The sequence below is a fragment of the Miniopterus schreibersii genome (assembly GCF_964146895.1).
Source record: "Miniopterus schreibersii genome assembly, chromosome: 6".
NCBI classification, from domain to species: domain Eukaryota; kingdom Metazoa; phylum Chordata; class Mammalia; order Chiroptera; family Miniopteridae; genus Miniopterus; species Miniopterus schreibersii.
The window spans coordinates 40,170,893-40,306,919 of NC_138107.1; the positions used below are offsets into that span (position 1 = coordinate 40,170,893).

Here is a 136,027-nt window from a genome sequence, read left to right on the forward strand (position 1 = left end):
ACAAGACTGTGGCAAAGCTGTTATTATAAAAAAAAAACAGAAAAGTGTTGAGAAAGATGTGGAGAAATTAGAACCCTTGTGCGTTGCTGATGGGAGTGTTAAATGGTCCAGCCATTATAGAAGGTAGTATGGCAAAAAAGTAAACATGGGATGACTATATGAGCCAGCAATCCCACTTCTGAGTATGTATCTAAAAGAATTGTGTTAACCTAAAAATAAAGGCCAAAGTGAGAGGCAACAGCACATATTTCAGACCCAAAAGAATAGCTATTCTACAAGCACTGATTTAGGCAGAAACCCAAGATAGTGTTCCAATTAGGAGGTGAAGGTAAGGTATATTACAAGAAAGGGAAAGGAAATAATTTTATCAATAGAGGGAAAGCATTTCTACCAGTGCAGATAAACTAGCTTAGTGATGCTAATTCTAAAGGAAGTTTTTAATCTTCCGTTCAGTAGTCATAATATTGGTTTCTTGTTATCTTTGCAAACAGTGGTTTGAGATACAAGGCTGCTTTAGGCCCAGTCTGAAGGTTTTTGTGCCCAGTTTTAACATTCCGAAGACTGGAGGAGTAAGACCTACAAGGCAGTCCCTATGGGGTGGAAGCTCCGACTCCATTTTAGAGCGGCTTTGTTTATACTATTTTTCACAATTGAAAGCACAGGCTTTGTAACCAAGCAGGAACTACATTTCTTTAACAGGACCTTTTCTCCCTTATATCCATCCCCTCCCTTCCTTAATCATTCAGCCCTTAGGACATCAGATTCTGGTCAGCACCAGTCTGAAAAACAAAGCCTCAGGTCTGTTGATCACAGAAACAGGGTTTTGGTGAAACTAAAGATAACATCTGGACCTCAGCTGTGTTCCAGCCACAGGCCTACATTGACCTTATCAGCCACACCCTCCCGAACTAGACAGAATGACTCCATGGTTGACATCAGGACCGGATACCATGATCAACTACTCTCTATCCTGCTCCCACCAATCAGTAGAGCCCAGGACCTCAGCTTGTTTAATCACCATGTATAATCTGTCCGTGGGTGGGCCATCCCGGAGCCAATTCTTTGAGAACAAGCTCACCTGTGACTCTGGGCTTGCCGCCATTTCCTTAAAAATAAGCCTGGCCCCGCCAGGAGTGGCTCTGGTTGAGCATCGACCTAGGATCCAGAAGATTGTGGTTCATTCCTGGACAGGGCTCATGCCCTGGTTTTGGACTCCATCCGCAGTAGGGGGCATGCAGGGGGAAGCCCATCAATGACTCATCATTGATGTTTCTATCTCTCTCTCTCTCCCTCTCCCTTCCTCTCTCTGAAATCAATAAAGATATATTTTAAAAAAGAAGAAAAAATACTTGACCAATTTAAAATATATAATAAAATAAAATAAACCTTTATTTTCTTTGCTGTAAACTTCTGTTCACATTTGATTGGGCTTTGACAAATGCAGGCAAATGAACAGCTTTCGTTTGGTAACAACTTAAAAAGATACTTGTACATCACGTTGAAGCAGCATTATTCACAGTAGCCAAAAGGTGGAAACAATCCAATGTCCGTGGATGAATGAATGGACAAACAAGATGTGACATATACATACAAAGGAATATTACTTGGCCTTAAAAAGGAAGGAACTTCTGCCCTGGCCAACGCTGTAGGTTCAGTTCAACCCCCAGTCAGGGTGCATACAAGAAGCAACCAGTGAATGCATAAATAAGTGGAAGAACAAATCAACATTTCTCTCTCTCTGTCCCTCTCTTCCTCCCTCCTTTCCTCTCTCTAAAATCAATCAATAAATACAAATTTTAAAAAATACTGCTGTTTGACTTGAATAAAAAAGAAAAGGTAGGAACTTCTGACCTTCTACAACATGGATGAATCATGAAGACATTATACAAAATGAAGTCAGTCAGTCACCAACAAATATTGTATGAGTTCACTTATATGAGAAACCTAAAGTACTCAAATTCATAGAGACAGAGAGTAGAATGGTGGTTGCCAAGGTCTGAGGGAAAGGGGGAATGGAGAGTTATTGTTTAATGGCTACAGAGTTTCAGTTTGGGAAGATGAAAAAGTTCTGGAGATGGATGGTGGTGACAGTTGTAAAACAGTATGAATACACTTAATGCCACCGAGTTGTCCCCTTAAAAATGGTAAATCTTATGTATATTCCATCCCAAAATGCTAAAAATAAGGACTGGCTTGATGCATTTTTGAAGACGTGTGAGGACTACATCAGCTGTTCTGTAAAGTATAAATCATGGGACGCCTAGCAGGGACTCCAAACTAATTCCCTCCTTCCCTTCCCAAAGTGGCTAGATTATTTTTTTTAATTATAGTTGGTACTCAATATTATATTAGTATACAATATAGCAATTAGACATTTATATACCTTGCCAAGTGATGACCACAATACAGTTAGCGCACATCTGACACCATACAGAGTGGTTACAATATTATTGACTATATTCCCTATGCTGTACTTTACATCCCCCTCACTAATTTTATAACTGCAGTTTGCACTTCTTAATCCCCTTCACCTTTTTTGACCCACCCACCCCAATCGGGCAACCTAGGGGACTAGATTGATTGCACTAAAAAATCAATCTGTCCAACAGAGGGAAATACTGCCCTTTGAAATTCTGTTATAGTGATGATTAGCTTATTGCATGCATTCCTATTACCTTCCTTGCAAAAAGCTTTGCCTTAAAACACAAAGGCGCCGAACACATTCAACCCTCAAAAATAGGAGAGAGAGAGAAAAAAAATGCCTAAAGCAGCAGAAAAAGGCAGCACCAGTCCCCCACAGCTGCTACTGTTGCTCCTCCCGGTGTTGCGAGCTTCCCGTCGCTGTCTATGCACCGCTGCTGTCCATCGCTAAGGTTTTAAGGATAAATAACCGCAGGCTGGATTCGAATGATTTCTTAGCTTCTGAGAGGCTCCGTCTGAGGGGCTTAGGGAGTTCTGGCGAAGACGGGAAAGAGCGCTGGTCGTCTCACAAGCCGGTTTGGGTTCCCAGGGTCCAAAAAGCAAATCGCTCCTCTGTCCCGCGTCTCGCTCTCTCTGCACTCTTCTCCCCCACCCTCCACGTCGCCCATCTTTCTTTTCACCTCCTTTCTTCACTTTTTCGCTTCTTCCAGGGACGAGCTCGCGGAGCCACAAGTCCAACACAAACCGTGCCATTTCCCTTCAGAAAAATTAGTGCCTCGAAAGAGGCGAGAATCAGCGAGCACGTCGGGGCGCGGTGGACCCTCCAGCCCCACCGGCAGTGGGGCTGCGGGCGCCCAGCTCTCGCGTCTGGTCGGGATCGCGGCCGGCGCTCGTTCCTCGCCAGGAACAACCTCCCCACTGTTAATGCCGGAGCGGGTGCCAGCCGCCAGCGCCGCCCGGGCGCCCCGGGTGCCAGGGTCGGATCGGGTGACCGTGCGGGCGCGCGCCTGGCCACGGGCTGGCCTCCCGGCTAAACGTGGGCCCGCCTCGGTCCCGCCCCGGTCCCGCCCCGCTCTCGCCCCGGTCTCCAAAGAGCCAAACTCGAGCGTCTGCCAGCACTCGCCGCCGCTCGCCCGGCTCGGCTGCACTCGCGCCCGCTCCCCGCGCCGCAGCCATGGGTCCCCGAACCGCGCGGGCGCGGGCGCTGGCGCTGCGGCTCCTCGCGCTGGGCGCGCTGCTGCGGCCCGAGGCTGGCGCCTGGAAACTCACCATCCTGCACACCAACGACATCCACAGCCGGCTGGAACAGACCAGCGAGGACTCCAGCAAGTGCGTGAACCCCAGCCGCTGCGTGGGCGGCATGGCCAGGCTCGCCACCCAGGTGCAGCGCATCCGCAGCGCCGAGCCCCACGTGCTGCTGCTCGACGCGGGCGACCAGTACCAGGGCACCATCTGGTTCACTGTGTACAAGGGAGCCGAGGTGGCGCACTTCATGAACGCCCTGGGCTACGATGCCATGGTAAGCCGGTGGGAGACTCGGGAGACTCGGGAGCCCGGGTAGGAGTGGGGGGCGGACCCAGGGAGAACCCGGGGTGGGGAGGGGCCGGTGGCGGGGCGCGGAGTGGCAAGGCTCGCGCTGGGAGCGAGGCGGGGAGAGGGAGACCGGTCAGTGTGCCAGGTAGATGCAGACGCAGAAGTCTCTCGGAGGATACGTCTTAAACGTATTGAAGGTGGGCCCCCACCGTGAGATTTGGGTATTTAGAAGAGCAGGACCCAGCCCTGCCTATCAGAGGGTTCAGCTGGGGTGCGTTGGAGTTTGACCACTTTCCAGGGCCAGGGACCCAAGTAGACCTGTCACGAATCCCTCTCATTTACTGCTTCAGCTATCAAAGAATGCTTTATCTCGATTTCGTTGGAAGGAAAACTCGGGGTCAAAGACTTTGAGTGCATTATCCAGGGCGCTAGCATCGAAAGAGGGAGATGAGATTAGTGGATTCTAGAGCCCTTTGACCCTGGAGCTTGACCTTAAGTTCACAGCCTTGGGGTAGATTCCCTGCTCAGCTACTTTATGGGTGCAAGCTGTTGGCTTTCTCCGTGCCTCTGTTCCAGCCTCTATAAAGTGGGGGTAAGAACTGTGTCTACCTCGGGGGTTGCCTGGCACATAGTACTTGCAGCCTCTATAAATGTTAGGTTCTGACTATTACCAAACACTGCTGTGTAAATTTAAGAAAAGAAAGAAACTCCCCGAGAGGACCAAAATGCTGGAAACACTGGGGTTTCAAAGGATTTCAATAAAATCAGTTTGGCAGCAAAGATACAGGAAGAGTCCCGCTTTAGAGATGAGGAACTCCTAGAACATGTGCAAGAGTTTAAGTCCAAGCTCCCAAGTGCTCTGTTAAAGATGATGCCTTATTTGCTGGACTGATTTTTAGAAAAGGAGCGGAGCGGGGTTACACAGTAATAAATAAGTGTAACCAAAACATATATACTATCTGTTTTTGTTTGTTTGTTTGTTTACGCAAACCACCGCCACCCAAGTTTAACCCCGTGTAAAATCCTAGAGTAAGAAACTAGGAACTAGGAGAAACTAGGAACAAGAAATCTTAGGAGCTTCGGAAGAGAAAGAACAGAGCAAGGAGCCAGGAAAATCCACGCATGGGGAAGGGAAGGAGAGGTGTGGTCCAGTCTGGGACACAGAGGCCCAACAATATACTTTGTATGAGAAGAGCACAGGGGTCAGCAAAGCACAACGCTGTATTTTTTCCTGGAAACTTGGAGTAAGGAGGACAGGAAAAGATGATAGGACGGTAGAGCTGTTTGGTTTTTTTGTTTTTTTCTTCAACGAGAAAGCTCATTTTAGGGAGATGAGAGAAGGGCAGAGAGCTCCTCTCCATTCTGATTGTTAGTTTTAAGGTTATCAGAACCGCTCAAAGCAGCAGCAATTCAAAGGGATCCCTAAGTTGCAGGGTTTACCTGAGGGGCTCACTAGCCTGGACTCCACAGAAGAACTGAGGGTCTCAGGAACTCTGTGTGGTCTCAGCTTTGGTGTCTCCACAGCTCCACCTGCCTGATGCTTTGTATACAGTAATGGCAGGATAAATATTTATCTAATTGAATTGTTATTAGCCTACTTCTCCATTTCCCCTCCAGAAGAGTAGAATAAACCTTACGTGAGTTTGTTTTGATTTCACATATAAACCACAACTTTGTAAACTTCTCTTTCTGTGACACCCTTTTCTCCCCTGTTGTGTAAACGCCTTTTGATTGGGGGGGGAAGGGGAGAGGATTCATAGTTTTCTCTAATGATACTATTTTCTTCTTTAAGTCAAATTGAGCTCGTGGTGTTAATCATCTTATCAGGTGTTTATGATAGGACTCTGGGTGAGGCTGGGGCAGTCTGCAAGCTCCAGCTTATTACCACCAGGAATGTTTAGAATGCTTTCAGTTGGATGGAATTATTTTCTTTTAAATATCACCCAAAGTGAGTGTACTGGGGCTTGAGGGAAAATAACCTACATACATAGTTGGCAAGATGGAAAGAGGGTGCGGAGCTCCAACAGTAAGGCTGGCTGAAAGCCACTTTCCTGATAACATCACATTGGAACTTTGTGTAATTTTGGGGTTTGATGAACATAATTTGATCTGCATAAAATCCTAGTTTTTGTAATGCTTTCACGTGTGCTAAAACTCTGTCCTATTCTTGTTTTACAGAGATTTTTCACTGCCATTTTGTTTATACTGCTCTCGGGGAACTTATTAATGTTCTGCTATAAAGGTTCCCCACCCACCCAACTACCCGCCACATAATGAATCTCAGGAAGCTGGAGATTCTGATCAGAGTGGAAAACATTTGTGGAGGGGTAATCTCCACTTCTCTAAAAGCCCGATCTAGTTAGAGGAGCCACAGATCAAGACTCAGGGGTGTGGGAGGCAAAGAGGAAGTTACTAGAACCCAGCCAAACCCTAGGAGTTTCCCTCCAGCAGAGTCTTTGAGGAGGTGTGGACTTCCTAGACCTGCTGCATCCTGGTGAGAGCTGCTGGAGCAGTTCTGATAGCCCTGCAGGTCCCAGGGTGAGACCTCCTGGACCCACTGCTAGACAGACGGCTCTAGAGGGAGGACGTCAGAAGCAGTGGAAGGACTGGTGTCCCCAGGCAGCAGGAGGACAACATGGATGCGCTCATAGTGTGAGCGAGGCCTGGTTAGTTTCTCTGACCTCATGTTCCCTAACTGTAAAACAGCAGAGATAACCCCACCATGCGCAGAGAATTTTTGTGAACAATACAAGTGATAATTAATATGAAACTTCCCAGCACCTTTGCTGGCTTATAGTAAGTGCTCAATAGACGTTCACTCCATGTGCTCTGCAAAAAAGAAAACAAAAGAAAATAAACAGTTGATAGGAAGGAAAGACTTGGGTTTTGCAACTATCAGTTTATCTGATTCTGACAGCCTGGCACGGTCTGCCTCCCTCCACCATCTTTTCTGGGTCTCATTTTCTAAACTATCCTTAATGTTTACTCATTGAGCAGACAGGAAATCCACCCTACCGCCCAAGCACAAAGCCAAATGAATTCATCTGTACAAGTGAGATCATCTCTACAAGTTAGATTCTCGCCATCGAGGTAGGTGGGCTGTGAGGAAAATAGAGCTTCAGTAGAGAAGGGCAGCCCCCTTTCTAGCTGCCTTTGATTCTGAGGCCCTGGCCCCTGAGCCCACTTTCTGTCCAAAAGACTGCAGCCTTAGCCTTAAATTGCTCCAAGGTGCCTGAGCCAGTTGCTGGGGTGGGGACCATCACCCCTGTCTTTAACTCACCCAGAGGATCACTAGTCAGGTACCTATGTCCCACATAGGCAACCATTCTGATGTGTTAGATATTTATATTTTGTTTCTGTGTGTACTTGCAGAACCTTTGTTATTGTTTCAGGTGCTTGTATTTTTCAATTATGTTACTCAACTCATTCTGGTCCTTACTTTTGTCCTAAACTGGATGTACAATTTATCCCTGTCACTCTGTGTCTGCCATGCACACACATATACTGTGCATCGTGCTCCACGGAGATCCCCACAGACTTTACCATCCCCCCCCAGTAATGGGCCCACTTGGAGATCACAGATTATGCTGCAATTCCACAAGCATGCTGTTCCAAATAGCCTCCTGCAGGTCCCGCTGTGAGGATTTCTTTGGGATCCATGCACAAGGGCAGGATTTTGGGCCACAGGCATGTACATACTGACTCTGACTAAAGCCTGCCAGATTGCTTTCCTGAGTGACTATTTGATCCTTGTCCCCAGTTCCTGAGAGTGTCTTTTATATGCTAATAAGATGACTGATGGCTGGGGACCCCTAGATAGCTTTAGAATGAGGGCTGGTGGCCAGAAAGACCAAACCATGATTAGAGGGTTGGAACTTTCAGCCTTCCTTCAATCTGCTGGGATGGGAGAGGGACCAGAGATTGAGCTGGTCACCAATCGCCAATGATTTAATCAGTTGTGCCTTTGTAATAAACCCTCCATTAAAAAACTCTTAAGTGATGGGACTCAGAAAGCTGCTGGGTTAGTGAACACATCAAGGTGCTGAGAGGGTGGTGTGCCCAGAGAGGTCATGGAAACCCTACACACACCCTCTTGCCTCCTGCATACCTTGTCCTATGTACATCTTCCATTGGCTGTTCCTGAGTTGTATCCTTTATAATACACCAGTGACAGTAACTAAAGCACTCTCGAGTTCTGTGAGTCATTCTAGCGGACCATTAAACCTGTGGAGGTTTGATAGCTGATCAATCAGAAGTACAGGACTGGCAACTGGCATCTAAGCGGGGGCAGTCTTGTAGGACTGAGCCCTTACCTGTGGGATCTGATGCCCATTCCAGGTAGATAGTGTCAGGATTGAATTGAATTGTCAGACACCCAGTTGGTGTCTGCAGAAAATTGGTTGATGTGAGAAACACCTCTCAGCAACATAGAAGAATCAGAGTTTTGGAAAATGAGCATAAATGGTTGGAAGGAGAAGACACCTCAGAAGAGGCTGAGAGAAGAGATGGGGCAGTCGTGTAGGTGTGAGATGCTGCGAACTGAACTGCAGCGATGGGGAAAGAAAGGCTGAATGGAGGGGAGCCAGTTTCAATAGGCAGGCAGTATGGCCTATAGCTAAAAGGATGAATTCCCTGGTGATTCTGTCTGGAATCAAGTCCTCTCTCTGCCCCTTAGAGTCTATGGTCTGTGAGCAGGTCATTTAATCTCCGGAAGCCTCCATTTCCACATGTGTAAGGTGGGTGTGATGATAGTCTTCACCCCAGAGGTTGTTGTGGGGTTTAAAGGAGATGATGAAGCACGTTAAGTGCTGGGCACTGTGTGGGCCACAGTAAGGGGTCATTAAGTGCTGGCCATGCTCACCTTCTTTAGGCAGGTGTGGCTCAGGAGAGGGTGTAATCAGGAGATGACTAAGAGGGGTTAAGCCAGAGGGACGGGGAGAGTCAGCAGACTATGACACTGCTACACAGGCACTCAGGTTCTTCTACCCCCTGACAGCCAAAGCCTGCTATTTGCAGCACAGAGAAGCAATCTAAAGGCTTTCCTGAGCTTACTGGACATGACTGGATACCTGTGTGGCTGTGACAGATGGGGGCAGTGGAGAGGGATTTGGATGGGGTGTCAAGACATCCAGGTTTATGGCTTGCCTCTTCCAACTTATTAGCTGTGTGAGTTTGGGCATCGGATTCCTCATCTATAAAATGGAGAAGCTGGAGAAAGTGGTCTGTTGCATGTCATTTCTCAGCACATCCGCCCCTGCCCAGCCCTCTGCCTTGCTTCTGATCTGCCAGCATAACTTGGTTTGCCCTGGGACTTAATTTTTCACACAGGTTTCAGTTTGCTTGACAAGTCTCTTATCTCTCCCTCACAGTTACGTTCATGACAGCTATTTCCTTATGGAGAGATGCTTTGGGTCTTCTCCCACTGTTTCCAGATAAAGAGGGTCCCAGGATGCTGGATGGAGTGTTACTCTATTAGTGATAGAAAATGATGGCCTAAGGAATGGGAGGAGGGTGAGCCTAGTTTCAAACCTGTTGTCTTTGTGGATCATTTATTCGTTCAGTCCACAAATATTCACTAAGCACCACCCCATGCTAAGTACTGAGGACAGTGGGTGAGACCTGCTGGGGTGAAACTTCCTGTTCAGTGGATGGAGGGGGCAGTACCCGTGCGAGCTCTTCTTAACCGGAGAGAGGCTGGGCAAGACCTATGAGGCAGGATAAGCAAAGCAACGCAAAACTGAAGTTCCGACACCCGTGCCTAGGGATTGTGCCAGTGAGCACGGTTCCTCTCCTCCCCAGAAAACGAATCCCTAAAGTAAAGAGAAGTCACCTTATATTCAAGTGCTCACAAAAGAAATTCTTACAGAAGAGTATGATATTCTCCTATCAAGGAAACTCTCCCAGTTACTTTATCTTCAGTAACAAAGCCGGGTTCGAGGAAGACAGATTAGCAATGCTGGTTTGGGAAGCCTGAAAGAGATACCCCAGTGGCAGTGGTATTCTTTCACAGGCAAAGGAGGTGGAAAGTGTTTCTAAAGCTCAGGCCTCAGGGGTTGCAGGCGTCGTTGTGGAGGCCCAAGCCTCGGTGGCGTGATCCATACTTCTGTGGCTGCTGCGGCTGTGCCATTCTGAGCTCCGCGCCAGGGCCGGGCTGGGCGAGACCCACCTCAGGGAAGCAAAGGCAGCCCGGCCGGGTGGCTCAGCCGGTTGGAGCACCGTCCCTTACACCAAAAAGTTCGCAAGTTTGATCCCGGGTCAGGGCGGGTATGGGAGGCAACCGATCCATGTTTCTCTCTCTCTCATCAATGTTTCTTTCTCCCTTCTCTCTCTCTTAAAAAAAAAAAAAAAAAAAAAAAGTCAATAAAAACATCCTCGGGGGAGGATTAAAAAGAAGGAAGGCAAAGGCAGCTTCTTAGCTCATCTTGTCCTTGTTCTAGCACCTGTGTTTACTTCACTCACCAGTACATCTGCATGTTGTGCAAATCTCTTCCTCTGTTTTCTTCAACTGCATCACTAGAATTTGAAAATCCCCATGGCACTTCTTTTTTCTTCCTTGAATCGTTACTTGGATACATAATACAAACATTAGCTGGAGCCCTCTAGCCCCTCAGAGATGTAGTTAAACCTGGGAGAACCTCAATTCCTTCAGCAGGTAATTCTAAATGTAACACTGATATGCATATTTTGCATGTATGGTGAGTTTGTAAAATTTTCCATCTGATAGGGAAAGTGCGAAATGCTGTCTGTTGAATACTCATTCAGTTACTCATTCAACAAACTTTGAAGTGCAGATGAGCTGGATTGAGCCCTGGGATTGTTTCTGCCATTCAATTAGAAGCCACCTTTACCTGCGAGGGCCAACGCCCTGGCCACCCAGGTCTAGAAGATGGAGCACATCCCAAAGCTAGGAGTGGCCAGGAATGTATCAGCCAAACCAAACATAGCTCGTAGTCCTCCCCTCCTAAGGTTAGTGTGGAGCCTAATGAGTGATTGGGAACTGAGCCTCATTGTGTAATAGACCAGGCTCTTCCTGAACGCTCAGATTACAGGGTGGACTGTAACCTCCAGGCCTTAATGGGTGAACTAGTATGGAAATGACTAAATTCATGTGTTGCGAATTTCTGACAGATGTCTTTTGACATTGTTATAATCAGTCTCTGTGGATTAAAACAAATTCTTTTCTTCTGCATCATGCAAACTGCACTGCTTTTAAATCAGTTCTTTCCTTTGTTTTTCATCTAACATTGTGTTTAAGCCTTTAAGCCTCTTGTCGTCACTTGGAGCATTTTTGACTGCCTCAGTGCTCGTGTTTTCGTCTCCTCATTTGTTTATACAGGTGAATCATTTGCCGGTGAGCTTCCCCTGCCTGGCTCCATGGAGGTGAAGCTCACACTCTGAGCCCCTCGGGTCCCTAACGGGCAGGGTGTGCCTGCATCTTTGCCAGGCTGCCTCACACGCGTTCCTCTCTGTGGTTCCCACATGTTTGATGCGTGCATGGATGGATGCATGTGCTGTGTCTTGCTCTCTCCCTGTCTACCCTGTTAGCTTCCTGAGAACAGGGACTGTTGCCTCCTTACCTGGCACTCTATGATCCTGCAAGAAACTAGTGTTGAATGATACCCATCCCTTCTGGGTGTTTACATCAGCGGCAGTTTTGCAGAGTGGTTAAGGCCCTACACACTGAAGCCTCACTTCCCTTGTTCACTACCTTGCTCTGCCACATGCTAGTGGTGTAAGCTCTGTGCCCAGTTTCCCCATCTCTGAAAAGGACAAATAACAGCACCTACCTCATTGCATCATAAGAATTAACTGAGTTAATATGTCAACAGGCCCTGGCCATGTAGCATGAAAGTCTTAACTATTAATGTTTCTTTTTGTCATGTATTTTGTCTTAAAAGAAAATTTTTCTCACCTTGGCAGTGTGGCTCAGTTGGTTGAGTGCTGTCCTGTGCATCAAAAGGTCACTGGTTCGATTCCCAGGCATGACACATGCCCAGGTTGCGAGTTCCGTCCTCAGTCAGGGTGCGCGAAGGAGGCATCCATATAATCAATATTCAATAATCAATATTTCTCTCTAATATTGATGTATCTCTCACCCTCAGTCTCCCTTCCTCTCTCTCTAAAATCAATAAAAACATATATTTTCTTTAAATTCTTCTCTTTCTTTCCCAGCCGGGTGTGGCTCAGCGGTCGACCTAGGATCCAGGGGATTGGGGTTTGATTCCCAGTCAGGGCACATGCCCGAGCTGCAGCAGATCAATGACTCTCTCATCATTGATGTTTCTCTCTCTCTCTCTTCCTCTTCCTTCCTCTCTCTGAAATCAGTAAAGATATATTTAAAAAATAATAAAATAATAATAATAAAACTTCTCTTTCTTGACATTCTATGTCAAGTTCACTGGTGATTTTTACAGTCTTCTGTGAACAAAGCTGACAGTATGAAACGCCCCCTTTCTAATTCTGATACAGGTGTCCTTTGATAGACCAAATAGTCGGTCTCCTTAGCAGATTTCCAACCGAAAGAGACTTTTCAAAATGTTCCTTTTTCTCCCTAACTGCCATCATGAAATCTAGATAATCTGCACATGCCCACACACAAGACACACACAGAACAAGTCAACAGACTTTGTTTTTAAAAAAGTACCTATTCCATTCATAAACAAGTGTCAATGAAATAGAAATAAAAATACAAGAAATGAAGAGAGCCAGGCCAGTTGCCCTGTGAGAAGCTGCTTCCAGTCAACTTGGTTTCCTCTCATTTTACAACTAAGTTATTGCATAACTACTTTATCAAGTTTGGTTTATATCCTGCCTTCTTTTGAAAAGTTTTAATAGCTCACATATCATATCATAGAGTAAAATGGAGCCCAATTAAAAGGAGCAGTGGAGTGGGTGGTTTTATTATCTGTTCCTTAAACTTCTGCTGGGCACTGGTGCCAAGCACTCATTTGGTGTCACCGAGGCTACAGGGACAGTCGACACCACCCCAGCCTCTGAGAGAAAGATATGAAGACAGACGACCACAGGGAAGGCAAACGCTCTCAGAGACGAGTGTGCCAGGTATGAAGGCGCACAGAGAGGCAGGCATCTACGGTGGAGCTGGCACGGAGCGTTCCCTAGGAAGGCACACTTGGGCTGCATCTAAGGCAGCTCATTGCACGAGAGTGGCTTAGTGTTCCTGGAACTCAGAGCCCCTGAAGTTCGGCAGAAAAAATGAGGCAGCTCAGGGAGAGCAGGGAAGGGCTGTCAAGAAGTCAGGACTGAGATTTTGGTGGGATGTGGGAAGCCTTGGAGAGACTCCAAGCAGGAAGCAGGCTGGTGTTTGGGGGAGGGCAGCCTGGAGGCCTGCGGTGAGTGGCTAGGAAGTGTGTGGGTCTGATGGCCAGGAGACCGGCTAGAAGACTCTGGAAAGGGCCAGGTGAGCAGTGATGAGTCAGAGTGGGGCAGTGGAGTGTGGTGAAGGAGGAGACCACTGGGGGGATGGGGCAGGAGCAGAAGCAACAGGACTTCAAGGCTGATTGGCCAAGAGGGAGGGCCAAGGGAGAGGGCAGAGCTACCGGCTGTTTCACTGCTTCTCTGGGTGTTTCTCTGTGGTGATAGAGGCTCTTGCCCAACACCTGGGACCACAGGCATCTGCACAAGTGTCTCATTCATAAGTGACTGGGAATAAGTGCCCTTCTCTGGGTGTTCTACCCAGCAGGGGCCTCACGGGCCAGCAGAGAGGGAGGAATGGGGAGCCACAGGGAGGGGTGGGGAGAAAGGGCCAGTCACCACCAACTTCCAGACAACTCCATGTAGTGTCTCCTGAAACAGACGGGAAAGTGGTTCTGTCTCACCAGCCTCCTCCTGGGCCTGTGCACTTTCACAGTGTCTTTAACTTACCTGGCCTGGTTTCAAGCTGAGTAGGCCTGAAATGGAGAGGGGGAGGGGAACTTTCAGAACTTGGAATAAAAATTCTGCAGCATGTCGAGGCAAACTAACCAAGGAGCTGCATCAGGAGCTCATCAGAACTGCTTCACTGTGACTTCCTCACAGCTTTATTTATTTGGGGACACATTTCTCAGTGAGAACCAGGCTCTGTCTTCGGTAAGGTCTAACAGGTTGTTGGCCTGTGAGGCTTTTTCAGCTTTCAGGACTTGGCGGCTTGTTTGCATTTTGTGGCCCAGTTTCCTGATGAAATTATCATTCTGTGGCTTCTGTGTTCATTCATTATAGGTTCTCAAAACAGAACTCTTCACCAGTTTGGTGCCAGAGGCCAGAGAGCCTGTGTCTTGTGGCCTTTTTCCCATTGCAGCTCTCAGATGCGGCGACACGGGGACAGGATTCCAGGTTCCATGGAAGAGGCTGTGGAGGCGATTGGCCGGGGGCTGAGGACCCGAAACTCCAGCCCTGGGATTAATTCTCTCTTTTATTCTCCTGCTCACCAATTATTTATTGATTTGTTCATTCATTTGGTAAATATTTACCGATTATTTCCCCTGCGTTAGGTACATTTTAAATGGGTATGGGAGGCCAATTAATGCATATTATTTAATAACAGGGAGAAAGATTGCCTTGATCAATCAGCTGTAACTAGAGAAATCAGAAAGTGAAGATCTCTCCATGGAAACAAAATACCCCAGATCATGAGAGGCCTTCATGGAGGCCATCGGAGGGCCACTGTGTTCCCTTCTGCAGACCATGAGCAAGCATCAGGGTCAAGGCGCAGGCCTCAGGCCCTGCGTTAGCCACGACCACTGACCCTCCTCACACCGCGTGCTTTGTTTCCCTCACTGTTTCTTCTGTTTACTCAATACCAATGGGAGCATTTGTTTATGGGTAAAAGCAGGAAAAGAATTAAATGGAAGCTCCTCCTAGGAAGAGGTTTGAGAGTGAAAAAAAACATGAAGTTGGCAGTAGCCTCAGAGGACGCGTGGTCAGGCAGCAGACTGGCTGAGCAACTGCTGCAATGGGTTGCAGAACCCATCCGCTCTATTCCTGGAACAGACATGGAGAAGACAGAAGAGGCAGGAGGGATTCTTTCTTCTTTATTCGAAAGTATTGCCTCCAGCATTTGTTACTCACTGGAGACATATTTTACTGTTGCTAAAAGTTAATAAAGAGATTCCACACTTATAATTATTATCATAGCGTAAGCATGAAAAACAATTTCATCTCAAGTGTCAGTGTCTAGTTGATTAACAGTAACTCCCTGCAGGGACAGGATAAGCAGGATCCCGAGGCTCAGTCCACACTCAGCGGGAAAGACTGACTCAATCAGTGCATTAGCAGCTGCCATGGGCATTATATTTCTACGATTCCGGTGCTGGAGATACTGAAGGCGTTGGGGAGAGTGGCAGTGTGACATGCATTTGTTTGCACTACAATTTGGCTGTATTTAGGAACCTTTTACTCAATTTGGTATCCAAAAGGTGGTAACTGAATGTTAGGTTAAATTCTTTTTAGCGTACAATGCATTGATAAAAATGATTAGATATGCGATCACCTCATAATTACCTGGAAATTTGTCTGAGTAAGGAAACTGCTTATCCCCCAAGGGAAGGTAGACTTTGGCCTGTGTCCAGAATTCATGAGAATTTCAAACCAAAGTTTAGACGCAAGCTCTTCCTCCTGACAGCAGGGTGTTTTTAATAATTAAAACAAGAAATTTGGAGTGAGAAGTCTTACATCTTCATTCTTCCACTGATGATTCATCTGATCTCAGAAGCCTCTGGGCCTTGTCCTTAGTCAACAGAGAGTGTCTCCAACATCACTGGGCTTTCACAAACCACCCACATCAGATGTAAATATTGACAGATACCTCGGAAGGCGTTAAATATCAGACTATCCCTCAGAGTTCATTTAACAACAGCAACAGCAGGATCTTGAGTCACAGAAGAAACGGATCTCTTGTCCTTACCTTTTCTTTTGTTTTTAGCTTTAAATAGCAGGCAGCGTCTGGGGAGGGGGGCGTCCAATATCCTAGATGAAGAGTGAAAAGTTTCTTTCATATAAAATCATCAAGTTTGGGGGTTTTTTTAGTAATATTTTAGGCTTCTCCTGCACAAAGGAAGCGGTGAGGGTGAGCAGCTGGGTCTAGACCAGATGCTTACATTATATTTCTATGCTTCTGGTATCCAAAAGATGTTAAGTTAAATTCTCTTTAGCACACAGTGCCATGGAAATAAATGATTAGAGATGTGATCACCTCATAATTACCTGAAAATTTGTCTAAGTAAGGAAATTGCTTGGAGATACTGAAGAAGGCAATTTACTGGGCTCAACTGTCTTAAATTACAGAAAAGTGCATTGGCATCTGCCATGGACAGGGGAAGGGGTAGGGCAGTGAAATTTAGTGTTAGTAAAAATATACAAGGTTGTCATTAGGATGAATTAGTGAGTGAAAAGGGTTAGTGAACAAATTAATCCAACAGTAGAAACGAAATGTTTGGAAAGCAAAAAACAGAAGAGAGAAAGAGAGAGCATAATATGATTTAGGGTCAGGGAAATCACTTGCCTGATGTGAGGATTACAGCAGAAAGTGGCAAATAACAGTTCAGATCAGGTCAGGATTAGTGGCCAAAGGCACAAGGGAAGCTGTGGGCAGAGCAGCAATAAATTGGCAAGCACACACATAAGGCAATTCTCAGAAGGCACAAAAAAGGGCAGAGTGACACAGGTGTGAATTTTTAAATCCTCTCATGTTTGTGCTGCAGATGCTCTATAAGATATAAAAGAACACGGAACAATGATCTGCTCGTTTATTCTATTTTTTTATTGTTCGAGTTCTTCAACACATTTTCCTGAGCTCCTGCTGTATGTCAGCAGCATGGTGGGAGCCCGGTGTGCAAGCGGCACTGTCCTCAGGAATCGTGAGGTTCTAATAGGGGCCAAGGAAGAGAAACGAACAGGAGAGAGAAGATGAAACGGTGGGGAAATGAAAATATGAGTTTCTAAAGAAAATGAGTATGTACAAAGGGATTTTCTGCATGAATTTTTGTAGGAAACATTAGCTGTGTGTAGAAGAGAGAAATCTGTTAGAGATACTCCTGCTTATTGATTTATTCATTTGATGGTGTGTACAAGGAACACATGAAGTGTTCTTAGGAAGTCTGTCTTCTGGAAGGATCATCAGACTTAAGGTGCTGAAGCCACAGTTGAGTAAGGTAGTAAAGGCATGGCATGAAAAAAGGATATCCTGTTCCACCTATCTATGTATTGCTCAATCTCTCATCATTTGTCATATTCAAAGGGACAAAGGTAAGTGAGAGCATGAAAAATGACAAGCAGTTAGGATTTGATTTTGAGAGCTCACAATATACTAGGCCTTATGCATGCTCTTCACATCCATGCATCCAGGTTGAGAAGGTTGGAGTCCATCAGAAGGGGCCCTAGCCCCAGCTCCAGCATTTACTAGTTGTGTGACCTTGAATGATTCATGCCATGCCTCCAGACCTCTGTTTTTCTCATCTGTAAAGTGAGGATAGTTATAATAAACCAGGTTTTCCATACAAAATCACTATGTGGGATGTGGGTGCTTGGCAAGTGCTTAGTAAATGCTGGCTCATTTTTATCACGACTTTTGTTTATTCAGTGCCCTTCCAGAGGGCGCTCTGGTTTAGGGGGTAGGTGTCTGAAATGAGACTGGAGGGAAGCAAGAGGCCAGATAACCAAAGAGCCTTGCCGTTTAAAGTGCTCAGGATGTTGAATTTGATCACAAAGGGAGTGGAGAGCCTCTGTAGGGCCTTAAGGTTAAGATTGACAAGATCCAATTTGCATTTCAGAAAGATTGTTCTGGCAGCAATATGCAGGAGGGTTTAGAGATGGGAATGGCTGACGCTGAGAACCCAGTTAGGAAGCTATAGCAGCAGTCCAGAGAGAAAGGCGAGGACTGCACACAGGCAGTGGCAATGGGGTGGACTGGGATGGAGCACCTAGGTCAAGAGGGGAGATACTGTGGAAAGGGAGCGGGGGGGGGGGGCGGTGAGAGGGAAGAAGTCGGTAACTGCAGGGTTTCTGGCTTTATTGACTGGGTAGACGGTGGCAGCTTGGGCCAGATGGAATAAATGAAAAATATAATGCCAACTATTGCTGAATTCCAGCCATGTAATGCTGGCTGGTAAACTGCAAGGTGGCTGACACATTGGATAGCCTTTCATGAACTGGAAACATGCATTTAAAAAAACTTTATAGTTATGCAAGATACCTACTGGAATCTCGTAACAGACATTTCACCATAGGGAGAAACCTTTAAAAAGACAGTTACCCAAGACCGGAGGAAACTTTAAGACCAGCTTTTAAAGAAGGAAGTTGTTAGGTAAGAAGAGGTAAGAATTAGTAGGTACTTGGAGATGGGGGGAAAGGCAAATTCAGAAATTCTGAGTTTAACTGGGGAGACAGGTAGTGGGAATGTGAAGGCACTGTGTTGCTTTCTCTGTGTAACTGTATTTGCTTTAGGACATAACACACAATCGTCTGAGCAGACGCTCAGGGAGTGCCCGTGTGGCAGGCGAGGGGCTACAGCGTGGAACAGGGTGGAGGTGGCAGCCCCCACGAAGAGAACACGGGGAGGGGTGCTAATTTAGACTGAAGGGTCACCAGCCAGCACTCCCAGGCCTGTTGCCAGATGACCTGCAAAGTGAAACAAAATCAGGTGTGGTATTGAGAAAGTTTGAGGCTCACTGGTTTAAATACTAGGTTAGCAAAACAGCCTTGGCAGCCAGAGCAAATAGGTAGGTGCCTAAAGGAGACAGACTAATCCCAGGAGGCCAGTGGAGAAAGGGGTGTAGGCCTTTCAGGGGAGGTGGCCAGCATGTCGTGTTTTGCCAGGATTATTCCAGGGGGGAGCTGCCGGATGTCAAAATGGTTGTCTTGTATCCAGTAGCCACTCCGAGAGCTGTAAGGCTTGGCAGAGAGCAGAGAAGGTGGGAGCAAGGGTGTGGTAAGCCAGGCCAGCTCTCACAAAGCCCTGTGCCCACAGCGGTCGGAAACCCAACGGGGCGCGATCATTTCACCCGTTCTTTCTCAGGCAGAAACTGCAGGGAATGAACACGGGGGGGCCCGGGCGGAAAGAAGGAAGAAACCAGGGCCACCCTGTAAAATGCAGTCAGTGCTTTCTCCTGCTTGCCTTTGGGGATCTTCATTTCCCCAGAAGAATTAGAGGACCACAGAGTCCTTGGCAAGAAACTATTGTGGAATTGCCACCAAGGAGATGTGGAGATACGATGAGCAAGAGAGGCCTCTGGTCTCTGTCAACAGTACTTTTTCAGTCTCCTTTTGCTCAAGTCCCGTTGACTTGAACAGCTCTCCCTGGCAGATGGAGGCTGGAATGATTGGATTGGTGGGCTGAAATGTGGGTTTCTGAGAGAAAACAGAAGGTAAAAGGCTGGGCAGCACCTGGTGAATGCAGACCCTGCCCCGATCTGGGAAGGCAGGACATGGACACCCAGCCAGCTTTCCCGGCAACCCTTGTGCTGATGCCACCTTCAGTCTCGTAGGTGGTGTGGGACCCAGGGAGGGGTTCTCAGACCAGCCTGATGACTTGGATGTCCCTGGGCCCCACTCCAGTACAACTGAGTAAACTTGGGGCGTGGGGAGAAGAAAGACCATATGATCGGCCTCCTGCAGCTCTGCTGGGTTTGGGAGCCACGAGACTAATGGAATATTCTTTAGTATGCTTTTATTGGAAATCCCAGAGTACTTAATTCTTTTTCTCTTTTCTTCTTCTACTAGGCACTGGGAAATCACGAATTTGATAATGGTCCAGAAGGTCTGATTGATCCACTCCTCAAACAGGCCAAATTTCCAATTCTGAGTGCAAACATTAAAGCACAGGGGCCGCTCGCATCTCAAATAGCAAATCTTTACTTGCCGTACAAAATCCTTTCTGTTGATGGTGAAATGGTGGGAATTGTCGGATACACTTCAAAGGAAACTCCTATTCTCTCAAATCCAGGTATTTCCTACTTTTATAGCACTCCTTGCTTGAAAATAGATGCACCAGATCAGAGCTCGGCATGACTCTCGTGGACTGTAGGTGAGAGGAGGAACAACATGTGGCATTGGGCAAGTGGTGTCCTTGGGATGGCATCGACCAAACCAGTCTGGTGGCTCCCACATTGTTCTGAGTTACTTCTTAAAGACATTGGCTCTTCTGCTCAGTCACTTTTTTGTTGACAGTAGCTTTGTTTAATTCAGTGCATTAAAAATGGGAGGAGAAGCCCATTTAAATCCAGGGCTGAACAGCACAGAGGCATTTACTAGAGGATGAGCCACATAATCACTGTTCTTGTCCTGTGGAGTCAGGGTGCCCCAAGCCAGAGCTCTACTTCATTTACCTTCTTGCCTTTTCTAGTATGGTTATCACACATCTAGTTAACTCTCCTTTCTCCCTTTGCCTTAGTCATCGCTTGTAGTTTCAATGACTTTGCTGTATCTGGCTTTCTGGGAAATACGTATACATTCTTGAATGGTCTGATGAGATAGATAGATAGCTATATCCATATATATTATAGAAGATATATATCTGCTATATCTATATCTATATATTTATATACATGCACTTACATATAATCCTAAGACCATTCAAGAAACAATTCCTGAGCCACTTTTACAGGAAGGAACACTTTCACTGAAACACTGTCAGTGAGAAATTACATTTTTTCTAAAGTATTCAAATTAATTTCTTTCCATAGTTGAAGAAAAAGGAGAAACTTAGGAGCTATCAGAAATAAGAATTTACATCAAGAATTAACTGATACATCTGTCAGAATGTCTACCATCAATAAACCAACAAATGACAAGTGCTGGCAAGGATGTGGAGGAAAGAGAACCCTTGTGCATTGTTGGTGGGAATGCAGATCGGTGTAGTCACTGTAGAAAACTCAAAAAATTAAAAATGGACCTGCCTTTTGCCCAGTGATCACACTTCTGGAAATATATCCTAAGAATCCCAAAACACGGATCAGAAAGAATATAGGCACCCCTATGTTCATTGCAGCATTATTTACAATAGCTAAGGTTTCGAAGCAGCCCAAGTGCCCACCAGTAGATGAGTGGATAAAAAAGCGGTGCTACATTTATACCATGGAAAACTACTCTGCCATAAAAAATGGAAATCTTCCCTTTTGTGACAGCATGGATGAACCTGGAGAGCATTATGCTAAGTGAGATAAGCCAGTCAGAGAAAAACAAATACCATATGATTTCACTTACATGTGGAATGTAATGAACAGAATAAACGAACAAACAAAGTAGAAACAGACTCATAGATACAGAGAACAGACTGACAGCTGTCAGAGAGGAGGGGCGTTGGGGGGCTGGATGAAAAAGGTGAAGGGATTAAGTAAAAAAACCACCAAAACTCAGACACAGACTTCAGTATGGTGATTACCAGAGGGAAAGGGGATGGGGGAAGTAGAACAGGGTAAAGGAGGGATAAATGGTGATGGAAGGAGACTTGACTTTGGGTGGTGAACACACACTATGGTATACAGATGATGTACTATAGAATTGTACACCTGAAACCTATATACTTTTAGTAACCAATGTCACCCCAATAAATTCAGTAAACATAAAATTTTAAAATAAGAATTAACTGATAAAGGAGACATAATTATTTAACCATTAGAAAAGCAATATATTTATTGTTGTTAAAATAGGTTCAGGCCAATGGAAACAACAAAAAAGTCAGCTGTACTTGACCCTGAGCAGCATGGCTGATCCTGAGGGGAGAGGGCCCTGCAGCCAGCTTGGGGCAGAGCAAGCTTGGGGCTTGGCTGCAATCTACCGAGGGGAGGTGGGAGTTGTCAGGTACTCCATGCAGCAGGTAGAGAGCTGGTCCACGGCTGACCAAGCCTTTGCACACCATGTGACACACAGTTACTAGCTGTTGTTGAGGTCATTGTGGAGCCAGAAGGTGGCATACAAGTCCCTGGCTTTTGAAAGGTTTTAGAAGTCCCCTTATGATTAAAAAGTATGTGGCCCCACCAGATGGCCTGACCAACAGTCTCAAGCTGCTCCCATCACAAGGGACAGGTTTCAGTCTTGTTGGTGTTTGAAGAGATGACTACTTTTTCTAACTGGAGCTGTCAGGCTCCTGGGTTTTGAAAGTTCTATACAAGATATTATTGATGTTTCAGCAATTTTATTTTAGTGAAGGTTTATAGAAATTTTGCATAAAGGAGTCTATGTCCTCTGGAGGACTCCCTTATCACCGAATACTGGATATGACTTCAGGGCAGTGTGTCTGTCTGTGTTTGCGGTCACCTCTGTGCCAATAAAAGTCATTACACCTCCAGGCTTTCTAAGGCTCAGCTACAGAGATAGAGACTGGTGGTCTCGCCATACTTAGTAGCACATGCTGGCAGCCCCCAGAGCACCCGGGCTGTGCAGTCACACTCACACTCACACTCACACTCGCCAGCCCCGCCGTACCTACAAGCAGTGATCTGTTACCACCTTGTGGGGAGTGAGCAGCTGGGGGGATGTGTGTACCCCAGGGCAGCAGTGTTCAGACGGGACCCCTGTCTGCTGCGGGGCTCAGTGATACACACTCCCGTGCTGGCCTTAGCAAGCGAGCAAAGCAGAGTTGTCAGCTGGCGTACTAAGATTGTCATTCAAGAACTAGTTGCTGACAGAGTTTTAAATTTAAGATTGATTATCCTGAACTTGCAAACAAAGTCTTAGAATTATTCATCTGTTTTGTACTCTGTGCTTATGTGCCCAGGCATTTTCTGCTTTGGTGCAATGGAAGTCTAAATATACAAATAGAATAGAAAACAATAGGCTTGCAGGTCTGAAGTTTCCTCATAGTTTGAGCTTGAATTTGAGCAACAGAATATCATCCACAACCTTAAACTAATGAATGCAACATTAAGTGGATGTAACTGAGAATCAATAACCTCCGGGGGGAGGGGCCTTTGTAGCGATTTTATATTTAATTTAAAAATATGTGTTGGCCTTAGTCATTTAAGAGCTTTAACAGATCAAGGTGTTTTTACTTGGTATGTTAGTGTGTGCAATAGCAGTATAGTAAAAAGCATTGTCAACAAATATTCATTTCATTTGTTTTGTTCCTTTTAGGACCAAATTTAGTATTTGAAGATGAAATCACTGCATTGCAACTTCAAGTAGATAAGCTGACAACTCTAAATGTGAACAAAATTATTGCCCTGGGACACTCTGGCTTTGAAATGGATAAACTCATTGCTCAGAAAGTGAAGGGTGTGGATGTCGTGGTGGGAGGACACACCAACACATTTCTTTACACAGGTAATTGTTTCAGAGGATTATACCACACAGGTAATTGTTTCAGAGGATTATACCAGCCAGGATGTCTGTTTATCTTAGTCTCTTTTGCCTTTGCAACTATTATTATTGCTTTTACTACTATTTAACATATTACATAAATTATATAATATTTAACATATTATATATAGGTAACACATATTGAGAGGTAATATGTGTAAATCTTACTCAAAGAGTAATTTATAGCCCTAGCCAGTTTTGCTCAGTGGTTAGAGCACTGGTTCACAGACTGAAGGGTCCCTAGTTGTAGAATGATATGAAAAGAAGATGTTTAGTAAATAGAAGTTTGCCCTGCTATATAAGTGTATCAAAAAGGTTATCACTGCTATTATGGGCAAGGTCCCTAATTCAAGTTTTTCTAAGTAGTTAAAGAAGGGGCAGAAGTTTCTCTTGAGACTGAACCTAAAATTGCCTTTAGCTTAAACTAATCTGCACACCACTGAAACACATCTTGGGGTGGCTCGTTCTAAACCCCCCCCCCACCAGAGCATATGGATAATTTTTATTTCCCTAGAACTTTTGAGTATTTTTTAAAAATGAGTGCATGTTGCTCCTGCAATCAAAAAGAGAGAGACGCAAATTATAAAAAGAAAAGAAACACGATACTGGGTCAGAAGTTCTTATTTCTAATTCACTTCAAAGAACTTGAGCAGATCACTCCCCCTCTCTGAACCTGTCAGCTTGGTTTCAAAATACGGCTGATGATGTTGAAAGCCCCACATTGTTGTGAAAATTATGTGAGATGGTGCATGGGTAAGAGGGAGGAAGAAACTGTCTCCTACCCTCAAGGTTCTTTCAGTTGGTCTAATAATGAAATCTACATGAGAGATGAACAAGAGAAAGTAACTAAATTTAATTACGTATGTACGTATGGGAAACCCGCACACCTGAAAGTCAGAGATAGAGTGTTAAAATGTGGTATCTGTGAGCTAAGGATGAGGTAAGGCCCCTGAGGCTCCAGAGGGGAGGAAGGTCATTGAAGACCAAGCGTTCAGCAGTGAGAAGTATGCCTGCCCTATAGATAGGTAATAAAAAAAACGTTATTTCTGGTGATAACTATTATTATGGGCAAGACTTCTAATTTAAAATATTTAAGGGAGAGATAAAAGTTTTTCCCGAGCCCTCAGGATCTTGATTGTCTTCAACAGAAAATGACCCATAGGCCATAGTGGCACATTGTGGGGAGGCCTGACCGACCCCCTTCAGTGGAGACACTTTATAAACAGCTATATCCTGTGTGCAGTGGTGTAGAGGTTGCCCACTGGTAAAAATATGCCATTCAAAATGGTGACACTGGTGAACTATTTCACTGGTGGGACTGGCTTTCATGTAAGAAAATTGTCAACGTAAGAAACATTCCAAACCAGTGGAGAACTTTTGTGAGTTTATTTGAGCTAAACTGTCGACAATTGCCAGGAAGCAGAATCTCAACGGATTAAGGTAATGCTTCGGAGAATGGCAGTTTTGCACCTTATTTTATAGGTTACAATCAAAAGAGGAAATATACGTGGGTTACATGAAATCCATTGGTGATAGATTAGGGAGTCGGGAGAAAGCAAAGCAAGGAAACCTCTGGGATTGGATAAAAATAAAATGATAGACACACACTTCTTTTACATAGATGGGTATAGGATAGCTAACAGTCAACAATGAACTCAGTAACAATGAGGGGACCTGTGACCTCTACAGAGCCGTGCCTGTGCTTTGAGGGGTCCAGAAAAAGGAAAATTTATTTGACATTCAGAGATATGTTAGCTTAGATGCAAAAAGACAACAGACAGGCTAAGTTAGGGCAAAGATTGAACTTTTTCAGGAAAGATACTGGTCTAGGACATGACTACCCACCATAAAGTACTTTTAGTTTAAAAGTTGCAATTTCAGACCATCTTTTGTGGTCACTTTAGGTCTCTGAGTTTGCAAGCCCACCATGCAGGCCTTCCCTGAACTAAGTCAGGTTAGCATGTGGCCCCTTTTCGTGCACAAAATGATGCCAGAATTTACATGAGCTACTTCAACTCCTTCACAAGTCTTTTACCTGTTGGTAGATAGAATTTCAAACTGGATTATATCCACTAATGACTGTTAAGGCAATGTTGTAAATTAAAAAAAACAGTAGGGTTTTGGGGGTTTTTCCAACAGACTAGACTGAAACAGATTAGGCACTCAAGCATTGCCCCTTCGTTTAATTTTCCATTGTTTAATGGGAAAAGATGTATATAAAATGGTGAAAACAGCTCCAGGCACATAGCAGGCAATGGGTGAGTGTGACAAGAATGGTGATGGACAGACAGTGATGTGAACTTCCTCAGTGTAAGTAATGGTGCCGTCAAACATCAGAGTGCCACTGAAGCGACTTGGGAGAGTTACATGGACTGACTGCCAAGACCAGGGAAAATCCAGAGCTGCACCAGGTCGAGCGCTCTGGGGTCTGACTCTGGCTGTGCCACTAACTGGTGCTTCCATCCTACCTCTGCCTGATTTCCCTCGCTGCAGAACGAGGGTGGTAACAACAGAAACTATTATAAAAGGTCACCGTGACTTCGTACATGTAGAGGGGATGTAGGGGAGGAGCCTCGGAACAGGCCTAGTACTTCAGCCATTCTCTCAGTCACGTCCCAGCTCTGTGGGGAAGACCCACGAAAAACCCTTCCCTGGAGCCTTTTCTTAGCTTTTCTCTGAGGCGCGGTCAGGACCCTAGACACACCATGGGAGCTGGATATGTGCTTCCCACCCCCGCACTCTTGAGAGCAGTGATTTTGACCTTTTTTTACTATGATCCATAGTGAGAAAGGCATTGTATGTGTGTGTGTGCATTCTCTCTCACACAAACGGAAACTTTTACAGAGCACCCAGATGCACTCTGACACCTCCTGTTCTGCTGTTCCATTTTTCTAAGCCCCAGTTACCACCCATTAATCTTTTCATATGGTAGCTAGCCCATATTTTGAAAAACAGCTTTAAATGAGGCCGGACCAAAATGGTGCACAAACCATCACAGGACTCGAACCCCACCTCGGGCCTTGCCTTTACGTTATTACCTAATTGATCCCTCTTACAGCACCGCGGGTCTCCTGCCGCCTTGGCATGTGGCCATCAATTAGTGTGCCTGCTGGGTCGGAAAGGGGTGGTGGCTGTGCTCGGCTTCCTTTAATTCTGCAGCCTGTCCTTTTGTTCTTGTCGCTTTGTTCCAGCCAGTGAAGTCCTGCAGAATAATATGTGCCTTTGGCTAAGTAGTCGAATTTAGTTAATGATGAATGACTGGATGAAAGAAAGACGTGTGGATGAAAAGTATAACTTGCTTTTCCATATATGTGAAGTAGATCATTACAATCTTCGAAAAATAAATGCCTCTAGAGTCTTAGTCATCTATTCCAGATTCCCTGATTGCTTACCAAGATTAAACTTGTTCTTGTGAAAATATTCAATTTTGATACTCATGATTTTGAGGAATGAGCTGACAAAGGTAATAAGCTAATTCCAGGACACAATAGGGGAAGTGATATATTTGCTTATTTAAATATTTTTCTCCAACCTTAAAACAAACAAACAAACAAATAAAACACCGCCTTCACTAAATTGTGTGAATTGAATTAGCATAAAGTTAAGTTAAAGTTAAATATTACTAGTTAATAAAAATACAGTTAAATAAAATATACATCCCTTGGAATTTTAAGCCTTGCTGAGAATCATTTTGGCACACACGCAAGACCTGCCCCCCTCCCGGCACACACACATACATACAGACACACACACCTGAAAGAGAATTTCACAAATCATCTGGATTGCACCCAATATTGTTTCTGTTTTGTTACTTAGTTTTTTTAATGCTGGTTACCACCTGTTAAATTAGTTTTATTGTATTATAACTGGCCTATATTTTTGAAAACTCAGCTTTAGGGGGGTCAGTGAAGCCTGGAAGTGTCCATTTGACCCCTTAAGAGATCAAATACATGGTGATGGCAGGAGACTAGACTTTGGATGATGAATACACATGCAACACATCTTTCTTTCATCCAGGAGGATAGTTCTGAGGTCTTTTCTGGGGCCCCTCTGTCTGGTCTCATGGGCAAGTAGCCAGGAGGTCATTCCACTTTAGGGCTCAGGAGCTGAAAAGTAACAGGTCAAGATGTTATCTTTAGCCTGCCAGAGGCTAGACCTTGTGACCGGTAGTCAGCTCCAGGCTACAGTCCCCTGCTGCCTCGGGGGGTTGCTGATTACCCAGGGAAAATGTTAAGTCTCTGAGGTTTAAGGGTGGAGGGGATGCTTCAGGGGGAGGATATGATTTCTAGAGCTGATTTAAACCTAAATTTTATCAAAGTCATAAGGAACCTCAGTCTCAGGATGACTGTGTTTCTTTAATTTTTGTTTTGATTTTTTCATTTGTTCTATAAAACCCTATTTCTATAATGTAAAAAGTGAATAGGAAGTCTGATATCTGGAAGGATAGTAAGCCACAGGGATGACTTGATCCTATAGAAGAGAAGAGGGTGACAGACAGCAAGGGTATCACTCCTTCCCTGCTCTATTTTCATTGTTCAGACTCTCCTAGCCCCTTAAAGACGTAGCAAAGACCTTAGGCCTGGCCCCACCAGGCAGTGGACATCCAAAACACTGGGCACTTGTTGGAGCTCTGTACATGTTTGCTGAGTGAGTGAATGATGTGTGGTAACCCATTCCCTGTACGGCTCCCTGATTTGCCCAAACTAGTCATGGCTGAGTACAACATGGATTGTATTTCAGGCCAGCTTCACCTAGACTAGTAATTTTCAAACAGTATGCCACCAGAATTTTTAAAACATGAAATACCTGACTATTTAGTCAGGGGCACTGACCTCTTTTCCCTTAGACTGTCAAAAAATGACAATAGCAGTCACAACAATAGCCGTCTGGTGTAAATAAATCAAAATTATACCTAAGTTTTTTGTCAGATCAGCAAAAAATATTTTTTGGTGTGGCACAGAATTTTAGTAATTAATTTACCTGTGCCCTGAGATGAAAAAGGTGGAAAATTGCTGATCTACTTCCAAGACAAAAGAAAGCAAAAGGGGTTCATTACCACCAAACCAGTATTGCAAGAAATGTTAAAGGGTCTGCTTTAAAAAGAAGAAATAGAGAGAGGAACATAGGTATAAAGAATAAAATGGCAATAAGTAACCTATCAATAATAATCTTAAGTGTAAATGGATTAAATACTCCAATCAAAAGACACAGGGTAACTGAATGAATAAGAAAATATGACCCATATATATGCTGTCTACAAGAGACTCACCTCAGAACAAAACACACGCAAAGTGAAGGGATGGGAAAAAATATTCCATGCAAATGGAAATGAAAAAGAAACTAAGGTATCAATGCTTATATCAGACAAAATATACTTCAAAACAAAGAGCATACCAGAGGCAAAGAAGGTCACTACATAATACTAAAGAGATTGATCCAACAAGAGGATATAACCCTTGTAAACATATATGCATCCAACATAGGAGCACCTAAATATGTACAGCAAATCTAATACATTAAGGGAGAGATCGACAGCAATACAGTCGTAGTAGGGGATTTTAACACCCCACTGACATCACTGGATAGATCTTCCAGATGATAAATCAACAAGGTAACAGCCACCTTAAATGACACACTGATCAGATGGATTTAATTGATATTTACAGAACATTTCATCTCAAAGCAGAAGATGACACATTCCTCTCAAGTGTACATGGAGCATTCTCAAAGACAGACCACATGTTAGGACACAAAATAAATCTTAATAAATTCAAGAAGACTGAAATAATCTCAAGCATCTTCTCTGACCACAATGGTATGAAACTAGAAATCAACCACAATAAAAAACTGAAAAACTTTCAAACACATGGAGGCTAAATAACATGTTATTAAACAATGAATGGGTTAACAATGAGATCAAGGAAGACATCAAGTTACCTGGAAACAAATGAAAATGAACACATAACAACACAAAATCTACGGGACACAGAGAAAGCAACCCTCAGAAGGAAGTTTGTAGCATTACGGGCTTACCTCGAGAAGCAAGAAAAATCTTAAATAATCTAACCCTACACCTAAAAGAACTAGAAAAGGAACAACAAACAAAGCCCAGAGGAAGTAGAAGGAAGGAAATAATAAAGATCAAAGCAGAGTGGAAATAAATGACATAGAGACTAAAAAAACAATACAAAAGATCAAAGAAACCAAGAGCCGGTTCTTTGAAAAGATAAACAAGATTGATGAACCTTTAACCAGACTCATCAACAAAAAACAGAGGACCCTCCCCTCAAAAAAAATCAGAAATGAAAGAGGAGAAGTAACAACTGACACCACAGAATTACAAAGGATTGTAAGAAAATACTATGAACAACCATATGCCAACAAACTGGACAACCTGGGTGAAATGGACAAATTCTTAGAAATACACAATCTTCCAAAACTCAATCAGGAGGAATCAGAAAACCTGAATAGACTGATTACAACTAATGACATCGAAACAGTAATAAAAAATTCCTAGCAAACAAAAGTCCTAGAATGGATGGCTTCACAGGCAAATTTTACCAAACATTCAAAGATTTACTAACACCTCTCCTTCTCAAACTATTCTAAAAAATTCAAGAGGGAAGACTTTCAAGCTCTTTGTATGAGACCAGCATTATTTTAATTCCAAAACCACATAAAGACACTACAAAGAAAGAAAATTATAGGCCAGTAGCCCTGATGAACATAGATGCTAAAATCTTGAACAAAATATTAGCAAACCAGATCCAGCAATATGTTAAAAAGATCATACACCACGATCAAGTGGGATTTATTTGGGGATATAAGCTTGGTAGAATATTCACAAATCAATAAACATGATACAGACCTGGCTGGTGCATTGGCCTGTGCATCAAAGGGTCTCAGGTTTGATTCCCAGTCAAGGGCACATGCCTGGGTTGCAGGTTCAATGCTGGGGTGGAGGGGTGGGTGGGGGAGTCAACCAATCGATGTGTCTCTCTCAAGTGTCTCTCTCACATTGATGTTTCTCTCTCTCTCTCAGTGTCTCCCCCCTTCCATGCTCTCTAAAAATAAATAAATGAACAAATAAATAAACATGATATATCACATAAACAAAATGAAGGACAAAAATCATATAATCATATCAATAGATGCAGGAAAAGCATTTGATAAAATCTAGCACCCATTTATGATAAAAACTCTCAAAAAAGTGGGAATAGAGGGATCATACCTGAACATAATAAATGCCATATATGGCAAACTCACAGCCAACATCATACTCAATGGGCAAAAACTAAAAACATTTCCCCTAAGAACAGGAACAAGACAGGGTTGTCCACTCTCACCACTCTTATTCAACATAATACTGGAAGTCCTAGCCACAGCGATCAGACAAGAAGAAGAAATAAAAGGCATTCAAATTGGAAAGGAGGAAGTAAAACTGTCATTATTTGTAGATGACATGATACTGAACCTAAAAAACCCTAATGACTCCACACACAAAAAACTACTAGATCTAATAAATGAATTCAGGAAAGTACAGGATACAAAATTAATACTGGTGGCATTTTTATACATTAATAATGAACTATCAGAAAGAGAAACTAAGAAAACAACCCCATTTACTATTGCAACAACAAAGAAATAAGGTACCTAGGAATAAATTTAACCAAGGAGGTAAAAGATCTGTACTCGTATAATTACAGGACACTGAAGAAAGAAATTAAGGACTGTACAAAAAAAAGAAGCATATATTGGGTTCATGGATTGGAAGAATTAATATCATTAAAATATCCATACGACCCAATGCAATTCCTATTAAAATATCAATCACATATTTCACAGATCTAGAACAAATATTCCAAAAATTTACATTCCAAAAGACCTCAAATAGCCTCAGCAATCTTGAGAAAGAAGAACACAGTTGGAAGTTCCACACTACCTGATATCAAACAATACTACAAGGCCTTTGTAATCAGAATAGCCTGGTAATGGCACAAGAACAGGCATATAAATCAATAGAACAGAACAGAGAGCCCAGAAATAAACTCATGTCTTTATAGTCCATTAATATTTGACAAAGGAGGCAAGAGCATATAATAGAATGGTGTGGAAAATGTGAAGCCTGGGATTGTTCTCTCTGCCCATGGCTTTTTGGGGTTGCCAAGTTGAGGAGGAGCAGAAAGCGCTCAGCTGTGGAGGAGGCAGAGATTAGTCACATGGGCAGTGTCCTCCCGGTATCTGATTAAGTCCACTTAAGACACAGAGGACCCGTCTTTTGTTCTAAGAAAAGGAACATCACAGAGTTCCTGTCCTAGAGAGTGTTTCCTGCCAGATGGGAGCTGGGATTCATAGCTCCTGTTTCTACAGGGCGTGCTAATCGGATGAGGCATCTAACCGATCGTCAGATTTCTAACTTCTACATTCTGTTCAAGTTCAGATATGTCTGTGGAAGGCAGGAGAATACAGGCTTTAAAAAGTCAGGCTTGTCCCTTTCTTGGGTTTCCAGGAAACTGCGACTTCGCTTCTGAAACTGATTTAGTGCTGCTTCCTCCTGGACGTGTGTTCTGCGCCACCTTGTGGGTACATTGGGAACTGCACCCCCCAGCTTCCCAGGGCTCAGAGAACCACCTACTGTACCCTCTCCAGCTGAGAAGGTGGGAGGGGGCTGCCACACCCCCTGATCCTTGAAGTAAAAAGCAGATTCCAGGCTTGCCCAAAGGAGGACCAGCACAGAACAGAATGATGATGATGAGAGTGGTACTCTTCCCTGCTACTGTGCACTGCTTCATGTCACCTATAACTGTCATAGCCCATAAAACTGCACACTGCAAATGGAGATGGGACAAGGCCTGCACTGCATCTCAGATCAGGTGCTTTTATAAGAATAAAATACCAAGACTATTTTTCTTTTCTTTTTTTCCCCAGAGGGAGCAAGAAAATGGGAAATTAAGGTTGGCAGCAGCTCCTTCCTGACTTTGCAGCACTTCTGCTCTGTGGTTACTGAGCTGGAGGGGGGGGCTCTTGGCACAGGAGCAGAGCAGGGGCAGGTTTTCCATAACATTCACTGCAGCTCATCTTAGATGTAAAGACAAGCCCAGAAACAGCTTAAGGCACAGAGGTGCCGCCCCTGGGCTTGCATCTGGCTTGGTAAGTCGCCTTAGGCATCCAGCTTTTGCAGGCTGTGTGAGAACAGCTCACTGAAGGTTGTGTTGGGTGTGGATAGAACAGGAGCTGCAGTTTCTCACAGCCCTGCTTTCCAATGTGCCTTTCTTCACATACCAGCTGTGTGACCTTGGGCACCTGCCTGTGACAATCAATCTTCTAGTCTATGAATTGGGGATAAGAATAGGACCTGCCTCCTGAGCGTCTTGGAGTATTTAATGAGATATAGCCCCAGGCTTGGCTCTTGGCTGACTCTCATAACTGGTCCATGAGAATGAGCAGTGTGTGCTGAAGTTCCCTGGGCCCTCTAACATCTGATAGGAAGGACTGCATGTGGCTGTGGTCATGGAGGTGATTAAAATAGTAGCTGGTCAAGGGTATCTGTTCAATCAAAACAAGCCAAACTAAGTCACTGTGTCTGAGGAGGTAAGATATGAACCACAGCATGCCTGAAGGAGGGGTGCAGTTACAGAAACGTGCCTAGCGGTGTGAGGCCAGGGACCAGGGTCTGGTGGCCTTGCCCTCAGCTCTCATGCAGGCACATGTCCAGGAGGCAGTGGTGGGGCGGGCCTCTCAGCCTCCAGTGATGAGTGGCTCTGACAGTCTCCCCTTTAAGAGAGAAGTCAGCAGAACCACTGCGTGCTGTCTGGCTGGGATGGGTACTGTGTGTGCAGGTTAGCCAGCGGGGTGAATGTGGCTCTTCCAAAAGTCACCTTAGGGGACACAGGATTTAACAGCAAAACCTGAAGACAGCCGTTTGTCATTTCTGTTCATGTTCCATTAAAGATCCTAAGATTTGGAGTGTGTGTCTAGCATTTCTAGAGGTTGCCATCACCTCATAAGAGAAGAAAATATACATTTATTGAGTATCTACCATGTGCCAGGCACTGTGCTAGGGAGTTTTAGACACTTAATCCTCTCAGCAGCCTTGTGAAGTAGGAATTATTTCACCCATTTTACAGGTGAGGAAACTAAAGTACAGTGAGGTGACTAGTGAGAAAGCGGCCAGGGTCAGGGTGGAGGCAGGATCATCTCAGCAGTCTTGCATCTTTGCGTCCCCGCAGCACCAGGCCCAGTGCCCTGGACTGAGCAAGAGCTTAGCAAATGCCTGTGAGTCAGGAATGGAAGGATTTGTGTGCTAAAGAGGCATTCGGACACACGGGCAGGCACCGCAGCGGGCTCTGTAAGACCAGCTGTGTAGAGCAGTGGCTGGCAAGTCATCAGCTCAGAATTCACTGTCATCTGGCCAGTGGCCTGCTGGCCTGCAGCCAGTCATGTACAAGGGCTGATTTGATCAGCTTTGGCCCTTTTATTCTAGGCAACCCACCTTCCAAAGAGGTGCCGGCTGGGAACTACCCATTCATAGTCACCTCCGATGACGGACGGAAGGTTCCCGTGGTCCAGGCCTACGCATTTGGCAAATACTTAGGCTATCTGAAGGTTGAGTTTGATGCAAAAGGAAATGTCATCACTTCGCACGGAAACCCCATTCTTCTCAACAGCAGCATTCCTGAAGGTAATTGGAACTCAGGGTGGTGTCCCACTAATCCAAACATTAGATGGCTGAATCTTTTCCTCCCTTTTTTTATTAATATTTCAGGACAAGACTATAATACTTTTTAAGAACTGGGCTTCTCCCTGAGTTTATCATTTTCATGGATAAAGAGATTTAAAACACACCCAAATGCCACAAGTCCCCATTTGCATCTTCAAGTCCTTTTAGCATCAGACACTGTCACTCACTACCTCTCGTGCTTTTTCAAGCTTTGCCCTGGCATGGGAAAGCCACTGTCAGCTCGTGTGCACAGGAGAGCTGACGACTGAAGCAGAGGGGTTCACACTGTGCAGAGCTGGGCTCCAGCCCTGGCCCCAATCCCAGCAGCAGTGTGCCTGGGGCAAGTGGCCCAGTCTCCTGGGCTTCAGTTTCTTTATTTATCAAATGAGGGAATGTCTTTCTCCCTTTTTTGTCTGGGATACAGAGTAAAAATACATTTTATGTCACCCATTTTCATATAGTATATACATGAACACATGCCTACGCTTCTCCTCACCTGCATCTACCGCTTAACGTGATCAGATCAGGGAAGGATGGGCAGTGAGGGGCCACAGTGTCCTGAAGGGCGATGGTCACAGCACAGACCTCTCAATAGCCAGAGGGAGGGGCCGGCACTGCACAGAGAGCAGGGCCTCAGCAGGCCTTTGTACTTGCCCTTGGGCCTTTCATCACCCACCAGAACCACCAGCACTATCCCAGGTGGGACAACAGGTACTTACAGAGATGTGAACTGATGTTCAGATACTCAGCATGTCTTCAAATTATGATTCATTCTGGGTTTTAGTATCAGGAAAGAGAATAGAGGGCTCCTAAGGAAATGTCATAGTCAAAACAAAATGTACATAAATACAGTAAAGAAGTGTATACTCACACAGGTAGGCGAAATGATGTTTGATTCCTTCCTCAAAATTTAGGCCAGTGTGAGATGGGCTTTAACTACAGACTGATTTTTTTTTTTGGTTATCTATGTATTTTGCTTTCTTCTAGATAAAAACATAAAAGCAGACATTAACAAATGGCGGATAAAATTAGATAATTATTCTTCCCAGGAATTGGGGAAAACAGTTGTCTACCTGGATGGCTCCAGTCAGTCATGCCGCTTCAGAGAGTGCAACATGGGCAACCTGATTTGTGACGCTATGGTGAGTGGTCCACAGGAGGCAAGGCCTGGGCCAGGGGAGGGGCAGGAGGGGGAAGAATGGAGGGAGGAAAGATGCAAGGAGGACAACCTGACAGTTACAGAAATGAGCATTTAAAACAAAATTAGTGCCCAGACAAAAGCTGGGCATGGATTCGTACCAAGCACCTTGGGAAGGTGTGGAACTAGACCAGCTGACCATCATTTTGACTGGCAAGAACCGAAGCCTTTATTGTAAGGTATTCATTTTCGGGTGTCTGAATTTTGGGTGTTGCTTTTCCTGTAAGATCTGAATACACAAACTCTCCTGCTCTGAAGATGTAGACATAGCAGATAAAACACATCTGCCTGGGCCTAACTTGGCCAGACTGTATTTCCTTGGTCTGAGCTCTTGACTCCAGAGAACTAGATCTCGTGGGACTGGAACCTCCTTCACAAGTAGAAAATGACAACACACATGTATAGTGATGATAAATCTTGCGGCTGAGCAAGATCACCCATGAAAAGCACCCCTCTGTCCATCTGTCTGTGGGCAGACTGCGACAGCAGCCTTCTGGGCCTATGCTGAGCCAACGTCTCCCCGGTCAGACTCAGAGCCCACCCCCAGGGGGCCCTTTCTTGGTCTGTGCTCTGCATGGTGCCTTGGACATAGCCACACCCAATAAACGTCTGCCAAATAAATGACAGTGTTCACACTTTCCAAGGTAAGATCCATGCTGCAGGGGAAGAGGAAGGTCCTGGGGGAAAAGCCCCCGACTGTAAGCAGTGCTTACCTCTCCGTTAGGAGACTGGGGCAAGAGTAAGAAAACGTGAGGTTTTGCACTAATTTTTTTTTCCAAATGAGAATGTACTAATTTTATTTCTTGTAACTTAACATATATTTTGTAAAAGAAAAGTAAGAATGCAGCGGGTTCTCCCCAGTTTCAGGAGGCTGTCTCTGGGCCTTCAAAATGGCCAGTGTGTGAATTGGCTGGGGATGCAGACCTGCAGGCCAGGGTTCTTGTTGGTCCCAGGCCTGGAGTTAAAAGGCTTTCAGGTCCCACCTTCAGGAGCCAGGGTGGGGCCTTCCCTGGAGCAGCAGCACCCAGGCCAGTCTGCATGGAGGCCCCATCCTGACACCATAAGCGCCAGTTTCAATGAGGCCCACTGAGAGCACAGGACTGGCCACTACATGTTATTTTTGCTTCTCAGAGCATAAAGCTAGTTCTGATCATACTTGAGAGATCTCTGGGAACACGGGAGCAGGGGAGAAGCAGCTTTGTTTCCTCAGTAAATCCAACCACATTCCTGGAACTGATCCTAAGGAAGAAGACCCAGAATAACTAATGGAAACTCATGCTACCATTGCAGATTAACAACAACCTTAGACACTTGGATGAAATGTCCTGGAGCCACGTGTCCATGTGCATTTTGAATGGTGGTGGCATTCGGTCTCCCATTGATGAGCGGAACAACGGTATGCCCCCCAGGCTCGGGGTCCTCGGGCCGGTGTTCTCTCCCTGACCTGCCCACAGCAGCCTCAGCTGAGCTCTGCTGCCAGCCATGTACCACAGGGTCAGTCCCTTCAGCTGAAGTTAACTGCTACTCAAGTCAGTGCCTACCCAGAGGGCATGTGCACACACACACACACGCACGCACGCACGTGCGTTCTCATATGTATTTGCACACAGAGGCAATAGGCTAGGGTTAGTGGAACCCAAGCTTGATCTAAACTTCTGACTCACAAAGTTTGCCAATTTCTGGAAAATATTGACAGCCTCCATGCTGATATCTGGAAAGGGGAAGGCAAAATTGTCTTCTGTGCTGGAAAATGTACCACTGGATTAAGTCTTTGTAGTGCATTTACAGATATCCAGGGTTATATTATAGGGTGAAATAAAGCAGCTAGACAGCTACTCAAGACACTCTGGCTGTCTTCCCTGATATACAGTCAAAACCAGTCGGTTATGGTGTAAGCCCCAAGTTCATGTCATTGTTTCAATCAGGGATGGGCGGCAGGGAATACTGCCCCTCTGGAGGACCTAAGCAGTGCTTAACACTCACTGCAGATTCAGCCTCAAGCCAGGAGACCCAGGGCAAAGCACAGGTGATTGCGGAGCCACAGCCTTTCATAATCTCCTGCCATCTTGCTCAGCGGTGGAGGGCACAGCCAAAGGCCTCTTGAATCTATTCCCTCCCTAAGTGTCAGGAACCCCTTAGACAGAGCTGACGCTGACCTGCATCCCCCTCACCTCCTCCACCAGTCCGAAAGAAAACTGGTCTTGGGGTAAGCTCATTCTCAAGATATTTTCCTTCTTGCCTCATCTGTGACTACCCTCAGGCACGATCACTTGGGAGAGCCTGGCTGCTGTGTTACCCTTTGGAGGCACCTTTGACTTGGTCGACTTAAAAGGCTCCACCCTGAAGAAGGCCTTTGAGCACAGTGTGCACCGCTACGGCCAGTCCACTGGAGAGTTCCTGCAGGTGGGCGGTAAGTCACCTCCGGGTGAGGTGAGATATCCTACTGGTTGGCTTAGCTCCCTCTTCATCAGGACCTCTTGGCCAGGCTTGTTCAGGTTTCCACAAGCCAACACTGGTGCAGTCTTTTAATGCACATGGACTCCTAGACCACGAAGATCAGGTCAGTGTCAAAGCCCCAAGGGCCTGGCAGTGGGCAGTATTTACCGAGTCTGATTGGGACATCAGATGGACCCTCTGCAGGAGCAGGCCCTCCAACCTCTAAGCAGATCAGCTCTGTGAAATATTTTCTATTAAAATCTTAGTCTAAACATTCCATACTCCTTGTAAAATAAAAAAATCCCTTCTGTGTTCTAGTCATAAGCGTCTGGAACCTTCAGAGGTTCAAAGGCATGCAGCATCCAATCAGTTATTAACAGGGATCATTTCTGTGGGGGGCAGCCTGCTGCACAGACACACTTGATCATTGAAGCTAAGGGGTTCAAACTGGGCATGTGTTCTGGTAGGGCTCCAACCCTGGCCTCACCCCCACAGTGGTTATGGTTCCACTGTGACTGGGGACAAGTCTTCAAAGTCTCTGAATGAAGAAAACCTACCCTGCTCATTGCACAAATTCCAGTGAACATTGAATGAAAAGAAATGCTCTCGAAATTGCCAAGGACTTCTGAAATACTTTTATCAAGAATTCCACAGTCCAATGAATTAACCTTTAAATTAATATTCTTATTTGATCTTGAAACCACATCCTGGCGTTTTTTTTAACTGCAGCTGGTGGGCCCCCGCTCGATGGGCGTGACTGCTTTGTGGCATTCTCCCTCTACTGTTGGGGTTGACGGGCTGCAGAAGGTGGTGGGGCCTGGGCCTGCTGTCTGTGGGGTGACCCAAACATTCTGCATGTTTCCAGGAGAGTATAGAGGCAACAGCAGGCTTTGATGCTCTAGCATGGTGCCTGATAGTTGTATGTTTTGTGGAAGTCGCCCAAGGCCAAATTATTACCATTTTGTAGTCTTCAAAATTGTAACAAATGTCCTGTGCCTTTTTCTATTTCTCATTTTCCAAAGCTGTTGAACCAAGTTGCTGTATCAATTCATTCGGAATTTTAAAAAGATGTGGTTTTTCCCCGCAGAGTCACTCCTTGCCCATTCTGAGCCAGAGCCAATTTTCCTCCCCGTGGTTCTCAGCTCTCCCAGAGGACTCACCCTAACCAGGAAACGGTAGCTGCAATGTCACTTCAACTTCCTTGCTGAAATTTCACTCAGGCTCAAACTAAATGAAAACCAAGCCGTGTCCCAATTCTAGATTTTGGCCAACATCTCTTTTTTAGAAAACAGAAATTTCCCTTTGGATCCAGTGAAAACAGACTCATTTCTTTTCTAGGAATTCACGTGGTGTATGACCTTTCCCGAAAACCCTGGGACAGAGTGGTCAAACTAGATGTTCTTTGCACCCGGTGTCGAGTGCCCAGTTACGAGCCTCTCAGAATGGATGAGGTATATAAGGTAGTCCTCCCAAACTTCCTTGCCAATGGTGGCGATGGATACCAGATGTTAAAAGAAGAGGCACTACAATATAACTCAGGTAAGCACAAGTGCCTGTTCTTCTCCATATCCCAAAGGTACTTGAGAACAGTGCTGGCCCGAAGAGGGGAGCTACTCATGATGCCAGGACGGTGAAGGCAGAAGCCAGATCTTGTCCCCTGTTGCCAACTCCCTGCCCTGTGTGCAGGATACAGCCACACAGCACTGGGGATACATATGCCTGTCCCTTCCCAGTACATGTACCCAGCCACCCAAGGCCAGGGAAAATGCATTTTTAAATCAAAAATGTTTTAAAACTCTTTTATGGACATATAAACATCTATTTAAATTGTAAAAAATGAATTTTGCACTTTTAGAAAAAAATGTACCTCTAGAACTTTAGGTCGGACATGGAAAATCATCACAGTAAATCATCTCAACTTTCTAAAAGAAGCGTTTAGTGTGAATGGGTCAAGGAGTGCATGGGATACGACCCTGCCATTTCAGCACAGTGCGTAGGTGGAGCACGATGTTATGGGAGCCACACTTGATCCAGTCAGTATTTTTGTCAGCATTTAGGGCCATGGTACACCAAAAATCCTTTTGAGAACCACCTCATGTGCATAAAGTCCACTGAGAGATACACTGCCCCGTCCTCTCTCCAGGGCAGAAGTCAGTGTGCTCACAAGACACACACGCAGCTTCTCTGAATCTTCAGGATGGAGCTCAGCCAGCTTCCTCCTCAGCCTTGCCGTGGTAGACCTGCCAGTCCAGCTGACTGTTCCAAGGCGGGTGGAGCACAGAGTCAGGGCAAAGGAGGCCGCTCTTTCTGGGGAAAAAGGCACTGGCTACTTCTGTCCATTCCATGACATAAGGTATAAAGGCAAGTTTAGAAAGGCGTTCTCTTTAGCCCACAGCCATCAGCCCCCCGTGAGACAAAGAGGCCAATGGCTGTGCAGAACCAGGCCCAGACTGATGGGTGCTGGAAAGAAGGAACTCACACAGAAGGCCGAGGAAGCCTTGGCCCTAACGGCTCTCAACCCTGCCTGTACCTTAGAACCACTAGGGGAGCATTTTAAATTCAATACCAATACCTTGTCCCCAACTTTCAAGAGATTATAATTTAATTGGGTTGGGAGAAAACTCTCTTCCAGTGATTCTAATGTCTTCCCAGAGGTGAGACTCAGAGAGGGGTTCTTTTTTAAGTATTAGAGTGATTTTTTTAACTGAGATTTTATTGACATATAACATTTGTTTCAGGTGTATAATGATTTGATTTTATTATACACTGTGAAATCACCACAGTAAGTCTAGTTAATATCCATCACCACACAGTTATAAAAAACTATTTTTCTTGTGATGAGGACTTCTAAGATCTACTCTCATTGCAATGCAGCATTAACTAGTCACCGTACTGGATTGTACATTCCCAAGACTTATTTTATAACTGGACATTTGTACATTTTGATCCCCTTCACCCATCTCTCCCACCCCTCACCCCCCTGCCTCTGGTAACCGCCAATCTGTTCTCAGTACTTATTGGGTTGGTTTTGTTGTTGTTCGAGTACCACATACAAGTGAAATCATACAGTATTTGTCTTTTTTGACTTATTTCATGCAGCATAATGCCCTCAAGATCACCTGTGTTGTCCCAAACAGCAAGATTTCATTTTTTATTTTTTTTATGGCTGAATAGTGTATATACACAGAGTGGGGCAAAAGTAGGTTTACAGTTGTATCCTTTGAAACGCAGTTTATTCTTGTATTATTGTAATATTTTTCATACAAACAACTGTAAACCTACTTTTGCCCCACCTGTATATACATTTGTCATAATTTCTCTAATCATTCATCCATTGATGGATACTTAGATTGCTTCTTTTTCATGGCTACTGGAAATAATACTGTAACCCCTTTCTGTTTTTCACCTCTGGGATGCATATTTTTTAAATTAGTGTTCTCATTTTCTTTGGATAAATACTCAGAAGTGGAACTGCTGGATCATATTGTAGTTCCATTTTTAATATTTTGAGGAACAGCAATAAGGTTTTCCATTAGTGGCTCTGCCAATTATATTCCCACCAACAATGCACAAGGCTTCCCTTTTCCACATTCTCACCAACACATTTCTTGTCTTTTTGATAGTAGCCATTCTAATAGGTGTGAGGTGATACCTCATTGTGGTTTTGATTTGCATTTCTGTGATGATTAGTGATGTTGAGCATCTTTTCTTGTGCCCGTTGGCCATCCATGTATATTTGGAAAAATGTCTATTCAAATCCTCTGCCCAATTTTAATCAGATTTTTTTTCCAATGAGTTGTATGAGTTCTATATATATTTTTACTATTAACCCCTTAGCAGATATATGATTTATAGAGTGGTATTTTTAAAATAAAAGTTTGTCAGGTTCCTATGGGTTTGTCCTAGTAGGCAATTCGTATTTCCTTATCAGTTCTCCTCTTTTGAAAATGAAGTCTCCATTGCCTCTCTAGCAATTATGTGAAAATGACTCTGGAGGAAGCAAGCAAAAGGAAGCCACTTGTATGTCTCAACTAATTTCTCTTGACCCAGTTCCCTACAGCCCTCGTTCTAGAGTGGTTTAAAGGCAATGATGTCAACACCTCTTTCCTGAGTCATCTTGAGCTGAGATGACTCTGTTCCCCCAATTATCCAGTATTGAACAATGGGCACATTCACACCCGGAACACAAAAAAACAACCAAATTCTTGGCACTTATGATCACCACTCTTCTTGTTTTCTGTGACACTACCTTTGCTGATGAAATTAGTATCTTCCCAATTGTAACTACAAAGGACTTTGGAGAAATGCATCTTGTCCCCTCTCTATTAATTGATACCTTTTCTGTAATTAAAATAATGTCCATATTTTTCTAGGTGACCAAGATATCAGCGTGGTTTCTCAGTACATCTCAAAAATGAAAGTAATTTATCCAGCAATTGAAGGTCGGATCATGTTTTCTGCAGGAACTCGTTTCCATGGAAACCTTTCTCTAATGTTTCTCTCAATTTTGGCAATAATCATTGTTTTATACCAATAGCCCAAAACTCTCCTTGCCATAAATGTGTGAAACTGTGTTTTTTCTCAAGTGAGATTCAAGTCTGCCTTTTAGGAACTTTCTTTGTAATGGCACAGACCATCTTCAGAGGCTCCTAGAAGCTGAGCTTAGAAGATCACAAATGAAGACACTGACATCACCATTCAGAATCGACAACTTAGTGAACACACAGGAAAAGAATTTAAAATGAGCCCTAAGAGAGGAAGGCCAACCATCTTTAGTTTACATATTCAAATTTTAAGCTGTTCAGAATACTTAATGGTCTCCTCTATTCCTGGATGACAAATCTCTGCTTTATTTCTGGTCTCTATTTTTTCCCTTTTTAGCCCTGTCGTTATAGCAAGTTGAAAGGACTAAGCCACAGGGTAGTATCCTTTCCTGTGCCACCTATGTTCCTTGGATGAGTCAAGGAACAAATGATGTAGCAGATAATGGGACAGATCAAGTCAAGGGGCAGGGAGGAAGGGAAAGGAAGGACAGGGCACCCAGGACCAATTTTCATTAGAGAACTAAAGGACATAGATTTGTTAAACAAATATTTCCTTAGAGTAGCAGCATAGTGCCTGACACATGGTATTAACTGTTAATAATTTATGAGATTCCATCAGTTCTGCTTCTATGTTCTTTCCTCTCTTCTTAACTTTAAGGTGCCATGAGAAGAGAACCTTCTAAGACAATGTGTAAGTCCAAACTTGCAACCGTCCCTCCCCAGCAAGTGCAAGCACGGCACTTATTCTAGTCATACCATAAACACACACACACACACACTCCCTCCCCTAGTTATGGAAAACCTAGAGGGGAGACAAGGGTTGATTTTTAAAAACAGTATACAACAGAAATTTGAAGTCAGCTCTGCCTCCAAATGAGAACAGTCACTTTTAAGTCAGTCTCAAGTCTGGATATGAGAACTCCTACCTAGGAGTGAGCCCCTCTGAGCAGGTGCTCAGGAAATACCCAGACAGATGAGATGATTCGTGCCCAAAGGCGGTTGTGGGAGCATGTGAAACTGCTCAGCATTGATGAGCCAATGAAAAGTAAAACCTTCACCTTAAAAAATAGTGAGCACCTAAAAGAGAATCTACGGCCACAAAATAAAACCAAACAGAAACTTATGTGGACCATATGGGAGTATGGGAGGAGTTTCTGAGGTGCTATAATATTCCATGTCTGTGTCTGGTCGTTGATCACTCAGGCTTGTTCAGTATGTGAAATCCACTGAGCTATACTTTGTGATATATACACATTTCCAAAAAATTTATACTTATTAAAAAGTTAAAATAGGCCCTAGCCAGTTTGGATCAGTGGTTAGAGCATCAGCCCATGCACTGAAGGGTCCTGGGTTCGATTCTGGACAAGGGCACTTACCTTTGGTTACAGGCTTGATCCCCAGCCCTGGTCAGGACATGTGCAGGAGGCAACCAATCAATGTTTCTCTCTCACATTGATGTCTCTCTCCTCTCTCCCCCACTTTCTCCCTTCCACTGTCTCTGAAAAGCAATGGAAAAAATATCCTCAGGTGAGGATTTATAAATAAATAAAACATTTAAAAAATAGTAAGCAAACAGCAGCTAGAGGTTTGGAGAGGGAATATGTTTCTTAATGTTTACAAATATTAAGTACTCTTGACAGAAAATATACTTTTCATAAGCTCTTTATAAAGGCTGCTGCAGTAAAATAATGTCCTTAGTTCTATGTATATACACATTAGCTATAAATAATGTCAATAAGATTGTAGGGAAAATCAGAAGTGCATTTGGGGTATATTTTTTACACTTAGTCCATTAAAATAGGATAAATTCTACTGGAGCACAAACTTTAAAGAACATTTTTAAAAGTTTCCTAAATATGTGTGCGTGTATCGTGCAGTGGTTTAAGAAATGACCTCAAAATACTTTGCAATTGCAGATTCCAAACAATAAAATTAAAGATAAGCTCTTTGTCTTTGGTAGTTATTTCTTCTATAGGTATTTCTACACCTATAACCCAAGACAATACGACTAAAGGAAAACTCTGACAATTTATTACAGATATCATTTCCCTTGATCACAGGCCACTTGCTGTCCAATCACCCTCCCCATCCCCCTTCTCACCCCAAAACTGTAAAAAAAAAAAAAAGCATGTAATTTTTAGGGAGGTGGGAGGTGAGAAAAGTAAGAATATTCCAAATAAGACTACTATTTTTTCTGGCTTTCATACACAGAATCTGATATAGAAACTGTTTTGAGCCCTATAATGGTTTCTTAAATATAAAAAATGTCCAAGTTAGTGTCGGGGATTTTAATTAATTTATCTGAACTGGTTGTGCAGCTAAGAATCTTCAAGCATACAGATGACACAATAGGCTTTGATCCATCAGACACATTAAATACATTTGGTGGCAGAGCTGCCTTCAGCAGTCTGGAACAGTAAGCTGGGTTTCTTAGAAGAAAGCTTAGGCTGCTAATAGCTGTCCACTAGAAGAAGTTGCTACCTCAGGGTATATGTAGTCCCATAGATGTATGGCTGGGCTTGCCATAATTAGGAAAGGTCCTGGGTTCATTTCATAGGGCTACTGTAACAAAGTGCCACAAGCTGGGTTGCTTAAACAGCAGATATTTACCTCATTTCTGGAGGTTTGAAGTCTGAGAGCAAGTTGACAGGGTTAGTTCCTTCCAAGGGCTTGAGGGAAAATCTGTTGCAGGCATCTCTTCTAGTAAGCTCAGGCACTCCTTGCCTTATAGATGGTATTCTCCCTGTGCTTTTACACGTTGGTTTCTCTCTGTATATGTCTGATTCTGTGTCTAAATTTCCACTTTTTATACGGACAATCATTGAATAAGGCCCACTCTAATGATTTCACTTGAATCATCTTGTAAAAACTCTATTTCCAAATAAAGTCACATTCATAGGTACTGAGGGTTTAGGACTGAAACCCTGCCACAGTGATGCAGGCATTCCCTGGTCCAGGGACTCAAGGGTCTGCAACCTGGTATGCAACCCACTGTAGGCTCTTGGCTTCATGCAGGAAAGAATTCAAATACAAGCCAGCATAGAGTTTAAAGTAAAAATGAGTTTATTAGTGAAGCAGTGAGACAGAGAATGAGCTGCTTTGCTTCCTTTATTGAGGTTCACTTAACTGAGGGCTAGGGCATTCAATAAAGGAGAGGAATATTCAGGATCTTTCTGGGAAAGGGGTGAAGATTTCTCAGAACTCCATACTGTCTCCTTATGTGGGCTTTCTGTTTCCGATCATGGCAGCTCAAGATGTGTTGTTTAGCATGCTAATAATGTATTACAATGAGCATATAATGAGGCTAGGGTTACCATGAGGTGAAATTAGTTACTATGTTGGATTGAGCTGGTCTCTGCCAGTTTTAAGCCATAAATCTGGTGAGGGGTTGTCTTACTATCTTCGGTAGCTTTTATTGATTGCAGCTGTTTCACCACATACCCTATCTCAACAGGATCTCAACATATTTTCAAGAGACAGGAATCAACCCATAACAGTTCCCTGGTACGATCTACATAATTAGCTGGGTAGCCCTGAGACAACCAGCATCTTCTGTGTCCTCTATTATTTTGAAAATGAAAGATTATAATTAATCTAATTTTTATGATGATAAAACAGGACTACAGCAAATCAAAAGGAATCAGTTTTCCTCTCTAATGCAGTCAAAAGGAGAAGCTTTAAACTTTTATAACAAATTGGGAGATCTCAAATCTCCAGTGAGTAGTACTAAGACCTCTAAGAACCTGAATAAAATACTTCATGAAAGTTAGCAAGTAAGTTAGTCAACAAATAAGCTAGTTAGGGTACAAAAACAATTTAACTCTGACCCATGATGAGGATGGTTAGCATATTAAAAGCAACAAAGGAAATTACAGGCTCATTATTCATTAGGATTCTTGGTTACAAAACAAACAAAATGTCTGTAAGCACAGATATATCAGGACATTAGCTAGTTCCCAGAACCATCAAGAAGCATGGAAAGCCAGGCCTGGAAAATGGAGAACAAGTAAGGAAAGTGAGGCCTGGCTAAAATCCTGCCTCAGGGACAGTCTTCCTACAGCCTGCTTGCTGGATTCACCTCCACTGCAGCTACATACACAGGGGCCTCTCGCTGTGCTTGTGCCTCCATTCTGAAGGGAGCAACTAGGGAGCTGAGCTCAACTATCTTTCATAAAGATAGAGGCTGAGTGAGGATTTAACCCCAGCCATTTGACTTCCATCATGAAAATCAATGCCCTCTCTCCAAATAACCTCGGAATTCCTCCAAATAAAGATGTTCCAATTCTGGACAATCAAAAATGGGAAATGGCACCTATGAAAACTCTGAGAAATTTCAAGTAAACAAACATATATGAAATAATGTTAAGAACAAAAACACTACCTTCTAAGGCTGTTCTGAAAACTACACTGAGCTCTTAACTTTCTCTCCAACAATGTTCATTCACATGTGTGATATCCAGATTTTTCTGCCATTATCTCACCTCACTCACCATGTCTAGCCACACTGATCTTGCTATTCTTCCTACAAAACAGGCATACTCCAAGTCAAACCTTTGCACTTGCTTATTTCTCTTCTTGGAACACGGGCCACCAAATATCTGCATGGTCCTGATTTCTCACCTCCTTCAGGTTTTTTCTTCAATGTCTCATACTACACTATTTAAAATTGCAACCCTCTACTTATACCACCCTATTTCCTTTCTCAGTTTATTTTTCTCTGAACACTTACTTTCTAATATACTGTACTATTTATTTATTTATTTTGTTTATTGTGTCTCCCTCAGTTTGAATGTACACTTATAAAGGCACAAATGTATCCCTATCATCTAAAACTGGCACATAGTGAGTGCTCAATACACATTTGTTGAACTGAATGAACTGTGCATAATTCCCTCTCATACCTCTGTGCCACTCTCCTCACTCAGATGAAAAGCAACACAGTCCTTTTCTCCAGCATCATCTCCTCCAGAGAAAACAAAATAATTTCTCTATCTAAACACAAAACAAACAAACAAAAACATCCTTTTTATTTTGCAGAGCAGTTGGAATCCTTTATTCTAACCCTTATAAAACCAAAAGACCAATTAACTCTTCCCCAAGAAGGATGGTTGCCTTTCTCCAAAGATTAAATTTTGTAGCTTCCTTCCCCTACTCCCTAACATGAAGGTGATTACAAGTCTTCTAACAGTATCCCCCCTTCTCTTCCCCTTTTGTCCTACACCAGGATTAACAAACTATAGCCTGAGGGCCAAATCCTGCTTGCCACTGCTTAATGTAAATAAGGTTTTGTTGGAATACAGTCACATCCATTACCTGGAGTGAAACAATACTTTAATATAATTTTATAGAAAAAAATAATACATATCAAATTAATAAAAATTAGTGAAACAAAAACACTATTTTTCACTGGATTCAACAATCTTCTAGGAGCCCATAGGCCTCAGGTTAAAGATTTCTCCTCTTGTGTGCCCAGCACTGTTAAAGATATTCCTAAATACATAAAAGAGAACATACACTGAAATGGAAGTACAGTACAGTGGACTAGCAAGACTTACTTATTTGCTCATTCAGTCATTTTTATTCTAATGTTGACTATATCTGAAATTACAACTTGTATATATAGCATTATACAGTCTGCTAAGAGTGTCAAAACAGACTTCTGTTTACATTCTATTATAAAATCTAATGGTTTTTAGTAAGTCAATAAGTGATAATTTAAGTGCTTGCTTTCAACCATTTCTCAGAATCTTCTGATATCTATAACTAAATGATTATAACACAATGTTATGTTTTTTATAAATTTCAAAGTGTTTTCCATATGTTTAACGTCATTTTATGCCCCCAATCAGAAATACTGATAGCTGCTTCTATAAACACATTTCAAAATGTGAAAGCTCAAGCAGTAGAGGATACTCTTTACATAAAGACAGATAGAAAGGAATGTGCAAAGTAAAATCTTTAAAATACACCAGGGATCCAAAAAGTGACTACTTTTGGAAATAGAAGCTCCTTTCATGGGGAAACACTGACAAGGACATGAAGACTACAGAAACAGATCCAAGTTTGAATTCTAACTTCATCACTCTCTGGCTGCAATACCCTCTCCTATAAAATAGGAATAACACTATCTCACAGTTACTGTGATGGATGATAAAATGTGATAATGTATATTAAATGCCTGGCCAACAGATATTGCATCTAGTTCCTTTCTCTTTTGTAATGTGAATGATTAATTTTATATGTGCAGACTTTTATAAAAGTCTACATCACATTTTCTTTAAATAGAGCTCATCAACTGCTATGGACTGAACTGTGTCCTCTTAAAATTCCTATGTTGAAACCTTAACCTCCAATGTGACTATATCTGGAGATGTGGCCTTTAGGAAGTAATTAAAGTTCAATAAGGTTATAAGGGTGGAGCCATAATCCAATAGGATTGGTGGAAGTAGAAGGAGGGAGGGGAGAAAAAAGAAAGGAGGAGGAAGGGGAGGGTACGAGGAAGAAAGATCTCTCTCTCTCTCTGCTCATGCACTGGCACACAGAAGTCATGCAAGCACACCTACCGTGCTAGCACCCCGATCTTGGACTTCCCAATCTCCAGAAATGTAAAATTAAATTTCTATTATTTAAGAAACCCACAGTCTATGGTATTTTGTAATGGCAGCCCAAGCAGACTTACATACTCATAACTTTCTTCTCATCTAAATAAACAAAATATCACAATTTAGAGGTGAGCAGGTGAAGATGGCAGGAAAAGGGCCATAAAATATTTTATTTTTCCAGTTCATAGTGACATTTTAAATAATGTTAAAAATGTTATGCATTTAAAATGTGAAGAGGGAGCCTGATTAATTTTCTACCTGTCCCTGAGAAATTACTAAATGTTTAAGACTTAATATTAAAGCCTTCTATATTCTATAATTTTCTATATTCTAAAATTATATTGTATACTTTTCAAGCAATTAAAAATATAATAGGGCCCTGGACAGGTAGCTGAGTTGGTTAGAGTGTCAGCTGGATATGCCAAGGATGTGGCTTTGATCCCAGTCAGGGCACATACAAGAATTAAGCAATGAATGCATAAGTAAGTCGAACAACAAGTCCATGTTTCTCTCTCTCCCTTCCTCTCTCTCTCTAAAAAAACCATCAATCAATAAAATATATATTTAGTAGAACTACCGACAAAACCTTTTCAAAAATTTACAACACCTAATGACCATTTTTTTAAAACCTTAGAAAAATAAGTGAATAATATCATTAAATGGGTTATTTTTCCAAATTATATTTTAGAGTTCCCACAAACCCAGTTTAGTACCTAATACATGGCTAAAACTCAATAAATATATTCTGAATGAACACTACAACCAATAACCAAAGACAAAATGCTCGATTTTGAAAGACAAATTTGTTTCAAGGAGAAATGCATAGAATGGGAAGGAATTGTAAGTAGAATTCAAAACACTGAATTTTTAAAAGTAATCATTTAAATTAACTTTCCTCAAGGAATACAGTGAATTCCACATTTTTCTTTTGGAGGGACAACTGACAACATAAACCAAAAATCTTCTTCACTAAATTGTTTACCTATAAGCTTTTGGAATATAGTTACATACATTCAGTGAAATCTACTTGCAACCACACAGTTACAAATATCTGTAAGTACTCAGTTTTCATACCTAAAAGGGCCCTATCAAGCATTCAACAAAATCAAAGGTAAGTCCCTTGTTCTGAAAAACTCATAAAATATGTCTTCTTTATAGATAAACAGTTAACTATGTAGAAAATTAAGGAAAAGGAAAAATAAATCTCCTAAAATGTATTAACTCTAAATAAGAAAGCAAGTAAGATCTTACTCCTATTTTTCCACACTAAACATAATTATTTTCAAAATGATACAATAAGAGATTAAAGATGGCAGCAGACTGAGTGGAAGCTACACTGACACTCTCTTGGGATCAAACTGGAATTACAACTAAAATATAGAAAAACCATCCTGAACAATCAACTGCAACTGAAGAAGAGCTGGAGAGCACCCTCACAACCAAGGAGGAAAAGCAGAGATCACATAGAGACTAGAGGCACAAGAGGACTGGCTAGGCTCCCACAGACAGCAGTTGAAGGTCTGGAGGGATATCTCAGCTGGGGGCAGTTCCCACTGAGGACTCTGGGGTCTAAACCCCAGGTTGGGTTTCCCAGCCAAGAGCACCAGAACTGAGAAAGGTGCCCACATAACATCTGGCTGTGAAAAGCAGCAGGGTTTCTGTCTGCCACAGAGACAAAGCTGGAAATGCAGGCACCTTCTTAAAAGAGCCAAAGCACAAAGTTTCGTATTCAGCCACTTACCTTGGGCTCTGGCAGAAGGGGGGCAGAGTGGACTGGAGCTGTGTGAGGAGAATCTAGGGTTGTGGGCTCTAGAGATAGAGCTCAGAGGGCACCCCTCTGGATTCCTGTGCCAAGTCATTCCCCCATACTGCAGAGGACATCTTTCTCAGACAGACAGTTTTGTTGCTTTTGCCTGGTGGGGGAAGCAATTGCCCCACCCTCTGGAAAACCTCTTCCCCTACCCAGAGGAGTTTCTACAGCCTGAGGCTCATTAACAGAATCAAATTAATCAGCCTGCACCAGAGGCAGACCTCAGAGTGCTTTGAGTCTTTGCCTGATCTGCTTCTGGACCCGGGCCTTAGAAAAGCAGACTTTGGTGCACATCTTGGTCCTGTCTAAATGCACCCAGCCCCAGCAGAGGAGACTTCAAGCCAAGGGTTGTTGATAGCTCCAAACAGGGTACTCAGAGCCAGTCACAAACTGCATCTGATATTGGCCTTAACCAGAAACCCTCCAAAAAGACTGAGAGTCCTAACAGATCTATCTAATACATAGAAACAAACCTAAATAGGCAGCCAAAATGGGGAGACAAAAAAAGCCCCACATGAAAGAACAAGAGAAGTCTCCAGAAAAAGAGCTAAATGAAATGGAGATAAGCAATCTATCAGATATAGAGTTCAGAATACTGACAGCAAGGATGCTCAACAGCATGAAAAAAGACATAAAAACTATGAAGGAAATTAAGAATGAATAGCACAAATAAAGAATACATTGGAAGGAATAAACAACAGATTAGAGGAAGCTGAGGATTGGATCAGCAAATTAGAAGGCAGGGTAGAAAATCACTCAATCAGAGATCCAAAAAGAAAAAACAATTTAAAAATAGGAGGACAGTCAAGGGAGCTGTGGGACAACATGAAACATAACAATATTCACATCATAGGAATGCCAGAGGAGGTCTAAAGTAAGCAAGGGTTAGAGAACCTGTTTGAAGAAATAATGGCAGAAAACTTCCCTAACCTGGTCAAGGAAAAAGTCACACAAGTTCAGGAGGCACAGAGAATCCCAAGCAAGAATAATCCAAAGAAGTCCACGTCCAGACACATCATAATTAAAATGCCAAGAATTCAAGACAGAGAGAATATTAAAGGCAGCAAGAGAAAAGCAATCTGTTACCTACAAAGAAGCTCCCATAATGTCAGCTGACTTCTCATCAGAAACACTACAGGACAGAAGGGAATGTCATGAAGTATTCAAGGTAATGCAAAACAAGGATCTGAAACCAAGACTATTCTATCCAGCAAGACTATCATTCAAGATAGATGGTAAAATAAAGAGCTTTCCAGACAAAAAAAGGCTAAAGGAGTTTATCACCACCAAACCAGCATTGCAGAAAATGTTAAAGAAAATGTTGTAATTAGAAGTAAAAATAGAGGGAAAAAAACATAGGCATAAAGAATTAAAATGGCAATAGATAAGTATCCATCAATAATAACCTTAAATGTAAATGGAATAAATGCTTCAATAAAAAGGCATAGGGTGGCTGAATGGATAAGAAAACATGACCCAAATATATGCTGTCTACAAGAGACCCACCTCAAAACAAAAGACTCACACAAGATGAGAGTGAAGGGATGGAAAAAAATTTTCCATGCAAATGGAAGTGAAAAAAGAAGCTAGGGTAGCAATACTCATATCAGATAAAATAGACTTCAAAATGAAGACTATAACTAGAAATAATAACGGTCACTACTTAATACTAAAGGGATTGATCCAATAAGAGGACATAAACCTGATAAACATATATGCACCCAATATAGGAGCACCTAAATCTATTTTAAAAACTTCTAGAAGACTTAAATGAGAGATCGACAGCAAGACAATCATACTACGGGACTTTAACACCCCACTGATTTCACTTCCAGACAAAAAATCAACAAGGAAACAGTGACCCTAAATAACACACTAGATCAGATGTATTTAATTTACATTTACAGAACATTCCACCCCAAAACTGCAGAATATACATTCTTCTCAAGTGCACATCACTAGATGAGTAGATAAAAAAGCTGTGGTACATTAACACTATGGAATACTATGCAGCTGTGAAAAGGGATCACTTATCCTTTGGGACAGCATGGAGGGAACTGGAAAGTATTATGCTTAGTGAAATAAGCCAATTAGAGAAAGACAAGTACCACATGATCTCACTCATATGTGGAATGTAATAAACAAAATAAACTGATGAACAAAATAGATTCAGAGACATAGAAGCATGGAATAGACTGAGGGATCTCAGAGGGAATGTGGGGTGGGGGAGTGGGTGGGGAGAGATTAATCAAAGAACTTATATGTCTATAAGCATAACCCATGGACACAAACATTGTTATAGGGAAGGCCTGGAAGTGGGGTGGATGCGGGGTGGAGGGGTTCAATGGGGTAAAAAAGAGGCCATCTGTAATACTTTCAACAATAAAGATAAATTAAAAACAAACAACAAAAAATGATACAATAAAAAGGTTGTCGGCCTTATTTGTTTGTCCTAGGGGGATTATGAATTATCTCTTAAAAAATGGTAGTAACAAGTGACATATTTTAATAAGATTTAGATAACAGGTGTAAAATGAAAGGCTATAAACCCAATCACTTTCATCATAATTAAGTTTGTGTCAGTCTTTATTAAAACAAAAAAATCAAAATCTCAGGCACAGAATTACATGATATATACAAGAATATACAAAAGTAAAAGAAAACAGTATAAATCTACTACATTAGCACAGCAGAAATTTCAACTGGTTATTCTACCCCAAATCCAAATGTTTACATCCAGGATGTCGCAGAGGTAACTTCCTTTTGTACCTAAAGTAAAAGTAAATCTATTTAATCAAAGACAATAAAATAGGGTTTATTTATGAATTACCTAACAGTTCCATAGTTCCAGTGTATTAAAATTCTACCTAAGACATATATATATACATACATATGTGTATATATATATATAAATTATAAATATATATAAATTATAGATATAAATTAAACCAAAAGAAATTAGCTGGCATATGCCTCAGGTAATATTTATGTTTTAGAAATGAGAAAAATGGCAAGGTAAATAGGGACAGACTTTATAAAGTCTCAAACAGAGAGCTGAAGGTTTTCTGTACTGATTCCCATGTAAATTGAACATAAAATTTCTGTAACTGCCACCCTGTTTTAATATACATATAATAGTACTATTAATGAAAACTTATAATTAATAGGCAAATAGTCCAAATCTGAATTCTTCTACTCTATGAAACTGGTATTTCACTGCTATACCACAATCTTGAAGAGCAGTTATTTCATCTGATCAAAGGGATTAGTCAGAAAAATAAAAACAGTAAAAAACAATGACTTAAATCTTTGCTCAAACCTCCAAATCCTCAAGAGTCAATATAATAATAATATTACCATCCTCTTTTAAAATTCATTTTGTGCTCTTGGGTTAATATAAGTTCAGCTGCTTCAAAAATACTCAAATCTGATTTACACAGTATTCAGTGTTGCAGATGACGGCCTGGAGAACTTGGCCCATTCAAGCGCTAGGATTTAACCTCACACCTTCCTCTGGAAAGACTCTACAGGGTATAGGGTCCCTTTCTGCTTTTAGAAGGGATGAAGTCAAGGCAAAGGCTATTCAGTTCCTGACACCAAAATCCATTCTATGTTTGAGCATGTTGAATAAAGAAAACATAAAGAGCTATTTGTTAACGTTGTTCATTTTTAAAAGGATCATAGCCCCAAAGATTTCCTTAGTTTTTATGTCCCTATTAAAATAAATGTCAGCATATGATTAAAAACATAAATAATAAAATTGCTGCTTTTCAGTTACCTTATTGAGCTCTGGAAACAGTTCTTGTATCACAATGTCCAATAAAACATAAGTCAGCTGAAGCACAAAAATTTTTTTTAAACATTAGACAAAGAAACCCATAAAAATGATAAACATAATTCAGGACTATGGTTACTTCTAAATGGGTAGGCAGGGAATAGAACTGACAGTACAAAACAAGCACAAAAATAGCTTCAATTGTATCAATAATGCTCTGTTCTTAAGATGAGTGTTAGATACTCATGTGTTCACCTGTGGACATTTTATTATGCCTCATAATTCATTTTATGTTAGGTATTTTATAAATAACAAAAACTTTAAAGAAACAAACAGGATACAAAACTGTAACTGTATTAAGATCTCAACAGATATGTATGGACTCTAAATGTTAAAATGTTAATTGTGGTTATTCTATGTTATTTGAAGTAGAAATTCTCAATTTCTCAATTTTTACATTATTTCATGAATTTTCTGTATTTTCCAAGTTTTCTACAATGAATGTTTATTTTAAATGAAAACAATTCATGTTATAAAGAAAAAAAATCACCTAAAAAGAGTAACACAAATAAAACACACTTTTTTCTATTTGAATGTTTGAATTACACCACCTCGATTTAGTACAGTGTCACTTCACAATTAATAATATACCACACCCCCTACTGTGTCACTCACCAAACCTAGCAATCTCTAGTCAACCTGCTTTAATGAGTTTTACCTGCTTGTTGAGAACTGGCTGCTGTAAGCCATCAAATAGGAGCCTGATGCTTTCATACTTGGCTTCTTCACCAATACACTTGACAATCACATCTAAACAAGAAAGCCACATGTGAAACAATTTTACATTATAATGTGACTCATCATTAACTGCATCATAAAAGAAAATCTCCACCCTGTTTCCCAGATATTATGCAAAAACTGTAAATCAGAATTTTCTAAACCTGGGTTTCTGCAAGGGTTCTACAGTCAAGTTGAGAAATGCACTATCAGGCATGCTCTTTTTGGATATTCACAAAGCACAAAGCATACTACAAGCATACAGGAATGTCGCAGTAAAGAAATATGCCTATACTATTAAGGGAGAAAAGGTAGTTCAAAAATAATACATACTGTATTATTCCATTCAGGGAAAACAAAATAAAATCCTAAAATTATGTCTACACTTGTACATACATGTATAGAAATGCACAGAAAAATGTCTGTGAGGATTAACACCAACTGGTGCACATAGCTATTTCTGCACAGTGGGAAGAGGATGGCACCTACTTTTTACTCTACATATTTTCATGTTTGAATATCTTAATATAAAAAAAAAACTTTAACTGAATTTTTAACACAGACTTTCCTAAATGAATATGACCACTTTGTTTCTGTACTATTTGCATAATTACTATTAACCATCTTGCAGAACAATCCTTTTAGGAAATGTTTAAACACTAATTTAGGGTCCAGAAAGTGTCAAGTATCACTTGTTACCAAAAAGAATCAGTCTTTATTAAAATTTCTGCTGAATGTTTTCCCCCAAACAAGAAAAGAAAAATCATTCATAAATAAATAAGGTACTCAGATATTTGTCCCTTCTGCCCAATCATCATTAATGATGTTCACAGAAAATCCTCACTTTATGTTTGCTTCTATGAGATCAATCTAACCCTAAGAGGCAAAGGCCAAATTTAATTTACAATATGCATAGCAGATCCTTGGTATTTTCAAGCTAAGTAACTCAATATGGATCTTTTTGAATCCTCTAATTCACTAATATTACATAGACTTTCCTAATTAATATGCACGGAACATAACGAACAAACAAAAGTGATCCTTTCAGATCCTTCAGGAGTCACTAAGAAACGAGGAGTAAAGGACAACAGAATGACATGCCAAGTTTACTCACTAGCTAAATTACTCCTTCCCAAACAAAAGGCTTAAAGTAGATATGATTCAAATTTATGCCTCAGTAAAATAACAAATTTTTATATTCATTGGCTTTCCATGTTGTTCCTGAATATCAAGATCAAGACTGTTGCCTGGCTGGTGTTGCTCAGTGGTTGTGCGTCAACCCATGAACCAAGAGGTCACCAGTTCGATTAGTCAGGGCACATGCCCAGGTCTCAGGCTCAGTCCTCAGTAGGGGGTGTGCAGAAGGCAGCCGATCAATGACTTTCATCAATGTTTCTATCTCTATCCTCTCCCTTCTCCCTTTCCCTTCCTCTCCCTAAAATCAATAAAAACATATTTAAAAAAACAAAATAAAACCTGACTGTTAAAACTGTGAATGCTCTATCATATTATAAAACAGGTAAGAAATTATTTCATCATTTACCTACAGAAGACTTACTCAAAAATAGCTTTTGTTCACTTTTACATTCAGACCAGGAATTTAACTTGTCTTCACACAGAGCTGCAATACCCTTCCTCTGGGACTAGTTTTTCAATGATGAGAATTCTGTAAGTTATAGTTCTAAGCCCTCTTCAATTCTTACTCTATATTTTCTCTCTGGGCATTATTATCCACTCACATGTGACTCCCAATATCTCTATCCTGTACCATCATTCCTTCAATTTCCAAACCTGGACAGCTAAATGCTTACTAGACATTTCCTACTGAATAATGTATAGGCCCTTTACACTCAAAATGTCCTAAACTGCTTTGACACCCCTGACATTTTTCCCTTCTATTTCCCATCTTAGTAAGAGGTTACTACCATTCATTTACTTAGTGGCCTGAGCCTATCTCCTTACAAGAGGTGATCATCCTCTTCCTTTGAGATACTCTGTGACTTGAAAATAACTCTATTATCACATGTATGTTTTGACTGCATGTCTGTCTTCTTGCTAGACTTTAGCTACCAAGTAGACTTTTTTTATCCCTTGCACTCTGCATAGTGCCTGGCACATAGAAGGTGCTCAATACATTTGGAATGAATTTTGATCTTTTAGTCATACATACTAGTATAGCTCTTCTCATGGTAAAGTAGGCAGCAGGATTCCAATTGCCCCACAAACATGTCACTTTGATTGATTACAAGTTACTGTTAAAAGAATCAGTTTGTGTGCATAGAAATAGCCTTGTCTTAAAGTTCTTAGTGCTATCACTATAAAACCAAATTTTATTTAACTGAGTTAATTTTAATTGGCCCTTAAAACTATTTCTAAAATGAAAACTCACAGTAAAAATTAGCTCCAATAATTACTATACACTGTGACCTCAAAGTAGTGTAAATCTACATTAAACTACTTCTTAAATATTATACCTGGAATGTAATTCATCATTTCTTCAAAAGTCTGTTTTGCTCGTTTTTGCTTATCTTGGAGAGAGCAAGGTTCAGTGTTTTCACAGAATACAGCATCTAAAAAGAGAAAATGAAGTGTTTACTGGAATTTTCAAGTATTATGCAAAAAGTATTTATTTTCTCATAGAAAAACTAATAAGCCAAATTAAAAAAAGACTTCTTACTGTTTTAGATCCAATTAAAATCATTAAAAGTACACAAAATATGAAACAAATACATGAGAAAATACAAACCTCTGAGAAGTGTTATAAGTGAGACCAAACGGTGCTCCTGAAATAACTTTTCTAGTTTACAGTGAAGATAGTAGTCAGTGTACATTTCCAGGGTGTTTTTAAAGAGAATTCGAGTTCCCATTAAGAGATGATGAAGCCAGTCAGGAAGTTGGAAAACCACTCGTCCTGAAAGGATCACATGGAATACTTTGTTTAAGATAAATATATATTTTAACATTTTCCAATATAAAAAAACACAAAGGGAAGATAGACTACAGAGAGAACAAAATTGAAAGAGTAAGGTGAGAGGAGGAACCAAGATGGCGCCATAGGTAAATGCAATACTCGCCTCCTCCCACAACCACATCAAAATTAAAACTAAAGTACAGAACCACCATCATTAAGAACCGACTGAAATCTGGCTGAATGGAAGAGCTACAAGTAGAGAATTAAAGAATAAATCACACTGAGACAGGTAGGAGGGGCAAAGGCACTAAGGGGCAGGTATGATACCACGTGTGGTGGTTTAAAATCAAGAGGGGTATCTTGGCTGTAGAGGCCTCCCGTGAGGAGCAACTGGTCCCAGCCCCACACCAGACCCCTCAGCCCAGGGTTCCAGTGCCAGGAAGAGAAGTCCCTATAACTTCAGGCTATAAAAACCAGCAGGAATTGTGGCTGAGTAACAGAGAGGGTTCCTGGAGTCCCAGGCAGATCCTCTTAAAGGGCTGGTGCATGGACTTACTTGGAGTCACTCCCTCTGAGTTCCAGCACTGGGGCAGGAGCTTGAAAGGATCCAGGAACATAAGGGGAGGAACTAACTTGTCTGGCATCAAGGAAAGAACTGAGGGGGAGTTTCCTCTCAAACAAAAAGTAAAGGCAGAGGTCACTGGTACTCTTCTGAGACTTCCCCAGCCAGAGCCAACTGACAGGTGCCATATCTGAGTCTCCATTAACCTGGACCACACTGTTTGCTGGCCCTGGTGATTCCCTGAGACCCCACCCCACTCAAGCTGTTTGCATTGGCTTTTCCATATGAATGGCCTGTCATGGCTCAGGCTGCAGACTTTCCTAAAATCTCTCAAACAAGCAGCAGCTGGCCTCAGTGTGCCCCATACCTCCTGATAAATGGCCCCAGGCCCGGCACTAGCTGCAGCTTGCCAAGGTTCACAGCTTGATCTCTTCCAAGACCAACACGAGTAGCAGGTATTTGCAGATCACTCTGTAGCTCATGCCAGAGAGCCCCAGGCAGGGAACAGGCAAAAGATGACTCTGTACCTCCTAGGAGGCCCCAGAGCCAGTGGACAGCTTCAGACTACGCCAGATTACAACCCTACCACATCCATGAGTGACACACAGTACAGCAGAGGACACTGAGAATCAAATCAGCAATTTGGAATATAAGGAAGCAAAAAACACCCAATCAGAAGAACAAAAAGAAAAAAGAATCCAACAAAAATATGAAAATAGCATAAGGAGCCTCTGAGACAACTTCAAGCATACCAACATTCATATCATGGGGATACTGGAAGGAGAAGAGATGGAGCAAAAAAAACCTGAAAACCTATTTGAAAAAGTAACTACAGAAAACTTCCCCCATGGTGAAAGAAATACACTTAGAAGTCCAGGAAGCACAGGAAGTCTCAAACAAGAGGAACCCAAAGAGGCCCACACATCATAATTAAAATGCCAAAAGTTAAAGTCAAATCTTAAAAGCAGCAAGAGAAAAGCAATCAGTTACCTACAAGGGAGCACCCATACAACTGTCAGCTGATTTCTCAACAGAAACTTTGCAGGCTAGAAGGGAGTGGCAAGAAATATTCAAAGTGATGAAAAGCAAGGACCTACAACCAAGATTACTCTACCCAGCAAAGCTATCATTTAGAACTGAAGGTCAGATAAAGAGCTTCACAATCTAGAAAAAGCTAAAGGAGTTCATCACCACCAAACCAGTAATACATGAAATGTTGAAGGGTATTCTTTAAGAAGAAGCTAATGAAGAAAATAGACCCAGAGACATTGAAACATGCAACAGATGAGTATTTTGGAAAGGGAGGGGGTAAAAAACAGGAAGATATTAACCAAAGAAGTTATATGCATATATGCATAACCCATGGACACAGACAATAGTGCAGTGTAGGCCTGGGGAGGGGGCAGGATCGGGGTGGAGGGAGTTAATGGGAGGAAAAAGGGGAAATCTGTAATACTTTCAATAATAAAGATAAATTTTTTAAAAATAAAACAAATGGTCAATATTTTATTTGTAAACACTAGTAAACCTTAATATGTTCAAGGCCAATTGTATTGAATTCTTATAAAAGAATTACTTTCAATTTTTAAAAAAGTTACAACACAGCAATACTTAAGAGCATTAATTTGCATCACATAAGAATATGATACATGAATAAAAAACAGATTTTAATAGTTACCATGTCAATCTTACCTACATACATCAGGTAATCATAAACTCCATCTACAGTCATCATCTCCATAAAATAATTCTGGTTTTGCTTTCTTTCTGTATTCTCAGCACGGTTTGCATTATTCTTAAACAGGTCATTGAAAAGCTAAAGAAAAAGTTGAAATAATATGGAGATATGCAGTTCATTACACCTGTTGATAATAATCACTAAGGCTAAAGTGACACAGAGCAAAAACATTTAAATTTTTCCCAATCAAAACAGAGTATCAGGTTAAGATCTGGCTCTAAAATGACACACTTATAGCCAAAACTGAATTTTTAAAATGTTCTTCCCAAAATATTACATAAAAGTCTACATTCATTCCAGAATTCATTATCTATAAAGAGCCCTTTTGTTTCTTTACACCAAAAGGAGCAAATGAACATAAATATGTATAAAGGTATTAATGATAGCTAATTTTAAAACTAACATAATTTAAAAATTATAAATCACTATTTAATTAAAGGGTGTTTAGACGTGAACATTAAGCTTTTAGCAAAGTATATCTGGACAATAATAGTCAAAGCCCAGAAGGGACTTTGATTAATGTGAAAAAAACAAGATATGAAGAATTATGAATGAGGAAATGCAACTAAATCTTAACCCTCCTTACCCCCAAACTATGCAAAAAGCATCTATTCTTAATAATAATAATCAAATAGCAGAAATTAAAGAACTAAAAAAAGTTTGATAGAAAAGATCAACAAAGCCAAAAAATAAATGGACAAAACCTTTGGCAAAACTGATCAAAAAAGATTAAAAAAAAAAAAAAGAAGACATAAACAAAAGGGGATGCCCTAGCCATTTTAGCTCAGTGGTCAAAGTATCGGCCCTCAGTCTGAAGGGTCCTGGGTTCGAGACCGGCCAAGGGCACATACCTCGGTTGCAGGCTCAATCCCCCGCCCCAGTAGGTGCGAGAGCGGGAGGCATCCAATCGACATGTCTCTCTCACATCGATGTTTCTCTCTCTCCCTTCCACTCTCTCTGAAAAAAAATGGAAAAAATATCCTTGGGTGAGGATTAAAAAAAAGGGGGGGAGGACATAACGATGTCAGAGAAAATAAAAAGAAAATATTATTGACAACTTTAGGCCAAAAGATTTTCAAATTTAGATAAAATGGAAAATTTGTTGAAAAATATAACCTATAAAAAAAGTGATTCATAAGATAATAAACCTAGAGATTATAGTCATTAAAGAAGTTAAATTTGGTTGTCAAAAAAAATCTTCCTACAGCCCGGCCAGGCGTGGCTCAGCAGTTGAGCGTTGACCTAGGATTCAGGCGACCAGGGTTCAACTCCTGGTCAGGGCACATGCCCGGGTTGTGGGATCAATCCCCAGTCTCGCGAATGCAGGAGGCAGCCGATCAATGACTCATCATTGACGTTTCTGTCTCTCTCTCCCCCTCTCCTTTCCCCTCTCTGAAATCAATAAAGATATATTAAATAAATAAAAATAAAATAAAATTGTCCTCCTAAAAAGAATCTATTAAAAAAAAAAACTTCCTACAAACAAAACTCAAGGCCTAGATGACTTTACCAACAAATTCTATCAATTATTTAAAAAACCAATAATTTCAATGACTCTACCAGCAAAAGAAAAAGGTCAATATAACATTGATAACAAAACCCAACAAGGACAGAATAAGAAGGAAAGTCCAGCCATAAACATAGATGTAAACTTCCTTGATCTCATAATGGATATCTATGAAAAAAGCTACACTGTATTATTTAATGGTGAAACACTGAAATCATTCTCTTTATGTAGCAGGTCCTAGCCATAAATGAAACAAAACCTGCCATCACTTGCAAATAAGTTTGTAAATCTAAAAGCATTAATAAATATATTACTAAAATTAATACAAGTATAGCAAAATTATTGCATTAAAAAAAATCAATACACAAAAGTCCACTGTATTTCTGTTTACCAACAGTAAAGTTAAAGTAATAACAAAAATGAAGGTGTTTCAGGGGAGAAGAGGACTGTCCCAAGGCTGAGCACTACTCTGGCACTAAACTGAGCTTCTTGCAGACAGGGAATATATATTGCCAGTGTCTAACACTCAATAGTAGGCACACAATAAAATACTTGTTTAAAGAATAGATAAAATACTTTATAAACCATCAAAATTAATAATACCTTCAAGTAAACATAAATACATATAGCAAGTGATTCCTTGATTATTGAAGTTGGTGATTTCTAACCTCAGAAAACCACTTTAAAAAAAAATCCCCCAAATACAGAAATGGTAGAAGTTTGCAAATACATCATCTAAAGAAACATTTTGTTAAAGCAAAGAACCAAGCAACTATTTACAATACCCTCCTTACACTATACAACTAATTTCCATATAAAGAAAATTAAAAGTCCCATCCATTTAATTAACAGAGGATTATCCCTATAATGGAAATGTAATCTCAAGTAGGACATCATCAAACTTATGGTTCTTTAAAGGAATGTTCAGTACCTTTTTGTTGTTTTCTGAAGTAGGGCTGAGAATGGTCAGTTCTGGTTTACATGGTTTAGGCTTTGGAGATTCACAAGAATTAATGAAATTCATGATGAAAGGTTCCAAATGCTGACCTTTCTGTGGTAATATAGAGATCATAGTTTGAAAATTAAAAATTAAGATTATGATTTTCAGTATCACATAACCCATTAAAATTTATTAACATTTAAATATGCTTTTAACTATCATGTTATAGAATACACATAAATTATTTACCTCTTTCATTAGTTTTCCAGGAACAGCCTTTATAATTTTCCCTACAATTAGAAGTAAAATATTACTTTTATGAAGGCATAATATACATCGTAATTGCTTATATGAATACTTCAATAGGTAATTTTAAGTACTGAGCCAAGTAGCTCAGCGATTGAGCATTGACCTAGGATCGAGGAGACTGCAGTTCGATTCCCGGTCATGGCACATGCCCAGGTTGTGGGCTCGATCCCCAGTATGGGGCATGAAGGAGGCAGCCGATCAATGACTCTTTTTCATCATTGATGTTTTTATCTCTCTCCCTTTCCCTTCCTCTCTCTGAAATCAATAAAGACATATGTAAAAAAAAAAAAAAGAAATAATTACCTTAACAGAAATTTACAGTAACTATGGTATACTTAACGATTTATAGCTACAACATTTGGAATTTATTTTTAAATAATCCAGTGAGGTGGAGGTGGGGGAAGAGATAGAAAAAGCCAAGTGTTGATAACTGTTGAACTAGAGTAAGGAATTCATTATTCAAATTTCTCTACTTTTGTGTATATTTGATATTTTCCATAAGAAATGTTTTCAAAAGATTTTTTAAAATGATGAATACATAAAGATATCTAAAAGTATACAAAAGGTAGTCAAAAGAAAAGTTTTAAAATTGCTACATTTAAATTGGCTATTTGAGTAGTTTATATTCTGTATTTTAGATTAAGAATATATTCTAATCCTGTTTAACCAAAATTTCTTCTTGATCTTACCTCTAGATTCTCTTGTTTTGGGGGGTTTTTTTGTGTGTTTTTTTATTAAAATATATCTTTATTGATTTCAAAGAGAGGAAAGGAGAGGGATAGAGAGATAGAAACATCAATGATGAGAGAGTCATTGATCAGCTGCCTCCTGCACGCCCCTCACTGGGGATCGAGCCTGCAACCCGGGCATGTGCCATGACCGGAAATCGAACCCCAATCTCCTGGATCCTAGGCCCATGCTCAACTGCTGAGCCAAGCCTGGCTGGGCTAGATTCCCTTGTTATAAAATATCAAACTTCTTAAGATTTTCTAAAGATTTTAAAAATGACTGTAAAAATTAGTCAAAATTTATAAATACCACTTAAATTTCTTTTCGTTCAATTTAAAAAAAGTAGCAAGAGACATAACAATCGAAATTAAAAATGGAGATTATTTCACAACATGCAAACCAGCCAATCAGGCTACTTCTCTTTGGTACCTCCATAAACCACTCCTCCCCCTCATTAGAATTTCCAAAGGTCCTTAAATTACAGGACTTCATTCTATGCTTTTCTCTCTAGGACATGCTCTGCCTGAGCCAAATGATTTGCTCACTCTGATTTCAAACAACACTCAAACTTCTCTACTCTTTGCCTATCTTCTGCCTTTTGAAACTTCAACTAAATTCTATAAACTCAACAAATTCAGAACTATTCTTACTTTATTCCCTATCTCAGCAAGTAACAGCATTCACCCAGTTGTTGAAATAGAAACCTGGGTCACTTTGAACATTTCTTCCTCAGTCAAACCGTCCATAACCAGATCTACCCAATTCTCTCTCTTATAACCATATATAAAATGTCCTCACATTTTCCCCTGATAAGAAGACACCCCGCCCCACCCCAAACACACACATACCAAATATTTTGGCTCAACTAAATATATTAATTTGGAGAGATACAGATAAAAGCCAAATGTCTACTTATAATATTCAACTCATTCATTGAGGTCTATATAGACTTAAGATTACGTTATGTAAAATATATTTAGAAATACTGCTTTTCTTCCATTATCATCTTTAACAATTTTATTAAAACTTTTCCAGATTATATTAGTTTGGTCTGTATTTAACTTTATATAAAAGAAATCATGCTGTATATATTCTTTTGTGTCTTGCTTCTTTCATTCAACATGTTTTTAAGATTATTGACACTGCTGCAAGAAGCTATATGGTATAGGTATTCATTGCTATAGGTATTAATTTTATGAATCTACCACAATTTATCTGTCCATTCTATTGCTGATAAACATTTCTATTATTTCCAGTTTTGGCTATTATAAACAATGCTGCTATGAACAGTCTTAAATATGAATACAAGCTTCTCATACAAAGTATATATCTCAGAGAGGAACTGCTGGGTTATTTAGTTTTATACCAAACTGTTTTTTCAAGTGGTTTTCCAACTTATAGTCATACTAACAGTGTATAAGAAGCACTTTAGAGTTTGGCACATGGCTTCATTATATAAACTATTTTTCTAAATTAATCTGAAAATGCTGATTTTTTTCAGTTTATCCTCTCATATGTGATTTTCTAATTTGACTTACCAAGATTTACATCTGGTAGTATCTTATCAAGAAATTGTGTTTCTCCACCATTGGGGGAGAGGAAATCTGCCAGAAGTTGACTATTACTCAGTTCTGGATGCTGCAGAAGTTTCTTGAATCAACAAAAAAAGAAAAATAGTTTTAAAATCTAGAAGGGTGTTCAAAACTATTTTGAAATAATTTTTAAACTAATTAAACAATTTTAAATCCTCCAAAGCTATTTCATATCCAGAATAAAACTATATTTATAGAAAAAATAATATCACATAGCAGATAAACCCTCAGTCTGTACAGTCAAACATGAATGGGTTTGAATTCTGGCTCTTCTGTGTGACAGTAGGTGTCCCTAGAAAAGTTCCTAAATTGCCTAAGAGTCAGTTTCCTCACGCATAAAATGAAAATAATACTTCCTACTTTATAATGTTGTTATATAAAGCATTTAGCACCTACCTGATACACAGGAAGGAAGATCATAAATATCAGCTAATATTATTTTTCAGTTTCTCAACTATAAAATAAGTATTATAATATCATACAACTATCTTGATAATTAAAAGAAGTTGGCATAAAAAATTCAGCAAAGACTCAATGTAGAAATGTGAAATAACTTGGAAAATCTGTTGTCTGGTCTTCCTATAACACTATTTTTTTATGAAACAAACTGAACTTTTAAAGCCAACATTAACTCACTCTTACCTAACATTCATTTTTGTAATTATGAAACAGTTACAAAACTATGAGCAGAAATCTACAGGGTGGGGCAAAAGTAGGTTTACATTTGCTCTATGGAAAATAATACAATAATTAATAGATAATAATACAAGAATAAACACTTTTATTTACTCACAACTGTAAACCTACTTTTGCCCCACCCTGAATATAAACAAAATACCAGTACTGCAACCTTTAACTCCATATTACCAGAAAATATTTCTTCTAGAATGAGGTACTCTCATCCTCAGAAAGAATTAGTCAGTTCAAATAATGAGTAATGATATCAACAAAGACAAAAGTTAACAATACTGTATGTTGTGTTCGAATAACCTTGTAATGCCCTGGCCAGTGTGGCTCAGTTGGTTGGGCATCATCCCGTACACCAAAAAGTTGCCTGTTTGATTCCCAGTCAGGGCACATGCCCAGGCTGCAGGTTCAATCCCCGGTAGGGGGTGTGCCGGAGGCAGCCGATCGATGTTTCACTCTCATATTGATGTTTCTCTCTCTCTCTCCTTCTCCCTTCCACTTTCTCTCTAAAAATCAAGTAAAATAAATAAATAAATAAATAAATAAATAAATAAATAAATAAATAAATAAATAAAATATATATATATCCTGTAGTAAATAGCAAATTCATATTTCAACTTTCACACCACCAAAAATATATAAAAAATACTTTCTGAGTTAAAGTATTCAACAGTTCAAACACAGTAAATAAAATGTAAATACCTTTTTATACTGTTGAATATTTTTATCTTATAAAGCACTTATTTTTGGCTATAAGGTAACCAAATTTAACTGCGTTAACACTTAATAAAAACTACAAAATTGAGTGTCCAAATAAAAATGATGTGTTAAAAAATAAAACAAAAGTGTCCTCTTTGGTCTTATGCACTTGATTAAAGAAAGACGATCATTAATTTTACAGAAGTCTCAAATAAGTAACTTTTAAGCTGAGTGTACCAACAGTGAAAATATACCAGTTGTACTGTTTATATAACACAATGATCACACACTGAGAACAATGGAATTAACTTCCAAGTGGCAAATGGTAGGTCAGGAGATCCCAAGAAACTGGAAAAACACATTCAAATTGAAAAAGGGAAAGAACTGAAGAACAAAACAGGAGGGAAGATTTCTAAGTTCAGAAAGTGCTGAACACAAAATCAAACAAAGAATAAGACAAAAATAACAAAAACTACCATTTTCTTAGAATGTATTTAATCTTTTACACCAAAGTTTTTGTTTCTTTAACTACCCAAACCAAAACTAAACCCAACATATGACTTTCTTTCCTCTAAGAAAATATCTGGTATTTCATTAGTTATAAATTTTTTTTAAAAGTATATTCTTGACAATAATTCATCTTCACATAAAAAATTATAAATAAAAGAATTTTAGAAATCAACATTGATATGTATTTGTAAAGCAAAGCATATACATACAAGAGGAAAATAAGACAAATTAGAGAATTCTATGATTAGCAGGCAGTGTTCTAAATTAAGTTGGTGCTATACCTGTAGATACTCCTGAAACTCTTCTCTCTTTGACTTTAAGAACTCATAATTTTTGGGACCAATAATTCTCTTGGAAGGAAGCTGGGCATCAGGAAATGTGCCTGAAATTAATATATGTGAAAGTTATTATTATATTCTGCTACTACTTTAAAAACCTAATTTGTAATTTATTATAACAAGTTCACATCCACATGCTTGTCTTGTAGAGATGTGTCATTATCTTTTAAATAATCTGTACAAAATCAGAGATTACAGTTGTCAGACCAAAGAACTTGAATCTACTGATATCCAAAATATCACTACTCTTTATACAGATATATTTAACCTTCTATACTAGTAAAAAAAAGCTTCAAAAAATTATCATGATATTATTTTGCAAACAATGGGATTTTACTAAAGCAATACCAACTCTCTCATGGGAAAAAAATTATATTGCCAATGCTATATAAGCTTAAAAACAAAATTTAGAAACCATGGATGTGCTTTCTCAGACAGGGCTGACTTTGGAAATTTTAGTACCAAAAAGGAAAAATACTGTTGGGAATCTAACCAACTTTGGTTAATCTGGGATTTTAAAGTATGGAGATAAATGATCTTCTCTCAACTCTAAACCAAAGGAAAAGTTCTGAGAGAAAGAATGAGACAAGGATAGCATTGCATGAGGTTGGCAGAGACAAAGAGAAAACCATTTAAAGACAAGTACAATGTCAAAATCTAGGCAAAAAGTACAGAGTAGGACTTTGTGGGTTTTTTTTTTAATCTTCCTATAATCTCTTTACCATGAGATTTGCTCTTATAGTAGGGTAAAGAAGGTCCCCTGCCCTTCTCAATTTAGAACCAACCTGAATTTGGATCAGGGGACATTCCACAGAGCTTTTCTAAAATAAAAGGATTTGGAATACATAAATCAAACCCACCAACATAGAAAATGACTGGAAATACTTCATAACTATATCCCTAATATTAATTAATATAAGTGAATAGATGGGAGAGACTAAGAGGGGAGAAAAAGAACTAAAAAGAAAAAGTGCTCTCCTTTTCTGATTGATCTATCCTCAAAAGAAACATTCATCCACAAGTTTGGTTTCCATATCTAAATCTAAAAGCTAAATTAAAACATTTCCCATGATGCATAGTAAATATATCTACCAAGACAGATAATGGTAAAACAAGAGCAACTCTGAAATGCCTGCTTTAAACTATCCACCACATCAGGTTAAACAAAAATTAAATTGGAGAATCTTTTCTAAAATACAGTTTAAAAATAGGTATATTTTACATTTTAATATTATTTAAAAAGCAATAAATATGCATTGTAAAAATTTATAAAATATAAAAAAGCAGAAATAAGATAAAAAATGTTCCTAATACCAATATCAGTGTACATTTCCTTGTTACTATTACTTAAAATAAAAAAATTAATCTGGTTCCACAGCTTTCAAGAAAGCTAAGGCTGAAATGTAATGTATAAAGAAAGGACAACATACCATGAAATTCCGTTAATTTTGATTCAAGTACATAGAATTCAAGATATCTCCTATAGACAGACCAATGTTCAGGCTCATGCCCAACTGTAAATTGAATGAATATACACTGAGCAATAAATAATTTTACAAGCTACTATTAAAAGAATGCAGTATTTAAAACATTAAGTATACAGAGCTGGAAATTATTCCAGTCCTAATAATTTATTATTTCTTAGCATCACACTATTAACATATTTTATCCCATATTTTAATTTTAAATTATTTATAAGACTTTGATAAAATTCACCTATTTATGAAGTTATTTCAATAAAATATACATTTTTCTACAACAGACTTGTAGAGCTCAGCAACTTCAAAAAATTATGCAATTATAATTAGTTTTTAAATTTCACAAAAATGCTGTTTCATAAAAAATTTATAGTCAGTTTTGGGTATCTCAAATATTTACTAATTGTCCTGATCTAATACAGCATAGAACAAGACTATAGCCCGGCTGGGTGTGGCTCAGCGCTTGAGAGTCGATCTAGGATCCAGGCGATCGGGGTTCAATTCTCAGTCAGGGCACATGCCCGGGTTGCGGGCTCGATCGCCAGTCAGAGATGTGCAGGAGGCAGCCAATCAATGACTCTCTCATCATTGATGTTTCCATCTCTCTCCCTCCCTCTCCTTTCCTCTCTCTGAAATCAATAAAGATATATTTTTTTAAAAACCAAAAAAAACCCAGGACTATACAATAGAATTTTCTGCAAATTCTGTAAATGTTCTATATTACCTGCACTAATATAGTAGCTATTAGCTATTGATCACTTAAAATGTGGCTGGTCTGAGAAAAGAACTTAAATTTTAATATAACCTAATTTTAATTGCCACAGGTAGACAGTGGCTACCAAACTGGATAGCAAGAACTAACGGTTTAAAGAATAAGTCAGGTCAGTATGCCTATTCCAATTCCAGTCCCCCATTTACTAACTACGGGGTGAAACAAAAGGTTTATAGTTGTTCATATGAAAAATAATACAATAATTGATAAACAATAATACAAGAATAAACTGTTTTGTGTACTCACAACTGTAAACCTACTTTTGTCTCACCTTGTATGTAAACTTGAACAAATAACTTAACCTCACTGTGCCTTAGTTTGCTTAGAATAAAAATAATTGTACCTATTACATAAAATAATCCCCCTAACTCACTTTTGTACAGTGCAAAGCACAGATAAGCAGCCTAAAATGTTAACTGCTATTATTAGCATCTCATGTCATTCTAGTATTGATTTGGAAATGCAATGGATCAAATCAACTAAAACCACAGCAGCCCAAAAACAACACCAGTATTCAGCACAAAACAACCTGCTAAGGTCACAACCTGTAAGGCAAATTCTATTATTTTCCTCCAACACTAACCTTAAAAGATCTATGTGTTATATTTAGTGTTGGTTTTCAAAATCCTGAAATTGCTATTTTGCTACACATATAAAATCCATTGTAGTATTTAAATGATACACTTTTTCCCTCTCATAGGCCATGGCTTCCTAAGAGCACATATTACATTGACTGTAAAAGTCTATATACAGCACTGCTGATAAAAATTATCCTTAGAGTACAAGTTTTACGATATTTTTGGTATTTATTTTATGGTTAAATTAGTAAGCCAAAGTTTTTAAAATAAAGAACAAAACTGAAAGATGGTTGTCCAAAAGGCAAAAACAAAAGTATGTATATCCCCAAAACATTTAAAAGTATATCATAGGAATTTATATGCATATATGCACAACCCAAGGACAAGGACAATGGTGGGGAGAGTGACTGGGGAAGGGGAAGGAACGGGGGGAAACGGGTCATTGGGGAGAAAAAGGGACATCTGTAATACTTTAAACAAAAATAAAAATTATACATATTTTTTAAAAAAAGGTATATCATACATAAATCTTTCAAAAGGAAATAAATTTACTACATGCTCACATAAATTTACATTGATAGGGATTTATAGATGAATGGTCAAAAGTTTTAATTTCCTGAGAAACAAAAGTCAGATTTTAAGTACTAAAGCACAGGAAGAATTGAACCCAGAAGCTAACCAGAGTTTCTTTTCTGTTCTTTCCAACCTTAAAATGCCAATCAGTAGGAACAGCAGACAAAAGATGCCAACTAAACTAAGTTTGAAATCATACTATAAATATCGACAATGGTTTGTCTGTATACCTATTAGAATGTTGAGATAGAACAGCAACTAGCAAGACTGAATGGTAACTACAACAAAATCAAGTAGCAGTGACTCAGAACTGGATAGAGCAAGACCCTGCCTGGTATTAGCTACAATAGGAAAAAGTATAGCTAGCTACTCTGAGAAGTCTTCCTTCCTTATTCCTATGTTTTATGTTCTTGAAATAGGATCAACTTCTGAAAAAATTAAAACAACTAAGACTTTTTGAAAAAGAAATAAGGGGAATTATTAGCACTGATCTTCACACTATCACTTAGTCACTCCCTTCTCTTAACCATTTCCTAACAATGGCACTTTTTTCCTCCTTTCATCACAGATCCCTCTTCCTAAGCTCAACTTTATCTTTCTGCTCATCATTCCCAAAATGGGCACAACTTTGATGTGCTTTTGCTTATACGAATGTCCCACCTCTTGGACAAAGCTTAGGGTGGGAACTGTACTTCCTACAGATGCTATTTACCCCGTCACTATTATAGTCTACACGTAAAATCACCAAAAGAAAAATGATAGCAAAACATGAAGAAAACTTATAAAGTTGTGTTTGTTCATATTTTTATCAATTCTAATTTACTGACAACAAAGGAGGAGGAGAAATGCTGTCTTAATTAAATTGGTATAATATCTGATATAGTGCTGTACACTGATGATGGCAACAAAACCACTGAAAGAACATTATATAAAATGCCTTGTTGGATTGTTAAGTGTCTTGCAGGCATCTTGTTGAGTGAACAAATAATTAACTGGTAATAGAGATCACCTAGAAAATCCTAAGCTTTCATCCAATTTTCTGTCCTAAACAATTATCTCTTGGATATGTAATCATACTTGATAGTTATAAATGACAAAATGTGTGTCATTCCTGATACAGACTAACCAGAATCTTTTAAGAAAAATACTCATAAAGATTCCTACCTGCTCTTCTATCATTCCTTTCAACATCAATACAAAACACAGGTATCCTTTCTTTTTTCTCCTTCCTTTCAGAGGAGGGATCTTCAAAAAAGTCTACATAGGGAATGCTAATTTTCCACGCAGCAAGGTTTCGGGGAGTATTAGGTGTGCTCACAGCTTCCACTGGAGAATCATCTTCCATTACAACAATACCTTCTTCAATCTGGGGAAAAGAATCACCAGAAAAAATGTAATATTTGCAGGACCTTCAGACCTGAAATTAGGTGATATTGGATTTTCTACTAAAAATATAAAGATAATAAATAAAAACAAGTTATCGGCATCAACTCTAAGTTTCATTACATCACCTGTAAGTGAAAATTCAATAGAAAATATATACTCCGGATTACTGGAAAAAATATTAAAAATACACAAATATAGAAAAATATTTAACTTTGGTAAGAAACAGTAAAAATTAATGTACTGATATTTTTTCACTTAGGGATATAAAATTTTATAAATGTTAACAGCCAGTGATAGAGATTGCAGAGATAAACTGGATCTGTGATATATATTGCTGGTTACTAGATACACAGGCACAACCTTTCTAGAAAGCATTTTGAAATTGTGTATTTATAAAAAGCCATAAAACAGTTTCAACCAATTGATTCCATTTCTTGGAATTTATTCTAATAAAAGTATTTACTCCAAATAAATTTTTTAAACTGGGGAAAAAGGCACAAGTATTCACTGCAGCATTAACTAATATAAAGTTAGAAAAGAGGTCTGAAAGGGACCCACCTTGATAAAATTATTTTTTAATCTTCTGGCTTCTAAAATGTTAATAAAATTAAATGTTTAAAATAATAAATATTTTTAACAATATTACTTAAAGAACAATTATTTAAAAATTATTTTTAAAACAATTACTTTAAAAAATTTTTTTTAATTTTTAAGAAATTATTTTTAAAACTATGTATTACTTGAAATATACACACAGAAAGAATGAAAAAACTGCCTCTACCTCATCTGAGTGAAAGAGAGCCTCTAAATTGGCACATTATATCTACACCTGGTCACCCAGACACCTCTGACTCATGTTAAAGAGGGCAAAATATTACAGATAAACACACTTTTTAAGGCAATGAGTCAAAGGCTGTAGCACTTAAGAAAATTCTAAATAGCCTAGTCAGAGCAAACAAGTAGAGATAAATTTCTTTCCAGAATTCTAGCACCCCACCTTTACTCTCAGGTCTACTCTCTTCCCAAGCCTGGTAGCTACCTCTTTCTTTTAAGTGACTTTTCCTCCCACATAGTCACTTAGCAATTATCCCTTTTTCTGTTCTTGTCCTAAAATGGCTTTCCATAATCCCTAATAAGACCACTAGTGATCTTAGGAGGTCTTGTTAATGCGCTGTTGAAAACAAAAATCTTCAAGACCTAAAAACATGAAACTATAAAGACAGATAATAGGTGTTGGTTTTGCCTTTTTTGAGACAAGACTACCTCCTTATAAACCTAGAAACAAGCATGTGTGAGGAAAATGCCCACGCCACTGCTTGGAACCTGAGGTGCAGGGGTAGCATTTTTGATGATTATCATAACTGTATGTTTGTTAATGGATTTAACTTCTGAGAAGAGAAGGTAAAATGCATCATGAATTAACAGAATTTGCTTAACAAGCTAAAAGTAAAAAAATGGGACTTTCTCAAATCAAAAGTTCCACAAAATCAATTTAAAATGCAAAATGAAAACAAAATTTTTAGCAACATAAAAATAGCAATGAAAGACAAAGTTTTATAATTTATTTATTTACTTATTTTTAGACTGAATTACTTTTATTAATATACACATAAAGTTACTGAAATGATGACTTCATGTAGTTTTCTCCTTAAAGATTGCACTTGCAGGTACAAAGATGCATGATTTCTACAGCCTTCAGACGTTTACTTGAAAAGATACAAAGATACTTCAACAGCAGTTTGATATTGGGTTTCCTTGTCTAACTGAAGATTCACAAATTCTCCAAAATCAAACTGATGTCTTTGATTTAGATGACTAACGAAATTTCTAGTAATCTGACTAGGATCTCGCCAAGGAAGAGATAGACAAATAAGACACATCACAGGAACTACCTGAAATAGGTGATTACTGTTACAGTGATCCAGTAAACGCTGTCTGGTAAAATTTGATTCTTGACATAAGGGACACTTAAGTTTGGGATGCCCAGTAGAACTTGTATTCTCCTGATAAGTTTCTATATTTGCAGATGTGGATGTTTCACTCTCATTACTGTCACCTACTGAATCTACTGAATCTTGAGAGATTTGAAAGTTTGTATTAATAGCAGAAACACCATATTCATCTTGATGCTTCTTACAAGATTTGTAATGATGTCTCTCTCATGCAATAGAATTTAATGTTTTGCACAGCTACCAGACAACTTCTCATCATGATATTTTCTTTTTTTTAGAGAGAGGGAAAGAGAAACATCGATGAGAGAGAAACATCAACATCAACTGGCTGCCTCCTGCATGCCCCCTGCTGGGGATGTAACCGGCAACCCAGGCATGTGCCCTGACCAGCAATCGAACCAGCGACCTCTTGGTGCGTAGTCCGACACTGAGCCACACCAGCCGGGCCTGTCATGATATTTTCGAGGTCTAAGGCCCATTCAGGACATGCTCCTTCTCTTATAGTCACATTTCCATGACAGAGGAGACAATGTATTCCACTTTCTCTCATTGCAATTAGGAAAACTTTTCTACAGAAAACATACTAACTGGTCATGGTCTGCACCAGCTTTTTTAGTACCTCCTGACAGATGGGGCAGTAGAAATCATCTTCCTATAATTTATTGTTACCATTTAAATGGTATTTATATCAAAAAGTATAATAAAAAATCTCTAGAGCAATATGTTTCTAAGGATTTTCAGGGCTTCCTTTAATGTTCTTTGAAAGTAAGTAAATACTGTATATCAACATTTTATAAAAAGAAAATCCAGGTTTTTTTTGTTTTCAAACAGATGTTCCCTCTAAAAAAAAGGATGGGGAAAAAAGGGAGGCAGAGAACAAAAGGCAAGGAGATGTCCCCCTATTTCCTTGAGAAATACTAATTATTAAAATTTCCTATATAGATATAACTGCCAACATACCAATGGTCATATTACATTCCAGAAGTTTATTTGTAAATCAATTCTGAACTTGGACAGAAATGCATTTTAGACAGACCCAATCTTACCTAGTGGACTTTGGTTCCCAGACCAGCAGATATATGCCAATTTAATCCATCATTTACATTCATAAAATTATGAGAATTGGTATTATAGTACTGTATAGTGGTTACAGTGCTTATTATATGCTAGGCACTGTTCTAACTGCTTCATATATATTATCTGTTTCATTCTCACAACACCCATATATATGCTAAACACTGTTATCCCCATTTCATAAGTGAGAAAACTAAATCACGATAAAATTTAAGCAATTCACCCAAGGTCACAAAGCAAGGAGGCACAGCCACTAAATGATCCTATCAAGGTTTCTAAAAGAAAATGCCTCCCAGGTCCCAGTTTTGGATCACAAACCACTTTATCCCTGACAATTTCCCTTTCCCCTCGACTTCCTAAACAAGATAAAAAAGATTCCATGAGGTCCCACAGCTTAGAACTAGCACAGCATCCTCTAAATCCTAAGTGACATCATCTTGGTCTGGGTCAACACCCTACCCACCACACCCCTTCCTTTCTTTTTCTTTTTCTTTTAGGTATGTTTTTATTTTATTATTTCAAGTAATCAGGAAGAACAAAACAAAAAAAGTATACCTCTTCCTGCACAAAAATTATGTGTTGAGAAGTTCACAGTAACACAGGAAAATGTTTTGTTACTGTATTAAGTAGGGAGAGAGCAGGGCAGCAAACTACATATATAATATAGCCTAATCAATGGAGATAGAGATTTTTTTTAAAAAAAATCACCAAAATGTTAATAGAAGTGGTTATTGGATTGGTAGGCTTATGGGTGGTATTTTAATTTTTTTCCCACTTTTCTATATTATTTTAAAAATTGAGATTATAATATCCTTAAAATTAGAAACATAAATAAACATTATTTTGAGAAAAAAGACTCCTTACTCTGGTCTACTGTCTTTATTCGACCCACACTTTTAAGGAAAAACAAGGCTTAGGGAGAGAAATATAACATATCCGGATTATCTAAAAAGGAAAAAAGAATTAAATAAGATTTCCTTGCATTTAAATTATGAAGAAGCAGTGAATCTCCTAAACAATTCATCAATACAATGAGAAAGAGGTCAAAAGGAAGAGATAAGGAGGAAAAATAGGGGTTTTTATTCTTCGTCCCCCATCTCTTTCTTAGTCATTATCAATTCAATCACTACTATTCATTCCTTTTAACCCAGGCTGGTGGATTTCTTAGGGGCAGAGTCCATGTCTTAATCATCATTTTATCTCCACTGCTCAAAGTCATTAAAAGGCAAAATTCAGGATCAATAAAGATTGTTAAACAAATAAAAAGTACAAATAAGACAGTGTTTACCTTTATGGAACTCACTAATTGGTAGGGAAGACAATCATAAACATATAATTTCAAATACAATATGGTACATGCTTCAACATATGATCTAATAGGAACACAAAAAAGAAAATGTTCAATTCTACTTGGGTTCTACTCAAGTAAGGGTTCATGGAGTGGGCATTTCAAGAACAAACAGCATGTGCAAAAATACAGAGAAATAAAGAGCATGGTGGGTGTAATGTGCATATATAGATCAACTAGGGATCTTATTAAAATGCAAATTATGATTCAGTAAGTCTAGAATAAAGCCTGAGATTCTGTATTTATAACAAGTTTCCAGGTAATGCTGATGCAGTTTACCCACACATCACAGTTTGAGTGCAAGAGTTTAGGACATCTATGAACAACTCTGTACATCTGGACAACAGGGTTAGAAAGGAAGAAGATCAGGATATGAAGTAAAAGCCTAACCAAAATACGCTAAATTGTTTGGCTTAGCTTAACAGAAACCATTCTGGCCTTAGTAAGTAGTAACTTAGTGCTCCGGGATTTTTACAATTAGATTAGCACCATGAAATTATAATACCTAATGGAAGAATGGGAAATATAAAGGAAGTCTGAAATAAGCAAGATAAAGAAGAAGGAAAATAACAAGTGAGCATATCCAATTTTTTATACTACTGCAAGTCTGAAGTTATACATATATCAAATTGAAGAATATTTACTTACAAAATCATCTTCACCTTCAGCTAAACCATAATTAGGTAACATAGCTCCCTCCATAGTGGTGCTCTTGAATACTCCTTTAATTTTGCTACCTATTCTGCTGATTCCAAATGATTCTCCTCTTTTCTGTGTGCTCCTAAATATTAAACAAAAATATATCAATCATAAGCAAATTATCTTAACAGTCTAGTTTACTGTAAATAATAATATAAAGAAAAATAGTTATGAAGTTACAGTTAACATATCTTTTTGGAGTTCTCAGCCATAGATTGTCTCAACATCTCAAAGCAAAATATTTAAAGTTTAAAAATGGGAAGATAAATAAATTAAACAATTTACTAATAAATATTTGAAATTTACCTATGTTACTTAAACTGAACTAAAATGTTAGCCCCCTAGTGGTACCAAGTGGTACCCAGTTCTTACTGCCATACATATTTTTAAATAGATTTTTTTTTTAATGTAGTAAGACAAAGTTCAAAGCAGAATATCCATATAGAACTGTACTACTGAAATAATATAGTGTAAAGGAAAAAATATACAAAACTATAACCTCAGTTCATTTTAGACAGAACTTAACAAAAAAAATTCTGTCCTCTGTGACTGAAAATTTTTAAGCAAAATTCAACATTATAATCATATTAATACTCAAAAGAAAAATGCAGTATAAAATTCACCTTACTTAACTTCAAAGTAATAAAAAGGCAAAATGCCAAAAGGAAGGGTTAGTAATGAGTATAAGGATAAAAGTAAATGTAGCCTAAGAAAGCATGCTCGGCCATATATACTACTAATAACCGTAATAAACAAATATATATTGCTTTTGTAATTTTTTTCAAAAGTAAATTTCTAAAACAGAAATAACTGGAAAACAACCACAAAAAAATAAGCTAAATTTTCTCCATTACAGCCTACTGTTCCATGTTTCAATAATTAAAAACTTTTACCCAATTTAAAACTCATGTTCTCTATGTACTACTGTCCTTACAACAGATACCCAAATAAAAATGACTATTTTAAAATCCAATAAAATTGTTCTGAATGCTTAATAAATAGCTATTATTTCTACAAGCAAAATTTACTAAAATAATGCAACAATTACAGAAATAGAAGTGAACTGATCAAGCTTTAACTATACTAGGTAGACAATGACATGTGCATTTTATACATGTCCAAGGAGCAAACCGAACTAATTTTAAATTGGAAAAACTCTAATACTAAATTAAGTACTAACTAGTAAAACAGATACTTAACCTAAAAAATTATATTTTTAAACAAACATGCAATTAGTGTTTATAAAAATCCAGAACTGTAAATACAATTCTTTGATAGCAATGTTTCCAAAAACAAATATTAAAATGTTGACAAAATATTATTAAAATTCAAACATCTAGAATTTAGATAGATTATTCTAGTCTCTGGAACCTAGATAGATTATAAAACAATTAAGCTTTTTGAAATATGACCTATTTCTAAAATACCTCACTTGTGATTGTGCCCAGAAATACAAAAATATTGTACTTCTTGCTTTAAAAAAATTCTTTCAACACAAATAATTCTAAAAGTAATTTAGCAAAAGCAGTAACAAAAAAAAAAAAACATAAAAAAAGAGTCAATAACCTTGAAAAGCTAAATAATGGCTTTATAATTTTATTTTTATACTGATATTTTTATTTTATGATGACATAAGGATATACTTCTATTTCAAACAGGGGACATCTATAATCAAAGTGAAGGTTAATTTTTAAAAAGATATCCCAATTAGCTGATATAAAGGTAGTAATAGTACAGTGTTTCATTATTTTCCTTTTAAGTTGTACTTAGGTTAGTTTGGGTGTACCTTCTGGACTTAAACAAATAACTTATACAGAAAAGAATAACATGCTTGTCTCAAGACTTACCGAAAATCATCCAAACTTAGGCTACCTCTGCAATAACAGATATGTGAAATTATATAAGGAAAGGAGAAAGAGAAAGCTCAGATATTAAACAAGTTTCATTTTAGAACATAAAACAAAATTGTAAAGCTTTAAAAGATACACAGGTGGACAGTGTTCATTTTTGCAAAGGGAAGGAATTCTTATGAATAACATGATAAAGAAAAGAAAAAGTGCAAGGCCTGTTTTGGGGGTATTTGGGGACATTAATTCTAGATGATTAAAAGAGAAGTTCTTAAAACTCAGTAAGTCAGAGAATAATTCGATATTTTTTGTCCTCATTTAGGCATTCCACTTGTTTGACACAGTGGAAAGTATGCAAAGACTAAGCCACCAAAAAGTTGGCACAGAAAACAAACCTGCATTTTCCAGCATGAAATTCATGTACGCATTAGATATAAATTGCATGCTTCACACTTTTGAGTTTGTATGTTTTAAAAAGTATGTTTTAAGCTAAGAAGCAAAGTTAACGAAAGATCTCTAAATACTTTTAAAGTTGTTCACTGAGTATGGAATGAAACAATATACATTAAAATTTTACTTTTAAGATACAATTAAATAGAATGTAGACAAAATATATGAATAAACATTTTACATATTTTAAGTCATTTAACAGCAAATTAGCAATGCTACTCTAAATTTTCAATGGAAGAATGTAAAGAAAATATTTTACTTATTTTATATAATAGGTAAATGAACCATTAAGCAGAGTCCTGATAAGACTGATAGTTAATATTAGAGTCATATCAATATCAAGAAAAGCTTATTTCATTTTAAAATCAGAATGAAAAGAACCCATGTTTTCTTCTTGTTTATTTTATATTATATTTTAAAGCCAGCAAAATTCGTGCATTAATATGTTGACAACAACTAGGAGTTCTCAAAGTGGCAAACAAAGCTTTCCATCTCTGAAGTTAAGACCCTGACTTAGACTTGGCTACTCAGCAGGCCTATGAGATCAAAGAATCACTTCACTTTAAATGGTCCTATATGAGAGTGTCATTCAGCTTAATATCCTAGTATCGACTCCAAACATCCTAAATCTATAAATAGTCTATGAGCAGGAGAAATTTCACCTGCTTCTCAAGTGATGTTGGAAAATTTGATAAAAGGTTTGAAAAAGTATTCAAATGAAAGAAGAGGCACATGAGTTGAGTAAAGAATGCTATTTTAAATAGCATGGATGGGATTTCTTTTAAATAAAGTCAATGTTTCATGGCTGTAATATATAAATTCTTAGGAAAAAGAAGTATTATTTTTACAAAAAATCATGAAGATATTTTCCTCCTTTCAGAAAAGTTATTACATGTATACTGCTTGCATTGAGGCATTATGTAAGAATTAATATTCAACATTCAAAAAAAATCAGTATTTCTACAACCCTTGTGTTATGTCAAAAAAAAATGCAAAATACATATTCTCCCCATGGCTAAGATTTTCACATTTTTCTTTGTACTATTTATCTATAAAACTACTCCATTTTATATGTAATTTCCCTTTGTACCACATTTCCAATTTATTTATATATTTATTAGATCCTTGCTCAGACAAACTGGAAAGTATTGAGCAATGTGAATATCATATAGATTTGTAGATTTGATATCTGTGTCAATTTTGTACATATTACAATTTAAGAACAAATCAAGACATCATTTATTTTATAAATAGATAAAGCTTCTCTCTTCTGTTACCATTGTTTAGGTCATTTAACTACACACTTACATTTCTAGAGAGCCAGAAGGGAAAAGCAGAAAAACCCCTTTACTTTTATAACCAGTTAAGTACTCTAATAAAAAGTACTCCCTAGTAGTGGGGTGGGAGTGGGGGGACTACTGCCTAAAACTGAGTTATCTGTGGATTTCATTGGTGCGTGCAGTCCATAGTCACCAATAAAGGAGGTAATTAAACACTAATATGTATTAACTATGAGATTAACAAGGCAATGGTATGTATCTTGTTAAAGTATTGTAAAAAAAATTTCAGGTATTTTGTTACTATATGTAATACAGCTCTACAGTTCCTTAGTAAAATGTCTTGTCTACTTATGTAGCAATAGAACCACATGCTCACAGAAAAATAAACAGCAAATAAAGACAATGATGCAAAAACAAAACATGCATATGATTAAATATACCTACCTGTTGAATTTTGAATTGCGTGTTGGTGATTCTGCACCTCTTAAAAGTTGTCTGAAATACTTCAAAAATAATTGTGATTTATTAAGCTAATATTTAATACTGAAATATGCTACTTTACCATACTACTTTCCAGTAGAAAGAAAATGTTATTTAAATCAAGTGAATACAACCACAGTCAAACAGAGTAAGGATTAAAATATTGCAAATAGAGATATTCAGGCCATTTGATTTCCACAGGTCTATAAATAATACATATACAAAATGGAGTTTCTAATTCAATGAAGTACACCAAGCCACTCATGCATTTGGCAAATCAGGTAGATCACAATCTGCCTTGTCATACACACATACACACACACACACACACACACACACAGTTTTGATATTGAAAATCATTTTTACAATTAACTTCTAATCTCCATTAAGTTATGTACTAAAAAAGAGTGTTCACTTAATCATGTTTTATTTTTCTGTTCATTTTGTTATTTGAATCACTCATTTAATATCAAAGCCACTATTAAGTTTTATAGAAAAATCCTCAAACAAGATTAATATTTTGACTTACCTCATCACTGTGGCAGAACATAGGAGTAAACACATTCTCCAACAGAGAAAGTACATGTTCATATGCTTCAAAAAGACATCTCATAGTTTGAAGTTTCACAACATCTATATAGGGGCCTTCAGCAACTAATTAAAAAATATATATTGTAGAAATTGTTTATGAACAGCATAAGTACATTATATATTAGTTTAAAATTAATGACAATAAAATAGCATATAAACATGTTTTATGGGAAATCCACTGAGAGGTATAGAAATTGCACTAGAATGAGGAATTAGAACAACCAAGCTCCAGTTCTGGCAAGTATTAGATATGTGAACTATGAGCAAGTTTCTTCATCAAAGCTTTCATCTAGTTTGTCAAGCAGGATAATGCTGCCTGTGTATCTCACACAGCTGGTGCAATAATGAATAAAATATATGAGAAAACTCTAAAACTAAAAAGTTATAGAATTCATTCTCACCATCATCTTTGACTTACTTTTTTGAATCTCCTCTACAATGAAAGGATCAAATCGAATTTTGTCAATACTTTCATCCAAACAATATGTTTTATAAATCTTCTGCAACTCCTCATGAAGAGACAGCATTTCATCATTTGATAACTCTGGTCGCAAAATTCTATCATTGAATTCCTCTAGCAAAATTAGAAAACAGGAGGAAAAGAATGAATTATTTCAATATATACTATTCATGAAAACTTCATGTTCCCAGTCTAATTGTACTTAATATTAAAAGCAGCAATTATAAACAAACTAGTCATCATTTTAAGCTTTTTAAAAGACTTAATTGGGAGTAAAATCACTGCTCAGATTAAAGAACTCAAACAAATATTTTATAGATTAAAGTAAAATATACAAATATTTGCACAACAATATAAACTTTCTAGAATTTAGAATAAATACATTTCTAAATTTTCCATTCTTATTTTAATTTTTATTTTTATCTAAAATTTTCTTTAAAGAACATTGTGTATTAATTTCTTATATGACAAGTCTTTAATATTTTAAAATCTGATTCACTAAATAACAGTGAAAACTACAGATTTTTTTTAGTTCCAGTCAAGTTTTTAAACAATATTTCCTTCCAACATGAAGGTTATAGACTAGTGATGGAGCTGAGAATCTGAACAAATGAATCTTTTTTTCTAAAATGACAGATAATAGCATTTGAATAGCCCAAATATAGACTGTCTTTGTTTTTTATTATAAGAGGTGTTGATATGGAGTTTACCTCTTAATTCTTAATTATCCAAACTGAAACACAAAGGGGGGAAAAAAGAATTTTTAAAAAAACAGGAAGACGATACATAGGATCTTTGGGATGATAGTAAATTCATATAACTGGAGTTTCAAAAGCAAAGGAGAGCCCTAGGGGGGTTGGGTCAGTGGTTAGAGCGTCAGCCTGTGGACTGAAGGGTCCCGGGTTCAATTCCAGCCAAGGGCACATACTTTGGTTGCAGGTTCAATCCCCGGCCCTGGTCTGGGCACATGCAGGAGCCAACCAATCAATATGTCTCTCTCACATAGATGTTTCTCCCCCACCCCACCCCTGCCAACTTCCCCTCTCTCTGAAAAGCAGTGAAAAAAATATCCTTGCTTGAGGATTTAAAAAAAAAAAAAGCAAAGGAGAGGAAAAAATAAGGCAGAATATTTGAAAAGATAACAGCCAAGAATTTTCAAAACTGAAGACACCAACCCACATACACAAGACTAAAAAACTGTACATTATAGTCAAGTTGCTAAAAAACAAAAATAAAGTTTTTATTGTAAAAATTAGAAAATCTGTCAGGGAGTAAAAGGATATATTATATACATTGTAATAAACATAAGAATAGAAGCTAATTTCTCATTGGAAACAACGACATTGTCCAAAAGACAATGAAAGAATGACTACAAAGTACTGAAAGAAAAAAATGTCAACCAAAAATTCTATATTCAGTAAAAATATCCTTCAAAAATGAAGACAAGCCCTGGCAGGTGTGGCTCAGTGATGAGAGCATCGCCCCACACACTGGAGGGTCTCGGGTTCGATTCTCAGTTGAGGGCACGTACCTAGGTTGCAGGTTTGATCCCTAGCCCTGGGTTGGGGAATGTGCAAGAGGCAACCAATCAATGTATCTCTCTCACATCAAAGTTTCTCTCTCTCTCCCTCCCTCCCACTCTCTCTAAAAACACCAATGGAAAAAATATCCTCAGGTAAGGGTCACCAATAAATAAATAAATAAATAAATATCCTTTTACAGCCCATAGTGTCTCATAAATTCAATAATGTAAGATGCTACAGAGCTTAAAATCAAAGTGAAATATTTTTAATTTATTTAATCAAAATAATCCTTAACGAAAACTATGACAAGGTGCTATTCATATGGGCTAATGATTGATATAATATCTTCATTATACTTCATCTTTAGTAGTTTTTTCCTGCTAATAGGATTTGGTTTAAGTCAGTTATAGATTATGTCCCAATCTAGAAAGAGTGGACACTTGAAAGACAACTCATAGGTGCTCTTCAAATACCTAGTGCATAAAATTTAGTACCATGAGAGATGACAACTACAACATCTTATCTGATCTCAATATTCAAATATATTAAAAAACTTAAAAATGACTTTAGTAAACAGGTAAGCCTCACCCACAGTCAGACAAATTTGCAAGACATGTACTGCTCCTTCTTGTTTCAGAAAGTTCATAAAACGAAATAACAGATCTTGCTGCTCTCTGATTTGCTTCAATTCTAACTTCAGCACCTAGATACAATATGGGAGGCAGAGTCAGTCAGTCAGTTAAGGTTACATAAATACTATATCAAATTGTTTATATAAAAAGTAATATAAGTTATTGTTGAAAATACTTACAGATGGCTTTTTATTTCTAGGCTCTGCAAATTTTTGCAAGAATGGAACCAAAGGGGAAGGTGGTTCAGTTGCTTTTTCAGGCTTCGAAGAAAGAGAATTAACTCATTAAAACTGTCATTGATTTGACAGATATGAATCAAAATTCAATGCCATGTAAAGTGTTTTCTAACATGTTAAATACTCACTGGACTGTCAACTATGAAGATGATGATCAAATGATTCACAGTATCCTAATAAAAAATCATAAGCACAAGTCAGAACAATTCTATTACTATATTCTGCCCAGAGTTCTCATAGCTTTTATCATATTATGAGAAAGTTTCTAGAAAATTACGGAACAAATGAAGCAATGACAAAGCATGTGTACTTACATAATACAGAGGGACTTTTAAAAAATCTACAATGCATGATCTCACCTTTTGTGAAAATGGGCAAAGAAGTTATTCTGACTTTGGCATTTAAAATGTTTATAAAATATTCCTGTTTCTTTAAAATCTTACTGGATCAAAAGCAAAATCAATTCAAGAGTATAACAAGCAAAAAGCAAAATGTTTTACATACCTACAATGGAATATTACTCAGCCTTGAAAAGGAAGGAAATTTCGATATATGCTACAACATGGATGAACTTTTAGGACATTATTGCTAAGTGAAATAAGCCAATCACAAAAAGACAAATACCGCATGATTCCACTTATATGAGGTATATGGAGTGGTTAAATTCATAGAGACAAGAAGTAGCATGGGGTTGCCAGGGGCTAGGGGGAGGGAGGAATGAAGAATTATTGTTTAATGGGCATACAGGTTCAGTTTTGTAAAATGAAGAGTTGTGGAAATGGGTAGTAGTGACGGTTGCTCAACATTATGCATGTACTTAATACCACTACTATATATATATAAAACATTTAAGATGATAAATTTTAACCACAATTAAAGAAAAAAATTTAAGTCTTACTGGATCAGCTAGGAAGTCCAAAGAAGGAAGAAACACCGAACCAGAGAGGATCTCTCTTAAGAGTAACGTCAAGGATCTGAAAAAAGAAACAATGGTATATACAGTCAGTGATTTACATCAGTTCCTACCTGCGAATCTTGTTAAAATGCAAACTATGATTCAGTAGGTCTAGGGTGTGTCCCAAGATTCTGCATTTCTAACAGGCTCCCAGGTAATGCTCATGCTACTGGTTTACACACCACACTTGGTAGTCCTTAACTGGCTAAAAGAGAATACTATTTAAGAGGGAAAAAGTGTCTTCTTAGCAGGAAGGACTTAGGTGAGCATTAGAAAACACTTCCCACCTTGGAATGTTATTTTGTAATTATAACATTTAGAGTAATATTATAAATTAATTTGTCGAAAATAATATTTTAATTAAAATGTTAGAATCAATTTTTTAAAATGAAAATTTAAATAAAATAAAGTAATATTTAAAGTATATCAGCCCAGCTGGCATGGCTCAGCAGTTGAGCATCAACCTATGATCCAGGAGATTATGGTTCAATTCCCGGTCACGGCACATGCCTGGGTTTCAGGCTCAATCTGCAGAAGAAGGCGTGCAGGAGATGGCCCATCAATAATCTCTCATCACTGGTGTTTCTCTCTCTCTCTCTCCCCCTCTCCCTTTCTCTCTCTAAAATCAATAAAGACATATTTTTAAATAAAATAATCAAATAAAGTACATCAGGAAAAATAAGCCATGGTTTCTCCTCTAAGGATTATTAGGGTAAAAGTAATGAGGTAATTTATGGAATAATCTAAATATGTTCCTGAAAGAACAAGGAAGGATGTACCAAATGACATCTAACTATTCTTCCCAGGTGGATACCTTAAAACCCAAATTTGCCTGTATAGTTTGTTCAAATTGTTTCTGCCAGTGAGTCATAATGTACATCTTTAAAAAGGAACACCAATCTCAGACATTTCCCATAGCAATATTTTTTTTTCTGATATATCACCTCGGGCAAGGGAAACAAAAGAAAAAATAAGTGGGACTACATCAAACTAAAAAGTTTTTGCACAGCAAAAGAAATCATCAACAAAATGAAAAGACAACCCACTGAATGAGAGAACATATCCGCCAATGATACATCTGATAAAGGGTTAGTATCCAAAATTTATAAGAACTTATAAAACTCAACACCAAAAAAACAAATGGGCAAAGGCCCTGGTTGGTATGGCTCAGTTGGTTGAGCATCGCCCCATGCACCAAAAAGATCACCAGTTCGATTCCCGGTCAGGGCACATGTCCAGGTTGTGGGTTCGGTCCCTATCAGGGTGCATTCCGGAGGCAACTGATCGATGTTCCTCTCTCACATCGAGATGTTTCTCTCTCTCTCTCCCCCCTCACTTCCTCTCTCTCTTAAGTAAAAAAATATTTTTTTTTAAATAAAATAATAATAGTAATAAATAGGCAAAGGGCCTTATTAGACACTTCTCCAAAGAGAACATACAGGTGGTCAAAAGACATATAAAAAGATGCTCAGCGTCACTAATGATCAGAGAAATGCAAATTAAACAATGGGTTATCACCTCACACCTGTCAGACTGGCTATAATCAATAATTTAAAAAACAAAAAGTGTTGCAGAGAATGTGGAGAGAAAGAAACCCTTCTGTACTGTTGGTAAGACTGCAGATTGGTGTAGCCACTGTGGAAAGTAGTATGGAGTTACATCAAAAATTAAAAATGGAACTGCCATATGACCCAGTGATTCCACTTCTGGGAATTTATCCCAAGAAACCTGAAACACGAATTCGAAAGGATATATGTAATCTTCTATGTTCACTGCAGCTTTATCCATAATAGCCAAGATTTGGAAGCAGCCCAAATGTCCATCAGTGGATGAGTGGATAAAAAAGCTGTGGTACATTTACACAATGAATACTACTTGGCTGTAAAAAAGAAGGAAATCTTACCCTTTATGACAGCATGGGTGGACCTGGAGAGTATTATGCTAAGTGAAATAAGCCAATCAGGGAAAGACAAATACCATATGATTTCACTCATATGTGGAATATAATAAACAAAATAAACTAGAAGCAGACTCATAAATAGAGAACAGACTGACAGCTATCAGAAGGAAGAGGGGTTGTGGGGCTGGGTGAAAAAGGTGAAGAGATTTAAGGAAAAAAAAAAAAAAAAACCCTCATAGACACAGACAACAGCATGGTGATTACCATAGGGAAAGGGGGGTAGGGGGGGTAGAAAATGGTGATGGAAGAACACTTGGCCTGGGGTGGTGAATACACAGTACAATATACAGATGATGTATTATAAAATTGTACACCTGAAACCTCTATAATTTTATTAACCAATGTCACCCCAATAATTCAATAAAAAAGAAAATAAATAAAAATAGAAAATAAATATCAAAGTATAATGATCTCAAATATGAAAATTAATTTTATTCATATTTATTTCTGATTTCCCAGGATCAATTTCCAAAAAAAAATTCTAAGCAACATAATACAACACCTAAAATCGTATTTTAAGATCTGATAAATTATATTTTTAAATAAAATATTATTCACATCATCATAGGCTAACTTCAAGTTTCAATGTACTCCTTCCTACTCTGACCAAGAATAGCAGTATTCATATGGCATAGCTGCAAATACCGCTATGACATTTTCCAGTCTATTTATACCTGCAGTCTGTTGCTTTAGGAGGCAAAACATAAGGAAAAAGTAGTTCAGTAAGTTTCCTTAAATAGTGTAATTCATCTCTTCGACTCCTCAAGGCCACATGAAGCTCTGGACCATATTCTTCTAAAGCCGCTTGCTGTAAAAACTCTGTATTTTCCACTACAAATACAGATAAAAAATATTGAAATAAGTTAAGCAATGTTAAATCAGTTCAGCCACTTCCATTAACAAATAAAAAATAATTTAACACAATCATTCCTTTCTTAGCCCTCCTTTCTTTCCATTATGTATTCTACTGGGAAATTTTTTACAAACAGGATATAAAAAAAATAATTTTCCTCTTGGCTGGAAGTTTTTTTGTTTTGTTTTGTTTTTAAATATATCTTTATTGATTTCAGAGAGAGGAAAAGAGATGGAGAGATATAGAAACATCAATGATGAGAGAGTCATTGATCGGCTGCAGCCCGCAACCCAGGCATGTGCCCTGACCAGGAATCGAACCCCGATCGCCTGGATCCTAGGTTGACGCTCAACTGCTGAGCTACACCCGGCCGGGCTTGGCTGGAAGTTTTTAAATTTTGCAATTAAAAAACTCTTTTCCCTTTGGCAAACAAGAATTTGAACTCATGTCACTATTTTACAAATCATAAAAGTAAACAAAAGCAAATGTTTTAAAAAAAGTGAAAAAACTAAAGAAAACATTTTCTAGCATACACAAAGCTTTTGTTATCAAATGTATATCCTCTACAAATACAAAAAAAAACAAAACCCTCTTTAATATTATTATTGTCTCTGCTTTCACACCAAAATCATTCAGGCAACACTTTAAAGCAATTATTGTATAGAAAATGGTTTCCTTGGTTAAATTCTGTATCTTATACCCAGAATATAAGGACACAAAAGGTACAGAAGTGTATAAGGTGAAACTCCATGAACAGATAGATTACTTAATAAATATTAGCTGATAATAAAAACTGTATTAACAGAAAGTTTTCTAACAAGGTCAAGCACTCAACCAATATTTTAAAACTTAAAAGTAACAGTATTGCTACTCCTTTTTACAGCCCTCGAAAGCCTAAGAGAAAAACAAATCATACCTTCCCCATCTGCATTTTGTGCCAAGTTTTAAAATCATGGGGTCTATGAAGGGAATCCTAACCCTAATTCAACAGCATTTATTTTTTACTACTTACTTCTATTTTTAACAAAAGATAATGCAAGCACATTTACCAAAAAAGCCAACATATATATTCTAATAATGTTAGTAAGAAGATAAATGAAGGCTATTTATGTCAGCAGGGACTGGCAAAGAAGGATATAGTTTTTATAAGACACACATTGGTGCTGGCCTTTAAAAATTTTATATTATGAGCAGGGATTTAAAATAAGAAGACTAAGCTATGCTAAATCTCAGCCCAACTACTGATATGATCTTGAACAAATGCTATAATCCCTTTGAGCCTCAATTTCCACATTAGTAAATAGTTATTAAATAGTTTTAGCACTTAAAAGTTGTCATTCAAAATGTGTAAGCAATTAAAATATCTAGTGTGCGCCCAGCCGGGCGTGGCTCAGCGGTTGAGCGTCGACCTAGGATCCAGGCGATCGGGGTTCGATTCCCGGTCAGGGCACATGCCTGGGTTGCGGGCTCAATCCCCAGTCGAGGGCGTGCAGGAAGCAGCCGATCAATGAATCTCATCATTGATGTTTCTATCTCTCTCTCTCCCTCTCCTTTCCTCTCTCTGAAATCAATAAAGATATATTTTAAAAATATATATATCTAGTGTGATTAAGCATTCATACATAATATATAAATTACATCACTAGGTTGGAATTTATTCAACATCTGTCAGATGCGAGAGATTTCTGCAGTCCTAGGTAAGGAGAAAATAAAGGAATCAGGCAAAAGATAAAAAGAATATAGAAGGGGAAAAACCTTAGTTGGGAATTTAAGCAAAATATAGATGCTGGAAAACAGGGCATAGATGAATCCTCACTAAGTCACTAGTATATCTACTGCAAAACCAGTGAGCAGTTTTCAGATCATAAAAGGAACTCTAGAATCCATGACAAAGATACCTTCAGGATAAAAGACTGGATCCTTCTGCATCATTATTTTTTAATTTAAATTAAATCAATGCTTCATATATTAAAACATTTCTAAGGACTATGGAAATACTTACATAGGTAGAAAAAAAACATCAATACAGGGAGGGGCAAAAGCAGGTTTACAGTAGTAAGTGAAACAGAGTTTATTCTTGTATTATTATTTATTAATTATTATTTTCCATATGAACAACTGTAAACCTACTTTCCCCCACCCTGTGTAATCCCTACTCTCAAAAGGCAGATTAAGAAGAGAACACCAAGAGGGGATGAATATGGATGAAGAGATGAACCTTTAATTACTTCCTGAGTTAACAACCTTGGGGCCAAAGAATTTAGAGAACAAATTCATACATTAAAGAAATGAAAAATCAAAAATCTGAAAACCATTTTTGCAATTTTATCTAATTTATTGTCATATTTAGAACACCAGGACCTTTAGATAAAATAAGAGTCCTTATGAATTTCATTAGGCACAATGTTATTAATTAATCCAATCTAGCATTTAATGGTGATTTTTTAAAGTACGTTTTTATTGATTTGAGAGAGAGAGAAAGGGAGGGAGATAAAGAGAGAGAGAAATGTCGATGTAAGTGAGAAAAAAACATCCATTGATTGCCTCCCGCACCCACCCTGACAGGGGACCAAACCCACAACTTGGGCATGTGCCCTGACTGGGAATCAAACAGGTGACCTTTTGGTGCACAGTACAATGCTGAACCAACTAAGCCACACCATCCAGGGCTAATGGTGACTTTTTAAATTGAGGACCGTTTTTTACATGAATAGCAGCAAATTAGCAACCCCAGACCAGTCAAACTGGCCTGTCAATAAACGTAAAACATTCTCATAGAGACAAAATAATTTGGGGATTTTATTAAACTGATCAATTCAACTAAAAATAAAAGGATGACTCCTTTTACTCATAGTCTGAGTTAAAAGTGTTTATCTTTAGAAATAAAATTAAAACTACATAAAAAAAACTTTTCCCATACAAAAACCTATATACAAATGTTTCTAGATTTATTCATAATTGCCAAAATTTGGAAGCAACCAAGATGTCCTTCAATAGATGAGTGGAATAAACAAAATGTAGTACATCTATACAATGGAATATGAGCAGTAAAAAGAAGTGAGCTATCAAGCCATGAAAAGACATGAAGGAACCTTAAATGCATATTTCTAAATGAAAGTGGCAAGTCTGAAAGGCTACCCATAAGATTCCAACTATATGACATTCTGGAAAAGGCAAAACTGTAGCGACGGCAAAATGATCAGTAGTTGCCAGGGGCTCACGAAGAAAGGAGGGAGGGATGGGTAGGTGAAACACGGGATTTTTATGACAGTGAAACTATTCAGTGTGATACTGTAATGGTGGATAGATGGCATTATGCATTTGTGAAAACCCACAGAATATACAATAAAAAGAGCAAACTCTGGCCCTGGCCAGGTAGCTCAGTTGGTTAAAGCACTGTCCTGATACACCAAGGTTGTGGGTTCGATGCAGGGTCAGGGCACAATCAAGAATCAACCAGTGAATGCATAAATAACTGGAAAAACAAGTCGATGTTTCTCTCTCTCTTTCCCTTTCCCCCTCTCTAAAATCAATTTTAAAAAAGAGCAAATGCTAATGAAAACTAGAAACTTCAGTTTATAATGATGTATTATTAGTAGTATATCAATCGCAATAAATATATCAATTAATGCAAGATGTTAACGGGAATGGAGAGGGTATATGGGAACTCTTTATACTTTCTGCTCAATTTTTCTGTAAACTTAAAACTTCTCTAAAAATTAAGGTTTGCTAACAAAAACACCATGTTTCCTATGTTCTTTAACAGTAAAGTAACCTTAACAAAATGGTTATAACAAAGTTACTATCTTCTAGTGTGTTTTTGCCAGTAACAGGACAATGATTTTAAAAGTTAATTTATTTAACAATTACACATATTCAAACTCTTCCAGTTTTTAACTATGTTGAAGTAAAACTATTTTTACTTGTTATAACATTATAAAATGAACACAGAAAACATGATTAAATATATAATTTGAAATGCTTCTCATATCTGAGGAATGATTCATACCAAAGAACAAATAAACTAATAAAACTTAATTTCAACTCTGCCTAGGACATAATTTCCCCAAATGTACTCTGATTATATTCACTGATATGATGATGAAAAAAATGGTTTCATGCTCAAATGAGTTTGGGATGTGCTGGGTTAAACAAAGCTAAAGCTATTTCTTTTTTTAAAAAAATATATCTTCATTGATTTCAGAGAGAGGAAAGGAGAGGGGGAGAGAGAGAAACATCGATGATGAGAGAGTCATTGATCAAGCCTGCAACCAGGCATGTGCCCTGACCAGGAATCGAACCCCGATCGCCTGGATCCTAGGTCGACACTCAACCGCTGAGCCACACCTGGCCGGGCTAAAGCTATTTCTTTGCTGCAGGACTACTCAGAGACTTTGGTATGCTAGTACTTACAGGGAATTTGAAGAAGGGGAATACAACATGTAGTAATTAACAGAAAATATGACCATGAAACCTCTTCTACATGGTCATCTTACACAGAATAGTATTCTGTAGAACAGATTGGGAAAACACTGACAAAGAATACCAAATGCTAGTACATAGAAAATCAGTTTGGCAAAGAACCAAGTATATAGCATGAAGCTCTTTTGTTAAAAAGGAACATTTCAGCTTGATCTAAGAGCAAGAAAAGTCCTAAATGAAGATTTCATTCATTCAATCAGAAAAAAAATTGCTGCCCTGACTGGTGTGGCTCAGTGGTTGGAGCATCAGCCTGTGAACTGAAGGGTCCTGGGTTCGATTCCGGATCAAGGGCAGGTACCTTGGTTGAAGGTTCATTCCCTGGCCCATCTTGGGTGCATGCAGGAGGTAACCAATAGATATGTCTTTCTCACACTGATGTTTCTCTCTCTCTCTCTCCCCCTCACTTCCTCCTTTCCTCCCTTCCACTCGCTAAAAAATCAATGGAAAAAATATCCTCAGGTAAGGATTTCAAAAAAAAATTTCTGAACATATGCCACGTACAAAACATGACAGTACAAAGGCCAAGACACAAATGAGAAACTGCAAATAGGCAGGTCATCCTGGCTAAAGCACAATACACAATGAAAAACAAAGGTAGCCCTAGCTTGTTTGGCTCAGTGGTTAAGCATCGGCCCATGGACTGAAGGGTCCTGGGTTCAATTCCGGCCAAGGGCACGTACATACAGGAGGCAACCAAGCGATAGGTCTCTCTCACATCAATGTTTCTCTCTCCCCTCCACTCTCTCTGAAAAGCAATGGAAAAATATCCTCGGGTGAGAATTTGAAAAGTTAAAAAAAAGAAAGACAAAAATAGATCAACATATTTGACCAGACAGAAAAGGATTTAAACATACAGTTTAGACTCTACAGCAGTCATTAATTTTTGTTTAGCAGGGAGGTAACATATAAGAATTGCGAAATTAACACAGTAGCAGTATATAGGATGGGCAATATGTAGGTTGGATAGTATGCAGGCTAGGTCAAAACTGTGAAATCATTAAAGAGAAAAGGGGAAGAGATGGTGAGATATACCTCAGAGGAAGCAAATGAAGGCAACAGACAATCCTTCAATAAAACACGAGAGTAATCAACATTATATCTAAAAGTTAACTGTATTTTAATTTTCATAGACTGTTGAGTTTTCACTATCACTTATATGATTAACAAATTACTAAAAAATACTTCAGTTTAAAAGAAGACTCTCACAGCACTTGTGAATATATCAGTTAATGTATAAGTACTCATTCTCATATATTTAAGGTGAAAGTTTACATATAAAAACAAAATCACTCAAACTTTGTAGTAAAAAACTGTATTACCTTTCTGACTGGCTTTAACTATCACTTCTATATGCTTCATTGCTGCTTTTAATAGTTTCTTGGTTATAATAGATGGAATATCCACCTAGAAAAATTCAACATTAAAATAAAACTTTAAAAATAATTATCACTAAGTTACAATGCAGAAACATTATATATATTTAAGATACTAGAACATACGGTCTTAAAAATTAGAGGTGTTATTTGGAACCTTTCAAAAACTTAATTTCAAAAGCACTTTATATTCTTAGATCATACTAACTATAACTTAAGAGAATTTTTCTACCACAGTAGTGAAAATATCTTAATATGAAAGTCCTATATAATAAATTTTTCTCACAAAATATTTTTATTCATGACTTATTTCTTTAATGTGTTTTCAAAGCATTCAAGGAAAAAATCTCAAGTAATTTATCATACCTTCGAGGCGACAAACTTGTGTTTACTAAGGTTACCTGAAAATAAACTTTTTCATTCGGCTTACAAGATAAATCATTCCCCATAGACATTTTTCAATGTAAAGGACAGAAACTAGTTACTATGGTAGGTTAGTGAGAGAGGGTAGAGGGCTTATATGAACACACATAAAACAAAAAATAAAGTAACTAAAAATAAATTGCAAATAAAGTAAAACACCAAAAAGCATGTTTATTGGACTTTGACATTTGACAGACTTATCTTCCACCACAAAAATCAACATATTATATTTTCCCATTATCAAAAGCATGATGAAAAAATTGCATCACAATAGTGTTAAGTTTTCTGTTAACACTATTAAGAAAGAGCGGAAGCCCAGCCAGGTGTGGCTCAGTGGTTGAGCATCGACCTAGGATCCAGAAGATCGGGGTTCAATTCCCAGTCAGGGCACATGCCTGGGTTGCCGGCTCAATTCCCAGCTGGGGGCATGCAGGAGGCAGTAGATCAATGATGACTCTCTCATCATTGATGTTTCTATCTCTCACTCTCTCTTCCTCTCTCTGAAATAGGAAAAGATATATTTTTTTAAAAAAGAAAGAGGAAAATCACAGGCTGATAAGTCTAGTAAGCATTATGGATTATAAACTCCCAAATTTTAGTGATTTACTAATAAAACCCAGAGCAGTTTACATTATCTTTTAGCTATATAAGCTCAAACATGTTCAATAAGAAGGGTTATTTTTGCTAGTAGTATGCCTTGTCACAAAATATCATTACTCTTCATTTATCCCTGGCCTCTTGGTACTACTCAGTGATTATAAATTATTCTCATATTTATCCAAAAAAAAAATCCTTTAGTTTTCAAACATTTAATAAAATCTTGTCTTCTGAATACTCTTGAAAATTTTCATATCTAAGTTCCATTTTAAAGACTTAAGTCAGAATCAAAATGGTAAAATAATGGGTTTGTCACTAAACCTTGGTTTAAAAAACACACAAAACAACACAACAGAAAAACTGTGGACCTTAAATTATTCCTTGCTTTCATTATCCCCAAACTGCCAATTTACATTATTCAGGCATGGTATGAGCATAGAACACTGTACTAGGAATAAGATGGCCCAGGCTTAATCCTTTGCCCATTAACTACCTCTAACACTTTGACTAACTTTTTATAAAATGGGTATAATAATGACCCATTTATCTTCTAGGACAGTGATACAGGTAAAATAAAAGAAAGAATATACAGTATAACAACCTAGAAAATATTTGCAAATCATATATCTGATAAATGACTTGTGTTCAGAATATATAGTGAACACTTACAACTCAATAATAAATAACAAATAACCCAGTTAAAAATGGGCAAAGAATTTGAAAAGACCTGTCTCAAAAGATATATACAAATGGCCACTAAGCATATGAAAAGATGCTCAACATTAGTCAGATGGGAAACATAAATTAAAACCACTATGAGATACCATTGCACACCCACTACCATGGTTAGAATAAAAAAGTAAGATAACAACTAGTTTTGGCAAGGATGTGGAGAAGTCAGAACCCTCAAACTCTGCTGGCGGGATTGTAAAATGGTGTGGTCACTTTGGAAAGCAATCTTGACAGTTCCTCAAAAAGTTAAACACGGAGGTTCCATTTGACCCAGCAATTATAATCCTAAGTATAAAACTAAAACAAATAAAAACATATATCCACCCCACAAGAAAAACTGGTACACAAATGCTATATGACCATTATTTACCAATGGCTGTTGCCAAAAAGTGAAAACAATCAAAGGTCCATTAACTGATGGGTGAATAAGCAAAATGTGGTATATCTGTACAATGACATACTATTCAGAAATAAAAAAAGAATGAAGTACTGATACATGCTACAACATGACAGACAACATTAATAAACCTTAAAAACATTACGCTAAGTGAAAATAACCACTCACAAAAGGCCACATACTATATGTGGCCATTTATATGAAATGTCCACAATGAACAAATCTATAGAAACAGAAAACAGACTGGTGGTTGGCTAAATAAGGCTAAGGGCATGGGGGAACTAGGATTTATGGCTAAAGGGTATGAAGTCTATTTTGGGGTGATAAAAACATTCTAAAATTGATTATGGTAATGATTGCATAATGCTGGGAATATTCTAAAAACCATCGAGTTGTACACCTTAAATAAGTGGAACTGCAAAGCATATAAAGTATATCTCAATAAAGCTGTTACCAAAAAAATACATATAGCATACTCCAAGTACGAGGTGCTGTGATTTTAAAATCACCAGGTTATCTCAAAGCCTAACATAGCAGAGTTCTATTAATACCTACAGGTAAATTCACTGTAATGAGTCAGCTTTTTGATCAATTAATTTTACTGACTTACTTTAAGTTACAATTTATTTATTTCTTTATTGACTTTAATCCTCACCCAAGGATATTTTTTCCATTGCTTTTCAGAGAGAGTAGAAGGAGGGCGGGGAAGACAGAGAGAGAGACAGAGAGAGATCAATGTGAGAGAGACACATCAATTGGTTGCCTCCTGCACGCACCCTGACTGGAAATGGAACCTGCAACTGGGACCCTTCAGTCCACAGGCTGATGCTCTAACCACTGAGCCAAACCGGCTAGGGCTAAGTTATAATTTAAATGGTTTATCATCAACCAATTGACATTTCTTACTAAATCTTTTATTCTGCTTAAACTGTCTACTATGAGATAACTGCCTCGGAATCTTTTTTAAAACAATATGATTAATGTTTATCAACTTTTTTCTATTTACAAAAATGACAAATGCCCAATGCAAAAACAATGGTAAACAGAAAGAAATTCATGGAATGAACCAAATATCAGCATCAACTCACCACCATAATATGAGCCAACAGTGATAGGATATATATAACCTTAATATGCATATTTTTTAAATAATAGACTTTTTAAAATATGTTTTTATTGATTTCAGATAGAGGAATGGAGAGGGAGAGATAGAAACATCAATCAGCTGCTTCCTATACTCCCCCTACTAGGGACCCAGCCCTGACAGGGAGTCAAACTAGGTATCTTTGGTGCCAGGGACAATGCTCTACCAACTGAGCCACACTGGCTGGGCTTAATACACATATTAACAAGCTTTAATATGTGAGCTTTGCCCTGGCCCGTGTGGCTCAGTGGTTAGAGCGTTGGCCCACACACCAAAGAGTTATGGGATCGATTCCCGGTCAAGGGCATGTACTTGGGTTGCAGGTTTGATCCCCCCCCCCACCAGTCAGGGTGCATTCAGGGGCAACCAATTGATGTGTCTCACTCACATCAATGTTTCTCTCTCTTTCTCTTTCTCTTTCTCTCTCTCCCTCCCTCTCCCCCCCTCCTTCCTTCCCTTTCATGCTCTCTAAAAAATCAATGGGAAAAATATCCTTGGGTGAGGATTAACAAAAAATATATATATATGTGAGCTTTGTTTTCAAAATGGAAAAATGCCACATGTATTGTTTTCTAGCCTCTTCCACTTGACTATATAAGGTAATTTCCCATGGAAATAAATATTATTCTACAAAATGATTTTTTTCATGGCTGAGCAGGATTCTATAGTTGGCATGTATTATATTAATTAACCAACAATCTTATCATTAAATAAACGGGTTTTCATTATATTAAAATAAATTATTGATATACATCTTTATATAAACTGGTTATTTCTTTAAAACATATTATTGAAAAATGACATTAAATTTGAGAGTATAAGCATTTTTAAATATTTTAATAGAGATTCCCAAACTGCCTTCTAGCATAAGAGTTATACCAATTTGGATTCGTACTTCCTTTGCCTGTTTTCCCACAATCACCATTACTAGATATCATCACTCTTTTTTATATTTCTCAATCTTATAGGCAAAAGGTATCGAGGTTTCAATACCTTTCGGAGGCAACCAATCGATTTTCCTATCTCTCCCTCCCTCCCTTTCCCTTTCTCTCTCTGAAATAAAACCATATCTCAAAAAGTCTATTTTTTTTAAAATATGTATATTAAGATATATTAAGGTATCTTATAAAAAAACTATATTTGATGAGATAACATAATTTCAAGTATTCACTGGCCATTTTATATTTTTATTTTATGAACTGCTTATTCATGTTTTTTTGCATATCTTTTCTATAGTGGTTGACTGTATTGCTCACTTCTTGAACAGACAGAGAAACATTTAACAAGATTTATCATTATTTCATTTACTAATGGCAGAGATATTATATACTAATTTATTGTCAATATATTCAATTCTACAGTAGACAAGTATGTGTGTCTACAGCCAACACACTGTAAGAATATCTGTCGGCAAATACCCAAACATACACAAAATATGGCTCAAAAACCTTTTTAAAAAGTAGATCATAATCATTATCGTTTACACAGAAAATTCATAAAACTGGAACATGACTGTTTTTCCTATAGTTGTCTTTTCATTTCTAACTTCCACAAACCAAGATATCCAAACATTAAAGTAAAACTGATCAATGAATCAAGTGATCCACTCATCTTTTACTCTAAAAAAATGAAAAGTGAAGAAACAAAAATATATACAGTATAGGATAAAGTAAATACAAGATTTTTTAAACTCTCGTTAGTAATCATAATACCTCAAATTTCTCGTTATAAACATATACCTTGTGAATCCTTCGAATTAAGACAGATGCAAAAAAACGTAGTGTAATCCTCAATTCATCAACAAAGGACTCATCATCTGTTATATCTCTTCAAATGAGAAGAAAAACAAGCATTTAGAAATCCAGGAAAATACACAGCTTTACTTTCTAAAAACCAAGGATTAGAGCTTCCTGGTTTTTTACATTCACTTATGCTATTTTTTTTTGTGTCTTAAAAAATAACATGTTACATTACAGAATAAGACAAATATATATATAGAAGAAAATGTTTACTTTTCTCCCATAATTCTAGTACCAAGACAATCACTATTAACTAAATTGTAGTATATATTTCCCTATAGACATCCATATGTACATAGTAATATTTTCATAATACAAAGATCACTTTCTAAGCAGCATCAAAAAAATTTCTAAGAAACAAAACAAGGAGTAATTTTGGAGAAGCAACTGAATTAAATTAATGTACAATTTTAAATTAGTTTAAAATATTTAAAGATTATTAATATAAATTAATTCCAAATGTAAATAAAAAGTGTTTTATTTGAAAAAGAAACTGAAATTCAAATGTTTTTAAACAGAAATTTTGACAATCTCCTGAGGAGCTACTTTTCATTTTCCTGAGGTCTTGAGGTCCCTAGGAGAATTAGGACTTCCCTAATCAAAAAAAGAAAGGTATATATAATGGTGATATCCTGAACTTGAACACGGTGCTAACTGTTAAGTCCCTTGATAAAATAAGAAAGATAATTTACCAAACACGCTTCCCACTATTAACTCCAGGAAAAGGGATATTACAGCATCAACAGCTAGCTATACTAGGAAAAAATACATACTTAACATTTAGAAATACAGATATATTTTATGTCTGAAAAGCCATAACATGGGAGGTGGAGGAGAGGAAGTCTATACAACAGGATTTATTTTACAAAAGGCCTCTCACCATTAGCTTTACTTCAATGGCAAATGCCCCATATTTAAGACAGAATCCAAAATAAAAAATTAATTTACACAGCTTTTCAGGAAAATATGATACATAAACTGGATATTAAATTTGTTTTAATACACTATCGATCAATTCCACTACTAGTATTTTTAATTAGAAAATTCAAAATATACTGAATCAATATAAAATTAGGGTAGATGTTATTAAATATTACATCTGTAAGTCATATAGGTATAAGTGTTCAAATATATAACTAAATATCTAATGCTTATGTAAGAAAACATGTATTTATTAAATGATATAACTTGGATTTATAATTCTCAAACTCTGTTTTTTTAGATCTAGAGTATTTTCTATATTCTGCAAGGTATAGATAGGGCACTTGTACACCTATAGCAGATACAAAAAAACAAAGTTACTTTGAAAAAAGTCTTAATATTCCAGGAAATTCTCTTAAAATTATCTTTTAATGAAACATCTGAATATAAATTTTTCTTCTAAATGTATAATTATTTGAAATATAAAAAGTGTATACAAAATATTAAATCATTCATTAAATATAGGAGTAATAAAAAAAATTCTACAAGTTATTTTTCTTTCAAAAAGTGGCCTAAGATTTTTTCCTCTTTGCTATCACTAAACTATTAATTGAATGCCTACGTACATCGGTGGTGTTTAACTGGGGCCAATTATGCCTCTTAGGTAACATTTAACAATTCCTAAAGATATTTTTAGTGGTCACAACTAGGAGGAGGAGAGGGTGCTACTAGCATCTAGTGAGAAAAGGCCAGAGGTACTGCTAAATATCCTTTAGTGCACACACAATACAGCACCTCACAACAAAAAATTTCTTGGCCTAAAATGTCCATAGTGCCAAAGTTGAAAAATCCTGGCCTACACTAAAACACATCATTAGCACACTTCACTTAATGATATCCACTATACTGAAAAAAGGAGTTTAGAAAGAACATACCTGTACCACGGATAAACAAAGTTTTCCAACACTAATTCAAGAACCTGCATAAAAATAAGAACCTGCATAAAAATTATGTTTTAAAGAAAAATTAAGTAATTCTGGGAAAATAAACTACTACTAAGTGATATACTATCTTATTAGCCCAATTACTAACATCATATACATGACAAAATGCTTATGTCAGCCTTTCATGGTGGTTGCGATGATCAAAGAAAACATGTGAGAAAACACTTTGAAAACCATAAAACTCCATGAAAAAGAAAAATTACTATTAGAATGACATACAGCCCAGCCGGGCGTGGCTCAGCAGTTGAGCATCGACCTAGGATCCAGGAGATCGAGGTTCAATTCCCAGTCATGGCATACTCCCTGGTTGCGGGCTCAACCCCCAGTCGGGGGCGTGCAGGAGGCAGCCGATCAATGACTCTCTCATCATTGATGTTTCTATCTCTCTCTCCCTCTCCCTTCCTCTCTCTGAAATCAATATATATATATAAAAGAATGACATACACATTTCTAAATATTCCCATAATAAAGAAATATATTTTTAAAAACTTTAAATTGTTTCTGAATCTGAAGCTTCACTGAACCAAGAAAGTTCTTTGGAAATAAGGAAAATAAGCTACTCTTTTGTATTCTTCACTCTCTCTGTAAGTCAATATTCCCAGAATAAAATGAAGAAACAAGTAGGTAAAACTTGTTTGCCACCTTTTAAAGGGGTCGAAATTAGGTGTTGGTGATTCCTTTGAAAGGAGGATAGTGACCAGGAGGGAGCAAGAAGGAAATTTCTGGTTTGCTGACAATGTTTTGCTTCTTGATCTGGGTGCTGAATATACAGATATATTCACTTCGTGAAAATTTTAGCTGTACAAGTTATATGTGAAAAAGTAACAAAACAAAACAAATCCTGTATATTAAACCTTTCATTTTTTTTTAGTCAGGTGTAACAGTATGTTTTAATTATTAAAAGGTCTTGCAGCAGTAGGCAGTAACTTTAAAAATCTGCAGAGAAGGAGTGAAAAAATGGACCTAATCTGATTATATAGCTATATACCATCTTTGACAGCAGTAATAAAGAGTGTGGGTTCTCTAAATATTAAGACAAGATTTGGATTTTTAATATAAAAACTGAACATTAATGATATCAGCTGGGATATAAACAGGGATAGGATACAGGGGGGAGATTAGAACATTTATCATTAAACATCTGGTCTTACTTTATTCTGCATATCCAGTAAGACCAATCACCAATTCCCACTGATTTTACATCCTAAGTAGCTCTTTTCTACAGCCCCACTTTTCAGGTCCTCATCATCTCACCCTATATTGTAGCAATAGCCTCTAAACTAGTCTCCCTCCTTACAAGTTAACTCCCATCCCCATCCTCCATAGAGCTGCCAAAGTGATCTAAACCATACATTTGACCACATCACTCCCTTGCATGAAACCCTCAATATATCAAACCACAACATATCAAAGTAAGAAAAGTGGAGCTGCACTGATTTTGAAGGGGCGGGAGAAAGCTGCTCAGCAGCAATTGTAACCATTAATTTCCTTTTTACCTCCCACTGCATCCTGTGAGTCACATCTGAAAATTCTAGTTACACAGCTGAAAGTCACTGGCTTCCATGATCAATTAAACTTCTTCAGCATGGCCCTTTAAGTCTTCTGATGACCTGATTTCTAAATGGTTATATAAAAACTGGTTAAGAATTAAGCCAGCCCTGAGTTTTAGACTGAGTTCTGCTATGAACCAGCTAAGAAACTTGAGAAAATTGTTTAAACTCCCTAAACCACAGTTTTGGTTAAATCATCTGTTAGTAGCACCTACTTCAAAGGTTATGTGATTACATGAAATAATGCAAGTACAGTGATTAGCACAATGCCTAATATATAGTAAGTGATCAATAACTACTAGCTACTAGAATATTTTCTCTTCATTGTCCACATCCTGCTTCACATTTTACCCTCCAGCTTGTTTCAGAGCCTCTCTTTCCTTTCCAAAGCTCTTCCCAAACCTTGAAATACCTTTTCCCACATTATCAGTCTGGCAAACTTCTAGTCATACTTCCTGATTGCCCCTCTCAACAGTTTATGAACTTCTTTCTCTGTACTAATAATATACCTTATACATTTATTCCATTATTCCCTGCATTACATCATATGGTAATTACCTGTTCATATGTGTAACTCCCCTCCTAGACTGAAGTTCCTAGAAGAAAGGAACCATACCTTATTTCCCTTGTCATTCCTGGGCCTAATCTAGCTCCTGCCTATATAGCAACATCTCAAAACATGTTTTTAAGTTTGGAGCTAATATTTATGGAACACCAATAAGTGCCAGACAGTAGGTGAAGAGCTTTGCTAAGTTTCTTTAAAAAATAAATAAATAAATGAAGTGTCAAAGACACAAAAAATACTCTTACTACAGGTCTTGTATTCAACAGACTTCAAATCGGCAAACTCCAATAAAAATATAATAATGTGAGCCACATATATAATTTTAAATTTTGTAGTAGCTACATTTTCAAAATGAAACAGGTGATATTAATTTAATGATATATTTTATTTAACCCAATATATCCAAAATATTATTTCAACATGTAATCAATATAAAATATTTAATGGCATATTTTATGTTCCTTTTTCCTTAATAAGTCCTCAAAATCCAGTATATATTTTACACATAAGTACATCTCAGCATATTTCAAGTGTTTATTGGTAGCCACATGTGGGAAGTGGCTACCATATTGGACAGCACAGTCTTAAATCAGGGAATTTTGAGGATGAAAAATAACCTTATAGTGGAAAAAGTCAAGAACCATATGATTTCATTAATATGTGGGACATAAAACTGGAAGAAACAAACAAAACTTCATAGACACAGACAACAGTATGGTGGTTACCAGAGGGAAAGGAGGCAGTAAAGGGTAAAAGGTGTCAAATATATAATGACGAAAATAGATTTGACTTTGGGTGATGAACACACAATGCAATATATAGATGATGTATTATAGAATTGTACACTTGAAACCTATATAATTTTATTAACCAATGTCACCCCAATAAATTTAATTTTTTAAAAAAAGACCTTACAGAAGATGGAAAAAAATAACACAAAACAAAACAAAACAAAAAACACACGCCAGGAGTTTTGCATTTATGCTGCCTACTTTCAGCCACAGAAGGATAAAAACTTGGAAAAAGGGTAAAATTAGGCAGGACTCAGATGTTTAATGCTATTCTTCAACTAATTACCATTCAACTTAATTCAGCCATCAACAATGTATCTGGCCCTGCACTTGGTGCTGGGAACAAATGAGACCCCATTGCCTGCCTTTAAGGACTTTACTGCTTCCTCAGATCAATGGAGAAGACAAATTTTTAAAACAAATAACTAAAATATATATGTTACCAAAAAGGGACACATAAAATGTGATGGAACAAAGATAAGAAAACATGCCTTCTACTCCCACATTACGCAGGAACTGAAAAAGTATCCCATTCTCTCTGCTTTACCCTTCAGTTAGTGACAAAACTGGGATCACAATTCAGTAAGATATACATTTGCTCCTTGTAGCTCAAGTCCCTCCTTTTGAAATTGCAACTGGTTATTTCTACTGCTCTATCATAAAAATGACTATGTTTATAAGAGTTAAGCAATAACTAGGTAAAGTACTTTCTTCAGCTAAAATGTCCATTTAAATTAGACATGGAATCCAAAAACATTTCTAGTTTACCATTCAAGTTGCATATTTCATAATAATAAATTACCTAGCCAAGAAATGATCAGGTAGCACACATTAAGATGCTCCATAATTAAATTTTCCATAGGTATTTAATATTTGGGGATATTTGGCAGTGTTAATTAAATCAGTTACCTCCGAGAGAGATGCATCAACCTTGGAAGAAATTTTCATGTCTAGCCATGGCTGGTAGTTTTCAAGGAGCAAGGAAGGCCTAAAGAAAATCATACAATTAAATTGCTTGAAATCCAAATGTAACTGGAAGGATCAACAAATAAAAAAATGTATAACTTACCTATGTCGTTTACATTTCACTTTACCACAAACAGCACAGCTACGACCTTGAGGAAATAATTCTTGAAGTCCTAATTGCTGAAAAAAAAAAGAAAAAAAAAGGAAATTGGGGGAGGGGAAAGGAGGGTGTAAATTTGTCTTTACTTTACATATCATCTTTCCTAAGAGAATCATTTTTCCAAAGCTTGTGAATCAATGTATAAATTCAGAGTACTTTTTTTATTATTGTCTGTTTTAACACTAAAAACATTATTTGTAATAAATACTACTTGCTAAACTAAACAGACAAGAATGAAAAAAAACCTTTACAATACCTAAGCCAAATTTTCAAGGTTACAATTCAAATCAATTGTTATGCTCGCTTATTAAAAAAAAAAAACCAATCTATATTTAAAAATAATACTCTACTGCAAAAGTATAAGAAAAAACTATTTTCTATTTCTCCAAAACCTTAAATTCAATGAGGAAGAAAATATGTGATTAACAGTAAGGTTACAGAGCACCACTTTCAACTGTGTTTCCTCTGAGTAGAAATACCAATAAACCTGAGAAGAGGGGCTGCATCAACCTGAAGAATTATCAAGTAAGATTCAAGATATACCACTAAATCCTGGTATACACACTAGGGACTTTGCCTACCAGAGATAGATTCAATACACTATCATATTTATCAAATTTCAGAAATACAAATTATTTTGGTTAAGTAAACTGTCTAATTATTTATCTGTTTGTTTCTAGGGAACAAATAGACATTTAAGAAATTAACAGTGTTAATTCAATTGTGCCAGTGCCTCAGAATCACCTGGAAAGTTTTTATACAAGTACTGATTACAAGGCTATTACAGTACTAGTCAATCAAAATCTGTAGGGCCCAGGAGTTTTTATTTTTAAAGATTCCCCACATGGCCCAGCTGGCGTGGCTCAGCAGTTGAGCATCAACCTATGATCCACAAGATCATGGTTCAATTACAGGTCAAGGCACATGCCCAGGTTTCAGGCTCGATCCCCAGTGAGGGGGCACGCAGGAGGCAACCAATCAATGACTCCCTCATTATTGATGTTTCTATCTCTCTCTCCCTCTCCCTTCCTCTCTCGGAAATTAATAAAGATATATTTAAAAAAGAAAAAAAAGGTTCCCCAGGGGATTCTACTGTACAGTCAACTTTCGGAACTTTTGTTCTAATTTATTGCCCTCATAGTTAATATGCAGTTAGAGGACACTCTAAAATTATAGATCCCAACTTTCTGAGAATTTTGTATTTTCTTTTTATAGTTACTCCTAGGAGAACTGTAGACCTTAAAAATATACACATATGTAAATTTGCTTTAACATGCTTTCAATAATAATATCAAACAGCACAGGATCATACACACTGACTTTTAAAAATAAACACACATAAATTTTACCTTGGGTTTGTATTTTATTGTGAAGAATATATTTGGTAAGAGAGAATCTGGTCCTAATGAGCAGTAGAACGTGACAACTCCGGCAACAAATGACCAGAAGATCATTAAAATATGAAGATACCTTAGAAAAAAATAAAAATAATTGTTAAAACCAGAAAAAGTATAACACTAAGTTGTCCCTTCGTTGATTTAGCAAGTGCTTATTAAACACCTACTATATCAGACTGAAGCAATTTCTCCAATCATGATTTTCTGTAATTATTAGCTATAAGAATCACAAAATATATGCTATCAAAAGAACACTTCACTTAAAGTGTAAAGAAGTATGTTTTGTAAGGTATATAAATGTCTAATCATTATGCTGTATAGTTGAAACTAATGTATTGTCAACTGTAATTAAAAAATAAATTTTTAAAATAAATAAAATGGGGGAAAAGCTTAAAAAATAAAGTAAAAGGAAGTATAAATTCTCAATATTTTATAATTTGGTACCTAAGTTGTCATGTTTAACTAGCCTATATGACATTTTTCCAGAATACCATCTAATGATATTGTACCATTCATACCCCACCAAAATTCTGATTATTTTCCATTAAATAAAAAAAAATTACTGAGTGCCTATTTTATTCTGCACAGTACTAGGCCTTGGGGATATAGCAGGAAACAGCAATGCTATGGTCTCTATTTGCATGGAAAATGCTGTGTGGTAGATGTTACAGATAAGTAAATGAGTGCAATACAGTGTGATCATGTGTTCTAGATTATAACAGAGAAAGTATGCATGATATGGGAACACCTCATGCAGAACACACAGCTGAAAATTGAAAGGACAGAAAACTTTTTCAGAAAAAGTCATGTCCATGGAAAAACTAAGAGTAGGAGGAAAACAACAGAAGAGGATAGGGTTAGAAAAATTAGGGCCTAGGCATGAGGTAAGGGAATTCAAACGAGAGAACTAAGTACGTTGAGATCTGAGCAGCCATAAGGAAGAAGTTGCTTTGAGATGAATCTGAAAAAAACAAGCAGAAGCCAGATGATATAGTGTTATATAATAAGTCATGTTAAGGTGTCTCAATACAGGCCGCCCTCACACTGAACAGTTCTGATGTGCACAAATTCCAGTTACCATGATTTTATGAAGCAGCAGCCCCAACAATACAGTTCAAATTCCAATTACCACACATTATGTTTAACTGTGAGTAAATGTGTACAAACTTTTGGGCTAGCTCTTCAGTCCACAAATTACTATGTAGTGAGAAGAGAACGAAGCCAGTCCACAGAGAGAAGAAAAAGGGAGGTGAAGAAACATCCACTGCATACCTCTTAACTAAATGATCTCTCACTAAGCACTTTAAAACATAAACAGGGTTACCATCCACTCAAAAAACAGACATGGCTTAATGTTGCCTACAAAATGTAATATAAACCCCTTAAACCTTTATGGTCCCTTTCAATCTGGTCCTAACACCTTTATACCCTTATTTCTTCCCATACCTTTGCACAAAGCTTAACCAAAATAGCATGCTTGACATTAAGCTTTTAAAAAAATAAAAACTATAATAACCACCATATTGCTGTCTATGAGTTTTTGTTTGTCTGTCTTATGTCACCTCAATAAGTTTATGTCTGGAAACTAACTCAAGTTATAGAGGTATTCACAGAGAAAATAATGAAATTCATACCCACAGCTGCTCATCAAAAATCATTTTTAGCCAGACAGATACGACTCAGAATTCTTACTATTTAGGATTCTTAAGCAGTTTTATAGCACAATTTCATATATAACACCCCCAATGAGGTCTGATTCAGTAACCCATAATCAGATATTAATATTTCTGCAATAAAACAAGAACAATAAGAAAAGAGTCAGAAATAAGTACTATAAGTAGTCTCATGTCTGTTCAAGTCAAGTTTTGTCATTAAATGTAATTAAATGGTTTAAATGGTGCCAAATTCAGGGAAAAGGCTACTTCTTCAGAGCTTTTTTGATTTCAGAATTACAGATTAGGAACTGTAGACCTGTATTTAGACTGAATGACAATAAACATTACATGCAATATGTGTAGGCTATAAATAAGGGAAGCAATAACTAAGGCATTATTTTAAAAGGAAATCTATAGCTTTAAATGCATTAACCCTGTTGTTCTCAACCAAGGGTGATTTTACCCCCAGGGGGAAAATGAAGACATTTTTTACTGTCAAAACTGTGGGGAGTACAATGGTTGTGGGGGAGTGCACTACTGACATCAAGTAGCTAAAGGCCAAGGCTGCTGGTAAATATCCTACAACAAGGAAATATCTGACCCAAATTCAGTGGTATTGAGGTTGAGAAACCCTACATTGACCAGAGACCAAAAAAAAAAAAAGTGCTGAAACCCAATAAACTAAGCATTCAGAAAGTTGGGTGGGGAAACTGCAAATTGAAACACACAAAAGAAAAGAAACAGTAAAGAAAAAAACAAATCAATAAAGTAGACAACAATGACAAGAGATAATAAAATATAAGTTGGTTTTTCAGAAAAATTAATAAAATAAGCAAGCTTCTAACTGATACTAATGGAAGTTACTACGTCACCAATTACTCTAAAGATTGATAAGAGAAAACAGTATTTATCCTACTTTTCCAATTTAAACTGCACTTCATTATAACTAACTAGGCCTAATGCATGAAGTAAAGCAATTCTATTTAAAAAAATAAAAATAATTCAAATTTAAAACTATACAAGGAATGAAAGAATGAGAAAATCATCCTGTTGCAACCTATAATGAAGTAATTGATTCAGGAATAAATAAGTGGTAAAATGAAAAAGAAAGCTTGTTTTTGTTTTTGAAAGTTTGTTTGGCCCTGTTGGTTAGAGCATCCTCCCATGCACTGGAAGGTCACCAGTTCAGTTCTGGGTAGGTTTTGGTTCCGTACCTGGTTGGGGGGGCATACACTGGCAACCAAATGATGTATCTCTCTCACACTGATGCTTCTCTCTCCCTTCCTCCCTCTCTAAAATCAATAAAAACAGCCCAGTGGGTGTGGCCCAGTGGATTGAGTGTAGTCCCATGCACCAAGAGGTCACTGGTTCAATTCATTGTCAGGGCACATGCCCAGGTTTCAGGCTCGATCCCCAGTAGGATGCATGCAGGAGGCCGTCCATGTTTCTCTCTCTCATTGATGTTTCTATCTCTCTCCCCCTCTCCCTTCCTCTCTCTGAAATCAATAAAGATATATTTTAAAATAATAATAAAATAAAATAAAATGCACAGGGAAAATAAAGGTTCACAAAGATCTGCACCAACTTTGAAAAAGAAGGATCAAGAGGGAGAATTTGTTCTAACAGATATAAAAACATACTACAAAAAGTATAGTACTACTGTTAAAAATATCTGGCGTTGTTATAGGAAGAGAAAAATACACAAAAGAAATAGAACACAGAGTAAAAAAAAAAACATGACATTTGGGAACAAAATATATGACATTCCAGAGTCTACTTGTCTGGATTCAAATCCTAGCTATGACACAACACAAATTATTTAACCTCTCTGACTCTTGTTTGATCCTCTATAAAATGGGGTAATAATAATACCTAATTCATAGAGTTGTTATGATGACTAAGTAAGTTCATAAAAGTACTAAAAGCCTGTTACTTACTAAGTTAAGTGTATATAAGTCAGCTGTGGCAATTTAAAAAGTAATAGAGAAAATAGACTGGTGCAGCCACTATGGAAAACAGTGTGGAATTTCCTCAAAAAATTAAAAATGGAACTGCCATTTGAACCAGTGATCCTACTTCTAGAACTATATCCTAATAATCCTGAAACACCAATCAGAAAGAATATATGCACTCCTATGTTCACAGCAGCATTATTTACAGTAGCTACAATCTGGAAACAGCCCAAGTGCCCATCAGTAGATGAGTGGATAAAAAAGCTGTGATACATTTACACAATGGAATACTCTGCAGCTATAAAAAAGAAGGATCTCTTACCCTCTGAGACAACATGGAGGGACTTGGAGAGTATTATGGTAAGCAAAATAAGCCAGAGAAAAACAAGTATCACATGATTTCAGTTATATGTGGAATCTAATCAACAAAATAGATCCAAAGACATGGAAGCATGCAACAGACTGATGAATCTGAGAGGGAAGGAGGAGGTAGATTAATCAAAGAACTTATATGCATATATGCATAACATATGGACACTGCAGTGAAGGCCTGGGGAGGGGACGGGAACGAGGTGGAGAGGGTCATGGGGGGGGGGAAGTGGCCATCTGTAATACTTTCAACAATAAAGATAAATTTTTTAAAAAGTAATAGAGAAAATAATAAACTGTGTTAAAAAGCAGGCGCCACATATAGAAGGCTATATATATATGGAATAATCTAAATTTATGTGATAAAATTATAAATTGCAGGTAAAACTGATTAGAATGTTAACAAAAGTAGTCATCTCTGAATGGTAAATTTATGAGTGATTTTTTTAACATCTTGATATTTGTCTGTATTTTCTGATTTCTTCATAATTTATCTGAACCAATGCTACCTAGACAGTTCATAATAATCTATATTATTCTTAATGTCTTTTTAAGAATAATGTATTTTTAAAAGCTTAGGCTTCTGAATTAGAATGACCCACATTAGAATCCCATTCTGCTCCTTACTCTCTATAAGCCTGAGCAAGTTATTTAACAACTACAAGCTTCGGTTTGCTCACTTGTGAAATGGAGCTAATAACCATCAAAGAACTGCGTAATATAACTACAATGAGCTATCATTATACACTCACTAAAATGGCTAAATTAAACCTACAGACAATATCAAACATTGCTAGAGGAAGTGTAAATTGTTGTAAACACTCTGAAAAACTGTCTTGCAGTATCTACTTAAGTTAAACAAATGCATATACTATCACTAAGCATTTCTATTCATGGGCACATACCCAAAAGAAAAAAGTACATCTATCAAAAGAAATGTAATTAAGAATATTCACAGCAGCATTATTTATAATAGCCAAAAACTGGAAACTGCCTTCAAAAGTAGAATGGATAAACAAAGTGTGTCATACTCCCAATGGAACAGTACAATATAAGAAAAGAGAATAATCTACTGATATATGCATCAATAAGGATAAATCTCAAAAGTAGAGTTGAGAGAAAGAAACCAAGTACAAGAAGACTATATAACTCCATTTACATGAAATTCAAAAACAGCAAAAGTGATATATGGTGATTGAGGTTATTAACAAGGGAGCCTACTGGGATGCTAGAAATATCTTGATCTGGGTGGTGGTTACATAGGAAAATTTAAAAATTCACAGAACTAATCAATTATGTGTTATGTACTTTTCTGTTAAGTTATATCTCAAAAAAATCCCACAAAACCTAAGACTAATAATAGTAACACCTATCTTACAATATTGTGAGAATATATGAGACAAAAATAACTGCTAACATTTAATAAGAGCATGTTCTATGGATTGAGCACCATTTGAAGCACTTTCTATGTATTAACCCACTTAAGTCATCAAAATAACCATATAATGTTGGCACTAGTATTATCCACATTTTACAGATAGGGAGATTGTGACAGATAAAAGTTAGATTAATTATCCAAAGTCACATAACTTGTAAGTAGAGGAGTCATAATCAAATTCTAACAGTCAAGCTTCAGATTCAAAACTTTCAACCACAACAATAAATTACCTCAATAATAAATAAAAACTCAACACAATACCTGAGCAAAAACAAAGCACTCACAAATTGTTGGCTATTATTACTATTACCATTATTATTAGGATTAACTTAAAATATTCCTTATTCTAACATTCAAATACTCAACACTATGTATGGCGAATAAACAAATCTATATAATTGTAACTATGCTACTAATTTGTTCTAACAATACCATAAAGGTGAGATCGTAAATAATTTGAAATACAAAAAGTATGTTACTCCACTCTTCCAACAAGTCACTTACAATGGTCCAAAGGTTATATCCATTTATCTTTCCGCAGATAAGATTCATAATCTTAATTCATTTTGAGAGAAAAATTTATATGCTAAATAATACCTTGAAATATCTTTAGGAGTTAAAGTTTCAAAACTACTGAGAAAAAATTTTCAAAAAGGGGTATTATTTCAAGTTTAAACATATAGAGGGAAAGCTTCAAATCTTCATACTAACCAGTGGAGTTTTTTTGTTTTTGTTTTTTAATGTATCTTTATTGATTTCGGAGAGAGGAAGGGAGAGGGAGAGAGATAGAAATATCAACGATGAAAAAGTCATCGATCGGTTGCCCTGAATGGGGATCGAGCCCAAAACCTGGGCATGTGTCCTGACCAGGAATCAAACCGCAATCTCCTGGATCTTTGGTCGATGCTCAACCGCTGAGCCACACCCAGCATGGAGATTTTAAACTGAAAATTTCTTTTACAGTTATTTCTAAAAATTAACTGGTGAAATGCCTGTATAGAAATTACTTATTGATGATTAAATAGATGAAATGGAAAGATTGATACAGGTTGCCTACAAACAGGACCATGTGCGTAAGTGCTATATTTGCCATGTTTATTATTAAACATTTATGATCTTTTGCATATAGGTTGTCTCAAAATGAGTGTGCCTCCTTCGGTGCATGGCTCAAGGATGGGGAGTATAAGCCAGTCCTTCTTTCAATAAACATTGAGTGACTTTCAATTTTTTTAAAAAATCACTTATTCAAAGTATGTATTAAGTATATCTTCCTATTTCTTCTATTCCATCGTTATGCCCCCAAATGTTTTTTTAAATATTATATATATTTTTAATTTCTGAATAGATGTGCCTAGCACTTTTCCACTCTCAGAGGAGGCCATGTTTCCTTGTATAAAAATCTTTCAAAGATGGTCTAAGCATATGTTTGTATGCACATAAGAATATACACTTTTTTTTAATCTTCACTCGAGGATATTTTTTCATTGTTTTTCAGAGAGAGAGAGAAACATCGATGTGAGAGAAACACATTGATTGGTTGCCTCCTGCACTCACCCTGACTGGAGCTGGGGATCAAGCTTGCAACCGAGGTACAGACCCTTGGCCGAAATCTAACCCCGGACCCATTAGTCCCCAGGCCGACGCTCTAACCACTGAGCCAAACCGGCTACAAAAATATACACACATTTTAAAGAAAATCACACAATACACTGAAAAGTACACTCTATGCAATTTTCTGCACCTTCCAAAAGCTTTTTCCTGGAAAAAGAATACCTACTCACTCTTTTAGTCAAGACTAATGTTTAAAATCACTTTTGCTGATTACTATAGCAACAAATGGAAAATACCAAAAAATGTATGCAAAAGCAATTTCAGTCATAAACCCAATCACTCAGAGATAACAGTCAAGTATTATTTCCTTCTTTCTTTGCATAATACAAATAAAGATACAGAGTACAGATCATATGGTATACAAATCAGATAGTATCCTAGGACATCTTAACAACATAGAACACTATGTTTAAGTAGACACCTCAGAAATCTAGTTGAACTTGTTCCTATGTGGTTGTCCTACCTTGAAGACCTAAAATGACCTCACTCCCAAAAGATATAGGTAAGAATCCCTAGACAAAACTTAATGACCATATAAAGTTACATGTCTTTCATACTAAACTTGTAAGTCTAGTTTGGAATACCTTCCAGATGACAAAAAGCAAGTAAGTAGTTAATAATTAGTTAGGATTCCACTTCTTCCATACTCCTACAGACATCTTTATCATCACAATCAAAGCACATTTTCCAGTAAAATATCAATCACTATTTAAACCTAACATTATACAGACCAGAATCAACTAATAAGAAAGCAAAACGGCTAGGGAAGAAACCCAACTTCAACAGTCACAAGAAAAATTAAGGGTAAAATTAAGTTATCAAATTTCTTGCGACTGCTTTCTGATTCCTATCCTTGGGGATCAACTACCTCAAGATAAAGAATAAGGTTGCCTTTTGCACTGCTGGTGGGAATTAAGACTGGTGCAGGCGCTGCGGAAAGCAGTATGGAGTTACCTCAAAAAATGAAAAATGCCTTATTATCTATCGATTCCACTTCTGGGAATATATCCAAACAAACCTGAAACATTAATTTGAAAGAACATATGCACCCCTATGTTCACTGCAGCATTATTTACAATAGCCAAGGTTTGGAAGCAGCCCAAGTACCCAGTAGATGAGTGGGAAAAACAGCCATGGTACATTTACACAATGGAATACTACTTAGCTGTAAAAAAGAAGGAACTCTTATCCTTTGTGACAGAATGGATGGACCTAGAGATTATTACAGTAAGTGAAATAAGCCAGTCAGAGAAAAACAAATACCATATGATCTCACTTATATGCAGAATCTAATGAACAAAATAAAATAAAGTAGAAACAGACATTCATAGATATTGAGAACAGACTGTCTGCTCTCAGAGGGGAGGGGTATTGTGGGGCTGGGTGAAAAAGGTGAAGAAATTAAGCAAAAACAAACAAAAAAACCTCATAGAGACACAGTATGGTTACTACCAGAGGGAAAGGGGTGTGGAGGGAGGTAGAAGAGGGTAATGGGGGAATAAATGGTGATGAAAGGAGACTTCGCTTGGGGTGGTGAACACACAGTACAATACACAGATGATGTCTTATAGAATTGTACACCTGAAACCTATATAATTTTATTAACCATAAAAAGTACGGTTGATTGCTTGTGCAAAACAAAGACAACATCATGCAGATGCTGTCACTGACAACTGTCTCAAGACTTCTTTCCACCAAAAGCAAATCTGGAAATAATTTTAAAGGAAAAGTTCTCTCCTGTCTATTTCATCGCTACCATTTCTAGAAATAGCAAAATGACAGAAGTCTACAAGTTTATTTCAGGGGCAGAACCTTCCGATTTCAAACGTCAACTGAATATACCAATTTTAACTCTCGGTCTTCCATTTGGGAACATTCTAGAGATGCTGAGACAAGTACGAATTTGCTTTCTGACTTCGGTTCAACAAATCTTTGTAATCGTCCGTTTCACCAACACTGCGGGACAGCTCCAGCTGTAAGGCGTGTGTCTGTCTGTGTGTGTGTGTGTGTGCGTGTATGTGTGTGCGTGTGTGTGTGTGTGCGCGCGCGCGCGCGTGTGTGTGTGTCTGTCTGTGTGCGTGTGCGTGCGCGCGTGTGTCTGTGTGTGTGTGTGTGTGCGCGTGTATGTGTGTGCGTGCGTGTGTGTGTCGGTGTGTGCGCGCGCGGTCTGTCTGTCTGTGTGTGTCTGCTTAAAGCGGCGGCTGCGACCGGATCTTGACCCCTCCCCAGTCAGCTGACTGGACCGCCCCGGTGCGGTCTCTAATTGGGCAGGACAGACAGATTTCACCCCTCTAAAAAGCATCGATGATGGAGGACCAGGTTTTCAGGAAAGGGCGAAAAGGTAAGAGTCGGGGCGGGCTGGCTTAGGAGACGAGGCCTGAAGAAAGGGGGCACTTGAACCCAACCCCCGCCCGCACTTCCGGGCTCCCCGAGGCCGCTCTCCCCAGAGGCCTCGCAGCCTGCCCCAGGTCCCACAGCTACGCAGCCGGGGGCATCCACACAGGGAGGCTGCACGGCCTGCGGCCCGCGTCTCGGAGAGCAGCCGCCCTCCTCCCGGCGGGCTGCGCACTGCGGCGTTACCTGTTGAGGAGCAGGGAGGCGACGCTGAGGCAGAGCAGCAGGAAGCAGAAGAGCGGGTACTGGCGGCAGATCTCGCGTCCCACGTCCAGCCGCAGCCGCTGCTTCAGCTTCTCCCCCATCGTCCGCACCCAGGGCACCATCTCCACCGGCGTGGCTGAAGCTGTGCTACCGACTGAGGCTGAGGCCGAGGCCGAGGCGACCCCCATTAACCTCTTCCGTCTCTGTCCCGCCGGCTGCCGGCCCGCCGGCCGACCCACACCGCCGCCGACCGGCGGACTGTCCGTGGGTTGCAGACGCCAAAGCTCCGCCCTAGGCCCCCGCCGCGCGTGCGCGGCCGCCTGCCAAGGGGACGGAGGCGCGGCGCGCCGAAGGTCGTCACCCCGGGCGAGCCCCCGCGCGTTCCGCCGCTGGTCTCGCCGCTCCGCCCTCCTGGCCTCCCAAAGAGGATCCAGCTCCTCCGGCGACCCTCCTTTCTCGGAAATCGGGGTGAAGCTGCAGCACCCTGTAACCGCCTGTGTTAGAGAGGAAAGAGAGATTTGTGCCCGAGCGCTGGAGAAACTACTCCCTCCCTCGCCCCCCGCAGCTGCCAGGCCCTGCGTGCGGGACTCCCCGAGCTCGCGGGGCCGCTGGGGACTGTAGTCTTTGTGACGCGAACCTGCGAAGGGTGGAGTGCAGGGTCGCGCCCCCGCCACTCTCCTGCCTCCCTCCTCACCAGAGGCTCAGAGGGGGGTGAAGACAGGTGCGAGTTTTGCGCGTTGCCCAAGGGGGAGCAGGGAGGGACGCCTCCGAGTCCTAGTTTTGCTCAGGCCTCGGGTAATACGACCCTGGATTTTCGAAGAGCCCCACTGGGCCGCCACCCCTGCGAAAGAGCCTCTTTTGCGCGCTCAGGGGCGTGGGTCTAACCAAAATCCAAGTGTTTGGATAAGGGGAGTTGACAGGTTAAAGCCCCCCTGTAGTGTCTCATTGGGCTTTTGCTTTACTAAATTTTTACTGTACTCATCGCTACTCTGATACAGGAAGACCTTATCATAGTAAGTAAAATTTGGGCGGCGCGCTAAACCCTTTCATTTAACTTCCACACATTCATCTCAGTATATAGGTACTCCGGTTTTCTCCCATTTTGCAGCTAGATTACTAAAGCAGAGGGGAATGTGCTCAGGATCAGTTAGCGAAACCGAAATCCCAGAGCTGGGGCACTCATGCTGCCTGTCATTTCTCCTCCCTAGGATCTTACCTTCCAAAGTGTGGAGACAGACATGCTCAGAAATGATTTTCAAAACAAAACAAAACGTGGTATATGTATAGTTTCATTAGTATTTCCCCATGTTATTCTGAATGCATGGATCATCTTTAACGATGCATTATTTTCCGTCAGGATGTACCTTTACTCTGTTATGCTGTTTAATTTCATTAATAGTATAATTATTACCACCCTTGATCACGAATCTATACACAATTGTAATCATTTATTTAGGATCAACATAAATTGCTGGATCAAAGGGTCAAATTTCTTCCCAGTATGGCCCAATTCCACGGTGATATATAAAAGTATCCATTTCTGCCTTGGCCGGTGACGCTCAGTGGTTAGAGCGCCCGCAGGGCCGATGCACCAGAGGGTTACCGGTTGAATTCCCGGTCAAGGGCAGCTACCTGGGTTGCAGGTTCCACCCCATCAGTGCGGGAGGCAACCAATCCATGTGTCTCTTTAACATCAGTGTCAATCTCTCTCTCCCTCTTCTCTCTCGCTCTCTACCTCCCTCCCTCTCTCCCTTCCCCCTACCCCCATTCTCCTTAAAAAAAAAAAAAAAAAAATCAATGGAAAAAAATATCCTCAGGTGAGGATTAACAACAACAAAAAGTATCCATTTCACTGATCCTCATCATTAGGCATTAACATAACAAATATACTCATGCTGTACCATTTCTGATTAAACCATTTAAAAAACTGTGTACCGTCATTGGGAAGCTTAGTGCTATTTTTTATGTTTTGAGATACATATTTAATTCAACATTTATAAATTTTACTTTTGCAGTTTTTAGCGTCTTTGAATCATCTATAAACCCTCCTTTATATGAACATTCTAGGGCTACAATGAAGTACAACTAAAAGATGTATGTTGAATTAATCTACATGTTTCAAGTACTTACTGTAGACTTGAATACTTTAGAATTGGTTAAGTTACTTTATTAAACTTTTCCAGGAAGTTATAGTGCCAGTCTTTTTTCTGTTTAAAAATTTTGCTTCCCTAAAGGCCTATTCTAAAATTACTGTTCAACTTTTCACTAAGAGCCAGGGCATTTTAAAGATCAAATGTTTTTGTTCTGTTCAAGTTAGACATCTTTACAATCAACTAAGACTTCTTTCCCATATGATTTTCTTAGACACAATTAGAATAAGCTAACTACTAAACAATAGGCAATTTAAATGGTCATATTACTCTTATGCTCAGGAAAGTAGAAAATAAAAATAAATTTCTGCACTAAGAAAATTCCTTAAAATCTATGCCTAAAGGAAGAAAATTTCCTGTTGCTACAGACATCATTTAATGAAATAAAAACTTTATTTCATTTGGCAAGTTTTTATTTCATTAAATGTTTTTCTTTTTTCTCAATTACAGTGTACAGTCAATATTTTTTTGTATTAGTTTCTAAATGTTTTCTCTTTAACCTTATAATATAGTATCCACTTTAACACTCACACACATATCTTGAATTTTTTTCCAACCTTTTATTAAAAGTTGGGATATGGGCTATCCATAACCAATCCTGGCTCTAAAACCAGCTCCACTTTCTACTAGAATATTTCATTGAGTAAGGTTAACTTGATCTCTCAACTCCTGCATCCTCATTTCTAAAGCAGAAATAGCCTTCATAAATTTCAAAGATTATATTAGATGGAAAGTGCCTATTAAATGCCTTTATACAATGCTTAATACAAAAATATTTCTTAATTGATGGATTTATGAACATGACAAAATCCACCCAAACCAATTAGCTTTATTTAGATTATAATCTAAAATGACAGCCTGGCCAGCGTGGCTCAGGTTGAGCATCGACCTAGGATCCTGAAGATTGCAGTTAGATTCCCAGTCAGGGCACACGCCCGGGTTGCAGGCTCGATCCCCAGTGGGGAGGGTGCAGGAGGCATCAGATCAATGACTATCTCATCATTGATGTTTCAACTCTCCCTCTCCCTGTCCCTTCCTCTCTCTGAAATAGATATATTTTAAATAAGTAAGTAAAATAAAATGACAATGACGTAAAGCCAAAGCTTATGGGAAACTGAGAGCTTTATTGGCTGCCCTGAAGTTCTAGACCTGCACTGTCCAATACAGTAACTAATAGATATTGTCTGGCTATTCAATGTTTGAAATGTGGCTAGTTTAAATAGGCATATACTATAATTATAAAATACATACCAGATTTTGAAGGCATGAAAACAAGAATATAAACATCTCAATTTTTAAAACTTGATTACATGTTAAATAATGTTTTGGAAATAATGGGCTAAAAAGTATTAACCTATGTTTCTTCTGTAATGTGGCAACTAGAAATTTTAAATTACATATGTGGCTTGCACTGTACATCTACTAGACAGTGCTGGTTCAGATTGTTAGTTGTGGAGTCGGTACAATTAAATATGTAAATTTTCATAAATGCTACAATTATCATGTGTGCTAAGGGTACATTTTCAAATTACAAAACATAAAAAATAGTTGATAATGCATTCACCTAAAGGGCTCACAAACAACTGAAAATCCAATAATATCTGTATTATTGGATATTTATTGAATTAGCAAGTAAGTGTAAGGCACTGTGCTAAAGGTGGTGGCAGCCTGGCCGGTGCTGCTCAGTGGTTGAGCGTCACCCCATGAACCGAGATCACTGGTTCAATTCCAGGTCAGGGCACATGCTCAGGTTGCGGCTGGATCCCCGGTAGGGGGCATGCAGGAGGCAGTTGATCAAAGATGTTTCTCTCTCACTGATGTTTCTATTTCTCTATCCCTCTCCCTCTCTCTAAAAAATCAATTAAAAAAACATTAATAAATAAAGGTGGTGGTAGATACAATGATTTAGATGCATTTTCTCCAAAGGGGACACGTCACACATGAAAAATGTATAATAGAGGGCATATTTATATATAAGGACTGTTGTTTTGTTTTAATGACAAGTGATGGCAAAGGGAAACTGATGATCTGGAAAGGCCTCTGGGAAGAAAATAATTTGAGCAAAGACCAGAATTTCTCTTTGATTTCATTTAATTTTCAGAAGTCATGCAGCACTAGGCATTGTTAATTAAAATGCTTTTAATTAAATCTCATTTACCCCACCCCACCTGCACGTTATACAATTTGCTCTTTATGTTGGTAGAGGAGTATGAAAAGGGTGTTGAACACCTGAATCCCAGTAATTAGGCCCACTTAACTCTGATGATCCTGAATATACAGCAACTTGTTGAAGGGCATTATTTTCGTGGACTGTCAGGAAGAGGGTAAATGAATACAAACACACTACCCCCTAGAAGCCATTTCAGTCCCTACTTCTCAAGGATTCCTCCTGTAATTTTGGAGCATGCTCTCCTATCACAGGATTGGCATTCCCAAACCCGTTTTACAGCCCTATGTTTCAAAGCGCCGAGGTTCTTTTTTTTTTTTTTTTTTTTGTGGCAATGTTATTTTTATTCTTAATTTTATATCTCATGACCCTCTTCTCCCCACAACCTTTCCCTCTATCAATCTCCAGAAATAGCACCTGTTAAAGGAATCACTGAACTGCCTTCTTTACTTCAAGAAATGGTCCTTTCAGCATGAAACAGACTGACAGATCTCAGAGGGAGGAAGGGAAGGAGGGCAGGAAGAGATCAAAGAACTTATAAGCATATAAGCACAGCCCATGGACACAGACAATAGACGGGAAGAATTAGGGAGGGGTAGGAGATGTGGGGAGGGAGGTAAAGGGGAGAAAATGGGGGACATCTGTAATACTTCAACAAAATAATTTCTTTAAATGTCCTTTCCTAGGTTTTCAAAATAGGAACTCATTAAAATGGAGAATATGTAATTCAAGGGAAGAGCATCAAGGGATTTTTATGAATAGTTTAAGATATTTGAAATCCTGTTATTACTTTCATATTTAATGCATCCCCCCTTTTGTAGCGATGAAGTAAAACCTCAAATGGGAAAATCTGAAGAACTACAACTTTCTACAACTCATGGTTCAAATACATTCTCCCTGGGTAAAAGCTGTTTTGACCATGAAATTCTGGGTGTTCTCAGCACTAAAAACTTAAACATTTAATGTTTGTCATCTTGTTTCTAAGATATGACAGAATAACAACCCTCTCAAACCTCTTTCATGGAAATATAGGTAGTTGGTTTTAACTTCAAAAATTTGGATTATCTAGTAACTGATTAGAAACTGAAAAATATGCTCACCTGCCTATTGGTAAATATTAAAGATTTATTGGAAAGGCACTTACAATCTAACACACCGTTAATCTTGTATAATATGGTGAGTGTTATCTACTTTTCACAGTTACTCTTTAAGTAAAACATTCCACTTTCTTTGATAACTATAGAGACGATGGCTTTCATAAAAAGAAAAATTCTAACTATATTCAGATGCTTAAATATAGCTACCACCTGACTTCAGTAACTTCTGAAAATATTTTGGAAAGGCTTTGCAATCCTTCCTCTTACCTCTTGGTAGGCTATATTCTAAAATATAAAAACAGCCCGGCCAGGGGTGGCTCAGTGGTTAAGCATCGATCTAGGATCCAGAAGACCGGGGTTCCATTCCCGGTCAGGGCACATGCCCGGGTTGCGGGCTCGATCCCCAGTCGGGGGCGTGCAGGAGGCAGCCGATCAATGACTCTCTCATCATTGATGTTTCTCTCTCTCTCCCTCTCCTTTCCTCTCTCTGAAATCAATAAAGATACATACACACACACACACACATATATAAAACAAAAGCATTTTGATATGGTACATATAAACCACCATGCAACTAGGCTTGGTTCAGAATTATGAAAATCACTAATATTAGTACTTCTATTCCAATTCTAGTAAGGTTGCTACCAAATAATTAAAATCAATTTTTATCTTCACTAAAAAGTAACTATTTTGGGAAGCTGATTATAGTATATAGTATATCCAAGTAGAAATCTCAAATAAGAAAATTTTGGAAATTTTTATTGAAAAAATTTTATTGGAAAATTTCCCCTATATATTGAGCTACCATTTAAATGTAGGAATTTTAGTTCAATGAACATAGATTTTAAAAGTCTGAATTTTGAGCATTATCAGAAAGTCATATATAGCCTATACTCTTCAATTTTGTGAAAAGAGTTACAAATATGAGAGAGTCATTAATCGGCTGCCTCCTGCTAGCCCCCTACTGGGGATCGAGCCCACAACCCAGGCATGTGCCCAGACTAGGAATCAAAACAGTGACCTCTTGGTGCATGGGACAACGCAACCAGCTTAGCCACACCAGCCAGGGCTGGTTTGTTTTTTTTCAAAAAGACATATAATTAAAAAGATTCATTCACTTTCGGCTCTTGAGACCAAGAAGAAAGCTTCTCCCAGAGTGCTCACAGAAACACTGATGGCAGGACTGGAGCAATTTTTGAGGGTTTGGGAGTTAAAAAACCAACAAATATCCCTAGGTAAATAGTCCCTTTCATGTACTGGGTTTTCAAACGTTGGTAACACATTATGTATTATTCTTAAATTGGTTTTAGCCTATTTATATATTCAGCCAGTTTCATAGCTTTCTTTCCACTGTGTTGAAGCAGCCTATAAAACTGATCATGGGAAGATGGGAAATTCTAATTACCACATACACCGTTAAAAGGTAGCAATAATGAATATATAATTTAAATTATTCTGAACATTCTTGCAGTTACAAAATATCAGATTTTAAAGTGTTGCCAAATGTTTTAAAACCATGGTTTTACTCCTAGTTATCTTAAGCAGGTTGATAACTTGGGTTTTGACTTAGTTTTTACAAACCTATAGTACAAACAATAAAGAAAACAGAGCCAATAGGAGAGCCAAAGTCAGGACTTATCTTCATGTTCTCCTAATTGAACATGTTCCTCAGGGATACTTTGTTGAGAGTTTTAATACACCTACAGCAAGGAGACTTTACTATTTTGGCTGAAGAGGATTTTTGTTTGAGTGGCTGGCTTGAGTGGGGTAGAACTCTAAAACACCCAGGCATGAAGTAAGCCAAAGACAGACAAGGCAAGCAGTGTTTTTAGAAATTATCAATGGAAGGTAAAGGTAGAAGGACAAACTAAGGCCAAATTATAAAAATTTTAATTTTATTTCTATTGGATATTGCTGTTATAGACTCTACAGATATGAAGAGCCATTATAATTAAAAGTGCCACTCAGAAATTTGGTCTTTAGGAACCATTTAAGAGATTCGTAAATATGAAGTTCATCCAGACCTGAACTTCCTAAGTCTTAGGGGTAGGACTTGGACAGAGAGGATATTTCAGGCCTATTCAGTAACAGTAAATGATCAAATGTACCTAGCTGGATGTGGTGAGAGAAATTAACAGGACATAATCGCTGACAGAGTAGAGCACGCTAACATGTACAACAAACAGCTGAAATGCAAACCTGCACATGACAGAGATTAATCAAGCCCTGACGTTAAACAGGAGTCCACATAGATGTGATGCCAAGCTGTGAATATAAATGAGATCAAGGAGACATGTATAGAGGGGAAAAGGGGGAAATAAGGGCAGGTAACAACAGGGTAGTCAGAGAACCAGCTGAGTGCCAAGAAAACTTTTCAGGTAGAGTAATTCAGTATAACTTAAAGAAGTTAAAGCTTTTGAAAAAAATGTAATTTTTTTAACAGGTTACTGGTATCCTTCCTTTGAACAGCTCTTGAAAACAAGAAAGGAAAACCAGCTCACATGGGGAATCATTCCAAAACCACCAGACTGCCTAGAAAAGGGTGCAATAGAATGCGTTACCCTGATAATGAAATTTGTGAAGTTTCAACCTAAAGCCAGTTTCCTGAGGGGCATGGGAGAAGAGACTGCTGTGCTTAGAACAGTTAATGCCATTTTGGATTATTTGCTGGCCCTATAATTTTTAGGACATACTTGAATTATTAGCAGTAAAGCAAATTTAGGAGGTTGATTTAGCAATTTAGCCTTTTATTTCTTGATCAGATTCATTAGTATATTACCATTATACCAAATGAAAGTTTTGCTTAAAATTTTAGAACTAAGAGACTTGAGATAATAAATACTAACTCTAAAGATTACTAAACATAGTTACTACCACAAAAGTAGATCCATGTTGCTCACATATTAATTACATCTCTCTTATTCAGGCTGCCTGCCATCGAGGTAATATTAACACAGTAATTTAGAGTATCTGGGGATAACCTGAATAAGGTTTGATACAATTTTCTTCCTCGGAATATACAGACTCCAATGTTTCCTTAACTGTAAGAAAAATATTTGTCTTACTCTCCTTCAAAAAGTAACTATCACAAAAATAATGTACCAGCAAATGTTTATATATGTAAACTACAAAAATAATGTACCAGCAAATGTTTATATATGTAAGCTATTACCAGTGAAGTCTTTTAATGTAACATTTCCTACATATTGTGAAACTAAGCCTTCACAGTAAAAGTATGAATGAAGCAGGAAATCCTGTAGGCAAAATTTTAGTTTGTGTGTACCATGAGATGACAAAGGTTGAAAATCACTGATCTAAGCCACTGAAATTGTGAGACTGTCTTAATGCACATACAATACTTTTAGCAACCTACACTATTAAATTTATAAAAAGTGAATAAATACACATTTATATACAGACTACATCAGACACCTTATTAGAATGGGAAAGCCCTATGAATACAAGAGATTAGCATGCCTTATGTCCATCAATTTTAATTGAATGGGTCTCAGGATACTAATTAATAAGTTTTATTTTCCTCTTCAGTTTGCTTTTGTCTCTGTCCAAATACCATTACCATTAAAAAAACTACCCAAGATTTTTAGTACCAAAAATCTTGAAAGTCAGCTTCTCCCATGATGTCAGCTAATACTCAATATCACAAAACCTAATTAAAAACTGTATTGATACCTGAAGAGGTCCTTAATAGCCAAAATAATCTAAAATGTTTGAATTACCGTATTTATGTAGAAATGTTTTTAAGAATTTAGATTCTCTTATCAGCAAATAAGGGGCATATGACACAAAAGTATTAAATAATATATTCTCATGAAATCCCAGAAAATCAAATCTAGAGGAGACAGATTTGCGAGATCCCAGCCGAAAAATAAGGAATGTGGTCTCATTACTAGGTAAAATAGCACATTAAATGGAAATGGAAAAAAAAAAAAAAATGTTCAGAAACTGTATGCTAAAACAAAAGCTATCATACCATTCCCAAAAAGGCCTTTTAAAATAACCCACTTTGTATAGTCAGGAGTGTCTGCATCAAATGTGTAAATGAAATTTGCATCCTTAGTCACAAAATGTCTTCTATATACCCATAGCATGTTAGGTGCTATACGCTTTTCAAATAAGATTTATTCAAATTTTTCCTAGACATTTTAAATGAGGCATGACGTGAGACTAATAATACAGATTAAGGTAGTTTCTTCTAAGAAATCCAAGATAATGCACACCATATTGTTATATTTTACTATCCAGTTCTGTTTAAAAACTAGCACTTTTATATTATTTGCACAATTTAGGTAAAAAAGGTAAACTGGGGCTCATTAATTTTGCACTCACAAAGCTACATGGGAAAGGAGCCATTTTTCTTGGGAGGGGTGAGTGGGAAGCAAAAGGCAAGATCTCTAGCTTGTAAGAGGGGAAGAACTTTAGGTGACTGAGGGTTGTAAAACAGTTTCCAGGGTCGCCCCTCCTCAAATCGAGTAACCCACCTGGAAGGGGTCAGTTCTCCTGCAATTGGGCCCTTTTCTTTCTGGCATTGGAGGGTAGCCTGCTTGCCTGTCTGCTCCTAAGGACGCTAACATAAAGCCTTATTAGTCAGTCCTCATGTTCTTCTCACATACACAGAACTTAGCCACCTCAGTGGGCAGGGCCAGTTAACAACAGATTACTTTTATCAATATCCTTCTTTCCTAAATATGAATAAAGAACCACCATTTAAGAAAAATCAGAAGCATACAAAGTAAATAACCCAAGTGAACTAATATTAAAATATATTCTATAAGAAACTGATAACTTCAAGAAAACCTTCAGAATTCGAGTGAGCAAGGCAGTCCACATATAAAGAACAAACAGACTGCTCTACTGCTGAAACTTAAAGTCAATAATATGCCCTGAAAGAAAGAAAAAAGTAATTTTCCATGAAGGGTAAAAAGCTAGTGATGGATAAGGGGGAAAGTTTAAACATAAGAGAATCAATACAGTCCAATTCTTCCAATCCAAACGCTAAAAAGAAAATAAACTAAAAAAAAAAAAAGTGAAAAGCAAAGTTCTCAGCAATAAAGAAACCCTTAAGACTTCAAGCTAAAAACTGAAATACAAACCTACACACAGATGCCCTGGCCAGTATGGCTCATGAGTGTCATCCCATGCACCAAAAGGTCGCTGGCTAGATTCAGGGTTGGGGCACGTGCCAGAGTTGCACGCTTGATCCCCAGTAGGAGGCGTGGAGGAGGCAGCCAATCCATGTTTCTCTCCCTCCATCTCCCTTCCTCTCTCTATAAAATCAATAAAAACATACATATTTTTTAATTATTAAAAACAAAAAAACCTATGCACAGAATCTCATGAAACTTGAGAAAACCAACTAACAACAAAAAATTAATGCATAAGGAAAAAAAACTACCTACACATGAAAAGCTGCATTCAAATCAGATGGTTAGAAGCAACACAGGACACTACAAAACAATGAAGTAACAACTCCAAAGTTCTGATGGAAAATGACTTTTGCAGCTTGAATTCTATGTCCAAACGGTCAATTGAGAGTGAGGGTGAAACTATTTTCCCATATGTAAGACTGTTACCATTCATATACCCTTTCTGAAAATATCACCTGAGAATATACTGCAGCAAGAATAAAAGCAAACCTAAGAGGAAGCTATGAAACCTAAGAAATGGTAGAATCCAGCAATGGAATGGGAAAAAAGAACCCTAGAATGAGCATTCTACACAGAGCATTAAATATGATTAAGTAACCAAGAGTTCAGTAAAAAGAAATTAAAAATTCAAGAAAAAAAAAATCAAGCTAATGGTTCATATTTTAGCAATGGCATGTATCTAAGCAAATGAAGGAACATTTAAAAAAAAAACAAAAACTTCATTCACCCTGGCCGATTTTGCTCAGTGGTGTCAGCCAGTGAACTGAAGGGTCTCAAGCTCAGTTGCGGCGCTATCCCCATCCCGTCGAGGTGCGAGGGGGAGGCAACCAATGAATCTCTCCCCCCGCTTCCACTCTCTCTGAAAAGCAATGGGAAAAATATCCTTGGGCGAGAATTAAAAACGGAGTTCATTTTATGTCTTGTAGAATTTTGCCTTCCAAAGGACAGATTTTTGTCAAAATTGGATTATCTATGAATCTAAGTACATTGCCCATTTTAAATGCTCTATTTTGGCTATCTTCAGTCTAGAGACAGAATGTTATAAAGTGTCATAAACCTGACAGCAGAAAAGTAAAGATGGAATTACGGAGAACTGGGAGAGGAAGGAAAGTATTGAGTATGCTGCTTCCTCATCTTATATATATAGTGAGGAGGAAAACATACTAAAATTGGTGAGTAAAGGCTTAAGTGAAGTTTGAGTAATAAAGTTAACCAATTGAATTTAAAAGTTCAAAAGGAGAATAGGATTAGTTTAAGCTAAATTCCTTACAAGGGGTAAATACTGCCTAAGTGTAGTGATTGAAAGATGTAAAAGGTAACCACTTCAAGAATTAAGTCATTCTCCCGCCCAGCCTGGTGGCTCAGTTGGTTGGAGCATCGTCCCATACACCAAAAAGGCTGCGGGTTCGTCCCCCAACCAGGCACATTAAGAGGCAGCTGATCGATGTTTCTCTTTCCCTCCCTTCCTCTCTCTCTAAAATCAATAAACATATTCTTGGGTGAGGATTAAGGAAAAAAGAAAGTCATCACCCCTGTGAATTGCCTAGAGAAAGACTTTCCTATCCTGCTATTTGAATGCTATTTTGTATCCTGACTGGATCCTGTTTTCCAGGTATAGGTCTTTTAAATTTCCTTTAAGGTATTATCAAGTTAAATTATTAACTAAGCATGATATATACAGAGTGTCCCCCAAAAAAATGTACTTTGAAGGTGAAATGTATTTCAATAAATACTGCCTTTATCATTATTCAATGTGTGTATATACATATTTTGGGGACACCCTATATATTCAGACTCCCTTTTCAAGTGACTTAAGTTCAACCCCTACCAACTGGAAGGTACATGTAAGCCTATTCACATGGATGCAGCCATTGCTCTAGCTACTTTAAAATACAGCATGACTCTTAGGAGTAGGTGTTGTCAAGACCTTATAGTTATCTAACCTTCATTACTTATCCTCTCCAAAGTGCTCTGCAAAAGAACCTTATACAAGCTTTATGGACACAAAACCAACTTGACACTTCATCGGCAGAACAAGAATTCAATCTAGAAGTACTCCTTCCTCATAAATAAATGAGTATAGACAGGGTTTATAGGTCAATACTGTTTTGTTCAGCAGCTTGAAATTAAACTGACCATGAGCATAAAGGAAAATTGCTGGGCTGTGTTGTTCTAATTACAATTAGATATAAACATAAAGCTGTCTATAAATCTCAAGACCAACTGTCCCCTTAACTTCAAGACTTTTATTTTTTTAAACATCAGATAATTTAAATGTAGATCTTCAGATTAACTTACATAACCATTTCAAGTTAATTTTTAAAAGCTTTCCATATTATATAGTGGTTCAAAAATGATTCACATTTCAAGTGAACATGCCATAATTAAGCCTAATTCAACAAATAAACTAAATTTCCACCAAACTGAAAAAAATCTATAAGAATATTTTAAATGCCTGCCTAGTACCATTCAGATTTCCCTGCCTTGAGGAGTTTCCAGTCTTAAAGGTGGGAAACAAAAGTAAGCCCTAGCCAGCTTGGCTCAGTGGTTAGTGTCACCCTGTGGACTAAAGGGTCTCGGGTTCGATTCCAGTCAAAAGCACGTAACCTCGGTTGGCAGGCTCAATCCCCAGGCCAGGTCAGGGCACACGCAGGAGGCAACCAATTGCAGCCAATGTTTCTCTCTCTCTGTTCTCCCCCTCCCTTCCACTCTAGGAAATCAATGGTAAAAAAATCCTCAGGTGAGGACTAACAACAAAAACCACACAAAAAAACCCAAACATAGAAATTAAATGACTTTAAAGAAAAGTAGTAATTTAAATAGACTGATTAAAAGATACTAAGCAGGTATAAACCAAAAAAAGTTGGACTACAGAATCTGCTGCTGGGTCCCCTAGCTTTGCTTATGCTGTCCTAAATGCTAAATGGATCTTCAGGAAACCAAGAGATAAACTCAAATTTCTTATAATTTTAGAGTAAAAAGCTTTTCATCATGTTTTAATTCAATTTATAAATAAATCTGGTGAGAACTACCTAAAGGGAACTGCTCCTATCCTTAATGTTGAAAATTCCTAGGAATTCAATTTCTGCAAGTTCAGGTAAATTTTTATTTTTTTAAATCCTCACCCAAGGATATTTTTCAGAGTGGGAGAGAGAAACATCAATAGAGACACATCGATTGGTTGCGTCCCACACGCACCTCAACGGGGACTGGAATTGAGCCTGCAATCAAGATACGTGCCCTTGGCCGAAATCAAGCCCAGGACTCTTCAGCTCGCGGGCCGACACTCTAACCACTGAGCAAACCGCCTAGAGAGAATGTTCACTATTTCAAGAAAAAAGGGATACCAAATTTTGCCAGAACTAGTGTATTACATATGCATGTGACTGCAGAGAACTGAAGTGTATTCCACCAATTTTTATAGATGACCTTTGATATACTACTCGTTATGTTTTCCAAGCTCATTCCAAATACTAAGTAACAGTTAGTATATATGCTTTTCTAGTTTTTCATGACGTTAACATAAGTTAAAGCAATTTTAGAGGCCTAATTCCTGAGGCTTCCAATTTAAGCAACAACAACAACTCATTAAAGATATTTAAAATGAAGCCATAAAGGTTTCTTTACTCATGACAAATAGATGCACTGTCTTGGCAATTTTGTGTTCAAATGATGCAGTGCTGGCATTTTATAATTCTCATAGGAAAAAATCAAGACACTAAACTTCAAATGAAAAATTGTTATGTAAATGCCATTATTCAAATTTCCTTAATCTCAATTGAAAATTAGCATCATTAATAGAGCCAGACCAGAGGTGATGTTATTACTCTTCTGGATATTCCTACACTTTGCAGATCGGATTTTGGAATATGTAACTCTTTCCTACAGATTTTATACTACTGTGAACAAGTCCTAATCATATTCTTTAATCTATGGTAATGGCCCATCCACATCAAAACCTTTGTCCTTTTGCCTTGAAAAAGCAAAATTGACTATAGTTCATAAGTGACAAAAGATGCCAATTCCCTTATGCATCCTAAAATTCTCTCCAAAACAAGCTGATATTGTGTCACAAGAATCTGTTCAGAATACAGCTAAACGCCTAAAAAGGCTGGAAATGCCAATTCATTAACATTACAGATAGCAGACTCTCAGATTAGAACTTGTTTTAAACCATTTTATAGACAAATTAAAAAGTGGATATTCACCAAGATTTGTAAATTATCCTAAAATACCCTCATCTTTGTCCTAAGTTTATTGCTTATGTTAGGAATACTTTAGGAAATTATAGTACCTGAAGACACTAACTTCAATAGTGGTTTCTTAGGACTTCTCCCTCACCCAGAGTCTTACTCAACATTCTTTACTTCAACCAGAAAAAAAGTACTTATTTGGCATCTGCAAGGGAGCCAGAAAGGCAACAAAAATGGTTTACAAAATGCCCTAGTGGTGAATTTTTCCAGTATAAAAACTCATGACTGTTGTAAAATGACAAAAGCTTAAATTTTAGTAAATCCTAAATACAACCTAATCTCTGTACTGACCTAAAAGGACTTTTGCCCTAGTGGCCAATTACTACCCCTACTGCCCCCTCCTTGAAGAAAATCCTAGGATTATGAGCCAACCCCCTCCCTGACCAAGAAATATATTTACAAGTTCCCCACTCTTTGATGATTTACCAACTTAGCTTTAAACTGTTCACCTATCCAACCTCATTTGCAGTCATCTAAATGCGCAACATATGTTTGTTCACTCCTTTCCTGATTTACTTGCACATTTCCAAACCTTCAGAGACTGAGAGAATGGAAGAACACTGCATAGTGGGAGCATGGAAATTACCATTAACTTCACTGAGTCCATTGGCATGTGTATGACCCACAGGATATTTTCAATTAAAATTAAGTGAATACCAACATTTACATACATATCCCCACCATGTGCTTGAATTAGAGATCTTGGGAAATTTGTTTTTACCACTGGCTAGTTACTTTGAATGTATGGATAATTAAAAGGCGAAAAAGCTCTGGTCCCAAGTGTCTATTTAAAAGCTGTTAAATGAAGAACGATGGAGGACACCCACAATAATTCTTGGACTCCTGGAGATCCTAAGACATGCTACAAAAATAGGTCTTTATTCTTAGGAAAATATAGTCAGAGCTAGCTTCCTTATGCTATACATAAAATCTTAACATCAGAGGCAGTACAGATAGTACAGATAGTTTTTGAACTGATCTCCAAACAAGCACAAACCCACTACGTTGAAAAGAACAGGTAATTTGAGGTTTTTGGCAAAAGACAGTACTTCACACATCTAATCCAAATCAAAGAGCCTGCAGACAGTTTTCAGGGAGATAAAAGGAATGAAATAAATATAAATTCTATGGATAAATAAATGTAAGAGACAATTTAAATAAGCTAACAGAACTATTATTTTTTAAATAAAAATACTAATCAGGTACAAGCTTTTGTTTCTCAATGCCAGACTTCTAAATGTTTATCAGACTACTGTTAATATCATTAAAAACCTAATCTTGGACCAGAGCATTAGTTTTAATACTGTTTTGCATTTGTAAAAAAGATTTTTTTCCAAACTAAATGCTTCTGGTCATGAAAAATATTTTAGGTACATTACTGAAGGCAGACTGTGGTGCTAATAGAATGTAAGTACTTTTTTAAAAAGTGACAGACCAAAAAGTCCATCTACTAATTTGCCCACAGTTAAAAATATCTTTGAACATTGGTTTATAATTAGCATCTTAAAAAGTAGTGGCATGCCCTATTGAGTGGTATGATTACTAATTAGTACTATACATCATCCCCACAAGTCTGTTCATTTTACGTATTGTTACTTAAGTTCATTCATTTTATACCCACCACTGAATTCCTATGCTCAGATAAAAATTTTATATACATCATTGGGGAGAAAATAGTCATGGTGGGTATTCTTGGAAGTTTTAGGAACCTGAGCAATCATTTACTCTATCTCCCTCTTCTAAATGTACGAAGGCCTTCTGCTTTTTCATTTCTCCCCTTAAAATAGACTACGTCATACTTTGTAATAATAAGGTGATCTTTTGTTGTTTCTGATAAGTGACTTTTAACTTAGCAGTCAAAAAGGCTCTCCTGAATGTGACAATTCTGCCCAACTAGAGTGATGTTCACCCTGATATTAAATAAGTCTTTTCAAATATCTTATATACAAGTGAATACCCCAGATCACCCCACCAATCCATTTCTGTTCTTATTTTATCCCAAGGAAAATACTTATATTTTGTTAAATCAGACTTGCAGTAATTGGTAAATTTCTCATGATGCAACTGCCATCATGAGTGTGCAACCGCTTTTTGTGCTCAATCCCTCCTTCATTTCTAACATCTGATTCAGTTGCAATGGCTGAAAATCTTCCATAAAAAGAATATATCAATACAATTTTCTCACAAAGTAACTTTCTGGAAACTGATTAAATTGACGATGACTTTTGATTGCCAAGTAGTCTGCAGAAACAAAATCTTGCGTCTGTTTTGGTTAGGTAACTCTTAACAATCAGAATGCATTTAAGAATACATTTTTCACCCCAAGGAAGGGACTTGACTCTTGGATGTAAGACCCATTCCTTGACAATATATACAAAATTTCTTTAACTTGTCATCTGTCCATTCTTTGAAGCTGTCAAAGCCAAGAACCCATAAACAAATCACAAATAGCAATAACCTACATTAGTTAACATTCCCCTTTTAACATGTTGACATTTTTACTAAAGGATTAGTTATTTTTGCATTTCCATTTCTCATATCCCATGACATTCCATATAAATTGCATTATTGCTTTATAGGCCACACAACATTCCAAAGTATGTTTATATGCATTGCCTGTTTTCCTTGATTTCTGATAAGTTTGATACTGATTTTACTACAGAAATTTTAAGTTTGAAAATACCAGTTAGTATTTCTTCTCAGAACTTAATTGTTCACATCACTAATCACTACATGCATATTTAGCTCTGATTATATTGCTCAAAAACTGCACCCATTATCAGAACAGTGCAAATGATATTTAATTTTAAAATTATAATGGCTTGAATTCAAAGTTATTCAAACGAACACTGTCAAGTTAATTTCACTTGAGTGTGTATATATTTCATCACTACTGTTTACATTACCCATCAATTCTTCACAATTTCTTTGTATCAGTTTTCCCTCCCAAATCCCCAAACTAAGAATGGCAAATAGTCTTAGAAACCCACAGTTCCATATTTTAATGTTTTAAGAACACATTTGTGAACTCACAAAAATGTTCATCTTTCAACTCTGACAATGCAGTTCTTACTTAAGCCAAACAAACCCGTCCTCAAATCCCAACAAATAATTCTGAGAATTAACTTAAACACCTTGACAGTGTCCCTTAAAAAGGGTATGACAGTAAAGTGCCAATAGGCATGGCAATGACCTCTTTGATGGGATCATTTAACTCCTTGGGACTGGGAAATGCCAGCACCAAGGATTACACTGAGATTCAATTTTACTGAAGGCTACATTTAGTTTACCCACTTTCCACAAAGCTATTATACTCATTATATGTCAAAATGAAATGTAAATGTTTTGTGTAGCCCTCAAACTTACACTAAGATTTCAGAGAGATGTACTTTAAAAAAGCACGGGGTTAATATATAAAATCAGTGGCAGAAAGTTTCATTAAGCACCAGGAACTAATTTTTGTCACCCCATACTCATTTTGTAGGTAAGTTTCAATAACCGGCAAGGCACATTTACATATATTCCAATGAATACTTATTGACAAATTTTAAATTACACTCTATGTCCCAGCTATCCCAGTAACTGACATACAACATACTAAAATGGTTTATTAAGATAACATAAAAAAACCAATTAATGTGAAACATACAGGCTATTGGCAACCACTATTCTAAAATTATGTAAGTACAAATAAACATACTGAAATGTGTGCAATTCTAAGTTTTTAAACCAGAATATTTCTATACTAACACACATTTATATTAATGACACATAAAAAAAATAAAAACTTTATTACAAAAATAAGTTACACTCGCCTCCAGCTTACAGTATAAAACAATTTTATTTGCAGGAATGCAAAATGATTGTTTGCCATGAGCATTTTGAACATATGACATGTCTAATTTTGTTAAATTTGCATTTACTGGGGGAACTGGTGTGTATAAAACCTTAAGCATAATAAGCTCTGATCTTCATCGTGGTGCCTATTGGGTACGTGATATTAACTGCAGTATCCCTTTGGGGAAGGGGAAAAGGGATTTCTTTATACCAAGTCCTAATTAAACTATACTTTCACTTTTGACTTTAAGCTATCAATCAATTTTGGACTTGGCAAAAAAATTTTTGAGGGTGATTCAATAGAGGATGCTTCACCACTGAACACTCACTGTCATCAAGGTGCTTTAGAAAATTAAAAACAGCACAAATGATTGTACTCTATTCTACAAGTTATCATGACCTGCATAAGAAATGGAAAGCTGATTCACATTTTTGCAGTGATCAGCAATAAGAAATGCACTAATGAAACATACCTTTTACCTAAAAAGCTAAACTACAGCCATATACTAATCTCTATGATTTATGAAAAAACTTCAAAATATCCAAATGTCAGGCTTCGCTGTACAACTGTCAGTTTTAGTCTGACTTTTTATAAAGGGACACTGCAGTATTTAGTACAAGTTCGGATGCACTTTTTTTGAACATCTGATGTCTTACAAAAGTAACATCTTGCTAAACTATT

The 136,027-nt window shown here is 37.9% G+C and overlaps 3 protein-coding genes and 1 pseudogene across 10 annotated transcripts in view; 1 reads left to right on the forward strand and 3 right to left on the reverse strand.

Annotated features, from left to right (window-relative positions):
- Positions 1-3,510: 3,510 nt before the first annotated feature.
- On the forward strand, positions 3,511-44,245 carry NT5E (5'-nucleotidase ecto). Of its 2 annotated transcripts, none has more exons than XM_081140560.1 (9): positions 3,511-3,940; positions 19,666-19,888; positions 23,017-23,205; positions 33,725-33,922; positions 34,949-35,103; positions 36,450-36,555; positions 37,420-37,569; positions 38,934-39,134; positions 41,969-44,245. In XM_081140560.1, the coding sequence occupies exons 1-9, from the start codon at positions 3,596-3,598 to the stop codon at positions 42,130-42,132; spliced, it is 1,731 nt and encodes a 576-aa protein (XP_080996686.1). In that variant the 5' UTR covers positions 3,511-3,595; the 3' UTR covers positions 42,133-44,245. The 2 variants fall into 2 exon arrangements, 1 of the variants encoding a protein (XP_080996686.1); XR_013999040.1 differs by having other exon boundaries at positions 3,532-3,940; positions 37,420-37,562; positions 41,969-44,087.
- An 8,874-nt stretch (positions 44,246-53,119) lies between these two features.
- Positions 53,120-118,445, reverse strand: SNX14 (sorting nexin 14). Of its 2 annotated transcripts, XM_081141574.1 has the most exons (29): positions 116,659-118,445; positions 107,006-107,126; positions 105,600-105,676; positions 105,440-105,518; positions 101,556-101,599; positions 99,640-99,727; positions 94,554-94,638; positions 88,574-88,730; positions 85,883-85,958; positions 85,113-85,157; positions 84,928-85,008; positions 84,705-84,819; positions 82,552-82,707; positions 82,072-82,196; positions 81,507-81,565; positions 79,333-79,359; positions 77,435-77,567; positions 72,191-72,392; positions 69,056-69,139; positions 67,569-67,669; positions 65,338-65,449; positions 63,011-63,051; positions 62,753-62,872; positions 60,269-60,392; positions 57,850-58,014; positions 57,578-57,673; positions 55,045-55,136; positions 54,330-54,386; positions 53,120-53,320 (listed from the first exon to the last, which is right to left on the reverse strand). In XM_081141574.1, exons 1-29 carry the CDS (start codon positions 116,862-116,864, stop codon positions 53,282-53,284), a joined length of 2,907 nt encoding a protein of 968 aa, XP_080997700.1. In that variant the 5' UTR covers positions 116,865-118,445; the 3' UTR covers positions 53,120-53,281. The 2 variants fall into 2 exon arrangements, with proteins under 2 accessions (XP_080997700.1, XP_080997701.1); XM_081141575.1 differs by lacking the exon at positions 79,333-79,359.
- LOC308558649 (E3 ubiquitin-protein ligase RNF138-like) lies at positions 74,116-77,122 on the reverse strand (annotated as a pseudogene). Its single transcript has 4 exons — positions 77,066-77,122; positions 74,793-75,016; positions 74,296-74,612; positions 74,116-74,187 (listed from the first exon to the last, which is right to left on the reverse strand). The product of its transcript is annotated as an E3 ubiquitin-protein ligase RNF138-like (transcript).
- A 13,921-nt stretch (positions 118,446-132,366) lies between the features above and the next one.
- The window catches only part of SYNCRIP (synaptotagmin binding cytoplasmic RNA interacting protein), a 29,868-nt gene continuing 26,207 nt past the window's right edge, over positions 132,367-136,027 (reverse strand). For 2 of the 5 annotated variants that reach the window (XM_081140108.1, XM_081140104.1), the window contains one exon: positions 133,976-136,027. This exon is cut by the window's right edge and continues 913 nt beyond it. The gene's annotated coding sequence lies outside the window, so the exon portion shown is untranslated. The other 3 variants (XM_081140103.1, XM_081140107.1, XR_013998998.1) reach the window with 2 other exon arrangements.

Excerpts from the sequence above, each read along its gene's own strand:
- NT5E (XM_081140560.1), top strand. The coding sequence starts at position 3,596 with ATGGGTCCCCGAACCGCGCGGGCGCGGGCGCTGGCGCTGCGGCTCCTC. Across the intron at positions 37,570-38,933 it reads AGAGTTCCTGCAGGTGGGCG|GAATTCACGTGGTGTATGAC; the intron begins GTAAGTCACCTC and ends TTTCTTTTCTAG. Across the intron at positions 39,135-41,968 it reads GGCACTACAATATAACTCAG|GTGACCAAGATATCAGCGTG; the intron begins GTAAGCACAAGT and ends ATATTTTTCTAG.
- SNX14 (XM_081141574.1), bottom strand. The coding sequence starts at position 116,864 with ATGGGGGTCGCCTCGGCCTCGGCCTCAGCCTCAGTCGGTAGCACAGCT. Across the intron at positions 107,127-116,658 it reads GCCTCCCTGCTCCTCAACAG|GTATCTTCATATTTTAATGA; the intron begins GTAACGCCGCAG and ends TTTTTTTCTAAG. Across the intron at positions 105,519-105,599 it reads GTGAAATGTAAACGACATAG|GCCTTCCTTGCTCCTTGAAA; the intron begins GTAAGTTATACA and ends GATTTTCTTTAG.